Source organism: Aythya ferina (assembly GCF_964211825.1).
Source record: "Aythya ferina genome assembly, chromosome: 1".
NCBI classification, from domain to species: domain Eukaryota; kingdom Metazoa; phylum Chordata; class Aves; order Anseriformes; family Anatidae; genus Aythya; species Aythya ferina.
The window spans coordinates 157144197-157288375 of NC_140296.1; the positions used below are offsets into that span (position 1 = coordinate 157144197).

Consider the following 144179-nt stretch of genomic DNA (forward strand, 5'->3'; position numbering starts at 1 on the left):
CTTCTCCCCAAAGACTTTCTCTTATGTTTAGCAAACAAAAACAAACAAACAAAACTACTTTGTGCTGAAGCAACTTCAGTGTTCAGGCTGAGATAAAGAAGTAACACTGAGTTTATTGGGGTTGCTCTGAGGCCATGCTTGGGAAGGAATGCTAAGAGATCATTGGGACTTCCAAGAGTGCTGGGAGAAAGTAGAGGCCTAGGAAGAATCAGCAGAGCCTTTTAGATGCTTAACTGCAGATTGTAGTTGTGCACCGTGGGGTGGATAGACTTCCAGAAGTGTGCTGGGCAGTTTTGAGGCAGTTGTTAACAATGAAACTTTCTCCTTCTCCTACTTTTTGTACATCTCTGTATGTGTTTTTGTTTGTTTGTTTGTTTGTTTGTTTGTTTTCTCCTGTAGACAAAATCAAGGCAACCTTTGCTACCTAGTCACACCCGTTTGAGTAAAACTTGTTAATTGGGATAGGTCTGAATAGTTAAAGGTTTCACTGATGGACACATGGGTATTCTCATTGTGCTCTCAGACAGCCCATAATAGGTGGTATGTATCTTTTAAAGACAGAATAAGGTTATATGAATCAATGGGAGAAGGGATCAAGGTGGGAATCATTTGTCCTACACAAATATCTAAAAGGTTTCCAGATTAGAAAAGTTAAAGTAGATTTTCAGTTAGGGAACAGCTTCTAGAAAAGACTTTTTCTCTAAGAAGGGTAATGAGAGCTGTCCAGTCTGGGAGGTAACAGAAATGCCTTTTGGAAAGTGTAGGATAGGGCAAAAGTACAGTAACATCATTGCTTCAAATTAAATAAATAAATAAAATAGCTATTTAGTGATTTTGAATATAGGTTGCTGCACCTCTTCCTGAGGTGGCTGTTAGGAAGCATAACAAGCCTTCTGGGACCTTCCTTTTCTGTTAATTTAAAGCTGTTGGAGAACACTGCAAATAGGCTTGAGCTCTGGAGAGCTGGAATCAAACTCACTGTAATGAAAGTTCACTCGTGTGCCTTGTTGGAGCTTATTCCTGTGACTGTACTGACCCCTAGTGACTGCAGCTCTAGTTCTGTAATTTACAGTCTATTTATATATTTATTTATTTACATAAAGTATTGCTATACAAGGCACCGTTTATAAAAAAAAAAAAAAAAAAATATCTCCATTAGGGTGAAATTGTTAATATCATCCTTTTTAAGCAATCTTTAAAATTTCCAGGAAAAAAAATTGTTCTGTTTTTATTTTACAACCATCTTTTTTTTTTTTTCCTCATTTGTATGTCAACTTGAGATATACTATGATATATTTATATATAAACAGCTTATTCAAAACATCAGTGCTGCTAAGATCCTGGGAGGTGGTGTTTTTAATTTAGCTGTAAAAGTTTGTTCAGGAATGCAGGCTTTCAAGCTGGAAGCTCTGCAACTTTTAATAAAATACAGATGGTACCACTGTTAATCTGTTTACTATCTAATATGGTTCACCTACACTAGGTATCTGATGTGCTTTTAGACATACCATCTGGAAAAACATTAGCGTATTTTTACATGCATAAGGTGAAAACAACAGATCATTCCTTTCCCCTGGGCTTTTCAACTCAGCAGTGGATTGTGTATATGCATAAATGATACACCAAGTTCAACTATGCTTCAGAAGCCCTTTGCCTCTGATCTTTGACACATTATCTAAGCACTGATTTTCAAGTACTGTTAGTTTAAACCAGTGTGGGGGTTTTGTCGTGCAGTGAGTATGTGAAGACACAGAAATCCACTACTTAAGCCTCACAGCGTGAAGTACTGAATGCCCTCAGTTTCCTTTGAGCAAAGGCATTTGTGTGGCACAGCACAGGCACAAAGGCCACACTCTTAAGGGTAACAGCACAGAGTAGCACAGACCTGTGCCCACTCAGGTTTGCTGCACTGCGAATCACTCAACCCTTGATGTGCAAGAGACTGCTTGTTATGGAATGTGAGGTAGTTATTGGAGAGATGAAGGTGCTTTATTGATTTCAGGTGCAGAGATTGCTGCAAAATTTGCAACTTTACAGTTGAAAGATGAGTTCATGAAGGTATACTTTTATGCTTGTCAGTTCACTGTAGTCAAAGCTCAGTAAAAATTATTTTTATCTAATTAATTACAGTCCTGTTACAAGCAAGGTAAATAATATAAATAAAATTCCATACATTATTTACTTTTACTAGGTGCATTTATTGTATGTTTATGAATATACAAACACCATTTTTTAAACACAGTATAGTAACAATACCATACAATAAAGCACAGTCTCTCCTTCAGGTGGCTCACATTAGACTCACATTAGACATTTGTTCACCTTTTGGTCACTCATTTTTTATCTATCCAGTACAGGAAAACAGTGCTAAGACTTATTTCCTTTTTATATTAGCTCAGAACTATAATAAATACATAGATTAACAAAGCTCTTTGAGTTTAAATACAATTAAGGGAAAGAATCAAATGTAATATTTATATTTTCAGATGTCATAATGCCTTCTCAGATTTCACAATATATACTTAGAAAATACATACAGTAATGAACTTCAGCTTACTTCTAGTTCACTGTTAAGTTCAGAAATTTGGAGGCTAGAAGTTCACTTTGTTACTGTTTCTAATCCAAACCATGTCACCCATTTATTTATTTTTGTTTGTTTGTTTTGTGTTTTTTTTTTCTTCACACCATTCAGGGTTCAGAACATATTTGATCAAAGATGGATTCACCAGGAAAGTCTAAAACTGTAGCACCACCTACTCTGTCATTATCTGATGCTGGAACACTCAGCAACATTCAAATTTTATGCCCATCTGTTCTTTTTAGTAATTTTAAGTAAGTTTCTGGCAAACACACTGTTAGTAATTGTAATGAACTCTCAAACTTCCATTTCTTTGTACAGTACACTGATAAGTAAAACCAACAGGTTAACACCCAAGCAAGCAAAGAGTATCAGCTGTACTCTGAAACAAAATTACTAAGGCAGAGTGGGATCTTTGCACTGCTACTCTCAAACCAAATAAATTCCAAAATTTAAATACTGAAACCCTTTTTAATTAAATACTAAAAAACAGACCAAAATAATGTTTGGCCCTGCTCAATTTATGGCCCTGCCAAATTCAATCCTCTAAATTACAGAGATTGAACAATCAGTATATGTAAAATTTATGTTTATTTGAAAATGAGAATAAAAGTATTTTTCTAGATGTTAAAAAATAACTGGGTAGAACAACCCTCCAAATCAAGATTTTAAGCTGCCTCAGGCAGACAAGATACAAAATGTTGCTGCAAGGCATTGTGTGATACAAGTTGAGAATCCAATGTTTAATTAGAGGGAGGGAGACTTTTCAGTACACTTAATCATTGATTTTAAAAAGATGTTACCAATTTTTTTGTTTTGCTTTGTTTTTTAACATTTTCTACCTCTCAGCTAAAACAGATAATCTATTATTTTCGCAGCTAAGAAAGTAATGCCCAACTGCCTACACCGTTATAATCAATTTCTAAAATTAAAAGTAATAATATTTAAAGCATTACTCGCCTATTTTTTTGCAAGATATTCTCAGTAAAGTAGGACTGAGAAATATATGATGATATTTCTCATAGAATGATAGAATAATTTCATCTAGAAGGCACCCTGGAAAGCATCTGATACAATTTTAAACAGTCACAAAGAAGCAAAGTGCTTTTATGTTCATAGCCATGGGTGCCACTGAGGTAATTACTGGATCACAGAGCTCTAAAAAAAGGCTCTCCTCCAAAACTGAGTATGTTCTAAGAATGACCAAAGGGTAAGTAAATGCAAAAAAAATGAAAAAGGTTTGAGACAAAGATATACATTCATATTTATATATATAAATTATATATAAATTACAACATGTAAGTATGTTGTAATTTAGTGTTAGGTACAATAGTTGCACACATTGGCTACTGACCAGTATTTCATGAAAGACAGAATCCTTTGCCTTGCCCCTCTTTTTCTTAACTCTCTGGAGGGAATCTTTGAAACATGTTTCTTTCAGTTACATGGTCCACAATTACATAATTTTCAGTTTTCCAGAAAGCTATTTTTAACTTTTGAGTGCATTTGTTTCATCTTCCAAAGTTCCTTCTTCAGGCTCCATTTCCTGCTTACACCTGCCTTCTGGTGTGTCAGTTTTTCTATTTTTACACAGTGCTGTTTACTGTTTGATATATTGATCCAATCCTAGAATAAAGGTGATCAAAACCCATTCTCTCCAATTACAGGAAAGAAACTAAATCAGTCTGTCTCATAGAAGAAAAAAATAAATAAATATGGAAATGCAGAAAAGACTTAAAAACAAATCTGTGCTCTCTAGAGAAATAGTAGTACATTGTCACTGTTCACTTTAAAACCATTTATATAGTTTATTTTTTCAGGAAGCGATATTGTAGTCTTCTTGTCAGTCTTTCTCTCTGTCTTTATCCAGTCTTTTATACTTTTGTTTAAAATGTGTGGAAAAACATATTTCTGTTAATTCTTGTTTTGTTGCGAAGTTCATTTAGTTCATAACAGTTCTGCTGCCCTACTAAAATGTCAAAATATTAAGATCAAACTCAGAATGAGCCCTCAAACATCTAGCAAACAATTACATCGTCTACAAATCTGTCTTTCACACCAGAACAGACATTTTCTAGAATGCATTAATATTGCTGTTTACATTCAAAGTCTTCTGAAACTGCCAAGTGTAACTAATAATATTAATTCATATTAGTAATTTTTCATTAAAGTATCTGTCAAGCAAAATGGGGGAATACTCTGTTTAAGGAGTCCTCCCCCCCCCTACAGACATCTTTTGCTATCAGTCTTGAAGTGTACAGCCATAGCCTGTAATAAATCATTTGAACCGTCAAATTTTAACAACAGATAAACTTTGTGAATAGATTGAAAACCTGTATATGTGCACATATGGAACATACTTTTTAATTTGCATTTTTATCACTTTTGATAAAATGTTAAAGTGTACTTCCTGCAGATTATTTTTGAGATTTGCAATTTTATCATCTTTTGATGTCCAGTTGGGCAGTACTTGTTAATTTCCTTCTTTTAATTTAAATTTTTCTTGTAAGTTGAAGTATTGGTTTCATAGCTTTCTCCTTTCTACAAATCTTTCTCCTTTTATATTCATTTCCATTTCTTCTTGGCTCTGTGGTCAAAATAGATATACTGAATATTTTGTGCATAATCTGAGTAAAACTGTATGTTCTTTCAGAGATGTTTTAAGAATTAAACCTTCAACACTTACAGAAGCGATAGAAATAAAAATATTTCATATTAATATAATTAATTTATTTTCAATATGTTTCATTAAAGTATTTTCACTCCAAAACTTTTCCAAGCAGTTGTTTGAGAACCATGTGGTACTTGCACAAAGTGATCAGACTTCTTAGTAAGCCTAGTGATGGATTGCAGTAGGTGGTTTTAGGTGCTTTGCATCTATCTGGTGCCTCAACAGAATTTTGCATCTCAGACTGGAATCAAAATGGCATAGTGCTCCCCTGTGTGAACTCATCTGAATACCGATAACTGGGCCACTTAGAGGGCTCTGAAACACAGGGCCACAAAGTTGCGTATTTGTGACCCATCCACTTTGCACTAATCTGAGAGAATTCTTTGGTTTCCACAAACCAAAGAAGCTGCTTAGAAAAATAAAAATAACAATAAAAAATAAAAAAAAATAAAAACAAACAAAATGATCATCTTCTATAAAATAAAGTCATGGTAAAAGGATTCACCCAAGAAAGGGCACTGTTCAGCAGGATTTCAACTTATTTCTTCCTACTTTCAGGGATGCACTTTCACAGCAAGCTAGGTTAAGTTTGAAAGAACTGAGAGGATGCTCTGCTCTTCCACCTTTTGAACTATGCAACTGCAGAGTGAAATATCAGTGGAGGATAGATAAGGAGATAGGAGATAAGAAGGAAATGTCTTCCCTGAATGAAGCACAGACTGATGACTAATGGTTTGGCTACTCATCCATGGGAAAGGAGATAAAGGTTCTAATCTCTGCTTTCAAGACAGCTGCAAAATGCATTAATGGTTCTTCGGGTGTATTCTGAGGCTTTTGGTAGCTTGAGTCCTTTTATGAATTTGGACCTAGACTGATCATAGTTCAGCTATTGCAGATACTTCATGAGCAAACAAACAGAGAGACAAATAGATTGCACGTATCTAGAGTCTCTTCTGCTTTGTCCAGTGCTACAAGACAAAACCAACTTCATTTATCTCTTCACTTTAAAAGCAGGTACATATTTTGTATTCATATCAGTGATATTATAGAAAATTAGAAATCATAGGTTAGCTATATTGGCAAAATTGTATGTCTACAAACAAAACTCATTCAGACTACTCGGCATTGCTTAGAATCTTGCAATCTTTGGTTCAGCAAGTTTGAAGAGCAGTTATACGTTTTCTTGGCAAGGAGAGACATCACCTTTATTAAAACGACTCAATTATAAATATTTCTATAAAACAGGTACCTGAATGGTTGTTTTAAACTTAGAGAATGTCTTTGCATGTGGATTCCTTTTCCTCCAAGTTGGTGCATTACAAGATCCTGAAGTATATTTGTCTATAGAAGAAATATATAAATTGTTCCTAAATTTCAGCTGTAATTTCAGGAGAGACTATCTTAGTCTGATATGTGATTTAAAAGAAACATTTGCTGAAATATCAATTGATGGATCATGTCAATCACCCCTAAAATGCAAGGTATTATTAAATATAGACTTTATGCCTAGTACATTAAAAAACACTTATAATCTTTTAGAATTTCTATGAGGCTCACAAGGTCTTCCAAGGTTATTCTTCCAAGGACATCCTTGAGGTAATCAGAATGAATGTCCAGTGTTGAAAATCTTCCTAATGGGACCAATTGCTTTTAGTTTAAAACAAAACAGAACAAAATAATCCAACATACTCTTTTATCTCTGCTTGTGAAAGCATTAGATGCAAGGCAATACTACATTCTTGTGCAAGACGGTTGGTTTTGCATCAAGGTATGTTGCCTAATGAATAATCATTTTGTATAAAATTTGGCTGAAATGAGTATTATCAATATTCTTATTTTCTCTTAGCTCCAGATTAAATCCAGTAATTCCAGTGAATAATTACATAATAATTCTAAGCTTTTCAGTTTATATGCAACATCTAAGTATCACAGTTTTCAGTTTGGGTCTAAAATCTTTCATATGTGTCAAGCATAATTTTTGTTTTGGATCATTTCAGACCAAATGGCTCAGGTGCTCTTGAAAATAAAAGTATCAAAAATGGTACATTTTGACATATGACAAAAATTCTGGTCATATTTTCTTTGAAATACTTTATCTTTTTTTTAGCCTGGAAATTTTATAAGAAGTATCCTTTGCATTAAGAACATTCTTTCTGTTATTTCTATATAACCTGTCAAGATTTAATCAAAACAAATATTAAAAGAAAATAAATAAATAAATAAATAAATATTCATCCTGCAGACTAAACACTGATGTCAGATTTCATTTCATTTAACTTTATTCATCTAAAACCAATACTTTGTCTAAAGGAGGTTCCTTTTATTGGAAATGAAGATAGGGAGGTACATCAAGACCTCATTCCAGTTTAAGACAGATGAATAAAACTGGCAAGATGAATCACTTTCCTATCTTATGATTATTTAAATTATTTACCACTTAATTTGCTGCTGAAGTGACAGATAAAAAAAAACAGTTATCCAAATAAACCATGGAGACTGGAAATAGAAAGACAAATAAAACGCAAACTAAGACACCATATTGTGTAAAGCTGTATTAGCAAGTTCAGAATAAAGTGAAAGATGCAAAATTATGGTTATATCTGAAACAGATTGCCAAAACGTAAGATATAAAACTCAGAATCCCACTGTAAGCTTCTTGTTAAATTACGACATATTGTATACTACGAAGAAGATAGTAGAGTATGTCAAAGATGGCAAAACAATGAAGAAAAATATCATCCTGAAAGAATGGCAGAAATAATTAATTTGATCCTCTCTCCAGTATAAATAACGTGAGAACATAATATATTATGAAGAGTGTTTATCACCAAAGTTTGGAATATATTTAAATTGATAATAGAAGTTTGAGTAAAGCCCTTGTTTATGCAAGAAGAAAAATAATTGTAAATAATGAAAATAATCATAAATCATAGGCAAAACCACAGTGGAATACTAGTTGTGGAAAAAAAAATACACAAAGAAAGATCATTCCTTCATCCGCTGATGGTAGCAAAAAGTTGAACAATAAGTATTTCTTGAAAGGAAACTGAAATTCTACTACAAAACTACTTCTACTACTTTTGCTTTCAATGCTTCCAGTAGTATGAGAAGTTAAAGGGGACTATTACAAGGTTTATTTATTTCAAAAGAATAAATCACATAAAAGGAGCTGTGAAAAGTGGGAATCAGTATATTTGAGCACATCAGCACATCAATGGATTCATCCCTCTTTGTTAGGCAGGGAAATTAATCCTTTCTGTGAAGGTGACTGAATTACTTTTCATTAATATTCTGATTAATTTTAAATGTTTATAAAGCATAAAAGTATTTACATTTCTGTTTATGGATACTACTGCAATCAAATTATGAAAATTATGCTGGATTAAATTTACTCTTGCCCATATTTAAGAATACCTAAACAGATATTTAGCAACATTTTAAGAATTCTGTGTAAGCAGGAACTCACCCATAGATCCATTAAACTTTGGTTCTTGGACATCTGTAACATTACGGTAGAACACATATGCTGATCTTCGGGGTTCTGAAGAATTGAAGTAAGTGTTTCTTCCAGCTTGTCTCACAGAAATAATAGAAGAAGCAGTTTCATCATCCTTTCTTTTATCACTTTGTTGGTAACTTGGTTTAACTTTTGGGTTTGAAGTGTGATTTTCTAAAAGTGGAAGAACAAATTTAAAAAGAAATGTTGTGGCATTATTCAAAATTTGACATATTAGAGAAGACTGGAACCTGGAAGACAAGATTAAAAAAAAAAAAAAGTTCCTTAAAAAAGTCCAACCAAAATACAAATTGTCCATATCTAACACTAGGAACAGAGCTAGGCACTATTAAATCATCTAATAGTTTAGTAAATAAAAATGAAAAAAACAACCATTTTCTAAAATACCTTTGCCTGTTACTGTATTAGATAAGTTTCTTGGTTCCTCAGAAATCCATTTTTTTTTCTTTACTCCCTTAAAATGATGCTTCTTTACCAATTCAGAGCGGCTTGTTGCTAAGGAGTTAAAATAGCACAGATTTACTTTTTCAAAAAGCACACAACATTTTCTTATCAAGAAATGCTACAGTGTTCTGAAAAACTCATCTCCCACTTCATACACAGGTCTCCTTGGGTGAGGAATGTTCTTTCTCACCTTAATTATTTTTAAAGTATCATCCCACAAAAGGAAAGCAAAAACTGCTACATTTCCTCTAGCAGATTCCAGGGTCTCAAAATCTTGTCAGAAAACTCAAAATTTGGCTAAAAACACAGTACTTTGAACTAGTACAATTACTTTAATTGGTTCTGGCTCAGAACGTTTCCCATTAAGAATGAGAAAATCTTCATTAGTACTGTAAAAGAAATCTCATCTAAAAATCAGAAAATATGTAATAATTAAATACCTTTTACACTTGAATACTTTGATGCAATTGGTGCTTTTTCTAAAGGTAGTGCCTCGTTTCTTTTCCCTTCAACAAATATGTTTCTCTGTGCCACAAAACAATCACCTCCTACAGAAAATGAGTATCAAAAAATCATCTACATCAAAGAAAAACAATTAAAAATCAAATGTGGACAACACACATGATTTGCTATTTTTAGAATTACATTTTCACTGAAATGAATTTAGAAATAAAAAACAAAATGTGAAGAAAAGAAAAAAAGAAAAAAAAAGAAACCAAACATGATTCATTAAGGCCCAGAAAAGACAAATAAAGAAGATAAACATCTAACATTTAAAAACTTTAAATCAACATGGGTATGAGCAGAGATTTAATTATAGGATTGCTTCTCAGTGGTAACTTTTTACTAATGACAGTGAAGAACACCTAAAAGAGAAACACATACTGTACATAAAAGTTGTAGTAAAAGAATTAATATTTAAGATACATTAGTACTGTTCCATACAGTTCTAGAGCTAGAATATGCATACCAGTTTGCTCAAAGCTAGACCAAGCATCCCTAGCATGGTACTGCATTATTTTGCATTGACAAACTAAGGGAAGAAAAAAAAAGAATAATACAGTAATTATTATTTTTAATACTAATAAGTATTGAAGAAGAAAATGAGTAAGTACTGTTAAGTAAACGCAAATTCAAGGATAATAGGGCATTCTTTAACCTTAATTACATGATTCTGTACTAAACTCAACATGGCAAGACACTACATCACAAGTTCAATTCTGTTCAGAGAAATCAGCTCCCATCAGAAAAGATGCAGGATTGAAGCTTTAGTATTTCACTGTACAATAACTGAAAAATACAAAGCCTATTCATCTTAACTAAGGATAGTTTCACATAACAGGTTTTTAAAGCATACTAACTTGTCATTCCTACACATTTTTTATAACTTCAGAGAGACATTTATTTTCCAAAATTAAGCAGGAAAGTCAGTTTGTTTGTTTTTTTTTTTTTTTTTTTTTTTTTTTACTAGGAACTTAAAGCAAGTGGAATCGTAAATGATACTTTTAATTGTTATAATTAATGGTGCGTTATGATAAGAAGTGCATATAACAGACAAAAAACTCTGTATTTGACTTATTCTTTTCTATTTAAATAGTGAAGTTTCATATACACATATTCATTTATGATAAATGTATTTACCACACGATGTCCAGCAATGAGAAGACAATCTTAAAGTATATTACCTCCATTTTCAAAGGATCTATGATCTGTTCTGTTAATACCCTCTACTGACACTCTCCTTCCTGAAGTCTCCCCCTCTCTTTTTATATTATTAAGTTTTGTAGGATTTGTATTACCATCACCTGGAAAGGCAACAGAAAGGATATTTTAGCTGCTTTTGTGTAAGCACATTAAATCAAACTGTCATTTTTTTCCTCCCACCTTTGTGAGTTAGTAATTAGCTCAGAGCAATTTTCTTTAACCTCTTGTTTTATATTGTTATTTCTCTTTTATTAGTAATTTGGGTAGTGTGTAATGTAACTCAAACACTGATGTACAACTTTTAAGTTTTTTAGGGAAGTGACACAATACTCAGGTTACAGAAGACTACAACTGCAAGGTAAAGAACCAGCTACAAATTATCTAGTTCTTTAGCTTCTCACTTTTCATGAATGATACTTACGAATCCTATCCTATCCTGTGGATATGTGGTATTTTTAAGATACATGCCATCATAATATCTAAAACCTCAGAAACTCAGTTGAAGAAATGCTTTGGGAAAATGCATCTATCTGATTTTTTCTGAATGTATGTAATTATAAATATAAATATTAAAAGTTATAAGTAATCATATATTTGTCACTGAATTCTTTGTGTACAGTCTAAATATATTTAAATACTTGCCAGAAAAAGTTTATCAAAACTATTCAAATAATGAACATTTTAAAGGTAGAAATAACAAGGAAATATTTTTGCCCAATTCTGTCAAACAATTTAGGTTGGCAAAAATCATCAGTCAAAACAGCATGACTTCAAATGCAGTATAACTCAAAATGGAGAATATTTTTCCACTCTATTTTTTCACTGGCACATCTTACAAATATTTATTTTACATAAAGCAGTATTATCAAGATTTAATCCCTAAAATTTATACTACCATAAAAATAAACATTTTTTAAATTAAAAGTAGCAGGTCATTTTTCTGCCCAGCAATTTTTAATAGCTGACCTACTAAATACTCTAGTGTCTTACTAATAACATAATTCTCTCTCCTAAAATGGAACATTCTATTACTTATTCAATAAAGCCAAAACTAATACATATTTTTTTCAGTCACACCACTTGCTCATGAATGAAAGAGAAGAATAACAAAGGAAATAAAGATTTATTAATTCATATTTCTTTGACCATATTTATGTTAGAAAATGTGAAACATTCAAAACAAAATGTAGCTATTTTGTAACTATCTTTCATAAGAGTTTAAAGTTTTTTGTTATATTTTTCATTGAAATTGAGTTAGATGAAAATTTGGTGTATAGCCAAATTGTCATCTTGACATCCAATATAGCCAGCAGAAAGAGCAGAGCACCTCTGAAAAAGTGATTCATTTAATCTTTGGCAGACCTTATCAGGAATAAACAGCCCATTAAGAGTGCCTATCTTAGTCCATTTAGAACAGACAGCCTGTATGAGAAATATAAACTAAACTTGGGATGTTTAAAATTAGACCACATAAATCTTGATCTTAAAGAAAAATATGAAAGGCCTATGTTGTGTACCTCTTATATGCAGGTTTAATGTTAGCCAGTTTCTATCTTTTCCACCTACAATCAATACTGGCAGTTGCCATGCAAGTGACTAAACATATACATGGGGAAAAAATAACGATGTATTTTTATGCTCTTTTTATGTGCTGTATTTTATTTTCACTAAATTAAGAAGGGGGGGAAGAGGTGCAAACTGCAAAATTTCATCCCTGGAATAGTAATACAAAAAGCAGTACAGCAATACAAAAATACTTGCCTTTCTGCAAATCCTGCTTGATAGCTTCCAAAGGTAATAACTCATTTTCTAGAGACGAAGATACGATTTTTGTTGATTGGTGTTCATGAGGGTAATGAATCCTATAATACTCTCCTAAACACAATCCAAAATGGGAAAAAATACTTTTATTATATTGGCAGCATTGCTGTTTATGAAAGAGTCGCTAATTTCATATTTACCAGATTTATAGCACATTTCCTTTATTGCTCTTTCCTCTTCAAGGTCTGAAGCAGTCTTAGCCAACAAATTAAAATCATCTGTAGGAAATATTTTTTAAAAGATTACTAGATATCTATACAAAGACCTTCAATGTTTCTTAATGATCAAACACCATAATGAATTTCATTTTGGTCATGACTTTTTTTCTGACTGCAACCTCTGCTCTGGGTAATACAATGACTCTTGAATGTTAGGTATTTCCAAGTGCAATGGAATTGCAACAACACCTATTAAAAAGCTAATGCCTGTTGATTTAAAATGACTTAAAACCATTTTCAGTACTCACTCACAAAATGACCATTTATTTACATTCACAAGGAAATCTGATTAAACCTATCACCAAGAACTTCTTGTCACTAAGCCTCTGCTCAAAGTTACTATCCTGTAATGTCTGCTGGCAGAGCTAGTGAAGTGAGCATTCCTTATCTGTCTCAGTTAAGGTTAGTAAGGCTAGCAAAGACCCACTTTTGATACTGTCTTGTTTTGATACTGAATATTAATTTATTTTATTCAGACCGAAAGAGAGTTAGGAAGCACTAACAATAAGCAGCCCTTCCAACCTGAAAGGCAGTGGGAAAGTGAAAAGCAGCTTGGGGCTCCCTAACTACTAGCAAAGTGGTTTGCAGAATGCCCAGGAGAGTGTTTTCTCATTTTCACTCTCTGGGGACGCACAATTCATTCACTTCTTATGAATCTCTAATCTCTAAGTGAGATATATCCAAATGTTTAATTACAGTTTTTGTGTTGTTTGTTTTGTTTTAGTATATTTGTATACGTATTCAGTTTTGCATGGACTTCTTTTATTAGATTTAAGAATAACTTTTAGTAATAAAATGTGACTGCCTAAAGAGGGTTTAATAAATTAGTTGAACAGCTTATAAATTAGTTGAACAAATTATTTAAATTGAAAACAAACAATATTTTGCACAGAAGCCTATGGCTTCACCTTCATTGATTAGCGTGCACAACCCCAACCTCTTTTCGAAAACCTGTTTCCATTAAAAGATGTGCTTCCTAAACTTGCAATTTTGATAGCATTTTACCCATAACATTAGACAGTGCCAAAGAACAGAAAGTATTTGCAGCTGTATAGAACAGAAACATTTTTGTTTGGCACAAAAAAAAAATGGTTCCTGCAGTGCTACTGTAAATCCCTTGTTAAACATTCCCCAGTAGTAACTGTTACAGAGACGGGTAAGGCAAAGGCACACGGTAAGTCCTCAGTCAACATATAGTATTAGCTATTGAAAATCTTGATCAGAAGGGGAAGACATTAAAAATGTCTTTTTAAATGCAAGTGTCAATAGCTCGGATCATCCCTGAACTGAGAACTTTGAATAATATTTGATGGTCATCTGAATATTTTAAACTCTATTTGATGAAAAAGGGAATGTAAATTATATCAATATCGAAATATAAAGCCAGACATTTTACAGAAGTTAGAAAATGGTGGCTTATTCATGTATCTGGTGACTACCAACTGGGAATACTTCAGGAATTATACAGAAACAATTTCAAAATTTTGTCAATAACTTTTTCCTAAAAATGTAATGGTTATTAGAATAAATCATTTATGAACTATATTTTAAGAGCTGAAAAACATCCACTGTACTTCCTTGTAAAACAAACAAACAAAAAAAAAACAACAAAACTTGTTTACTGTTCTCTTTGTCTTCAACATCCTCTTCATCTTCCTCTTCGTCCTCTTGGTGGTTGATGTTAATAATTAGTGGAGGGTGAATTGGTCTTAAAATATTCTCCTGATTTCTGAATGATTCTTGACCACAGGCTGGATTCAGAATCCCTTCTTGGACCTCCTCCTGCAATGCAACATCTGCAAAAAATAACATTTTTTTTTTTTTAAGAGGGAACTAGGTTTGGACCAACAGGTAAACTTTTGAAATCACTACATTTAAAGAATCAGCAAAAAGATCAATTGTGCAGAGGCTGGCAAAAGAGCCTCTTCCAACCACAGAAAGTACAAAAATTAATGTGCGCTAGCTCCTTTGAATGGAAAGATAAAGCACAGCTGAATATAGTCTTTTGACAACCGAAACACTTTGATCATCCTACACTGTTCAAAAAAGGTTGCATATCTCTTCCTACTAGTGGATAGATCAATCTGAGTAATTTTCTTTCTTTCCTTCAATCCCTTTGTTCATAACATAGGGAAACATGTGATTAGTAATACCTTGGCTGAAGTGAGTCTAGGATCCCACCTGTGGAATGAGTCTAGGATCCCACCTGTGGAATTGTATTAAATCTGCTGAAGGCAGGCCTGTATTGGTCTTCATGGCATCAATTTTGAAGAATGCAGCAGTGCTAAGCACTAGATTACCCATTTTTATCTTGTAGACTTCTTTTTTTTCCATCAGAATTTTCTAAATCACAACTCTCTTGTACAAATGTATAAGATTATACAAATGTACATAACATTTGTATAAATGCTATGTACAAACACTATGTACAAATCACAGATTTTGTGAAAGTATATTAAGTTAATAAAAATAGTTTACAGTAAATTAAAAGAAAATCATAAAAACTATGATTTTTCTTATAAACCTATGTCCACCCACAAAGTTTTGCAGCGAAATTATTTCAGTACTAGAACAGCAGTTTCTGAGAACCAGGAAACGCAACTGATTGAAAATAAAAATGATGAAAAATAGAAATAACACGAAGCATGGGCATCTTTTTTTTATTCCAGTTGTTGTTAGCCTTGTGCATTTTGTGCTTGCAAAAGAGCAGCATATGTATATTTTAAATCAATTAAAAACACTATTGCAGATCAGATTTATTGCATGTATCACATGCAAGAGCAAGTAAGATACAACCCTTTAACTTGGTGGAGATTTTTTCAGTCCCAAAGTGTATTATTATCTTTGGATACTGTAAGCCAAAACAAACTTAGTTTAACAAGAACATTAAGTCTTGATATAAATAAATGCAATTTTAGCATTAGCAATGTTATTGTGGAACACACAGACTTTGAAGTTACATATATTCCTGTAAAAAGAAGGGTCCATCTTCTAGTTCTGATTTTTGGGCAACCCTTACAGAGGGTGCCCTTGTCAATAGTGCCTACTCAGCACGGTCTCTGGCTTACACCATATACAAAAGCATGCCTAAGTTTCTAAGTGCTAGTTGGCAGAGGCTGATGTTGTGGATGTACGAACTGTACAGTATGGATGCTCATAGAAACATCACTTGCCTTGGTCCTGTGTGATTAGTTAAGCTCTACATTACAAGATACAACAGCCTATCCTTTCCTGAAAGAATTTCAGAAACACAAGGTGCTTGTTTCTTAATAGAGGTCATTATAGACATTTCTTATGATGTCTGTCTACAGCTTTGAAGATAAGGCCAGTGAACAACTGTATTTCAGTTCACTCGTTCACTTGGCTATGACAAGTCTGCCAACTTCTCACTCCTGCTTCTGCCTGATTTTTGACATTTGTCTTGGTTCCCTGCTCTGGTCTCTTAACCTAGTCCAGCTGTCTACCAGGACTGCTGGTAGATAAGAGCTCCACTTAGAAAGAACTGAGGAGGGAAGGGGGGGAAGCAAAGGAAAACAACAACAAAAAAAGGCTGTAACGGTGTGTTTTTTTGTTTGTTTTGTTTTTAATAATCTGATTTTCAGAAGTTAAAAGAGACAGTATACTGCCTTACAAAATATTACTGTACTTAAATAACATGCATCCAATGCCAAGCCTGAAAAATCTATTTGAAATACTGGATGGTAAATGCATTTACACACACAGCACTGGAATCTTATGTTGCCTACCAATGGGGTAGGCATTCTTATAACATGTTGTACTTTGTCAACAGATGATGCTACTAATGGCCCTAAGCACATTATGCTAATAGTGATCCTAACCACCTCTCCCCTCCAACACAGACACTACTTGTCTTATTACCTTCCTACAGACCATTTTCATTACTCTATATTATCTAGTAAATACCTAAGTACAGAAGAATGTGAAAAAAAAAAAAAAAACAAACCAAATTTCTGAAGGTGTTAATTGTTGTGAATATTTTAATTGTGTCTCTGAGCACTGATCTGACCATGGGAGCAGGCTGTCCTCCTGCACCCCATGATCTCCAGATCTCCATGCTGCAGCCTGTGGAGAAGCCACCGGTGGAGCAGGTGGATGTGGCCTGGAGGAGGCTGCGGCCCATGGAGAACCCCACAGGAGCAGGCCCCAGGCCAGAGCTGCAGCCCATGGAGAGAAGCCCACGCAGGAGCAGGGGCCTGGGGGGACTCGTGCTGGAGCAGTTTACTGCTGACGGGTGGACCCTGTGGTACGAAGCCATGTGGGAGCAGTGCTTGAGGAGCTGCTGCCTGTGTGCAGCCCCCGCAGGCTCAATTTGGGAAGGACGACATCCTGTGGGAGGGACCCCACGGGCAGCAGGGGCAGAGAGTGACCGTGAAGAAGCATCAGAGATGAAGCATTAGGGACTGACCACAGCCCCTGTTCCCTGTTCCCCTGCAGGTCTTTTGTTTCTTACTGTACTAGTCTGTTAATAGTTCACAATAAATTATATTAATCTCCCTATGCTGAGTCTGTTTTGCCTGTGACGGTAAATGGTGAGTTAATGTAAAATTTTTACTCAATGGATCTTAGCAACCTAAACTGCCATTTATTAATTCATCTTGCATGTTATTACAAAGATTTGTAACATGACACTTAAATAAATTAATAGATCAACCCATTCAAATACCAATACAATTCCTTTATTTGCCTTGAACTTGTCTTGGATTAGGTCATACCTGATTTATTTGCAGGAGTACATTTCTTGATCTTAATACATATTACATAAGCAGTGGAAGTTTAAGGATGCTTTTGTATATTTACTTTAACAAACAAATTGTTGAGAAAATATTTTTACTCACTGTTACTAGGTGGCAGAAAAAGTCCATTTATATTACGGGGTTTGCTGTGATGGAAGACACAACTGATCCTCACACAGCCTAATGGCTGTGTTTCCCAGAAACATGAGATGTTGCTGTACTTCTGCTGCAGGACAGAGTAGTTTTCAGATATTGTAAATATAACAATAAAAAGAGACTACATTGACTAATACCTGGTGTACTGCAGTGAATAGATAAATAACACTTTTGAAGACCATATTCTGGTATGTTAGAACATTTAAAATTGTCTACAGTTAAGTCAAGGAGTTTTAATGAGGTAGAACTGTTACCAGACAAGAATCAGAGTAAAGCTGTTTATGTGCACTGTACTGCAGACTTTTTATGAGATGCTGGGAAGAGAAAATCTATTATTTTTAATATACAACATTTTTATTTAATTTATACACATAAATTTTGAGTTTCCTTTTCTACTTAATGGGATAATCAGACCTATCTCAAATGAAATCTGCTGCACAAGTGCAATACTGTACTCTCTTAATATTAAAAGATACAGGCCCATGGGAAAATAAAACAAAACCCACAAAGATGCCTAACAAAAAATGAAAAAGTAAAAATTTGGGAACTTGTAATCCTTGTACAGACTTGTCAGACTTGGATTACAAAACAAGAGAAAAAAAAAGTCTTTTTTTTTTCATTTCACATTCAAAACATCACTTTGGAAGGAGAAAGTCACTTTTGATTTCAGACTAAAAAAATGTGCTTGAAGGAACTTGCTCTTTTGTACCTTATTTCCATATGTCTAAATCTGCAAAACAGATGTGAACATTCCCCTTGCCTTCATAATGAGCACACAGTATCACAGCTGAGAGGTTTTTCACAGTGACAGAATCTGCACTTGAAATCCTAATGAGGAGAATGACTTTGAGGCTAAGACATATTAGATTCCCGTGTATTAGTTCCTTCCTTAAATGTCAGTCTCCTCTTATATAAACTATTTTTAATTAATGAGGGAGGCAATATGGCAGCCAAGAATAAACATATTATGGTGACAAATGCTTACAAGTTTACAAAAATATTCAGGATATGATGTTCTGAGACTACTGTCATTTCACTGCTCATACCATCTCCCAGCTGTTGACATATGACAAATGACAAACATTTGTCATATGACAAACAAAAGCCTAATGAAAAAAAAAAAGTATCGACAGCTTTAAAAAAAAAATTGCTGCTTTACTCCTACATACGATCACACTTCAGTTCTCCCTATATTAATATTCTTCCAGTTTAAAAGTCTGCATGATATTGCACGATTAGTACTCTTCCGATGCAAATCCCTTTCATTAGTCAAACAAAATTATTTTTCTCTATGTCTTCAATACTAACAGTTTTTAGATTCTAGCACCACCTATGATTATACAATTCACTTATCCCTATAACCTGAGGTATCTTCCACAAGCATGTGATAAGGAAACTCCTAATTCCAAAAAGGCACACACTGATGACCATTACCCTGAATATGGGAAACTCAGGTTCATATCTGGGATATGGACTACAAGCCAGCTGGGATATGTAAATGCCAGTCTACCAGCTACTTTTTACTGAGTTTCTGTCTAATTTTTAAAGGAAAAAAAAAATTGCACTTGAAAATTGTTACCATTTGGAATAGAAACATTTCTTTGAAGAACCCCATTTTGAATGGCTTCATTGCATGTAACAGGATGTAAAGAAATTCACATTGTCGCTACAAGCAGAAAATATACTTGGTCTGTTTACTCAGAATTAATATAATTTTGATTCAATAAAGAAAGATGACTGATCAGTGATTTTTATATGGAGTTCTAACTTATGTGGTCCCTAAGTATCTGAGCCCAATTCACATTGGGTACTTAGGACAATTAGCTCTTCTCATTCTGAAAATTAGACATTTGATTTAAATATGCTGCCATGATCAAGGCATATCAACTTCTAAATTTAGATAATAAACCTCCCTCTAAATATGTACATATATCAAGAAATTCAGGGATGCTGACTACTCTAAAATCTACAGCATTTACCTGTGCGTAGGGAGAATAAAAATAGAAATAGCTGTCATTCCCAACTTCAGACATTTTCACCTCTTATGCTTCTACTCCACTCTCTTTATGCAGGCAGAGCATACATGAAAACATAAAAGCTATCAACGCATAGGCAAATCTTAATTTTATCTTGAAAATTGTAGTTTTCTTTTAAAAAAGGGGGCTTCGGAACTTCAATTCTGCTTCTTTTTTGAAACAAAACTCCAGCTGACAGCGTAGCTAAAACTAAGTACACTTGAGCTACAGAGGTGGTACCTTCTCCAGGTTTGCTATCTGTTGAAGATGGTTGCTAGCCAGGACAGAATGTTACACATCCACGGTCACCCATTGTTCCTCCAGATCTTGTGACATCATCATGATGACATCATGTGACCTTTTGGGCTTGAACATCTTCCTTAGATCCATTGCTTCAGAATAAAGTATGGAAAATTGGACCATTTCCAAGAGTTTCTTGTATTTGTCCTTCAAAGTTTCTTCTTTCAAAGATTTCCACACAAAATGGAACAAACCCATTTTGCACAGTTTAAATGATACCCAACTTCTAACTACAGAAGCTGTGATCTTCAAAATAAAACTTTGATATAACGAATACAACATTTATCCTTTGAGTAATTTTTAATCCAAATTCTTGCACTCAATGGTTTTCTTACCGTATCCTTGTTTGGACTGAGACGGTGCTTCCTGTGAGTACACTGTTAGGTGTTAACTGCTTATCTTGTTGCCGCTAATTGCTTTTTCTTGCTCCCATGATGTCCACCACCAGATACACTTTTGTTACTAATTAACACCTCTCTCACTATTCACGTTCAGGTCCTGGGCTGCCTCTGAAAAAATAATAATACATTTAGCGATGAAAATAAAGTGTTAATCCTAGAAAATGGTAAGGAATGCATTTATTCCGACTACATGGGATCAAACTCACAACGCTGAGTGGCATCTCTGATTTCAAGATGAACATTGTGGAGCACTGCTAGATCAAAAAGTGACACTTTAGAAGTAAAATATAAAAGGAAGAGCAAAAGGAAAAGGAAATCAACCTCAAAGGCAAACAATGCCAAAGCTTATAAAGCAGTAAGAATACAAATAAAGAAAAAGAAGGTAGATACACGATAGAATTCAAGCAAGAGCACTAGCAACACCAGAAGTATATGCAATTTGGCGTTCTTTAGGGAGAAGGAAACAAACAAACAAACAAAACAACAACAACAAAAAAACACACATCCGGGGGCGGTGAAGGCAGGCAGGAGGTGTCCGCACCTCGGGGGCCGCACCACGTCCCGAAGCCCGGCCGGGCGGCGGCAGCAACAGTTCCGCCAACGGCCGCCGCCGCGCGAGCCTCAGCGTCCCCGCAAACCGACGGGGAGAAGCGACGGCAGCCGGGACTACATTTCCCGTGGCTCACCGCAAGGAGGGAGGGGTGGAGCGGGAGGGCTGCGCGGGCGCACTTGGCGGCCGGTCCGGCGGCGGCTGTCGGCGCGGTGCGGTGCGGAGGGGCGATGCGGCGGCGGGGCGCGGTGCAGCGCAAGGTGCCATGCCTGTTCGTCACCGAGGTGAAGGAGGAGCCCTCGGCCAAGCGGCAGCGGCAGGTGCCCGGGGCGGCGCGGGGGGGCGCGCAGCAGCACCAGCACCAGCACCAGCACACCACCGCGGCGGGAGGCCTCTCGCCCTGCGGGACCCCCCCGAGGGCTGCCCGGCCCGCATGGGGGCCCTTCAGCTCTGCTTCTCCTGACGGGGGTGTCCCGGGGCCCGCCCTGACTCTGCTTTTTCCAAGCGTAGGCAACATGGCAAGGAACCAGGCCGCTCCAGCGGGAGCGCACGGGTGTGTGTAAAGCCGGCCTGCAGCCCCTGACTGGGGAAAAATACGCATTTTTCATCATTATTGTCACTGTTTTCTTTGATCGAAGGTGTATGAGGCTCTTAAGATGCATAATACTCATCAAGGTGAAAGCAATGGAGACTAATGTCTCCACTGAAATGTAAAAGGCAGCTGTGGGCAGATAAAAGTGGCTTTCACCTGTAGAGCTCCAACATCAGGTTTCCAGTTTTAGTAAGAGCACCTCCTGCAGCTTGTCGACTGCATGGTGAACAGGAATCCATCTGTGTGACATCCTTTCAGTGATGGTTGGTTTATGGGTGGAAGGAACAAAATAACACCAGTGGATCCATAGCTGTTATTAAACTGTCAGTACCAGCACCATATTGATAATTGGTCATGTCAGGCTCCTTCCCTAACTTGGTGTTCCTGCATATACAACAAGCAGATGTGATTAGATCTGGAACTGGTATGCTCTGTTTTCTTGTTCCAAGTGCAGGCAAGGATATTACATGGGCTTTGACCACTAGGAGAGAAAGGCAACAGTGGTGATAGGTAAACCGACAGGTATCTTCTCATTATCCTAAAAATATTGTCTTCATAAATACTTTGTTATGGTTACAGATACAATCACTGAACTATAAAAGTCATGCAATGTAAAGGAACTATGTAGAAGCTTTTCATTTTATGTATTGTGTTTTTCAAGTCAAGGACTTATTTGTGTTTTGATAGCAGGAGTTAGTGACCAGTTTACAATTCAGAGCTGACAAGGGAGAGATGAGGGATGGTTGGTTATACAGGAAGATATTTTAATCCAAACATAAATGTTAACATGTTTTCATAGAAACCATTACAGAAATTCTACTAAGGAAAACCTTGGAAACTTGGACTAGTTGTGCTTGGATATTTGTTTAAGATCCCTGGATCACTTATTTCTTTTTTTTTTTTTTTTTTTTTTTGAGATGAAAATGTTTAGTTAACACTGAGTATTTTACAATAGGATGCTTTGCGACCTTGCATACCAGTGGTCTCTGTTGTATTGATTATGGTGCCATTGCTGTTCAGTTCCAAACCAAAAGGTAGGGGCAGGTAGTCATGATGAGCTTATATTACCATAGTAATACAGGAAGGTATATTTCAAAATTTTGTAATGTTGGACTGGAACCCATTTGTATTATGTGCACCGTTTAAAGTGGAATGCAGAACAGTCTATAAATCAAAAATGGAAAAGAAGGAAAGGCAGATAGGTTGCCTTTGTTCTTTTGCCTTATGGTATTCTGCAAACTTGTTTTGAAGAAACAATGGTATACTTTGATAGTATTAGAAAGCAGCAATAAAATGTATAATACTGGATTTGTAGAGCCCAGCCATGTGAAGCAAGAATCTATATGAAAACAAGGCCGTAACATAGCAGCGATTAGAATTTAAAGTACCTGTCTTCTTTTCAGCCATTTAAAGTTTTGGCAACTGAAACTCTAAATGAAAAGGCATTAGAGGCAGATATATACAATGCAATTCCTACTGAAAAGGTGGATGGGACCTGCTGTTATGTAACTACTTATAAAGGTAATAAGAAAGATCCATATGCATATTTTCATGTTGACTAGCAGTTTGTTTTACGTGACTACAAAGTAATAGTTACCATAAATATGGTAGAAGTCCATGAAGTTGTTAGAGATTTTACTTTCCAACGTACATGAAATATAGTTTAAGTTAATACTCCAATTTTAAAACTTCTTACTAGTAAATCTTCCTTGCACACTAGAATTTATATAGAGGATGTTTAATTTCCCTGAGAAGGATTAAAAGAAGTATGGAGGTTGGGGGGAAATGAGAAGATTATGGTTTATTGCATCACTAGGATTCTTATCTTTACCTGAAATTGTAAGAAAACTTTCTATTAAACTAGACAAGATTCTACAAGTAGATTTTTTATATTTATATACAGTAGTTAATTTATTAATTTAAATATTCTTTTGGATGTGAAATTTCTGTGGTGACAAGTGAGAATTCATATTTTACCTTTTATGCAGTTGATTTTAGTACTCTGTGGGGTATAGTTACTGAGGTAAACTGCTGGTTTTATACCTCTGGCATCTCTAGGGCGACCATATCTATGGGCAAGGCTGGACAGAAGACCCAACAAACAAGCTGAAAAAAGGTTTAAACAATTCTTATATTCATTGGAAGATTGCAAAGGTTAGTGACAATTTTTGCCTGCTTTGGTAATGTAAGTTATCCACTGGAATAACACCTCTGGTCTAACACAGGAAATGTCAGTGATCCTACTCTTTTTTTCATGTCACTCAACTTTATTTCTCTTGCTCTAGTTTAAATATAATGTTAGCTATTTCTTGGCTATTAGCTATTTCTTAATTGTAGTCAGTTTGAAATTTTAAACTACTTAAAGGCTGTAAACCGCCCTAACTCTAGACTGTATGAGTATGACAAGTGTTGGGGTTTGTGCAAAGTAATGCAGACTACTGTCTTTAAAACAAGGTTTTAAACTTGCATTGATAGAAGATCAAAACGTAGAATTGGCTAACAGTTTGTGCAAATCTAAATGCCACATTTATATGTCTAGAATTTATTTGGAACTTTGAAGAAGATTTCAAGCCTGTTCCAGATACCTGGATTCCAGCAAAGGAAGTAGAGTTCTCTAATGGCAATCCTTTGCCCGATGAAAATGGACATATGCCGGGTAAATATGGCAAAATGTGGGAAAAAATAATTTTTGAAGTGAATTAGAATTAGTTCCAGAGCTAAAAAATAGTAGTTAACATTCAGAAAACAATTGGACTGTTGTGCATTCATTATCCAGAAGGGCTTTGTTCTGATGTAATGAAAATAGTTTGTCTTAAGCTGAAACTCTGTACAGCAAAATTGACAAGTTTGTGTTCCTCTGACATTTCTTTGAGATGTGACAGCTTTTCTAGTAACTCTGTGTGTAGCTAAGGTAGATGATTTTATTTTTTTTTTTCAATGCATCTACAGTTCTAATATGTATTCGATACATTTAGATACTTTGGTAAAACGCACTGTTTTCTCATAGGTTGGGTGCCTGTGGAGAAAAATAGTAAGCAGTATTGCTGGCACTCATCTGTTGTAAATTATGAGGCTGAAATAGCACTGGTATTGAAACACCATGCTGACCCTGGGCTTTTGGAAATCAGTCCAGTACCACTGGCAGAACTTCTAGAACAAACATTGGAGCTTATTGGGACAAATATTAATGCAAATCCATATGGTAAGTTTGTATGTTCCGTTCTTAAATAGTCTTTTACTGAGTGATATTTTAGGTGGAAAATAGTAATTTTCTTTGTAAAATGTTTTTTCCTGTAATGATAATAATAAAATGTGTTCTAAATTAGAAATATAACATCTTAGTTCAACAATGGCAAGTGCAGGGTCCTGCACCTAGGGAGGCATAACCCCAAGTCCAGTACAGGCTGAGGACTGACCTGCTGGAGAGCAGCTCTGCAGAGACCTGGGAGTCCTGGTGGACAGCAGGCTGACCATGAACCAGCATTGTGCCCTTGGGGCCAAGAAGGCCAATGGTATCCTGGGCTACATTCAGAAGAGTGTTGCCAGCAGGCCAAGGGAGGTGATACTCCTCCGCTACTCAGCCCTGGTGAGGCCTTACCTGGAGTATTGTGTCCAGTTCTGGGCTCCCCAGTACAAGAGGGGCATAGAACTACTGGAGCGAGTTCAGAGGATGATTAGAGGGCTGGAGCACCTGCTGTATGAGGACAGGCTGAAAGAGGGGAGAGCTCATCAATGTGTATAAATATCTGAGGGGAGGGTGTCGAGAGGATGGAGCTAGTCTCTTTTCAGTTGTGCCCAGTGACAGCACAAGAGGTAATGTGCGCAAACTGAAGCACAGGAAATTCCATGTGAATATGAGGGGGCACTTCTTTCCTGGGTGGGTGACAGAGCACTGGAACAGGCTACCCAGAGAGGTTGTGGAGTCTCCTTCTCTGGAGATTTTCAAAACCTGCCTGGGTGCCATCGTGTGCAATGTGCTCTAGATGATCCTGCTTGGCAGGGGGTTTGGACTAGATGATCTTCAGAGGTCCCTTCCAACCCTGCCCATTCTGTGATCTTCTAGAAAGGAAAGAAAGAGCTAGCTCAATGAACATTCGCAGGTTGGCACCAAAAAATAATCACCTCAGAAAGCTGAGTTGTCCTGAATCTGCTTGTCTATCGAAGCTCTTTCTGCCTTCACATTCTTCAGGATTTAACATAAAAATGCTTTGCTATTGCCTTTCAAAAAAGAGCAGCAGTTTTGTTCAACAAAAGAAGCATGAATTAATAAGCATTAAAATAACTGTGATTTAAAACAAAACAAAAACTGGGTATACCTTGGCTTTGCATATACCTATGTAGAGGAAATCATTTACACCAAACCTAAAATTGAGGTTTCAGCTATATTGATGCTGAGCTGTGTCTGACACCTGACAGGGAAAAATGGCTATTCTGTTGAAGCAATCGAGAAGTAGGTTTTATCTGATGCTTATTGCAGTTTCTAGACCAGTTAGCTTTTTTTCCTTCCCCCTCAGGAATAAATACTCCGATTGGAAAAAATGTCTTAATTGTTAGTCTTTCAAACAATCTTAAAATATTTCATGGTGCCTTTTCATGTCTTTTTTACTTTCTTTCTTGATACTATTAGTCCATTAAAATAAGACACTTTATTCAACCATAATTTTTAGTGCCTATAAAAAAAAAGTTGTAATTTTCTAAAATTGTGAAATATTATGAGTATCTCTTTAAGGAAGTGTAATTTCAGCTAAATTTTGGCTGTGACCTCTCCCCTTAAAGTTTATTAACAAAAACCACAATTATGTATAAGCTCAAGTGCATTTTAATTTCTTAGCTTGGCTGCTATAGTAATCTGCAAGGATGGATAGGAAAAGTAGTACATAGTCTAAGTGCTTTGTTAGAATTTAGATTTTTTTCTTTTTTTTTTTTCTTTTTTACAGTTCCTTTAACAGCTTTTTTCTTAGTTATTCAATATAAATCTTCAGTCAGTGAAGAGGCAATGCATTTATTAACAGCCTGGCCTATCAATCAATCCCCGTGTGTAAGAAAATATGCCAGACTTTCAGAAAGATGCTTGTTTGTGATATGGATTGTGATTAAAAGCATGAAGAATTTCATCAGTGATTTTATGGTTACTGAGGAGGTGAGCATGAGGACCGAACAGAAGATAGTATAACCTGTATATCATGTTGATTTATTTTATATAAATAAAAGTTACACGAGGAAGAGATGGCTACATTTGATACTTACACTTAACTGGTCTTCTAAAGGCAGGACATTTTTGTAGTATCTAACAGAAATCTGCCTTTATAGGGTGCTTTTAAGATAGCTGTAATAACAAAAATGGGGAAAATGTTAAATTTAAACACATAACTAGAAGGATGATTTTTGTTCCTTTTAACAAAGGATTGGGAAGCAGAAAGCAACCTGTACATCTTCTTGTACCACATGGAGCATTTGAAATAAAGAATCCACCTACTTTGAATCAAAATGACATACTGTCTTGGTTTGAAGGCTGCAATGAGGGTAAAGTTGAAGGAATTGTGTGGCACTGCCGTGATGGGTGTTTAATCAAGGTAAATATGTCGATAGACATGTGGAAATCGCTATAATACATGTAGTTTGTACTATCTGATATATTGTGATTTACTGTTTATTCTGCCTTGTCCAAATTCTCAATAGTAAACATTCTCCTAGCAAATTAGGTTACAGTAGAATTAGTCAAGCCACTGAAAAAGTAATCACTACAAATGACAGCTTATTAAACTTTTCCATTACCTACGTTATAGATAATAGTTATTGAGAACATAAAATAATGTTTTTCCTATCTCTATACAAATCACTCAGTATTTTAAAGTTTATTTTAAACATTCATTTCCTGTAATGTCATGTAGAATAAGGATTGTTAATAAGAATGTGTTCTCTGTTTAATTAGCAAGTTAACTTTTATTTCTGAAGCTGTGGTTCTGCTTTGCCTTTTGTGATTCACTTAGTCACGTTATTCAAGTAACAGGTAACTAATGAATGTTTATAAGAACAGATCTACTGCAGGGGATCCTAGAATTAAGACCTCGTTCTTTCTTTCAAAATAGGCACTGCTGGGCTACCATATTCAAATCTCTGAATGGATCTGTTTCTTCTTCTTTTAGCTCCATCGCCATCATCTTGGTTTATGCTGGCCACTTGCAGAGACATACCTGAATTCTCAGCCTGTTGTCGTCTCTTTTAATAGAAATGATTATGACTGTGACTTTGGACCAAAGAGTTTGTTTCACCATTTTTCAAACCTAGATGGTCAAAGATTCGACAGACTCAAAGATATCAAGTTTGATGGTTGAAGTTTTTTTTTTTATTTATTTTAATTGCTATATGTCCTGCATTCTTCTTGTTTCTGTCTATCACAGAACTCCTTACAAAAAGGAATCTTGCTGATTAGGCAGTGGGCACAATACTCTGCAGTTTGAAGTTCTTCCTAAATGACTAGTTGTATGTAATAGGAAATGTGACATTCAGAACAGAGATCTAGCTTTCAGCATGTTTTTTTTATCACTTCTGAAAAAATCCTTAATTTGTGTACCCATTCTTGGAACTGTTATGGTCAAATAGTATGTTGTCCAACACTGGCTGATCGGAGTAGTTTAGTTAACGAATGCCAACAACTGTAAAAGTTCCATAAATTGCCCTTTTCTAAATATAATTACTGTAACATGTAGAATTCAGATTGCTTTTTCTTATCAGCACAAGATAGATTTCTGGTGGGACTAGAATTAGGCCTGAAATGTAATAATTTTTTAAAGGTTTGAGTTCTTCTTGGGGAAGGCATTCACTGTATTATTTAGCTGATAAGCTGCAGCATTATGCTAGTACCTGAAAACCTAATTAAGCTATTTCATAATTTGGGACAAAGATCAAAGTAAGTAATAGGAATTATACTCATTCTATTTTCAGGATCCTTAGTAACTAGAAAAAGATGTGACTTGGTTTAGTAATAGGCAATCTGAGACTGCAACTAAATTTATCAAGGATATATTAAGTATTTGAAAAAAGATGACATAAATAAAAGTGAGAATGCGTGATGAGTGGGCTTTGTTTATTTGCACTATAACGTACACATCTATATAAAGTATATAAAATGTAACATTTCACATAGCTGCACATTTATTTATATAGAAGAATACTGTTTATTTACAATTGTTCATTCTTGAATTTTGTAAAATTGCAGTAAATATAAATGATCTTGTTATAAGAGAGACAACCATAGTCAAGATGTATTACAGCACAAGACAGCAAGAATAAATTATATAGTACTATTGATCAGGAATTCAGCATACACAGTATGCATTCAGAGTTTCTGAACTTCTAAGTGGAGTTGGAAGCTTGGACTTCTCCTGAAAAATACACATAACCACAATTACTGTTCTGAATTAATATTGCTATGTGTCTGGGGGAGGTAAAGCTGTTTTTCATTTTGACTGGTGTATACCACAATCCACTGCCTAATCCAACTCTGCATGCTGTGGTATGTGCCAAGCCATTGTAACTTTAATAATTTGTATCATTCCAGAAAGAAAATAGACAAATAAATCAGTATTATATAACTGCCCCAGAATTTATTTTCTATATCAATATTGAGGATACTAAACATCAGCCTAATCAATGGAAACATTGGCTGGACTATCCATGTGAATGCCAAACTCTTCAGAAAGCTGCTTTAATCTTTCTTCTAAAATAATATTTTTTTTTACTTCTTCATTATAGTTATATTTCAGATCCTCAATTTCTTCAAAAAAGGAAGGGTTGAAGTTTTCCAGTTCTCTTCTCAACTTTTTTGTTTCTTCCTATTAAAAAGAACAAAGGAGTACCATCAATATACAGAACTTAGGAAATACACGTCAAAAACAGCTTTTTTGCCTTTTTCTTCAGAGTTCTCGCTTCACTACAGAGACACAAAAATCTACTCAGAAACAGCAAATTAATGAACACAATCTGCTTTATAAATGTAATGCTTAGAAACTGAGGTGTTGTTTTAGTGTTAGTTTGGATATCAAATAGCTCTTTCTAGCCACCCATAATTTTTCAAAGGATGCTTTTGCCAAGGATAATCTTAGCAACTCACCTTTAATTGCTGTTTTTCTAATTCTGAGGCTTTTAACTGTGCCCGGAGGTCAGCTACATCCGTCATTCCCTTGTCGTTTTTATCCTTCTCAACAATTTCATTATGTCCTGCAAAAAATGTGGACTTGATAGGAAATTAAAGTAATGATAATCAATCACATGAACAATTTTGTTACAGTAGGTTTGCTTTTCTTGAAAGTTGAAACAGTAGAAGTGTGTAAACGCAACTGTGATCAACAACCACCGAAATACATAATATATATTATGGAATATGGGACTAAATGCAATACTGCCTTAGTCAGTGTAGTAGTACACTTCTGAGAAATACAATATTCAGTTTCTCTGAATTAAATGCAGGAATTTTTGGAAATTACACAGTTTAAGGATCTTAAAATATATTCATGATTTTAAGAGTGCTTTTTTGTTTTTGTCCCTCCTCCACCCCCAGTGTTATGGCAGTGCACTGCTCTGCAGTGCTCTCCATGTCCTCCTTTGTTTTCCCTATAGGACTGATGCCTGCTAACTCAAATCAGTCCACATATCTGGAAATGGCCACTTCTCTGGCAGCTTGGAGCCTTAGGCAAGAGAAGTAGGGAGGAGGGTTTCAATGAACAACAAACCTTACAAACAGTCTTCTGAGGTTTATGAAGTAAATGGTAGCGTGAAATACCCACTTTCTTGGGATAGGAAATCTTGCAAAGATTCCATCCTCTTGTTAGGCTGGATCTTTCATTATAGAAAATTTTTACTAATACTTCCTATAAAAAGGCCGTGTACTCAAAGATCAAAGACCTTAATCTGCTCCAGTTTATGGTACTTTAGCATTAATAGAATCCAGATAATTCTGTGGATTTATTACCATCTCACACAAATTAAGTAAAAATAGTTATAGGCCCAAAATACATGAAGATCTTTATTAGAGATACTAAAAGAGATTACCAGCTGCAGGACCTTCACTTGTATACGTATGTATGTGGTGTTTATAGTTTTCCACCTGGTGAGCTAGTTCTGCTTTTTCTTTCTCTAATTGATTATTAGTTGATCTGGAATATAAAATAATTTTAGAATTTTAAAAAATCATCATAACGTTTCAGAATATCTAGTAATATAAATAAAAATTCCTTCTGTTTCTTGATCATTCTTATTTCATCTATATTGGCTGAGGAATACAGTACCTTAAAAGCTGAAGCTCCCTGATGAGGCCTTGTTCTGTCCTTGCATCTTCAGAAAATTGTTTGAGAAGCTCAATCTTAAGACAAGTTAAAAAAAAAAAAAAAAAAAAAAGTCTTAGTCTTGAAAACAGTATCCACAGATACTGCAGTTCACATGGGATCACGGAATTACTTCTCTTTGGCATAACTTAATAAAATAAATGAAAATACTACTAACAGTGAATTTTAAATATATATTATAGATTATTATATAAAATATTAAACAATGGTACAATGGTCTATTATATAAACATGTTATTATATACATGTCTATATAGACATATACATGTCTATTATAAATACTTTTTCCCCTTAGTACTACTTGAGTACAAAGGGGGAAAAAAATGTTTACTTACTATCATTTTCTGCAAAGCTTCTAGTTATTTACAGTACTCTTAAAGCTAGTACAGGTTAGTGCTGTATATTTCATGAAAAGTAAAGAAAGAAGTAAGTATTCACAAGCCAGATTTACAAAAAAAAAAAAAAAAAAGTTATACACATGGATTAAGACATGAGGATAATTTATAGATGTGCTTAAGAAAGTGATACACATAAAGGTGCATAAAAATACTACCAACATGCTTATTTGAATGTATTGTCTGAGTTCCTTTTTAAGCGTGATACAAAAAGTGATTTTTAAATTAAAAAGCAAATATATGTGACGTTGACTAGAAATGACCCGCAGTCGTAAATTAGAAACAGGTTTCTAAACAGAGAAGGAGTTAGCCTGTGGAAGTGCCTTTCAGTAGAAGTTACAGGAGGAAAAAGTTAAAGTCTTTCAAATGTGAAACTGGATGTTGTTTTTTTTAAATACAATGACAATTTATGAACTCCCATAAGGCTACTGTTAGCAACAGACTTTATTCTACTGTCTAAAATTCTTTGACAGTCTCCATTTTGAAACGGAGTTAACCTTGACCACAGGCCATCATCAACATTTGAGACACAAAACAAACCTTGAAGTGTGATGCCCCAGAGTCATACCACATAATATAATAAAATAGTCTTTTTTTTTTTTTTTTTTTTTTGCTGTTGGTATATGCTTTATGTTAATAATTCTGATTTTAAACTGAAAAGTGAAACCAAGCAAAGCTTTACAAAATAATTATTTTACAGAACTCCACTCTAAGTTCTGCTTATTGAACAAGCTCACCTGCTTCGATAATATATATGACTTTATATTGAAAATTCCTTGTATTCAATACTTTACTCTGAAAATGGCCAGTGCAAGATAGAAGCTAATCTAGGTGGATAGTGCTAGGACTAAATGTCTGACATACTTGAAGTTCAAAATCTTACAGATCTTTTCAAAGATACCTTAGTTTAAAATTCAAGAATTCTTCCATGTGCGAAATATATTTGTAGGACTTACTAAGGTCTGTGTGTAAGATGCCATATTGGAAAGAGATATGAAAATCCCTTTTAGGGACTCAGTCCCCCCAAAATGACCTGGAAGAAAGAGGAATGTTCCGGTGGCAAATTCAATGTGCTGACCAAGCTAGAATGATTTTAAGACAACACGAACCCTCTATACTTACAGGCTTCAAATGATCAATGCAACTAAAATAAAACTACAGAGAAATATTATTTCCCCAGTAAGTGCAAGTCATAAATATATACTGGTAATATGTAGCAAACCTTACTAATCCTGAAGTATCTAAATGTACAATTACGGCATTTTAGACTGAAAAAAACCTCATGGGCTAGAGAATAAGTAATATACTCTGCCACTATAGACATTAGAATGAAATTAATCTGTTCTCAGAGTCATCTGGCTAGAGTTTACTCACTTGTTCTTTCAGATCTTTTAAGTTTTTATCAGCATTATGTTCACGTTCTATTGCCTCCTGAAGCAGCTGTTTAAGGTTAGTAATGCTTTCATTTTTTTTAGCAATATCCATTTCCAATTCCTTCAACTTTGTTTCCTGCATCCTGGTAAAAAATAAATATATATATATATATACATACATACATACATATATATAAAGAGAGAGATAAGAGCAAAAGCTATTGCATTTGCAGAAATAGAGATGAAAATATTCTCACATAGATGAAATGCTGTAAAATGCATTCTAAATGTTTGGAGCAGAAATAATTAGAAATAATTACTGGTCCTGTTTATAAGCAAGCTGAATGACCATAACAAGAAACGCTTTTTCATGATTTTTGAATAAAAAGGCTCTTCCACATGTTCCACTGTTGCTGACCTTTCTTTGTTTCTTTACCAATAACGGCCTGGAATCTTTCTATTGTACTGCACATACATCCCAGCCTACCTCCTACTAAAAACATGCATGTCTTTTACTGCACTCAGCTGATGCAGTGGTGTGCATGGGTCACGTCTCAATTCGGTGTCATATGTTTATAGTATTATAATTTAAAAATTTATGGAAATTATGTACTGAGAAAAAGTTTAATACACATACAGGAAATGAGGACTCCAACAGAAAAAAAAAAAAAAAGTTCTACAGTAAATGATGTTTGCCCTGGAGTAACTGTAGTCTGAGAAAGATTCCATTTTCTTTGAGACATACAAGACTACAAAAATGGTTTTGTAGAATCACTGAAATGTCAGTTGGTAAGCACCTCTGGAGGTTACCTAATCCAACTCTGAAGAGGCTTTTCAGGTAGTAATAGTCCCCAGTACCTTGCTACCTGCCAAACAGTAGAATGCCAAGGATGAAGTTTTCCCTGGATGAAACTTTTGGATGATGCTCTGTCAAAGACTTTTTATTACCATGTAAGTGCTTTGGAAAATATACGTGTGAGGTAGACTGCATGATGAAACGCACCGATGAGATTCTCTCGGTTAGCTTTTCTAGGTTGATGTTATTCATTTACTTTAAAATCATGTTAATCTCAAAGCATGTTAAAGCAAATAAAAATTTTTACTCACACCACTTGAAATAGTCAAGTAGAATTAATTAATACATACTCACACCTACCTATATTAACCAAAAAGAATTAGGCACAAATGTTTTTCAAAGAGATAAGCTAAAAGAAAAACTATATTCAAACTATATATTGGGTTGATAATTGTAAGAGTTGAAGTTGTGTTTTTGCAGTGGAAAATTCCACTAACCTTGCGTATTCAAAAGTGATTGTGCAGGCATAACACTGTGGGGTATGTTAAGCAGGTAAGGGGACAATGAAGGTCTCACTGTCCCAAAGTACGGAGTGTGGAGGAATGGTTAAGTGAAATAGGACACGTGGATGTTGGGCAGTTAGGAGGCAATGGGCTAGTAAAGTACCGTACTCAACTCACATGAGTCTGGCACGTACGCAGCTGGCTGAGAGCCAATCAGGCTCAAGGACACGATGCCCTTGAGCGATGGGGAAAGTCCCTAAGGCGGGATGGTGGCTAAAAGAAGGAGGAACAAACTGAAAAGAGCGGGAAATGTTAGCCAATGCTGAGCTTAGTTTTTGCAATATGTATGAGTTGATTATGTTCGAACTAGATAAAAGGCGACTGAGCTATCCATTAAAGTTGAAGTTCATTGTTCACTCATATTGAGCGTCTGTGTTTTCCTCCCGTCGACAACAACGGAGGATGGCTAAGAAAAACAAGACAAGCAGTTGCAGAATCAGGGAAAAAAAAAAAATCATGGGCCCCTCCAGTCACAAGGAAAAAAAAAAAGGGTGGGGGAGGAAGAGGAGAAATTAACAAGGTAAACTTGGTGAAATAAAAATGAACATATGGTATAGTAACAAGCATCAAGTAGCTTGTGAACCTGTAGTACGGAGCCCATGAGGAAAAATCAAGCACTGGGTAACAGGGAATAGAAGGTTATGATACATGTCTGCTGTGTGCTCCTACTTGCAGGACGCCCGCCCTTGCAATCGTGAATAAAAATGTTAGTTCACTGAGATCCTTGCCTGAGCCTGTGTTTCTGGCTGCAGATTGTTTCTCACATAATGCTAATGCAAGCTGTTAAGGGACTACCATCTTTACTGCATGATCCTGTTCTTCTTCCTGTGGCTGGCAGCCAATTTCCCCCAGTAATATGGCTGTCACCTGAGCTTGTATGAAGACATTCTACATCACTGCAGAGTTAGGAGGAAAGGGGAAAAAAAGAACAGCTTTCTGAAGTCTCAGTGAAGTGAAATACCTCAGCCAACATATCAGAGAAGCCACCCAAACTCTGCCAACAGATTCTGTGGGAGTGCAAAACTAAGAAGCGGGTAAAATCACGGACAGCAGCAGAGAGACTAAAGCTCAACAGCTATCTGACCTCGCCTGCAATCAGACAAGTTTCTTTCTGTTTTGCAGCATATGAGCTTACTTTGTCCTGAGGTCATCCCCGGATAGTAGTATTTTTCTGCAAAAATTTGCTGTCTTCCATTCCTATGCAGGACAGAGGGTGTTTCTTAATAGCATAAGCAGTGTTTCAGTTTCTTGTCCTTTTAGACATGCCAGTACAAGAGATAACACCCAATTTAAAATTCTTGCCTCAAGGAGGGATAAAATTCTCCTTTATTCTCTGTTTTCACGTGAATGTATATTATATCAAACTTCATATTCTGTATCAATGTGCTCATTGTTAAACATGCCAGTGAGAGACCTGACTAGCCTCCTTGGCTGTAGCTCATTTTTGAAAACAGGTATAAACAGTAAAGCATTTTGGCAATGGTTTTGGGCTGACTGTTCCCCAAAACACTTTCTGTAAACAAACCACAAAACAGTACTGAACAGTTTGTTTCTATGAAATAAAAAAAATGCAATTAAAGTAGTTCAGGCTGTCGAGTTAAGATGTCCAGCCTTTAAAAGCAGGTTGTCATAGAAAAAGCATCTGAACTAAGTGCAGAAGTACTGACAAAATAATACAGCATGCCTAAGTTGAAATGTAGAAACTGGTATCATAAAACTATTTTCTTTAGTGTGTTCTACCCACAGTGATGCAAGTGGTACCTGAATTTTAGAACAACTGACTTTCAGGTAACTGACTGGTAAAGGTTTGTAAACATTTGCTATTATTACCAAAGCAAAAGTGACTTTTGATTCTGATTTCAAAGTCTGAATTCTAACTACAAATTTAGGAGTTGGCAATTCCCACAATTCTTTTTATATATACTGTAAAAGATGATCCAATGCTAGTCTCTGAATTTTTCTCCCTTCTACTACAATTAACAGGACCACCTGGCTGACTGCAACTTGCTTTCAGGGCCTCCAGAACACATATGAGGGATCTTTAGCACAGGTCCCAAGGAGTACGGAAATCCCAGTGGGCTTCCTAACAACCTCTGCATGTTTACGTGGTTAAATGTAGACAAATAAATGCAGCCATGCTGGAAAATGCAGTCTGTGGGACTCCATTTTTTTTTTCTTCCCCAGGTTGCTATCTTTGTGGTAAGGTACTGAAATATATGCTTTTTATATTCATCAAAAATGCTGATATTACTCCACAAAGCACAAAGACACTACATTTGAGTAGCAAGGAACACAAAATACGTCCTCTACCAAAACTATCCAGGAGTCTACAGCTGATCGGAAGAAAGAAGAAGGCCAGTACTTAAGGATGGTAGCACTCTGCTGGATTCATATCAGAGATCCATATAGTGAATCTACATACTAATATAGAACCAGAAAATAATATTAAAAGTATCTTCAAAAGAGGAAAGAAAAATTACGAAAATGAAAGCCTTTATTTTTTTTGCTAATACTTAAAAAGGAATGAAAAAGAACTTAATTCACAATTCCTACCTTGTTACAACAACTGATTTGCAGCTTTTCCTGTCAGCTTCATCAAGCTGAGGGCCTGTGTTCTCAGCCAAATTTAGCCTCTTAATGGCTTCCTCCAGCTGTACGGTTAACTTCTCATTTAATATCTCCAAGTTATTCTTTGCTATTCGTAGTTTCTCTCCACTGTCAGCTTCCTATTGTTCAATAAAAACAAAGTTTTATAAAATAAATAACCTCCTACGAAGCACTGGGTTATCTAAACAGATGGTGAGAGAGATTAAGCACTGATGGTGTATCCTAGATAGATGGTATCTCAGATCACCAGCACTAAAACTTACACATACTCTAACGTCCTGTTTCTTGGATGTCTCCTCTCCACATATAATTAAGAATTTGGTCATGGCAATACTAATACTAAGAAAAGCATCTATTTCATTTCAACCATTTTTTAAAAAGTAAGACAATTACCACATCCAGTAACTACTGGAAATAAAGGGATACGTTACAATGATCATACCTTCTTCAGCTCTTTTCGTAGCCTCTCATTTTCAGTAATGACTTTATCCATTCCTTTTGTTTTAGATTCGTAATGCATGCTCAGCTGTTCCCCCAGATGAAGTTTCATTTTTTCCATTTCAGACTAAATAGTAAACAGTTTGTTAAAACACATATATATTACTTAGTAGAAAATTTCCAATTTCCATTTTTAAACCACATCAGAGTTACACCTATGTAGTACACTATATTTCATCATGTTTAAATATATTCTTAACATAAAAATTACCATTACATAAATCATGCAGTATATTATTCTAAAATGAAGTTTTGATTTTGTGTTCTACAAGTTTCATATTTGATATATTGGCAACACTTCTGTACTAATCCATGTCAATAATAGGCCTGCTGTTAATGTTTCCTACTATAGTATATAAGCTGCTATCTAAATATAGTTATTTAATATGAATCGGTACCTTTAACTTCTCATTTTCCTGTTCAAGACCAAGTAATTTCACATTAGAAACCACAGCTGGAGTTTTTTTCAGATCTTCATTTTCCCTTTGGACTCTCTCTACAACCTTTTTCATCAAACCAATTGTTTTTTCCAGTTCTGGAATTGTCTTTCCACTTCTACCAGCCTGTGCAGAGGGGAAAAACATAGTGAGGTAAATACTTCAAGTTAACATTCTGAGATGCTCCAAATCATGTTTTACAGCATGTTTTTCCACTGCTTTCTATTTGTTGAAAAGTTGTCATAGTTTGTGTCTTGAAACATAAAGATTCTTGCATACTTACTTCCCCGAAAAGTCTAGTGATATATTTACTCCCAAGGTAAACATATCAGCTCTCTCATTTCCTGTTACCTAAAAAAGCTGCAGTTAAGTCCAAAAATTTGCTGTATTTTATGAAATAAAGTGAAACACTATGAAAATAAATCAAAGTACTCAAGTTTTTATCGTAGAGCAGTATCCTGATCCAACTGACCATGCTTGAATGCTAACACTGTCTAAAGAATAAAGAAAAAATAATGACTGTATGGGAGCTTGACAGAGTAAGGTGGCCCTTTTTTTTAGCAACCATATTTCTACTGGATTAGAGTGACAGAACTACAGCTTAAAGCACAAGTAAATAAATAATAATAATAGTAATTAATTAAAATTAATTAATTAACAATAAAATTCTCTATTTTTCTTCTTCCACTGCATTCATTTATAATGTAGATAAACTGTTAAAGGGTGTTCAAAAGCTTTTATTTTCTTATATTCTTTGTGGCAATGGACTCCCTCAGCAATAATGATTTAACAATGCCACTGTTTCCAGTTCTGGGGCCATGAAGTACCTCCTGTTCTTTCCACAGAGATAAAAACCACAGTATAGCAGAAAATAGGGATGAATTTAGTACTAGGAACTCTACATAAAGCTACATAGTGAGCACATTTTGAAAGTGAGAATTACATTACTTCTCTAGAAGCACTGAAGGAATTTGGAGGTTTTTCATAGTACCCTGCAGAACTAAAGAAAAATCTTTAGTTTGTGTCTGGAAAAGAAGGAAGATTTAAAGTTTGCTGCCTCCTCAGAACCTCTGAATGAAGCAATTTTATAAAATGCCTTATCCAAAAAATACCACTGCATAATAGTGAGCCAAATACACAAGCAGTCCCTGCAATGTACAAGAAAAAGAATGGGAAATACACTGTTTTTTACAGAAACAAAACTCATTCTCCTTGTATACTTCAAAAGCTACAAAGACTCTTCCTTAAGTCTGCTTACTTTAGGAAGCACAGGCCACACAAATAGCTTGACAGGTCAGTGACAGGAGAGGCACTCAGCATACCTGAAGCATTTTTCCATTAACTTTTAAAATATTTGCTCTATTAAAATATTTGAGTAAAATTGAAGTGTCATCTTGTATAGTAAAAGAAACAACTTCACTAACAATAACTTACACTTTCTAACAGCTGCATCAAATCAAACTCCTACCTTTTTAAATCATAAATCTGTATTACATATTTACATAAATACATTAATATAATTTTTATTACCACAGCTGTAAACTCCTATTTTTGGTAGAAATGCATTTCTGAAGATAGCTTTAATGCAAATGACAAAACTAGGCCACAATAGTTCAAATATTGTAGCTCTGTTCCCTCTGACTGAATTTCATTAATTTATTATAACACTTTAACAATACAAGTAAGAACAATGCCTTTTTTCTTTCAGATGATTCCAGGTAATTTAGCTTTAATAAAATGTTTATATTTTTCATATTTTTGTTTAATATAATATTGATGAAAAATGCTGTTATGATACTTACCCCTCTAACATTGCCCAGTTTTCCTTCAAGATCTGCTTTCTCCTTTTTGAGAAGTTCACACATTTCTTTTAAGTCACCCACTTGGTCCTCAAAAAAACAAATTGATAAGCACCTTATTTATTTAGATTTCAAACTGAAATGAACAGTAACAAAGTTACTATTGGCTTACTTTGAAAAAAATAATAATAAATTAATTTCACATTGCAATGACATTTTTCATCGTTTTTACCAAGCTTTCTCATCTTGTGTAAAAACACTAATAGTATGTACAAAAAACAAAAAACAAAAAATCAGCTTATTTTTAAGAGACCCCCTAACCTGTGCCAGTTTAAAGTGGACAAAAGGTAGGGATGTTACCTTTAGTCTTGGCAAATCTCTATTGGCCTGCTCTAGCTGGAATCTTAGCTCAACATTTTCAGATGATAATCTTAAATTTTCCTTTAGAACATCTTCTCTTCGATATTGATCATTTGATCCTATTCCTGATGTCTTCAGAAAACAGAGAGAGAAGTAAATTATTATTAAATAATAAGACATTATATTTGTTGTACCTGTTTGTAGCTCATAAAGAGCAAGAGAAAATTACTACTTTTCACAGAAAAAAAGATCAAAACAAAATACTCAAAGAACAGGATACTATCTTTCTGGAATTTATTCACCACTGAAATTTTGTGAAACATAATTGATCATAATTGTATCACCAACTAACGAGATCTACTTGCTTAACCGCTATAGAAAGCATACTAATTAGTATAAACCCATAAAAAAAAAAGTGTCAAACTAGAACTAAGTCTCAATCTATTGCCTAGAAATAAAGCTCAAAGTCTACAGACAAAAAAAGCTACTGAGTATGGTAAGCTGTGACACTGTACCTAGGAACAGAATCTGATTTTCAGGGCGCATTCTGTTTATTAAATACTACATATGGCGTACAAATTTCACTGAAGTCAAACAGATCATAGAGTGAGTTAGTTCCTATGTTTTAGGTCTTTAACCATGGAGACTAGTCATTTCTATTACATAAAGGGTACTTTATATGCCTTATTGCAATTGTAGGTATATGGAAAATTATTACCCAACACAGGTAACATCTTTTGATAATAATCAGTTTTTGTTTATGTAATTAACCATATAAGCCATTACTCTACACTATGACAGAAATCAAGTACTTGCTTCAATATAGCACTTTTTCTAAGTATAACACATTATAAGTTTCAAAGAGCAAAGGTCATCAATTAGCTGCATGCATCATTGTGATTGTAAACTTTCTAAGCTTCTGTCAATTCTATAATTTTGATCTATTTGTGAGCTGACATACATGTAAATTGTGAAAGGCTAGGATTTGCTTTATGGACCACTTTAATATCCCTGCAGAGCTTTCAAGACCACTGCATTATGAAGATCAAACTATTCTAATTCTATGTCGTTTCTACAGAAGAAATGCTAGAGGACTACCATAGTATCAAACCTCAGGCATTTCACAGAGTTCTGGGGTTATTACAACTTCCTCTGTACCACTTCGGTAAGTTTCACATTTATTCTCTGGAGTGTGTTGATTCATTTCATTATTGACATTTATTTTTCCTACTTCATAGTTGTTAGCTTGATTAGAAGGCTCTCCTGAATCAGACTGATTGCAGCTCATTCTGTCAGTGCAAGGCTCTTCTACACTTTTTTCTTCATCAACATTTGATTGTTTGCATGTTTCTTGCTTCCTCTCCTGCTCTTCAAATTCCTCATTATTTTTTCCATTTTCAGGTTGGGTTATATTTTCTTCTTTATCACTGTGATTCTCTTCAGCTTTCAATTGTTCCCAACAAATATCTGTGTCCTTGCATTGTTCATTATCTTCAGGATGCTGTTCAGAAAACACTTCAGCACTTGCATCCTTTGTAGCCTCACAGCCTTCATTACGCACGATGCATGTTTGTATGCCTGCTTCCTCATCTATTTCATTGCCACCAGTAATTCTAAGATTAGTCTGATGTTTGATTTCATCCCTATTTGAAATAGGTTTCTTTTGAAGGTAATTCAGATACTCTTGTTTACTGATACTGACAGGAACAGAGTTGGTCAGTTCAGTTTGGTAACAACTCTGATTCAAGTTGAAGATAGAATGAAGCATGAAAGGAAAGCAAAAGACGGTAAAACAAAACAGGAAATAAAGAAACATAGGCTGAATTTTTAAATCTGTGTCTTGAAGGATTAAGATAACCTAGTAATTCAATATTCCTAATACAGTAAACTTTATAAAGCAAAACAAACAACAACCAACCAAACAAAAACATCTAATGTAACCAATGTAACTAAAATCCAGCTTAGAATTTTCTCAAACTGCGTATGCTAAATTTTCGATTAATATAGCATATAAAAGTAGTCTCTCAGTTGCAGACTTGTGTATATGACAATATATATCCTTTATTTCTTCACATTAGGAAGTTGAGTATTTCATCTTCTACCTGCAGAACACAGAATCTAGAAATTCTTTTTTTTTTTTTTTTTTAACACCATAAATCCATAAATGGAGTATTTCATATCCTGGTCTAGAATGCTATAATCTGAAATAAAATCTGCCAAGTGATACAGAATAGTAAATAAGTAACAATTTTTTTTTGGTTAAATAGGTGTAATATTTCGAGGTAATATGATTGTATATTAACTTACCGAGGGCCTAGAATATGTCTCTCTTGAATACTGTCTCTGTAATGCATGAAGCTTTTCCTGGAGGTATTGATTTTTTAAATGTAACTCTTCTACAACAGAATCTCGCGGGATTGCTTGCTGTGTTCTACATATAAAAATGAATCAAGCCAGAATAAACACATGGCTATTTCTATGCAGAAAACCATCCCTTTATGTAAAACAAACATGAAATTCTCGATCGCTGGACAGAATTTTCTAATATTAATGGACAGAATTTTCTGGTATTGATGGACTAGTTATACTAAATCAGCCACATACACAATTTCAACTAATCCCCATAAATCGAGAGTATCTATTTTGGGAAAAGCGATCTGCTCTCTTGAGATGTGTACAGCTTCTATTACCGTGGCACAACATCCACTGTTATAACAGATACAGTGATTATGAATACACTCCACAATTGCAATTTCTCAGCTCCAGTATCTTTCCCCAACTTGAAATTAGAACTACAATTTTACATAAAAAGAACTATGTTTTTCATATTTAACGTTTGGAATAACAAACCATTGCTGCATATTCTCTGAACATGCATAACTGATCCCTACCAGCTTTAAGTTTTCTCATCACAAACTCAAAGAAGGGCTTTTGCAACTTGGTCTGTTTTTTTCTAGTTGTATCAGTTGATCTCTTTCCTTAGATTTTTTTCTCATTTAGATTTCTTATTTTTTATAGATTCTTTTGAAATGCCTCTCACCTCATATGAGCAACTTCATTTTCTAAATCTAGATTCCGTTTTCTTAGTTCTTCCAGCTCTTTTTCAGTCTCTGAGGCTCTTACTCCAACAACACGGTCAACAGTGACACCAGTAGTTTTCAGTTTCTTCTGTAGAGTAATTTTCTCTTTTTCAGCCCTGCAACATCCAGTAAATGTGCATCTAAAACTTTATTTGCTGACTTGCTTTCTTTAGAAGAAAATATTTTCCATCTTAAAGAATCCACACCTGCCAATTATTTGCTCACTATACTACACCCCTTTTTCTTGTTTATTATGGTTACCATACAGATAGACACAGCTTTACAAACAAATAAATAAATAAATAAAAATAAAGAAATTACAAATATTAGAAAAAATAGCAAACGTGAAGTTAGCAGCATGCATATCATAAATCACTTGGTCTCACCTGTGTTTTATGTGAAATTCCTGAAAGATTTGGTAAGAATGCCAATTTGAAGCTGTTTCAAACCACAATCTAACAATGGCTACGACTACCATCATTTGGTCGTGATCACCAACCATCATTACTACATATTCTATTTGTAAAATCCTGCCATTACTGTATTGAAGTAAACTTAACTTTCATGGAGGCCATGCATATATGTGGTGGTTGGCTTTATTTGTTATTTTTTATTTTTGTCGTTGTTGTTGTTTTGAAGTTTTCTATTTCATAATGTTAGAACTGTTAGTACTGCAGTAACACAGCACATGACAGTAGCAGCGCATTCAGTCCTAGCAGTCTGATGAAATAACACAACGTAAGAAACAGCCTGTCTTCATGAAACTGTTACTTTTTTCATGGAAATAACAGAACAGTATATACGAGAAGCATAATAAAGATCTTAAATTAGTTTTATTCAGAGGCTGTTTCTTCTAAATATGGTTTTCAGCTTCTACAAGTATATACTAAAGGAGTAACTTGCTACTTGAAAATTAATTTATTCTTTTAATCTCAATAGCAAGGTCAAATCTAGGCATCAATCTTACAAACATAACAAGCTGTTATAATTGTGTGGCAAACACCTGTATTTCTCTTATGCCATCAGTTTGTAGCTGAATGCATTAAAAACAACTTACTTAGTATAAAGTTCCTTCAATGTACTGAACTGTTTTAACAAAGTATCCATTTCTTTTTCCTTTTCTTTTAGTTTGTTCCGCATCCCTTCCATTCTGATTTGCCATTTTTTGCTTTCTTCCCATCTAATTATTTCCTCCTTGGAAGTCTGCAAAGCATAAAAACAAATTATGTACTTTTTGATTTTTTTTTAAGTGAACGAACACATTAGAAAACCATACACGATATATTTTTCATTTCTAAATTTAAAACAATAAGCAGTAGTTCGGTAAAGAGCAGTCCAACTTGGATACTTTAAACTTGCTGTAGTGACTGGCATATAAAGCTGATGAAGTTTAATGTTATTACGAAATTCATCCTCACCTTTTAATATTCATTTTACAGAAAAGGAGTGATACATTTTTGGAAATTAGGGTTGCTTATGAAATATATCCTTTTAGTTTGAACTACAGGCGAGTAAAAAAGACAGCTTTCCTATGCCAATTTACAGCACATCTTTTTTCTTACAGCTCAACAGGAGTCTATATGCCCTTGCTGCGAAGCTGTACCACTGTTCATTTGATTTTTTTCTAGAAGAAATAGAATTTCTGCTAACAATTACAATCATGTAGCTACAAAATGATGTATCAATTAAAACCTGTACCTACATGATCACAAATGACTACTAAAAAATCACCTGTAAGCAATTTTTTCATTTGTTTGCTGAACTTTTCCCTTCCTTCAGTTAGTCCCTGTACTATCTTTTCTGTCTTCACTCTAAACAGTTACTGCTACTAAAAAAATGGACAGAAAGTAAATTATTGCAAAAAGGAAAAAAAAAAAAGTTTGTGAAAAATATCTTTAGACACTAAGCCACAGGTATATAAAAATTCTCAAACTATCTGGAAGTTCAGTCTTAAAATCATATTTAATATTATAAAGAGTCTGAATGTCATGCAAGCATGCTATAATGTTCTAGTATACCCTATGGTTACCATGACAAGCCAGTAATTTGTTACTGAAATAGCAAAAGACCAAAAAAACAACAACAACAAAAAACAACAACAACAACAACAACAAAAAGAGGTAAAATGAACTCATCTCCAGCAGATCAGAACCACCTCTAAGTGGAAACTGCTATTGTGAAGAATAATCACTTATGCAGACATCATCCCTTCACAGCTCTTGCTCCCAGGTACTTCATATTTTCATCATTGCACTGATTTCACAAATGTGCATTTGACATCTCTTGCATAATTAATTTCACTGATACCTGTAAAATCTTAGTTTTCTATAACGGATCTTTAATTCTACAAAAAGGGCAGGAAAATATACCAGCACTTAGACTACTGTTTCAGCAGGAGCTGCAACAAAGACCACTGGAAACTTGAAAACGTGTCTCAAAACTGCTTCTGACCTGATAAAGTTTGGCTGGTTATCTGTTGTTTTTAGAAGCAGTGGGGAGAACTGAACTGCCTGTACTTAAGCTGATGATGTCTTTCAAAGCCACAATCTCAGTATTCATCACATACCTTGTCTTCTTGTCTTCTTACACTTTTTCTTTCCGTTTCTTCATATTTCTTCTCAAGTTCATTTTCCAACTTTTTAACTTTTTTCTGAAGTACATCTGTCAGATTTTGCTCATCAGCTTTATTCTGAAAAATTATAAACTTTCACCAACTTAAAGTTTAATGACTACTACTTAAGTATTTTTCTCCTCTCAAAAAATAAGGACTTTAATTCCAGTTGGTGGAATTAGCTTACAACATAAATGACCTTTTTAAAATTATCTTTACATTACAATACGTCAAGAATTTAACTTTGCATTCTAAACTAAATAATCAGCAAGTAGTTAAATTAAAAAATAAAGTTTAGACAATTATACTGTACACCCTTCACTTCTCTTCTGAATGGAGAAATAAGGGCAACCAGGAAGATCACAAAATTCAAACCAACCATTTTTCAAAGAAGCTTTAAAGGTAGAAATTCTACTCTTCAGGCTTTCACATTATTTCAAGGAAAAAAATATTTTTCAGCCTCTTCATTCTATTTGAGACATAATTCCAACAGCAAAAGGTAATAGCTCACATATAACCCAGTTGATGAGCATGCCAAGATTTTTAGATCAAGTATCAGTTTTAATGCCTGTCAAAGGTACTTACTCTTTCCCCCCAAAACCAGCCTATCTAATGCAGAAACTTGACCAAGATCAAACATTTTTTAAAAATCACTTCTACCTGAATGCTACTGGTAAGTCTCCTAATCCGCTTTTTCAGTTCTTCATTCTCCTTTTCGATTTCATTTTTTTCTCTCATTACTTTAGTGAATGTTTTTTGTTTCTTCTGAAGTTCTTGGTTCAACTCTTCCTTTTCATCTAACAAAGCACTCTCCCTGTTTTTACTTATTTTAAGGTTATCTGTAAGTTTTGAAATTTGATTATTTAATTCCTCTATCTGTGCCTAGAGGGAAAAAACAGTAAAAATAAATAAATCAGGATTAACAGCAATATAACAATGCAATAGAAAGACATTACCTAGTACTCACCATGAGACCCTTTGTTTCCCTGTCAACAATCTCCTGGACATTCATATATGCCTCTTTTTGTGATGCTGCAGAAATAATCTGCTGTTCAGCATTAGCAGTCATTTCTGCTCGGAGTTCCAAAAGTGCTTTACTCAGAGCCTAAAAATAACCAATACAAGTTCTTATAAGCAAAGAAGCTGCAAATATGAACATTAAAAAACAACAAAATGCAATTGTATTTTACTATGTCAAATTATGAAACTATATTCTACCTCCCGCTGTACTTATACATAGAATACTTAAGTATTAAGCCACATTAAAAATTTATGTTCATTAGTGACATAAGTATGTAATTTTTGATGACTAACTTTTTGCTGCTTCTCTTTCATGCCTAACTGGCTCTTTAACTGTTCCACCAGGTTTTTCAGTGTTGCTGTGGGTGCTCTATTATTTGCTTCTTTTTGAACTTCTAGTTCAGCTTTTACGTTGGCTAATTCCTTCTCCATCTGAGCTACCAAGTTCTTCAATCCATTTGCTTCATCTTTCAATTGTTCCACATCAACTGTGTGCTTTTTCTGAAGCCTAATATAAAATAAGAATTAATATATTGATAGTGTACAAGCCTAATATAAATTAAGAATTAATATATTGATAGTGTACATTGCAATAATTAAGCCAGCAAACTCCAAATAAATAACAGAAGGCACAGTGTTGTATTTTTTACTGTAAAAGCAAATAATAAACAAAAAACTCCTTGCCTCTACAAGAATGCCTCCACTTAATATGAAAATTATACAAGAGTATCAATATAACGAGACAAGAACATTGTCATTCTAATTCCTATCCCTAACTGCAAAGAAAGAATCGTCCTTTTTTTCCCTTTTAAACAGGGGTTAAATTTTAATGAGTTTAAACCCATAAGGCAGCAAGCTCAAGTGGATGGGGGCAATCATGACAGCTTAAAGACAACTCATATACCAACTCACTGAATATTTTTTCACTGGATAGCACACAATAACAGAATTGCATTTCTGAAGCCATGATTTTTCAATATTTTTAGTATTAGCCATAATGCAGGGCCACAAAAACAAAATAGTTCATATAAATATTTACCAACCATGGTAACAATCTTGAGTTAGTTTTTTCAGCCAAACCTGAAATTCAGCAAAGACATGCTCACTTCAACAGGACACGTCAGTAACATCAATACATAGCTGACCAACAGTGACTTATGTTAACAGCCTAAAAACTTACTGGTCTCTGATAGTCTCAAACTCTTTGATTTTCATTAAAGTAATCTGTTTTTGCTTCTCTAACTCAGATGATGTTTTCTTCAACTTGCCAACAAGTGAAGCAAGAGAATTGTCCTGTTCTACTACAGTTTGCTCCATTTCAGCTAAACGGAGGAAATGTTTGCTGCTGGGAAGTGATGAAGGCTTTTCCATTAACTCCTGTAAAACAGAACAAATGTGCATGATAAACACTTTAAGTTTTAAATCAAAGGTAAGTGTTAGTGATACATTATAAACTCAATCCTAAACATAAACAAGCATTAATATTTATCATGTTTATCTCCTGAGATGCAATTCTTAGTCCACAGAAAAAACAGCAATGCTACTTGGAAATGAACGTCCTACATGGAAAAATTTACAGAATAAATGTAGGTGTCACCTTATCATAAAGTGTCAAGAGAAAACATGTATTAAAAATGGGTTTATTGCAACAAAAGAGTTAATAAAAAGAATATAGAAAAAGTACACCCCCCTCTTTCCCCTAGAAGTCTATACATTAGAATATAAAGAATGATACTATATACTAAGGCAGTAACTTTGGTTTTTTATACTTGTCCTCTAATCCACCTATCTTAAATTCTTTCATCAATTCCTCAGTTCTCTCTATATCAACCATCCATTTTTTCTTCTTGTCATTATTTACTTGTGACTACAAAACTGTTCTTTTGAGTAACAATTTTCAAAATTTGGAAACAATTTCACTAATGCCATAAATATACACAACTCACCAAAGCAGTCTGTTTGAATTTATTAAGGGAATTGTCTGTACATAACTCTAACTTCTGGTGTAGAACTCTAAGGTCTTCTTCATGTTTCTTTGCTATTTCCTCTTGTTCCTGTTAGTTCAAAATAAATATGCAACTCTACTGATGCACATTAATCCAGCAATTCATGAAACTGCAGTACCCATCAATTGCTCAATTATTGATCAGCCTTACTCCCCAAATTTTCCTCTAACTCTTCTGTTTTTTAAAATTCTTTTCTTCTTCTTGTTAAACTCAATGATTATACTTTTTTTTTTTTTTTCCCTTTCTCTTTTTAATACTTACTCTTGGAAAAAAAAAAATCCACCATTGCAGTTTTAAGCTATATTGCAAGCAGTGTGGTGCAACAGGATAAAAGCTGAAAAACAAAGTAGTTGCTCCTCACCAACTATGACTACACATAGTAAGAATATAAAAAAGATGCTCTAACACAAGGTTTATATTTTAAAAACTCATTTTAAATTACAGTATATTTAAGAAGTATATTTTCCATAAATGCATATCTTTCATATATTTTTCATATTCACTACAACATGCAATCCACCAATCCTGGTTGTAAATACTTGAGAATTCTATGAATGTATAATATATGGAGTCCACTTTTCACAGCAAACTTCTAATATTCTTCCTGTCACACCAGTTTAATTCCTAGACCAATACCACATACATAAACCTCTTGACTGAGCAAGTCTCCTTCTTTAAAGAAGTTAAAATATTCTACATGAACTTTCTACAGAAAACAAAAATAGTTCTATTCTCTCTGAGGTTTTTTTTTTTTTTTTTTTAAGATTTCACTAGCAATGAGATTAACAAAGAATCATTAAAGTCTTAAAAATGAAATAAATTTATGCAAAACATAACTACCTCTCTTGCTTTAGCCAGCAAATGTTGGTATTTTTTTAGCACTTCCTCCTTCTGATTTAATCTTGCTTGCATATTTGCAATGGTTTGATGAGCAATTTTTATTGCATGATGGTACTCTGGATCATCTTCTTTTTTTCCTAATTCAGCTATTATTTTCTCTCTTTCTGATGTTGCAGGTAAACGAAGTCTTAGTTCATTTATAACTTTGTCTCTTGATAAGATATTTTGTTCAGCTTTCCACAAAGCAGTTTCCTTTTCTTTTAATTTCTAGAACAAAAGGCAGTTATTGCATTTACAGACTTCAAATGCTGAAAAAAGATCTTACTTTTTAAAAAAATGTAGCAGAAAGATTTGTCTAAATGGACATCATCAGAGGGCTTTTTGCATTCAGTTTTGGCTGTATGGAATTACTACTACATGAAAAAAGTCCCATGGTGTCTTTTGCTTACGCACTTATGCAACCCCAGTTTGTGCTATCAAAATTAAGAAGGTGGTGTTTTTAAGATTGCTTAAGAACCACGAAGTATTTAAAGTAAATTTAACTAGATACAGTCAACTGAATTTTGTACAGTAAGAGCATCCTACCTTACTAAAGGACTGATCTAAATGTTCCCCAGTAGGTTGTTCCAATGGAAAAAATAACACAGGACTAAAAATAAATCTGTTATCTACATTCTCTCTGAGTTAAAGTACTTATAAGGGAATTGACATATTTGATGGACATTTATAAAAGGATATTTGTTACATAAAAAAAAATAAATACAACCTTTCTCCTTTATACGATAATTTATTCATTTAATTACCTGCTCTAGCGATTTGCAGGTTGCCCTTGTTTCTACGATTATTCGAATATGCTCCCGAATCTTTCTCAAAGCCAGCTCAAGTTGTTGTGGAAGAGGCAGATTAGGGTCTGGAACTGATCCTGTGGCTTCTTCTAACTGTACAGAAAGATTCATATTCCTGTTATCTGACAGCTCTGAAACGTGCTTCTCAGTTTATTTTTAGTTAACTCAGTGTTTGTGTACCTTTAGAGCTGTACTAAGGATTTCATTTTGCTGATGATCATATACATCTAATTGGCGCTGCAATTCTACTTCCCTCTGGTCCCAAGCCATTTGCCTTTCTTCATGAAGCTATAACAAATGTTTGATAATGACATTTTATTTGTTTAAGTCAACGGGGATTTTATAACCAACTTGAAAAGAAAGAAGAGATATCAAAGTGAAAAATACTTTGTGATATTAGAAAGAATTAATGAACCAAGAAACAAACATCTATGTTACAAATCTTATTACAGATTTTTTTTTTTAAATCACTTAATAAAATAAGGAATATGCTGTTTTTTCTAATAGCATGCAGAAATACATACCTTGTTCTGCTGCACAATTTCTTCTTCCAGATTACTGATTGTACATTCATATTCTGAAATTATATTATGCAAATACTTTATCTCTTCCTTTTGCTTGAGTAACTCTCGATTGAGTTTAAGTTCCTGCAGATGGAGTTCCTCCATCTTCAAATGCCATTCTATTACCTAATAACAAATGATACATACATAGTATTATAATTTACCAAGCTCACAGGCTGCCTAGTTGCAGCTACACTCTGATTTTGAGGCAGGAGAGCACCTATCCTACCAAGAGAAAGGAAGAGGTTCTTCCTTTTTAAGTTTCTTCACTTCCCTTGAGTGAGGAGGCATTACAAGTCTATTAAACTGCAAAAGGAATAACTGGAAAGTGTAGCAGACAGTTGGAGAGGCAAACTATTTTCCCTACACTATCAAAAGAACTCTCTCTCATCGCAAATAATTTTCATATGACCTAACCAAGTTATAGTCTATGCATCTGTCCAGACTGAACAATTAAAAAAAAATAAAAATACAAGAAATCTGTATATATTTTATAAAACAGCAGAAGTTTTTTGAAACCATTACAAAACTGTAGAAAAGAAGAAAGTATTCAAAAACACACATGTACTAAGAATAACAGACATATTTATGTCAGACTGCACCCAAAATAACTTTGAAGACTGTCTTAAAACATGCCACTAAAGCAATTGCTTACATGCAGACATCCTTAATTGTGACAGAAAAAAAAAAAAACAAAACACATTATATACTATGCAGGGATCTGGAAGAGAAGTTAGATAGCCTTATTCAAATTGCAAGACAACATTGCCTACAATAGCAAAATAAAATTAAGCAGAATTACATGGATATAATAACGTTTCTGACCATGCTTCCCTGGAATTTATTTAAAAGACATGGATTTGTAAAGATTTAAATGCAAGCTCTTGGAACAGAACTTCAGAGTATTACTCTGTGTTTAATTTAATTTAGTGCATAATTTAACTCATAATTTAACTCATAATTTAATTCAATTTTATTTAATTCACAGTAAGCCCCTACTTCCTATGCCACTTACATAGGCACAGAAGAAAATTAGTAAATCTCACTGTACTGACTTTTACATGGCAAACAACTAAAGATGTTATTACTTTTTTAAAATAGGAAAGGCAAAAACGATACCTGTCACCATGTATTCTGAAATCATTAATTTCTCCATTAAAACAGAGATTTAGAAAACACACTGAAATGAAATTTGGTTTAAACGCACATGAGATTAACAAAGCTATTGAAAGTTTTAAGACAGAGAACCTTTTGAGCTCCTCTTGTATCCTTCAATGCAATTAATAATTCTTCTAAACTTTTCATCTTTAACTCCACCTCCAGTGCTCTGTTTTCTGCATTTCGACGCTCCTGCTGGGCATGCTGAACTTCTTCCAGGATCTTTAGTTTGTCATTCTGTAGCTGAATCATTGTTTTAGAGAATTTTTCTTGTTGTATTAAAGGCAGAGCACCGCTAAACTGTCGCCGCAAAGACTGAACTGTCTGTCGTAGATGTTTGGCTCTATTTCTTCCTTCCAGTCGGGCAAAATACAGGGCTTGTTCTTTCTCATCAAGTTTCTGCTCTAAACGTAGATTATGGATCTCCATCTTCTGTAGTTTCAATTTTAGTGTCTCTATCTTGCCTACAGCAATGGATTCACTGCCTTGAAGGGCTATGATATGCTGATGCAGTTTTGCAATAACTGTTTTTTCATCTGACTGTGCCTAAGAATCAAAATATAGAGCAAAATTATTTTTCATTGTAAATATGTGAATGAAGTGTACTTATAAAAAAGCTATTATTTTTTCTGTATTTTAAATATTGCATGTATTTTTTCCTACAGATAAGAAAAAGAATTAGCCTTTAAACACAGGTTTTTATTTTTCCACTCTTGTTTCTACATCCACGTTATAAACAGAGATTTTCACATACTGATTGTAAAAATCATCTCTTTCCAAAATACCAGGAATCGGGAAAGAAAAGCATACCCAAACTTAGGAAATATAATGCCATAAAAGCTGGTAGAAGTGTTGTGTTTAGGGACTAAAACCATTCCAGAACATGGAAACAATCCCAAGAAATTGTTTTAGCTAACAACAAAATTATGTTTTGTTAATATAGCCTAATCTTCAAGATTCACAAGTCACTGACTGTCTTGTAAAGAACAAACAAACAAACAAAACACCATTATCAAACTTTCCTGGTTTTATATATAAAGACTCACCACAGGACCAAAGATCATTAATTATATATAAATATACCAATACACCTAGATAACATGGAGAAAAGCTCAGGATCTTTTTTTTTTTTTTTTTTTTTTAGCTATGCAACTAAAGAAAAAGCAACTATTAAAGTAATGTAGATTTCTTGAAAAGGCATGGACAATAGATTGGCTTGGTCCTTCTGAAAGTCTTTTGCAGTTTCCTAATTCATTGTACAATTACTTCATTTCTTCCCTGTTCCCTTCCCTGGGGAAAAATATATATTTAAAGAAAAAAAAAATCCAAACCGCATAATGAAGGTTGAATTTTACCATACCTGACAGTCTAAAACTTGCATTCTAAGAGATTCTACTTCCTTCTCTCTACATTGTTGGCGAGCCTCTAGAGCTTCAACTTGCATGTTTGCAACATCAGACAGTTCTCTTAACCTTGCAGGAGAAACAACAGCATTGTGTCACTTGAAACCACTGAACAACTTATGTTTTTCTACAAAGAACATGCTAAGAAAATATATGTTTCCTTGTATCAAAACATTTAAAGACTTTTTTCTTTTTAGCATAAAAACACTACTCAGCATCCTTGTTATAAAAATTCTTCTGTATAGTATCTCACCTTTATGGTTGGTTATTTTCCTGTAAATTTGCTAGCAGCAATCTTCTCAAGGAAAACGAAGCCAATGTTTTTTACCCGAACTTCCCTCCTTCTCTATATCTCTCCCATTTCTGGGCATAAATCATACGTGTACTGAGGTTCATTTTCTATTCCATTCTCTCTTTCCCCAAGTCTAATCCCTCATTTTCAGCATCAAAATCACTGCAAATATCCCCACAGACTTTGCTGATTTAGGAATATAACAGCATTACATAATTTACTCAAAGACAAATATCCATGACAACAATCTCATCAAAAAGAAAAGTTTGTTTCTTTTTTAAAGATGTATGCATACAAAGTTAATCTCTTAAGTAAATGGAAAAAGAAAAAAAAAAAAAAAAAACTACCACTTACTTTGATACTTCAATCTTGAGCTCCATCTCACTCTTCTCTAAGTCCATGATTTGTCGTCTGTCTGCATCACTTACTGCCTTACTTACACTATTTGAGAGTTCATCTCTTAATTCCTGTTCTACTTTCTGTGCCTCAAGGTTGATTTTGGTGAGCTTAAAAAGTAAAATTAAAAAAAATGGTATCATAAGAACACAACTGCTCCCAAATTTGCAAAGAAAAAGAAGTGCCCGAAGTATTTTTTTTTTTAAGTCATGACAAAACATTGTTCGTCTGGGTTTGAAAAGTAGTTTCCCTTCCTCTCACAGCATTATATACACATAGATACACAGATCAGCACGGAACAGGATTCTAAATTAAACCCTACTTGAATTGGTGAATTTGCTTAAAACCGGGAAAGGGAAAGGGAAAGGGAAAGGGAAAGGGAAAGGGAAAGGGAAAGGGAAAGGGAAAGGGAAAGGGAAAGGGAAAGGGAAAGGGAAAGGGAAAGGGAAAGGGAAAGGGAAAGGGAAAGGGAAAGGGAAAGGGAAAGGGAAAGGGAAAGGGAAAGGGAAAGGGAAAGGGAAAGGGAAAGGGAAAGGGAAAGGGAAAGGGAAAGGGAAAGGGAAGATTTTACTCTTTAGGAAATTAATTTTAATGTGACCATTTAATATACTGTCCAGCATGTTGGGATTGGTAATACAAATACTGGCAATAACTGCCCAGACCCTAACACCATTGTTCTTTTGTTCTTTTTAAAAAGAACTTTCTCAATCAAGCAGCCTTTTTGAAGTTGATTATCAAACACTGACCAACCAGTGTTTCACTTCAAAGAGCATTAGGAAAAGACGAACTTCTGAAAAGCATTAGGTGACACAGAGAATCCTCAGAAATTAATTTACCAAATATAGTTGTGGCAGATTAATCTGATACCACTCATAAATAAAATAACTGATTTACTAAACAAACAAAAGCATGTGGTATATTTTATTGTCTGGAGTTCATATATTTCAGGCTTTTTTTTTTTTAAATCTGGAAAAATAAACTATTCAAATAGAGGTTATTGTGGGAACTGTAAAAAGGGTATGAAAACAGTCATGTTGAAATAGATTTATGAGCTCAAAAGGCGAGGATTTCCTTTCAACTCTTAAAGTGAAAGTGATCTCACAATTTTCATTAATTAAGTTTAACACAATCTTGTTACATAGGAAAAAAGAAAGGAATCATGCTCATTTAGGAATTCTTGGCAACAAGAATATACGAAATAGAAAATGGACGTTTTAGAGCTACAGAAATTAGGTTAAAAAGGAATATGCAGAGGAACCACTAAGAAAAAATTATGGTATTAGGAGTTCGTCAAATAAAAATGAAGGAAGACCAGCATACCTAAGTATATCACAAGACAGGTAACATATTCAAAACAGAAAAAGGGAAATGTTATCTTTGTGTGCAGTACTTGAGATATTTCTTAATGAAATAAGTCATTCTATCATAATGGGCTTTAACAATACTGCTGCTGAAAAGCTTTATGCTCTTTCAGATACTCCATTTTCCTGATTAATTCAAGTCGGACCAGTGTAACAAACACTACTAAAATGACAGAGAAATGGAGAGTCCACAGCAGATTAAAATAGACTACACTGTAGTCTGGTAAAGCATGAGAAAGGGGAATGAATACAGTCTATCAATAGCTATTAACAGAACTATTCTTCATTTTTTTTAGGTTATAGGCCAATACTGGCACACAACTGATTAAAAACAAATTTAGACTGGAATTAGAATGAAGTCTCCTCCTACTACATAATTTATTCATTGAACAACTTTCAAATAGGAATATTGAGGGGAAAAAATAGCAAGATTAAGATGGATATAAGAGGAATTATAATCATGGAATCATACAGGTTGGAAAAGACTTCTAAGATCATCTTTTCTAACCTTTAACTTAGTACTGTACTAAGTTCTAGATCTACACATTTCTTGAACACTTCCAGGGATGGTGACTCGACTACTCCCTGGGCAGCCTGTTCCAATGCCACACAACACATTCAGTAAATAAATTTCTCCTAATATTCAAGCTAAACCTCCCCTGTCACAGCTTGAAGCCATTCCACTTGTTTTATCAGTTGGTGTGTGGGAGAAGGGACCAATCCCCACCTCGTTACAAACTCCTTTAATGTAATTGTGAAGTAGAATAAGGTCTCTCTTGAGCCTCCTCTTCACCAAGCTAAACAATCCTAGCTCCCTCAGCTGCTCCTTGTAAGCCTTTTTTTCTCTAAACCCTTCACCAGCTTCCTTGCTCTTCTTCGGAAACACTCCAGCACCTTGATGTCCTTCTTGTAGTGAGGGGCCCAAAACTGAACACAGTACTCAAGGTATGGCTTCACCAGAGCCAAGTACAGGGGGGACAACCATTTCTCTAGTCTCATCTGGCCCCACAAACTTGCACACATAAGGATCATAACCTGCAACAGCACGACTTTTATTCCTGTATTACAGAAAATGCTTGACACATGAAAGAAGAACACAGTCTGCAAAAGAATCATGCCACTGGCAAAAGGGCTGCAAAGTTCTAGCATGTTTAGAATCATTGATAATTATGGGAAAATTTGAAAAACAGGGATCATATAAATTAGACAAGAAATAGGTCGCAAACAGGCTCTTTTCTAGGGATCTGCTGAAGAACTAAGAAACTATCTGTAAAGTCGCTCATCATGCGTTTTACAGAGAATAACTACTGCTTGAAATAAACTTTTTTTTTTAAACATATGTCCAGTCCATGCAAAATTGCAGCTCTTAAAGCTAACTACATTAACTATATTTTGCATCATAAATTTGTCAGAGCCATAATGATATATAACTCATTCTTCTTGAAAAATTCAAAAATATGCTTCTAAGACATGTCAAAGCAGATTTACCTCGGCAAACTTTGTTTCCAATTCAAAATTGCGTTCTTCTACTTGCTTTAGTGTATTCCTTAAATGTTCATACATTCGTTGTGAATGTTCTGCTCTCTGTCTTTCATTTAGTTCCTTCATTTCCAGCATTGCAATTTTCTTAGAAATGGACAAAATTTCACTGTTGGTTATCGCTTTTGAGGCCTTGTCCATAGCATTGTCATCCCCTATATTCAAAAATATTTTGAGGAGAAAAATACCAAACTCCGTTTTGGTAGAATAGATAAGTAAAATGAAACAATACAAGAGAAAAAATAATAATAATTAAAAAAAAAAAACACACACAACAAATTATTTGAAAAAAACTAAGACTGTTAACAAAAGATACAAAATAATTTTGAATTTTTCATTTTTATTTTAAACAGACACATGAATTTTAAAATGTTATAGAATATTACTTTTACACAGGACATACCGTTTGTTTTTTAGTGTTGCAATACAACTTTCATACTTACCCAGTTTAGTCATTTGTTCCCAAGCCTGTTCTATAGTATGAAGTTTCTCTTTTGTGATTTCCAGTTCCTTACTCAATAAATTTATCTGTGCTTTCAAGGATTCGTTTTCACGCTGTATGACAGAAAAGTTGAAAACTAATTCTAGCATGTTTAATGTTTAGTACCCATAAAGTCTTTTAAATAAACAGATTTTACCTATGCACAACCCATTAATTAAAATGCATTGGAACAGAGTAGCTTCAGCTGCCTCATAATCCATTCTGAATGATTTTATGATGCACTAAGTTCTTTTTGCTGTATCTTACTGTCAACTACTATTAGCACGAATATTTACTGTCACAGTTGACTATGGTTCCTAGATTTCTTCATCTAATTTATACTCTAAGGTTGTCATACTAAGCCTATGATTACCAATGGGAAGGGAAGAAAGGTATTTCATTTTGCTCATAAGTACATGTTTGAGACAGATCACATGCTTCTTGTAGGCATCTAATACGATGCCAAACATTAGTTTTGTAAATGTCCCCCCTCTTCTTCAGATAGAAACACAAATTTCCACGTTAACAAAAAAAAAAAAAAAGGAATTCTTAATATTAATTTTCAATTTTGAATTTTTTTTGAACACATTTTTAGTTTGCTATTGATGAGTTATTATTTAGCTCTGTGAAATTACTGAATTGGGGTTGCAAGTTTTCATACATACAAAAAAATCCTTAAAATAGAGAAGGAATCATTCCTTTTTTAGGTGAAATGCACCAATCTGATTCCAAAGAGACAAAATACAGCAAGTTTACCCATCACATGCATTTAGCCCTTGTCAACCACAGACAACCCAATAGACAAGAATGTTACAAGAACTCTAACTACTCAAGCCTTCTTGGACTTGACATGAACTTACTTCTGACATGAACGTAAGGTGGAAGGTAGCAACACATCTTTCAAATCAGCTTCACAGACTCTATGAAAATCCATTCTACTTGAGAATAGAAATTCACAGATTTTCAGCTCCTAACTGAAAACATGATCCTAACATGATGTGTACTGCAAACACATCATGAACATTTGGTGATTTATTTGTTCATTTCACACTTAGTGCCTTTTGGAAGTGAATCTTTCATTACTGTAACTCAGGAATGAGTAAAAGTGCTTACTTTGGCAGGAAGCTTTGAAAGCATCTACACTCATTCTCCTTTCCTTATGACCTCCAACACCTAAGATTATAATAAGTAGTCCCTCTGCCAGCCTGGTTTTGGTAATCAAAGCACTAAAAATATTTTGTGAAGAAATATGCCCACAGCTTAACTTAATGCAAACAAGCAAAAAAAAAAAACAAAAAAAAAACACACACCAAAAAAATTTTTTATATATGCCCATTGGAACAAAATCTGGGACTTTTCATAAGTTTCTTAGTACACTGACAAAGTACCATGTAAGCAAATTAAAATTTGATAGCAACAGCAAGACTTGCTCCAACAGCTCATACCCGCTATGTAACTGTTATAAACTAGCAACTAGTTATAACTGTCCCAACTAGTGTTGGAACTTCTATTCCATCTTTCTATTAACTGAGAGGAAAAAACAATGCAGGATGAATGTATAATGAGGTCTGTTTTTTTCTTCCCTTAAGGTTTAAATGTAACACAGACATTACCTCCATATGCTCCATGTTTGTTGTCCGTTGGACGAGCAAGTTATCTTTTTGTAACATATCTCTGTATTTAGCAGTTAATGCATTATACTGCTTATTAGCCAGTTCTAACTCAGATAATGGCACACTACCATCCAATACTTTTTGTAGAGCTGCAATCTTAAAGCTAGCCATTTCCTATGAAAACAATCAATACAATGAGTTACCACAGTTTCCTAAACTTTTAAATAGGAAAATAAAATTTACTCCACAGAAAAAAGAATACCAGTTAATACAATGTTTTAACATATGATACTGGTTTACTTTACTAAATTAATATACAACTTTATGCATTGCTTGCAATAAACATTGACAAAATTTCACTGGTATTGAACTGTCTAGGCAATTTTATCATTAATAGCCTCAACAATGCCCTGTCACAAAGCACTGTCAAAACCGTATTTTATAAAGATGAGTTAATCCTTATTATTATGATCCTAACCCTTTGGCCCTATCAAATTGAAAGGCCAAAAAGCGAGATTGGTTTTCATAGGACAATTCCAATAAAAAGGACTTGTGTTAACAACCTCAGAAGCAGAAAACTGACGGATTTTGTACTATGATGTTCATTTAAATACAAAAAATGTTTTGACAACACAGCATTTAGCAAGCACCTGTGTAAGGCATTTAACAAACTAGAATTGGTCCATAAAAAAAATAATAGTATATTTATTGCCAAACTTTTAAAATAAAAAAGTAGACTATTACTACTATTAACTATACCTTGAATCGCTGCAAGTGTCCAATTTTCCCTATAACTGCAGTCTCCATATGTGTCATTTCACTCTTCAGTTTCTCATTTTCTTTTCTAAGATGCCGTTCCATTTCAAGTAAAGTGGTATACTGCCTTGTTAATGACCTTTCATTAACTCGTAAAACAGTTATTTTTCTATTATTTTCTGCAAGTAATTTTTTTGTTTCATCAGGATCCAGCTGAAGTGCACTGAGTAAATTCTGTAAAAACATTTTAAAAAGAACCTCGTACCGAAATATGGTAAAACTCAACTATATTGACAAGCTTGCCTTGTTGAAATACATTTTCTAAGCTCACTGTAAAAGCTCTATTAATCTGAAATAATTTATTTCTTCTATTAAAACACATACATGCTCAACACACACATTTTAATCTTAACATTTTAATATATAATTTAAAAATTTTTAATCTTCAAAGTTACTTGTTTCTGAGGAATAGAAGGTAAATACATTGGGCTAGTAGGAATTTTAGCTAATGCTGACAATTTTAACTTAGAAACAAAGTAATTCTCTACATAATCTTAATTTTTCCCCTTTTACTAGTCTAATATAGCATTTAGAATCAAAACAAATGTATTTGAATCATTTTCTAAACCAAACAGAATTACTGTAGTACCTAAAAAGAACTAATAATTTCTTACTTTGAGGCTCAAGCTAATATTTGTGAAGTAATCACATGACTACTATGATCCTATGGATACAAATGCAAAACCTGGGGGGCACTGGAAGAGGAAACCATAGTGACTCAGGTAACAGAAGGCACGTGAGCTTTAGCTTTGCCATCATCTCAGCAAGCAGGCAAGGAGCAAGAATTCGAGCCGTAAACTTCCAGTTTTCAACAAGCCTTATGTCCCACAGGACATCTTTATCTCTAAATTGGAGAGAGACAGTTTTGAAGGGTGGACAAGTGTACCCTGAGCAAGTTTGTAGACATCACCAAGCTGAGTGGTGCAGCTGACACAAAAGAAGTAAGGGACGCCATCCAAAGGGACCTGCACAAACTAGGTAAGTGAGCCCATGTAAACCTAATGAGGTTCAATAAGGACAAGTGCAGGGTGCTGAACCTGGGTCAAAGCAGTCCCAGACATGAGAACGGGCTGGGAGAAGAACACATTAAGAGCAGTCTTTTGGAGAAGGACTTTGGGGTTATGGTCAACAAAACCATGACAACAGCCAGAAGTGTGCATTTGCAGACCAGGCAGCCCAGTGTATTCCGGCCTGCATCAACAGAAGTGTGACCAGGAAGCCAAGGGAGGTGATTGTCCACCTCTACTCTGCCTTTGTGATGCCCCACTTGGAGTGCTGTATCCAGGTCTGGGGCCCATGTTAGAGCACAAGGAACGCCTTTTAGAGTAAGTCCAGAGGATGGCCATGAAGATGATCAGAGGGCTGGTGCACCTATACTATAAAGAAAGCTGGGGATATTTAGTCTGGAGAAGAGAAGGCTCCAGGGAGACTTCACTGCAGCCTTGCAATACTTTAAAAAAGACTGAGAGTGACTCTTTGCTCAGGCAGATAGTAATAGGACAAGGGGGAACGGTTTTAAACTAAAAGAGGGGAGATTTAGATCAGGTATTAGGTGGAAGTTTTTTACTCATAGGGTGATGAAGCACTGAAAACAGGATGCCCAGAGAAGCTGTGGATGCCCCATCCCTGGAGGTGTTCAAGGCCAGGCAGGCTGGGGCAACCTGATCTAGTGGGCAGTATCTCTGCCCATGGTGTGGAGTTGGCACTGGATGATCTTTAAGGTCCCTTCCAGTGCAAGCTGTTCTGTCATTTTATGAAGAGTACGCATGTGGCTAGAAAAAAACACCAGAACCCTGGAAGCCTGAAGCCATTAAAAAATGCCGTGACAGCTGGCAGGGATTCCACTTTTTAAGCTTACAGTAACACTTTGTAGGTGTATCAATAACATGATTTACCTTTTGTATTGTTGATACTGATTCTGAATGTACAGTTCACTGACCGATTTCGTTTTAATTGAGCAGTTTTCCTCTGCAACATTTTCACCTTCTAACAAATTATAGAATTGTTTTAAAACATTTCTTCTTCTTCTTAATATGTTTTTCCACTTCTACTTTGGAAGCAACAAAGTTACTTACAGAATACTCCTTTATTTTTGTAGCATCCTGTTCTTTTTGCTCTTCTAGCTTTTTCTTTTCCTCTTTCATTTTTTCTGATTCTTTCTGCCAGCTTTCCTTTTCACTAAAACAGCAATTACACATTTTCATTTACAATCACGAAGTGCTTGGTGAATTTCAAAATGCAATTTGGAAAAGACATTATAAATTGTGGGTGGATAACTGAAAGCTGATCTCCTCTGTTCAGGTTGCTGCTAGATTAATGATTTTCCCTCAAAATAAAACTTAGGTTTCCCATATTCAAAATCAACATTAGAGGTCAGCTTTCTAAATATAATGGCAGGCAATGGCTATAATATTAACTCAAAGTTTCAATGGTCTTGCAAGTCTTTCTTTCCATTGCATTCATTTTATTTCAAGTGCATAAACAACCTGATTTCCCACTCTATTTTTTTCTATTTTACTGAAAAGAAAAACAAACAAACAAACAAACATAACAACACTAAGCCTTGTTGTGGCCCAAACTACTCTCCTCTACCCACTTTTATTTATTTATTTGGAAACAAAAAATTGTTAACTGTCTATACACATCTAATGAGGAAGTTCCTATAGACCATATAAGATAGTTTAGGTTAGTCTAAACAAATAATCAAGGGTGTTTCAGAATATCTTAGAGAATAGGACATCTTAAAGAGTTTCCCTTTCTCAGTCCCTGATCTCTAAGTAATATTTTCTCTTCAAAGGGTATCTCCTCTATAATGGAGGAAAATGGAGGAAAAGGAGGAAGGTGCTCTGAAGTGAGTCTTTATGGGACGTCACATCAAAGAATCTCCTCCCCTTACTTAAACCTGTAACCCCTTTGAAGATTTTCAAGAAATTACTGAAGCCTTGAGTTATCGTCTTATCCCTCTGACTGAGGTACCTAATCTTATTAACGAGGCAGCATACAATAGTCTTTAATATTTTCAAAAAGCTGTAACTTTCATGTGTCAAACAAAAATAATGTCTTTGACTGATGTCTGGAAAGTCTTAACTGATTCAAAGAACACACAGAAGTTCCTACAAGATGAAACACTCTTATTCAAAAAGCCATCCCGTGACTGCTATTTTCAGACCAAACATAGAAAGGATATAACTAATAGTCTGTTAAGAACCCAAATCAACAGATTGACTTCTATGCTTTTACCAAATAAAGATCCTTTGACCATAAGAAGAACTTTATAGAAATTGGATTCAATGACACATACAAAGAACTGAGAGTCTGAAAGAGAAACAAGCACGAGGGACTGAAGATATGAAATCTTGCAGTCCTCATTATAAAGTATGCACTATGAAAAAGATCTGGTAGAAAAAAGTAGTTTTTAAGCTTTCTGAGCCTTTACAGGACTAAAGAAGTGCATGAAGAGTATCCAAGAGTAGCAGTATTTATGACACTAACCAAAGAACACTTCAACATAGTAATGAATCTCGTACTCAAAATTATTAAACTTTTAGATACCTGAACTTTCAGAATTCAGAGAACAATACCTTTGATACTCTTTATAAAGCAAGCCTTGTTGATGACGAATTACTGCAAATTTTCGCTTATAGTCCTTTACTGAGTCTTCTAATTGTTTAAGTAACTGTTCTTTATTTTCCAGTTCCTAATTTTCCAAATAAAAATATTGAAGTCTTTAATATAGGTTTTAAGTGTGAAAGCATTAGTTTAAATTACAGTTTTCTCTTTTGTTTTTCATGATAGATACTTCTGTCAATTCATCTGTATCAATTTTGTGAACTGAATATATGAAATATCTTTTTCTGTAAAAGCAACAAATGAAAAAAAAAAGTCCAATAAACACTGGCATTCATATTACTAGGTGTGAAATAGTGCAAAAATGCTCTATGGATTACAGCCCCAAAAGTTTACAACACCAAGGCATGTTCTTAGCCCACGTATTTAGTCTACAAAGAATACTAATTGAACATCTATCTAGGAAGTCATGCTTTCTTTTCACATTCCTAAGTAGCTTTCTATATTATCATCATATGCAACTAAAAGTATTATCTAATAAACAAAAGTAATCAAAGACAGAAAAAATAATATACTAATAACACAATTTATTTCTCCTGCATTTCTTAAATAAATAGTTGTTCTTTACTATACATGTATGTTTGGTCTCTATGCTTCCCATGGAAAACACAAGCTTCAGTTTCAATGTACTTATTCACACTTATATGTATGCTGACATATTTTTGACATAACGGAATGAAAATTCATACAGTAAATAAAGACCTTTACTATACAGAGAAAAAGAGATCAAAGTAGGATTTGCACATTCAGGCCCAGGTGTGAAATTCAGACAGTAGTGACAGAATTTCTTGTAAAAAGTGTAAAACTGGAGAAATTTAAGGAAGATTTTTAGATCAAAATTCCCATTTTAAACAGACAAAACCAAATTGTTGTCAAATAAACATTTTTTAGTTTCCAGGCTTACAGCACTTCAAAACATTTACAGCTTTAAACAAACAAACAAACAAAACAACAAGAAAATAGCCCCAAAAATTTACAGATGTTAAAACTTCAAAATTATTTTGGAAAGTTCTTCCATGTCCATATATGGCATGACAGATTTTGGAGAAAGCTGCTCTATGTTACAAATATTCTTGATAAAAAAGAATAAATGATTTACCTGTATAAGACGTACTAAGTATTCATTCAGAGAATTAATCATGTTAACACTTGAAGGAGCCATCCCTTCTGGAAGATTCACTGTTTTGAAGACAATATTAGCACCTTCTGATTGACGTAATAAGTAAATTTCATTTTTCAGTTGTGTAATCTAATAAACAAAGTAACTCCTGTTATTTAATTAAAATGCACCTGATGGAAAATATATTAGTTTTCCTAAGTTAAATCAGTTGCTATTAACAATCTAATTCAGTTCCACTTATATTCTAAAGAATTCAAACACTCTTAGAAAATAACCTTTTAAAAAAAACTGATTATGTGAATAATTAAATGCACAGTAGCTTGAGCCAAATTGATCAAACCACTACAGCAATCAGGGCAGATTCACATTACTTGTTACTTTTATTCTGAACTGTTTATACAGTGCACTTATATAACTTCTAAAAAGATAAAGTTTGGATAGAACTATTGCAGTGGTTATTTGACGGTTTATTCTAAATAAATCTTTGCCCTTTAACTTCTTAAAAGCTTTCTAGTTCTCTAGTGTAACAGTACAAAAAACACTATTCCAGAATATTACTAGAGAATGTATTCTACAGAATTGCATTCAGCTCTAGGGTCTCTAAGACATGAAGAGCAGGTCCAGAGGAGGACCACGAGGATGATCAGAGGGATGAACACAGGCTGAGAGAGCTGGGTTTGTTCAGCCTGCAGAAGAGAATGCTCTGGAGATTCCTCATAGTAGGCTTCTAATATCTAAAGACAGCCTACAGAAAAGATGTGGGGTGTGGGGTGAGCTCTTTGCCAGGTAGTGTAGCGATATAACATGGGGAAACCATTTTAAACTAAAAAAGTAGTGTTATATTCTTCCTATCTAAGAAATAGGAGGGTGGTGAGGCACCAGCACAGGCTGCCCAGAGAAGCTGTGGATTCCCCATCCCTGAAGGTGTTCAAGGCCAGGCTGGACGGGACCCTGAGCAACCTGATCTACTGGATGACATCCTTGCCCACAGCAGGGGGTTGGAACTAGATGATCTTTAAGGTCCCTTTCTATGAGTCTACTAGAGTATTAGTTACTGGCAAATCTTTTATGTATTACCAAAGATATTCTAAAGGGAAAATTTAAATTTTGCTTGTTGTAAAATAAAATTCCACTCTTAATTCCTGCCTTGGAAGGAGCATTCAAAATAATCCAGTATAAAATTCTAAAAAAGATACAGGATTTTACAGAATCATTCATCACTTTTAGAACACTTAATCTGTTATTTATTTAAATTAAAAACAAATACAAGACTACTGGCTTTCTGAAGATAGAAGCCTGTAACCTTTTTTTGGCACAGCTCTCCCCAGAAGACAGCCATGCTTGGTGTACAACATCATATGATACTCACAGGATGAAGTAACATTAAGAAGAGTAAGATTTGAACTTAAAAAGAGCAAACTGGTAAATCAATATATATATGATATATATATTGATTTTATATATATTATATATATATATATTGAATATATATATATTGATTTACCAGTTTATAAATATATATATATATATTTATAATCACACTGCTCACTTAAGCTAAATCCAGTATCTTATGCATTGTGTGTTTTTGTTCTAAATTATCATAGTGTGTGTTTTTGTTCTAAATTATCATAGCAGAAACTTTTAAGTACAAATTAACTTATGAAAGATAAATTGTATACCTTTTCATTTGCATTTGCCAGTTGATTAGAGAAACTTGTTGCCTCCTTCTGACTCTCTTTCAGTTCCTGTCTTAATTCTTCATTTCGTCCTGTAAGTTGGTCAACCTGAGCTTTCAAGTGCACACTAGCATCAAAGATTCCCTCTGTGTTTTTTGATTCAATTGCCTAACACAGTAAATATTAAATTAACAAAACAGAGAAAAAACAGAGAAAAGCTTTGTTTTTCCATAATAAACTGGAACTGGTTTTAAGCTACATAAATACAGCCAAAAAAGCAAGACATTTTAAGTTTTTTCAAATCTACTAATTTGTTTGCTGATGACACATAATTTATATCATATACCATAATATAAATAATTGCATTTGCCTGTGAAAATACTAATTTTTCAGGAAGATGTTTGAATAAGTAATTTTTCTTCAACATTTCCTTCAGGTCCTGTACAGATATGCAAAGAACACAGACAACAACAAGGCATGCAAATGAGCATTAATCTTAAACTTTACATATAAGACAATAAACTTGACCAGGACAGTTTTATACCATCCAGCTGAAGGGATAGAAGATTTTTTTCATTTTTTTTTTCTGTTGGCAATTTCTTCTTGTTGTATATTTTTCATTTGCCTTTTTACAGAGGAATCAAGTACTCCCACTTGTAAGCAAGGAAGTATATACCAGTTACTATTTAATTATACTATAACCCAATAATATAAAATATATATATCTATATAACCTAAAAATCCTATAAGGTCAAATAAGCAAGCACGCTTACATTAACTAAACGGTCCAAACTAGGGATTGTTAAGGCTGTTTCTCCTCCCTTCACACTTGGATCATTCTGCATTTCCTTGACAGCTTGCAATATTTCTTTCATTCCTTGTTCAAGTTGTTTATTCTCTTCTGATAATTCTTTTACTGTAATAAATATTGTTAATGTGTCTAAAAGCAGTAAAATATGAGTTAGTTTTTTTGTTAAATGAGTTAGACATTTCATCATAATACCTCTTGATTTGATATATAAGAAGATTGTTCATATTATATACAGACATAACTATGAATTTTAAAGTAGATCTGCTAGGTACTTCCCAACAGTGTATTTTGCTGGAGAAATATCAGTAAAATAACAGATAAATCCTTTATGGAAACATTTGACTTTACTGAACCTTCCATTCTTCAATATTTCCTGCCACTGTTTTCACTTTTTTAGTAGCTTGTCTGATCAGCTTTCACAGATCCAGAAATATGGTGATCTTGGAAATGCTTCTGTGTAAAAATGGAGTTTTAAGGAAACTAGGAAAGATCCTAGTTTAATGCATTTAGTATGAATAAACTATGTTTCTTGTACTACTACCATTAATTTAAGTTTAAAATTAGCAAAACTAAACATGTTTTTATACACACACACAAATATAAACACATATTTTTACAAAACATCATTAAAGAGAATTCAAGGAAATTCCAGTTTGCAAATGCTATTTATATTATTTTGTAATCATTGTGTTACCAATTTAAATCAATTCACAACCAAAAATTCCACAATTCATAAGGTTATCAGAACAATTGTATAGAAACATTCCATGTACAAGGCAAATTCAATCATTGTGAAAGATACCAAAATAAACTGCATTTAAAAGAAACTGTACAGATGGATAGCTGTGGTCATAGTCACAAAGAAAAAAAAGTACAAATAATCAAACAATCTGCAGGAACCTGATAGCATTTCCTGGCTTTAAAACATGTTCCAACTTACATTTAGATTGAAATGTGACTATTACAGTCCTGTTCTTTTCCAAATCTCTCTCTCTTTCACTTAGTTCTTTTGCAAGGTACTCATTCTAAAGAAAATAAAAGAAAAATAACAATTGTAATTTAGGAATATTAGAATTCTCAATAAGACTCTATGGTTAAGAAATGTTAAATGAAAATAAACACTTAAAAATATTACTAATTAATTATATTTGGTAGTGACATAGTCACTGATGCAGTATACAAACCGAAATAATGTGTTACTATGATGGGAACAATCAAGGTAATTTATAGCAACAAAATCATTATTTATAGCAACAAAATCATCAGGAAAAAAGTATTTAAAGCATAGATAAGCTTTATATAAATATCTTTTTTTTTTTTTTTTTTTTTTTTTTTTAAACACCTTGTACTACCTGCACTGCCTGGCTTCTCCATTTTTCAAGCTGTAATTCTGGATAACTATTCAGCATATTCTTGATCAACAAATCTCTGTATATCTGCTCATTCTTAAAATAAAAAAGTTATTACTATATGATTCTATCTCCATTTTTATATAAATGTTTATATTTCCAAGACCTATCTGCTAAATTATCAAAAAACACTTATTCTTTTCTACTAAAAATGCAATTAACATGCTTTATTCATGCTGTAGCTTGGTTAAGAGTATTTTAAGAGAAACCAAAGTAGAAAAGCATACTCCAATAGCATGGAAAAAATGATATATAGTAGAAAAATGCATGACATACACAGATTTATTATTCAATCGGTTACTTACATGCTGACCATAGCTCAGCAGGGCTCAACGGAAATTCAATCAGTTCCAAAATATTTCAGTTCAAGGTAGGAAAAACCTATTTTCTGATCTCATCTATGGTAACCATGATGTTTCCTCATCAAAACCGAGACAAATAACAAACATGTTTTCTAGATCCATTCAAAATATAATTTTAGTCATCTAGTGTACTAGTCCCAGCTTTTTCTCAAATTGGGACTATGCCTTCATGAAAACTTCCTAGCCCATATATGAATCTCCTGACTGAAATGCAAGTGCAACAGAGACAGATTTACTAGAAGAATTACACAAGGTATACCCCATACAATACTGTCCAGGAAAACACAAACTCTTAGTCATCCAGCAGTTGGAACAACAGTCTACAAGTGTATAACACAGGTAGGACTGTGAGACTCTGCAGGAACTGACTTGATTCATGCCCCAGATATCTCTCAGGTACCAAAAACAAAGATCTGTGCTATATAAAAAGTAACACAGCACCTTATAGTAACTATTTTGGAAGCTACCAGAGTATTTTTTTTTTAAATATCATTTATCATATAAATAAAACACAGCAAGTATCCTGAAATCAATCTGTTCTTGTTACGATTCTAGCAAGTTTTCAAAAACCCCACTAAGAACCTAAAGTATTTTATCATTATGGATCTTTTTAATAAATTAAATTTTTCATTGAAAATATTTTCAGTTTTTCTGAGAACTGATGGATATTATCCATTTCTCTGCCAATTGACCAAGATAAAAGGATAGAAGAACAAACTCAGTAATTTTTTTAGAAGTTTCCCAGAAGGAAAGGCCTTTCTTATTCCAGAAGTCTAACTTTACACCATCTGTTTTCTTTAGATGTAGTCCAGTCACATAACATCTGTATCTTTTAACAGAAATCTCTTCTTTTACGTCGAAGGACTGAATCAGTCCCTACTTTATTCAACTAGTACTTGCAAATTAGCACTGTGATATTTGTTTGTGTACTTAAAAACATTTTAAGATGATTATCCACAAATTGTGTCGCTCAATACACAGTTGCAACCATTGATTCATTTGCGAGGTAAAGATCTATGCATTAATAAGTGGTATGCAGGAAAATAATTATTTTGTTTTCACTAATGCACGTAAGATAATAGAATAAAAACTATTCCCTCTTCATACCTGTCTATAGGGATGTCCACGTGTGTTTTGCAATTTTTTTCCAGACAGGAAGAAAATGTATCACTATATTTTTTGACGCTAAGTCAACAAATCAGCTGCAAACTAATGACTTGGGCATTTGTTTGTTCTAATTTAAAAAATGTGCCAATTCTATTTGAATCACTGCATAGATTTAAATAAAGATGAAATTAAACTAACATATCTTCAGTATTTGAATTTATCTCCTAAATAACTGCAACAGATAAGCACGCACATATTATACAGGAGCCTCACCTGTGATCTAAGAAAGGCTACTTCCCTTTTCGACTGCTGTATGAGATACTCAACAGGATCTACTTGACCTGAGTATTCTGAATGTTCATTTTCAAATTCATTTTCCAAAGTTTTCACCTGCAGACATTCTTTTATACAGTTCCTTCCTTCTCCATCTTCTTGAAAGGTATTTAAATCAGAGAACTTCATTTGCAAATAATCTGGCTTATCCTTCAATGTCATTCTTTGTGTTTTGAGAGTTACTGGCTTTCCAAGAACAGATGCACAAGAAATCGGAGAGCTTTGGCCAAGAGATGGACATGCACAAAAATTTTCCTCACTTCTTTGATCTGATTTAGAAGTTACAGACACTTGATTTGGAAAAGAGGCTTTGTTTCTGTAACTTTGGTCATTTACTTCTGAAGTCTGCCACATTCTCTGATACACAGAAAATGAATCTGTGCAGTCTGATTTTGAGTCTTTTGACACCTCTGTAATGTCTGCATTATCTGTTATCCCTGATGCCACTGTAAACTGTAGTTCTGGTGATATGAAAAGTTCTTTTATTCTAAGAGTTTCTGAATTACAGTTGTCACCAACTGCTTGCAACTCTGTCACATGTTTTGAACCTAAATGAAGCAAAGAAGCATTTCTATTTTTTTCCAAGTGATTTAAATTCCCAAGTATGCCACAAGTTCTTCTACGTAGATTTCCCACAGCCTTACTCTTTTCAGCTCTATCTTTCTCTGACTTCAAAAGGCTAACTCGTGCTTCTCTATCTGCAAATGTGTTTCTCCTTTCCGTGTTACATGAGTTGCTAGCCTGTACTCACAAGAAATAAAAAATGTTCATTAGTATTCAAAAAAAAAATACAAATGAAAAATTTGGGATTTTTTAACAGCAGTTAATAAAAGCTTATAAAAATAATTGAAAATATATTTACAAACCAATATTATATTTATTTGAAACAGAAATACAATAAATGCTTATGAACTTGGTTTATGAACCTACCTGTGCCTTTACTTCAGCAATATCATGGGTGTCCAAGAAATCAAGCTTCCTCTTATTCAACCACTTCTCTTCAGTAAAGCTATCCGTTATCTGCATGTCAGCAGTGTCCAATGCTAATTGCAAGTAAATGTACAATAAATTATCATGATTTTTTTGGGGGAGGTCTTCAAACAAAGGAATATATTCAAGCTACTATATATGAGTGCTATTTTTCAACTACCTGCAAGGTAAGAAGCTGTAAACTTTTCCATTGGAGTAGATTATGTTTGCCTAGGTGGCACAGAATTTAAATTTTTAAGTTTTCTGAAACAAATCCATTACAAAGATTTACTGGAAATCATGGTGAGATCATTCCATATCTAAGAACTACAAGACAATGGCATGACTCTCAGTGATGCGTTACTAGCCAACACAAGTCAAAAAGCTACGGGGCTGTAAGAATACAGAAATACAAAACCACTCACCTCTTCCTACAGATTCAGTGATAATTATTTTGTCTTATAATTTAAGCGAATTAATAGACAAAATACAGCTATATTAGTAACTACAGACAGAATTTTCTTGAAGAGTATTTTATAAAAAAATATGTTACCATTTGTTGCAACTCTTCTTCCTTTCTCCTGAGCCAACTTACGAACCTGTTTTTTCAATTCAATTCTTTCTTCTTCTAGCCTTTCAATCTGCATATTATTTAACAGACAAGTATTTCACTCCATTCAAATGCAGTTTTATTATGTAGGTCTTACACAAAAATATGATTTATCACTTACCTCTTTCAAAAGAATATGGTTTTCAGCTCTATATTGCTGCTGTTTTAGTACTTTGCTGTTTCTGAATTCACTTAAATCAATCATTGCCTTTGGTTCAAGACCTGAAACACAGTATATGATGCATAATCACTCATTTGTGAGGAACATTAATGTTAATGGTCATTAGTAGGTAGCCCATTTAAGTAACAACACAATCAGTCAAGTAGAACAAAAAAACCTAATGTGCTGATGGTTAAATATACACATATTTCTACACATCGTGCTCTGCATAATAACAGCAGAAGAAAGCACCATTTTACATTAGTTACTAAAAAATAAACAAACCACAATAAAATACTGCCTAAAACTAACTGTATTTATGTTTAGATTTCTTTATGTAAAAATAAGCTTCTGAATTTTTCTCTCTGTTTTCAATCTAGCATTACAATTTCAATAAGTTATGTATGATTTCCAAATACTGTATTATGAAGCTAAGTAAGTAATCTATAATCAAGGAGGAATCAAAAACAACAAAAAAAGCAACATGGAACCTATTTCCCTGCTTTCTACACTCAAGGCAACCTGTAAGCTAAACTTTAGACATGTACATACACTCTTTTTATCCTAACTGAAACTACTTGCAAATATTAGCAGACTAATACATAAGTATTAGACTAATACATAAGTATTAGTCTGTATAAGTAATACATAAGTATTAGTCTGCTAATATAATACATAAGTATACCAAGTTGTTACTTGGTATAGTAAAAATGTCCATGACACAATGTTATTTCAATTCTTACACAATAAAAAATTGAAAATATAACAGATACACCATACCTAAGCGCTCTCTAAGCTCTTCATTTTCATCAAGAAAATCATTTATTTTCAGTTCAAGTTTATTGACTTCCTTAATTAACGTTTCAATCTCGTGATCTCTTATTTTGATTTGCTTTTTTAAATCCTTTATTTCAGCAACAGCCTCTTCCAAACCATATATTCCCTGTAAAAATCCAAATGGGAATTATAAACAGATCGCATGGAAAAATAAATTATGAATCTGTGTTTCATCCTTACAAAGTTGATGACACTATTTGGAAACAAAACAAGAAGAAAATATTATGATTGAAAACTTATACTAACAAGCATAGGAGACCGCTGATAAATTATGGAAAGACAATAGTAAAGTGAAAAAAATCCTGAAGATTATAGGGATTCAAAGGAGTTGACTCAATGTCCACTAAAGCAAAGCATATTCATTTTTCTGACCATGGCATTCAGTAATTCCTAACTGCAATGCCTATTTTTTACACAAACAACATTTTCTAGAAAAAATGCCATACTATCTGTGATTTTTCATGATTGCAATGCAGGACACCAAGACTTTCAGTTTTGCTTAACTCCAAAATACCTTTGAAATCCACTTATCATAAATAGAGATTTCACCAAAAGAGTGCTAATCTTTTTTATGTTATCTTTTTTATGCTCACTGTACACACAATTTCTGAGGTATCTGAATATTTTTAATACATACTATTTAAATTAACAAATCATTAAAACCTTACTTAATAAGAAAAAAAAGTTTTCCAGTCTGTAAGCACTGTGCTTATTGCAAACAGAGCTGCTGAATAAAATCACTTCCTACAAACCTATCTTCTGATTACACAGTAAGCTCCACATATTTCAATATTGAACCCTCTTATTACAGGATTCTTTGAAGAATCCTATCTTGTTAATTCAATTAATGTTCAACGTGCTTCAGAAGCCCCTACTCATATACTAAAATTGTTAACTTGCAAAAGTTAAGTATGGTTAACAAACATGCAATCAGTAACCTCTAAAGGCATAATGAAAGAAAAAGAAAATAGCATCAGAAGTCATTCATTTAAGTTCTAATTAGAACAATGTCAATAAAAATGCAAGCAGAAAATGATCTGCTAAAAATACGATGAAATAGCCTGTCCACTCTGACAAATTATTTACCAGTTCATAGTCTTTCATTCGTTTCAGAGCCTCAACAAGTTCTTTGTCCTTTTCTTTAGCATCTGCTTCAGCTAGTTCTGCAGACTTCTCAGCCTCCTTTGTTCTCTCTTCTAGCAAGTTTAACTTTTCCTGCATTTCTCCTAAACGATTCTGCTGAGCAAGTGTTGAGAGACCTGGAAAGATAAACCTTGATCAACAATTCAACCAAGAATTCTTGCTGTCTCAGCAAGAAACACTTCACATGATGTTATAAAGATCTTCATTATCTGCTCTCAATTAAGTAATTAAAAAAGACTATATATTATTGTTTTTTTTTTTAATCATTCAATCAAACAACCCTCAAGTATGCACAAAAGGGAATTTGTTTTGAATTATATGTTAGCAATCATTTGCAACTCATTACAAAGCTGAGCTGAGACATATCTTATACTCTAACCTATAAAGTATGTAATATATAAGATTATTACATATATATGTAACATTAATTAACTATACAGGTATAGTTTTATTAGGCACTATATTACCTCTAAAACCCACTGGAGTACTGTAAATAAATTTAAACCATTTTGCATACTTGATAAATGGAAAGGAACAAAAATTTTGGAGTAGTATTACTCAAATATGGCAAACATTTTTCTGTATTTCTAAAGAATAAAGAATATATGGCAATTTTTTTGCTTCTTATTTTCTTTTAAATATACTTTAAAATAAAACTTACCTTTATCTTTTTGGAGATCATTTTTTAATTCCTCAATAAGAAACGCATTTTGTTCCATTTCTTTGGTATACTGTTCGACTTGCTCAGTAAGAAGTCTTATCTGAGCATCTCGTTCTTGCACACCCTAAAAAAAAAAAAAAAAAAAAAAAAAAGACGAAGAAATTCTTCACTGACCATCTCACTTTGGCACATTACACACACACACACACACAAAAAAAAAAAAAGCTCCATAAATTTTTCTACTGACAGGGAAACTACCAATACAGAACACCACATTGCTTCAAAATCAAAATGGAGAAATGAAATGCAGCTAATAAAAAGACCCAATAAAATTATATAACAAGCAAACATACTGTACTTACAACATAGAGTTCAGATATTATCTAGAAGTTGGATAGATAAAGGCAAAGCAGGAAAAATAAAAGAAAGAGTAAAAATAAAGCATTCACACAACACTATCACACTGACACTGAATAAATACATATATAAAAAGAAAAAATAGACTTGGAAAAAAGTTTCAGAAAATAATTACAAAAAAAATAAGCAAAATTGTAAAGACCTAACTATAACCCTTTCATATGTGAATATATATTGAACCATAACAAGTTTGATCCATTTTGTGTTACTACACAATGCTGTAACTTGATTTAATTTTTAAAAGCCTTATTTAAAAATACGCTTATTTCCATAAAACTGTTCAGAATAACATGCTCATGACTGTCATCCAAAAAAGCAACTTTTACAGAAATCTAGTCAGCTAAAAACAGACTGCATAACTGCTTATCAAAGATCTTTTCAGATGCTTTTGCCTTCTGATCAACAGAGGCTAATTGGAACTTAATTTTTTTTGTTTGTTTTTAATACTTTTTTTTTTCTGTAAGACTATACGTAATGATACATTTATTCAAAAAACACTTGAAGAAGGCTGGAAATCCTTCTAATATGTATACATTATGGAAAGCATATTGTTTGATATTGGGGCTCCTAAAGGGCTGTGAGATTTTTTGAATGTTTTATAGTTTTTCAATAAAGTGGGGAAATATAAGATCATGAAGAATTATCTAATTTGAGATTAATAAAAGAGGCACTTAATTCAGCTAGCTCTATAACATGCTGAACCACAAACTTGAACGGTATAGCACCAAGCAAGACAAGAGGACACAAAAGTTAAAACCTCTAAGTAAGACTTTTCCTTAACTTACCAATTTACTGTAATTTAACAGCATTATATTCTGGATGCTTAGGTGTTAAAACAGTCATTCTTGTAATAGTTAGAAAAGATAAATATGAAAGTAACAGAACCAACTACCAAAAGCTCCATTTATACAGAAAGGGAACATTCATTTGTGCGATATTAAGCTAACCTCATAGTGGAATAAATCAATCTGCCTTGTAATTCTCAAACGACACAGATTCTGGTCTTTGCAAACTAGGAAAGACTAAATTACTTGGTCACTAGCTTACCTAAAGAATGGTAATTTCTGTGTGTGTAATTTATCACATGGACTGTACCTGCTGAAGGGCCAGTATACTGTTTCTGTCTACATCAAGACGGGCCATTTTTATTTCCTCTTTCATGTTAAACAACATTTGCTGATATTCTATGAGTTCATCATCTTTTGAAGCTAAGATTTTCTGAAAAGGAAGATAAAATACCATCAGAATACTTGAAGCAATTCCTAAAAATTAGCGAAGAAGTATTAGAAGTACCTTCCATTCTTCAACTTTTGCATTTACAGCTGCCATGAGTGGATCATCTTCCTCATTCTTTGCTTTCAGCTGGTCTGAAAGCTCCTGGACCTAGAGATGCAATTTGGATCAATATGGTATCACAAAAGTGTTTTGCTTAAACAACATGCACATACACACACACAAACAAATGCACACATACAACTTAGCAGAAAAGCATTATGGCAGCAAGGTATAGTTCTGGTTCCTAGAACACGTGAACTCTAACATTCTTTATGAAAGTATTTTGTGATCTGCAATGAAGTTTTAAAATTTGCATCAAGGTTAAATATCACATTATTTTTAGTAAGTATTTCAGCAGTGTGCTTTAACTGGAGTTGTTGAACATTTTTGAATTTACAGAAAAATATGATGATACAATATAAAAGCAAAAAAATATATTCAATAATATAAGTTAGTTCTTACTTGAAATTTGTACTGTTCTTTCTCCTTTCTTAACTGATCCATAACAGTATCAGATTGTTGCACAATTAGTTTCATTTTATTATATTCATCCGTCATCTTCTCCATTTCTTGCACTGATTCCTCAAGATTCTTTCTCATTTCTTGGTTTTGAATGTCTAACTTCTCATTAGTTTCAGTCAAATTCTGCAGAATTAAAGCAACTGCTTTTAAAAAGTATGCATCTTAATACCTGAATAACCAGTAATTGAAAGCTACCTTAAATGTAATGCTAGAAAGTATAAATTAGCACAGAAGAGAGCATTTCACCTCTGGATCCTCAATTTCAACAAATCCTAATGACTAAGTGCTAAAAAATTACTCTAAAAGACCCGTGTCAGTAACTTCACTACCTCAGACATTCACAGATTGAGAGTTTATGAATCACAGAACCCAAATGCATTAGATATTCCCTTGCCCCGTGTCACTTAGTCTGTAAATTGGCATAGCTTTATGAAAAATACTATTGTCAGAAAGACATACTCAACAGCATCCATTTTACCTGAATTTCATCCAAATACTGGACAAGCTCATAGTTCTTTTTGGACAACTGAGATCTGTAATCAGAATAATCTCCTCTTTGTGACAGAACTGTTTCTTTTTGAGAATCTATTTGCCTCTGATAGTCAATTACATCCTGACGTAATTGTTCATTCTGCACAGAAAGCAATCAAAAAATAAATCTATTTTGAAGAGCTGAAGACAAAGTTGTTGCTTTTCTAATAAGCTAACACAAAGAGCTAAGACAAACACCATACAAATTCCTACTGTCTGCTTTTAAAAACTTAAGAAGCCTCACCTTTTTCTTTATTTGTTTTTTCTTCAGATTAAAAAGGAGAGAACAAGACCAAGAAAATAAAGCATGAAAAATATTAGATTATCTTTGTTTTAGAATTCTAAATAGGAATCAACATAAAGTCCAAACAAAGGAAAATTTTCCATATACCTGTGCATGTGTGTATATGCATACATACATGCATGTAGGTAAATGGGCACATCTGAGGAATTCTCAAGGTTCCACCAGAACATTAATTGCAATTGTTGCTGTCCATTTTATTCTGCCACAGACCAAGATTAGAGGTAATAAAGGTATAAAAGCAACCAGAAAAAATGTTTTAAGAGACTGATTTAAGAAAAAAGTATTAAAGAATGTTAACTCTATCTTTAATTTGTTCTTATATTAGCTACTTTTTGTAAAAAAATTATCTTAGCAAAAGCAGCAAGCTTAAACCAAATCCTGTCCACTATTCATCAAATCTATTTGTCAATAGAATTTATGAAAAATACTAACTGCTCAAGAAGACAAAGTCCAAAGCCGAAGTATTTTAGGGCTGTGTAAATTCAAGCATAGACAGCTCCTAACCTTAATGAACTAAGTTTCCCTTGAACAGATCTATGATAAATTTGTGAAATCTGATTAAAATCTAATAATCTATTTGTACCAGTACCTAGGAGATAATCTAGAACAGAATTAAATACCATATCACTCCCCCAAAATATGTAGAAAACTAATAATATATATTGTTTATCAGTATTAATTCTTTACTAACCTCTCTCCTTAATTTGATGTTTTCATTTTCTGTATCTTCATTTCGAAGAGAAAGCTAGAATAAGATGATAAAATTCTTATTGTGTGTGTGTGTATTGTTAGCAATATACATGCATATGTATACTATATACGTAAACTATGAAAGCAACGAACCCAGAAACAAAACAGAAAATGAATGCACAGTGGTCCTATTTTTATTTTTTATTTTTTTTAGATTTCAGAGGCTCTTTTCAAAACATGAAATTTTCAAACACAGTTCCAGAACTGGTTTAGAGATTTCAAGCCATTCTTACCTGTTCATTCACTTTCTTCTCTTTTTCCAATTCCTTTTCTATTTCTGTTAACTGTCTCTCTTTTTGTTCTACTTGTTTCTCCAGTTGGCGGATCTCATCACGCAAAAAGCGAGTATCACGACCACCAGCAGATCTTTGTGCCATCTTAAGAGCATTAAAACGATACAATAAATATAGTACTGTTCTTTAAAATAGCGGGAGGGGAGGGATACTAAGCCTAATGTTCAAGAAAAGCAACAGGAAGGTCTCACTAGCTTCTTTTTTGAAAAAAAGATAAAAAAGAATTAATTAAAAAAAAAAAGATTTATTCAAATAAAGACAATTTTATTGTAGATACAAGTCTTTTTAAAAAGGAGGCTGGTAAATATTCATAAGCTAGTAAAAAGAATTAAATAAAGCTTATGGCTATTATGTTTCCTTAGCTATTTAAAACAGTATTGTAAAAAATATAAAAAGCAGCATTCTATAAACAAAATTTTAAAACATACCTCTAATTCATTTTCCAGCTTCATCATTTTTGTTTTAAATAGATTTTCTGTTAAAATAGAGTAGACACAGAGAATTAACCAGCAAAGTACATAAAGCAACAATGTTAACTTCGCAGCCTTTAAATATTTGGCCCCTCTGAAGCAACTGACTTTTTATCAGTCAGTATTTTATTCACTCTGTTAAATTAAAAAGAAACAAATACATTATATTTAACAAATCATTTATGAATAGCTTAAGGTTTACTTACCACATTTGGCTTGTTCTTCCCCAGCTTTTTCAACTTCCTCCAGTGCCAGCTCCACCTCTTGAGCTTTCATCTGGCAAAAAAAGCATAGTAAGCAAAGAAAAAAGATTTACTAACATAAATTAAAAGAGTATTTCATGGACCATGCATTTAGAAGTATGAAAACATTTACAAAAGAACATTTTTCTTTTCAAACAAAGGAAACCGCTCATTTTCCCTACAATTAAGAATTTCAGACCGTTGAAATATTTTCTTTAGTAATTTATTCTAAGCAGCTATCTAAACATTCAAAAGCATGTAGCTGAGAATAGTGATAAAAAATAAAAATAATAATTAAAAAAAAATAAAAATAAAACCAATGTGCTAACCTGTGCAGCTTTTATTTCTTGATTTTGGTATGTTTATGAGTAAATACAAAATGCAATAGACTTACAGGACCAGTTTTAGGGTAGACAAGTTTCTTACATTTGCAGTGACAGTTTTAAAGTTACTCCAAAACATCACCCTACCATAAAACCTTTGATTAAAGTTAAAATCATAATAAATTACTTACTACATCTAACTTATTTGTGAAATATCTTTGCATTACCTGTAAAACTAAGATTCCCTAACTACATAACTACGTTCACCCATTCACTTCACTTCCCACTGGTACATGCCATAACCCCAGCTGCTGCAAACAGTTACTCTGTTGCACGCACACATTTAGTACACAAATCCTTGTTAAGAGTAACCAGTACACTTAATTCAAGAAAAGAGAGAGAAAAAAAAAAAAAAGTAATCACGTTTTCATTGAAATAAAAAATAAGCAGATGTACCTACGGAACTGTAGTAAGTGAGGATTAATACAAACCTTCATTAGTGACTGAGTAATTTTAAAAAGATGTATCAACTGTTCAGGAGTTTCATTTTTCAAGTTTTTCCCATCAACCTAAAGAGACAACAGTGTTTTTATACAAATATCGATGAAATTCAGAAAATAAGCATTTATGTATGTGACAGACAAGAGAGTATAGAGGAGAATGCATAGCAAAACTAGTATGTTCTGTTTTCCCCTTGAGTACCTTGGACACAGTCTCTAGCAATCTGTCTGCCAGTTCCTCTTGACTAGGCAAAGCATCTGGATCAACTCTCATAAGCTTCTTCCAATCTAAAATGGGTGCCATATTGATTTTATAGTATTTTCTTGGAAAAAAAAATATAGAAATAACAATTATGAGACATTAGCACTGCCCATCAGTTGTTTATCATATGACTTAAAGGAGGCTAGTGAACAACACAAAATGATATTAATAACCATATGGATTTTTTAATAAATGTACTGATTAACATTCAGTTCACATTTTGCTCCGTTGTAAATAAGTAGACTATAGTCTACGTAGACTATAGTGAAACCATGTTTTAAGTTAAAATTAGATCATGCAAAATCAAAGAATTTGTGATTCAAACCCTGAACATCAAGATGCATGTGAAACCTCAATTTTCACTTCTAAATGTTATTCAGTTCTTCCCAATTTCTCTTGAATCTGCCCTTCCATGATAAAAATCTCCTTATATTGATAAAATTGTTATTTCCTATATATTTAACCAACACCTGCTTCAGTCTGATGCTACAAGTGTCCATTTCTTGATATTAATTTCTAAGATACTAAACTCTTGCATTAAGCATCCTTTCCTTTTGATTAGAATACTTGAATTGAGACAGGACTGCAAACTGACAAATATATAAATTGGAAGTAATGCACAGTTTTGTTCTACTCTACTGCTTACCAGCCAGATGCTATAGGTGACGGTGACTTGTCATGTACCTGGAAGTCAATGCAATGCCTGAAAAAGACAAAAGAGATTGGAAGACTTGGATTATTATGTTTTTCAGAGCTGTCTCTGACCTATATTGCCAAACCTTAAAAAGCAGATTCTGTCACATTTCAAAAATTTATTTACATGTTGCCCTTAAATTATAAATATAGTATAAATGGTTAGGAAAATTAAGAAAACAATAATAAAACCAACTAGGACGCTTAATTTATTAATATTCAATAAACTTGATGATGCAAAAAGGATATATATTTTACTGGAAAAAATCAAGCTGAATCAATAACCATAACAAAGGTTTATGCTAAGCGTATCTCAAGATCTGTTCCCTCATTCACTGTTCATCATTTAAACATTCAACAACTGAAACTTCCACCTTTAATGAAAGTCTGAACAGGTATTACTTTCACAGAACATATTCCTGAGCAACCTGAGAGAAGAGCTGTAAAACTCTGAAATCTACCTTTACCCCTAAGGGAAGAGAAAAATCACCCTTTCCTCATCTTCTTTGAATATGCGAATTACTTCAGAGCCCCCTGTATTTATCATTTCTTCAGTGTTCATTAAATGTTTTAGAAACCTCACATTCCATAAAAAACATGACTTGGTAAGGATGATATAGCTTTAAATTAAAAGAAGGTAAGTTTAGATCAGATATAAGGAGGAAATTCTTTATTCAGAATATGGTGAAGCACAGGCTGAGAAGCTGTGGATGCCCCATCCCTGTAAGTGTTCAAGGCCATGCTGGATGGGGCTTTGGGCAACCTGGTCTGGTGGGAGGTGTCCCTGCACATGACAGGGGGATTGGAACTGGGTGTTCTTTAAGGTCCCTTCCAACCCAAACTATTCTATTATTATATATACATAATTGCTTTTCTGTTTTGTTGTAGATGACAAAGGAAAATACAAGAAAATTACATGCAGGTGCATAACTGGTCTTGGTATTCTCAGTTTTTCAGTTCATCCAGTGCTACTTGGATTAACTAATATATTTTTAACACTAATATAGTTTTCAACATTTAATGAGACGTAGAAAATAAATATATGACTATCAAATCTATTCTGAGAGTAAAAGCACAACCTTACAACTGTTGATCTTTCCTTACCTTTCTCATTTAAAATTCCTTTTCCTTAACTTATAAAATGTCTTTAAGAAAGTATCAGTCTTGAAACGGTATCAAAAGGAAGAGAGATATAAACAAAATAATCAAAATTGTTGGGAGACCATCTACAGTAAGATATAGGGGGGGCACAAGTGTGAAGTGTGGAGTATGTTTTACAGTATATGCATATTGGAGGACAATAAAAGGGAAGTGAATTCTTCCTAAAATTTAGCTGATTCCTTCCGCTTGGTAGAATGTGTGCTTTTATTTGACAGAAGGTCTGTGAGGTGAAACAAGGAGATCAGGGCTCTAAAAAATGTGAAACATATATGCTTTTAATGGTAGCCATCACAACATTTTCTTGACTTTCTTTAGGCACCAAACATACAAAAAATAGCCTGATGTTATAAAGTTCTGTGAGTACTGATAAAATAGGAGTGCTGGGCACATTCACATACTATCAGAACTTGATAGGATATTCAGGAGGGCCTACAAGAGACCGTGCAAAGCAGAGGCAGCCCAAGCACCACAGAGATTCCTCACCATCCCAGGGACACTGGGCATCAACACAAACACCTGCTCCTCTTCCATAATGGTGTGTAGAAGGCATATCACAGTCACAGATACTTGAGCGAGACTGAATATCAAGAAGCAGCAAAGACAGGTGGGACACGCACTAACTTTCTGTTAGTTTAGCGGAGCTCACCTAGATTAAGCTACCTAGGATTTCCAAACTAGGTCACCCAGACTAGCTCCAATACACTAGCTCTACAGAGCACCACATCCCCACCACAGAGCTCCTTGTGCAGGGCCCCCATTTCCTTCCAACTGCCACACTCCCTCCCGAGATGCCGCAGGGACAGACCGACCGCCGTCCCTGCAGGACGTCCCCGCCCTGCCCCCGTTTCAGACCCTGCGGAACTCACGGACTGCCCGACCCGCTCACGGCAACGGCCCCCAGACACCTCCGCAGGGAGAGGAGCAGGGCCCCCCCTGCTGGTCCCCCGGCCCCAGCCGCCTTCCGCCCGCCTCCCCCCGGCCGTCGGCAGCGCCGGCCCCGGCCGCAGCCCCTCGGGCCGCCCCTTGGCCTCACCGCTCCGCCAGGGCGGCGGCGGCGACAACGGAGGCCGCTGCCAGGCGATGCCCGCAGCCTCGCCCAGCGTCTCCGGTGCCTGGAACCGGGAGACGCGCAGGGGCGGGGAGAGAGAAAGAGACGCGGGCCTCGCGGCGGACTACGAGTCCCAGCATGTCGCGCGGCTCCCGGCACACCCCGGGGCCCCGAGGGGAGCTCTGTCCCGGCATCCTCTGCTTGGGCAGCGCCAGCTGGGGGCGGCGGCGGCGGCGGCTCCGCGGCGGTCTCAGTCAGGTAGGGCGGGCGGTGGCGGTGGCGGTGGCGGCGGCAGGCAGGGGCTGCTCTCTGCTCGCAGGGTCCCGGGGTAGGGCTCGGCGGAGCCGCCGCTGCCCGCGGTGGTGCTCCCCGCTGCTTGGGGTCGCGCTTCGGTGCGGCCTCGGTCCCCCGAGCTTCCCCGGCCCGCTCCGCGCCTTTCCGTGGATTTCCTAACGGGGGCTGCCCCGGAGGCAGCGTGCCCTCTCCCGGGCCGTGCCGGGGTGTGTGCGTGCGCCTGTCTGCGTGGCCTCGGCCTCCAGGTAGCCGCTGGTCGGGCCCCGGAGGGCTGCATCCATAAAACTGCCGGGGTCCCGTGAGCGCTGCCAGCCGGCGAGGGGGGCTGAGCGTTGGTAGTGGTCCGACGGCCCAAAAGGTTCGGGGTCCCTTGTTACAGCTAACTAGGCGTGAACACATCCTAAATAAAAACGGAAAACTAGCAACTACTTGAAGTGTTTTTAGATGTTATGTGTTCATTCAACGGGTGTGTTAAAAGCTGAAGATAATTCTTTTTTTTTGTTGTTGTTTTTTAATCAAAAGACAAGGTGGTAATCTTTTGTTTTTTACCTTCTGGATTAATCATACTTCTCTTCTTTGCGATTGCTTAATCAGCATTGCTGTTTAATGAAGGCTGACAAGATGCAAGATGCTCGACACACCTAATTACATAACTTGTTCTGGTCATGTCGTAAGCCTTAACTGTTGATTGAAGGTAAAGGCTTATATCTGACCCAGAGGTTGGTTAGTTACATCTCTCTATGTAAAAAGAGTAAACTTCGTGGTTAGGGGAGAGAAATCACAGAATCATCTAGGTTGGAAGAGACCTCCAAGATCATCGAGTCCAACCTCTGACCTACCACCAACAAGTGCTCCACTTATCACTAGACCATATCACTAAGGTCTACATCTAAACAACTTTTAAAGACCTCCAGGGATGGTGACTCAACCACTTCCCTGGGCAGCCCATTCCAATACCTAACAACCCTTTCAGTAAAGAAAGGAAAAGGAAGAGGGACTGGATTGTATTTCTAAAATTCAAAATGTTGCAAAAAATAAAATTGGTCATGATTGAGTGTAAAACAATGAATTCTTAACAGAAGTGACTTTATAGGTGAAGCAGGGGACCCACAGAGAATAATGCTGCCTTGCTGCAAAATGAGCTTTCGGAAAATGGATTTTGATTCCCCTGTGATTTAGGAAATAAAATCACCCATTTGTTACGTTCATGAAGTTCAACAAAGCCTAGTGCAAGGTCTTGCACCTAGGTCAGGGCAGTCCCAAGCACAAGCTGAGCAGAGAATGGGTTGAGAGCAGCCCTGAGGAGAAGGACCTGGGGGTGTTGATGGATGAAAAGCTCAACATGAGCTGGCAGTGTGTGCTTGCAGCCCAGAAAGCCAACTGTATTCTGGGCTGCATCAAAAGCAGTGTGGCAAACAGGGTGAGGGAGGTGATTGTCCCCCTCCGCTCTGCTCTTGTCCCACCTGGAGCCCTGCGTTCAGCTTTGGGGCCCCCAGCACAAGGACATAGAGGAGGGCCACAAGGATGATCAGAGAGCTGGAGCATCTTCCTCTGAAGACCGGCTGAAGGAGCTGGCGTTGTTCAGCCTGAAAAAGAGAAGGCTCTGGGAAGACCTTGTAGCAGTAGCAGCCTGTTAGAGTAGTTCCAGAGGAGATCTAAGAGGCTGATAAGAGGGCTGGAGCACCTCTCCTACTAAGACAAGCTGAGAAAGTTGGGATTGTTCAGCCTGAAGAAGAGAAGGTTCCCTGGAGACCTCATTGAAGCCATCTGGTACCCAAAGGGGGCCTACAGTAAAGCTGTGGAAGAACTCTTTGTCAGGGAGTAGAGTGATGGGACAAGGGGTAATGGCCTTAAACTAAAAGAGTGTAGGTTTAGATTAGATATGTGGAAGAAATTTTTCACTCAGAGAATGGTGAGGCACTGGCACAGGCTGCCCAGAGAAGCTGTGGATGCCCCATCACTGGCCAGGCTGGATGGGGCTTTGGGCAACCTGGTGTGGTGGGAGGTGTCCCTGGAACTAGATGGTCTTTAAGGTCCCTTCCAAGCCAAACTGTTCTATGTTAAGATGCCTCTGAATAGAAACATCTTTTTTTATCTTCTTCTGTAGCTTAATAAGCTGTAGAGGCTAATATAACTGTTTAATGTGTTTTAGCTTTTCTTTTTTTTTTTTTGTGGTCTTCTGTTACAGAATCAAGATAAAATACTGATTACATATACTGGCAGTGTAACTACATCTTGGTTATAATTCTGTAGTGCAGCAAATGAAGATCGATGCAGAACTAAAGTAGATATTGAGGGAGGCGTGAAAAATGAAAACGAAAAGAGTGAAATGGAAACGTAAATCCCACATAAAGTGGCAAAATGTTTAAAATGCAGAGTGGCTTAGAGCAAGTGAGTTAATATTTTTTTTTAATTTTTTTTTTCCTGCCTTGACATCTCTGTCTATATAACACTTATGTAAGTTGATCGTTGTTTGGTGAGAATACATGCTTGTAGTTCTGGAGCCGGGAATCATTTTAGTTCCATAGCAGAGCTCCCTGGTGGAAGAGTGAGGCATCCATGTTAAGCCACAGTTTTGATAACACTATGCTATTTCAAAGAGCTAATTCAGAACTGAATTATGAGAGATCAAATGGAATGTCATTTCAAAACAAGAAAACAAACAGAAGTCATCATATACAGACCAAGCATGCTAAATAAGGACATGAATAGCAGAGTCTTTTCAGCTTATGCCACCCATGTAGTTCAACTGCTCTTTGGAGTTAACGAACACACAGTTTCTACTGTTTGTGTTTTCTGGAACACTGAGTGTCAATCTGTTTGAGCATTATTTTAGGGACAGTTTCTACATCAGTGTCCTGTTAAGGAAACAAATCATGTTGTTCAGTGTAAATATACGATGTATTTTGTTTTTCTTTGAATATATGGCTTGTTAGGAAGAAAAAAAAATATAGTGTTACTGAAGTGTTTGGTCCTCTTAATGATTTTAAGGTATATATTACGCTACATGTGTATTTGTGTATTTCAGGTATTTCTATTTCAACTGACTGTTGAAACAAGCTGAAGCTGCTAAACCGCCAGCTAAACCAGTATCTTCCTCTTAGCCATGTTTAAGCTTTGATCCAGGATATCCTAAAATGTCTGAGTGTTAGTTAAAATACTTGGTTGCTAGCAAACTCCTATCAGTCTTTCCTCTGGCATTCAGCACAGGTTCTTACTTATGTCAGAGCTGCCATTTTTCATCTAGTCAATTCTTCAAAACTGTGCTTCTTCAGAAGATGAGTATCTATTCCCTTCCTAGGGAATGAAAATTGCTTCATGTTTGCAGAAGAAAGTTGCTGCATTGAAACTTCTCTTGTTATATTTGTTCTGTTCTGGGTCTCAGCAAGAAGAAAAGGAGTCCAGGCATGTTTTACATTCTTCCTCCTGTCTTCCCAAATACAGCTTGCCTTCTCTCATATATGATGCAAGCCCAATCATTAAAATGTCAGCTGTGCATCTAAGTTGATTCATACTGGAGTTGTACCTTGGAGTGACATTTTAAAGAGATGATAATTTTAAAGGCTTTGTTGGAAAGAGACAACAGAAAGGAAATAGTGATATCTTTCCATTATTAAACATTGATAACAAGTTGGCAGGAGTATTAGGTTTAGCAAGAAAAAAAATAAAAATAAAATGGAGGTAAGTAGGCAAGACCAGTGGGGACAGTAGTGGAGTCTTAGGTACTGAATTAAAACAGCATTTTAAAGTGACAAAGCTGCTGGCTTTGGCAGTCTGTTGTATACATCAATGCTGGTGTTCCTCATTTCAGTATTGGATTAACTTGTTGCTCCAGTGAAAAAAAAATAATGTGTTTTTAACTGTTGTTTATTACACTTGATAATTTAAGTCAATTGTGTGTGCTTTAAATATGTTTTAAATAGTTTAGGGTGTCAGTTATTATCAAAGTCCGTTTATCCAAGGCAAATAAGATGCCCAGCTGTTTTTTGGCAGCTCTTCCATGTATGGGTATCTCTTTGCTGGTTTTAGAATTCCAAATGAGAGAGCGGAGAACCCACGCTTTATGATTAGGTATGTGCGTAAATGATCATTAGTTTGTTTGCAAAGCTTTTCAAGAAACTTCCTGATCCCTTTGTAAATTGCTTTGTTTCTGTTTTCAGCTGCCTAATTAATACACACAAAATAAAGTTCCTTGAGATTTACATAATAATTATGTTTCACATTAACAGACAATGCTTTATGCGTGCAAAATGAAAAAAAAAATAGTCTGTAACTGTGTGGACTTACAGACTAATTCCTTATTGATACTTGCATCGACAATTCCACAGAATAGTTGCTGACGTCTTTGTGTGATTAAAATGTCAGGTGTATTTTTAATATTTAGTCTTTAATGAAGCATCAATGAAAATATTCTTAGAATAATAGACAGGAGTCTTTAGAATATATTAACAATTCTGTTTTATGGACAGTAAGTTGATTTTTTTTAGTTTTCTGAGAGCATGAACTAAATTTTAAAAAACTGTTAAAAGCTGCAAATATTAATATGTAAATTTTGCTGTTTTTTTCAGAAATAATAGGAGCTCTCATAGAAAAATTGGAAGAGATGAAAACTTTGCAGTTGGGGCAACTGTTTGAGATGAACTTTAATGAATGTTTTTGTTCCACTCAGCTTCGCTGAGCAAATGCTGAGGAGGGGTAGGTGGACTGTACAGGTGTTTTCCCATACAGAAATGCTATGCTTTTCAATAATTCAATCACTGCCAGTATTATTTTTTTTAAAAAGAAATATACATGTATTACTTAAAGCGTTTTCTTTGAAGTAGACCTTATCAAAACAAATATTCATACCCTTCAGAGTTGTAAAAGAAGCAAGTGCCATTACCCAGAAGAAGAGAAATTTAAAATCTATTCAAGTTCCTAAAATTAGGTCATAAGGTTTATCTGAATATAAAGTGTCTCCTTTAAATGTTGATGTAAGGTGGCAGATAACATGTTTATTAGCTGATAGCTAACGGTAGAGTGGTAGATAGCTGTTGTTTTTTTAAGGACTGCAACTGTACTCCCTAAATGCAACCTAATTTCGCCTAAATTCATATGGGCAAAAGGGGGCATCCATACTTCCAAATTTCCCAAGCAAGGATGCAGAGCATCTCTGGTTTTTGTGCGTATTTGCGTTCATTTATTTGTGCAGACTTCTGTATTTTGAGGCGTGCTGCTCTCATCAGTTTGTATTGTCCTGGATTTGGTTGTGATTGTGGAGAAACATTTTCTTGTTCTCCTACTTCTCCAAAAGTGTTTTTTTTTTTTCTCATATATTCCTACTGTCTGTAAATCTTGAAAAAGACTGCATGAACCAGTAAGGGATTCCCAGCGTGCTGGAGGAGGAAGGTTGCATGCCTTACAAGACAAACCTGCTGGAGAGCTCTGGTTCTTTTCCATCCTTTTCACTTTGTATCTATGAACATGCATGGAAATGGTGCATTGTGGAATGCAGATTTCTATGTCAAACATCTTGAGGAAACTAGCCTAACAAGCAGGCGTTATACGCGGCTTCCTCATGCTGTTTTTCCACAATCAGCTCTCACAGTCATGTAGCATGTCTCTCAAAGCGTATCTTGCCACTTATTGTTTGTGGCAAACTGTAATATTTGTATATTGAACTGTATATTCTTCCTGACAGGTTCAAGTATTGTTGTAAATTAAAATGTTTGGCAGAAATCTTGGAAATGAAGTACTTGTCAGTCCTGATTTTATACAGTCAAATTAGGTCTCAGTGGTTGTTTTTAGATCATGAATTGACAGTCATACAGCCCAAGGGCTGATTAAAGTATCAGAGGTACAGTTTTAGGAGTTATGAAAGTAAAAGGGTTTTTTTTGTTAGTTAGTTAGTTTTTTTAAATAAAGTAAAAAAATATTGAGGGACAATCAACCTGTTTACGTGAGTTGGACCAGTCAGTTATGTGGTTCTCCATCACAGCAAGCCTGTGTTTAAAAAAGAAATAAAAACAAAAGAAGTTGTTGAGCAGCATGTTTTACAGATACTTATCAATACATCCATCGCTCGGAATGGTGGAATACTGGCACTTGCAAGCCCATGCTTGTGTTGCTACCAAATTTCCATGTGCCTGTTGAGTGAGCAAGGGAGAAATCCACTCACCATGACTCGCATGCCAAAGCTTCAGCAGCCTCTTGGACATCTGTGATCTATGACTTCCTTTGTCTTGCATACTCCTTAGATGGCTTCTTGCTTTCCAATGTCAAAATGAGAACTAATTAGTTGATGTGAATGAAGAGTGTTGGCTGCCAGATGGCAATTGCTATTTTCCTCAGAGATTAATGGCAGACATACCGCTGCCTGACGTAGCGAGTACAGATTAGCTTTTATAAGCTTCCTTCATTGTTGACCGTTCTGAATATGGAGTTTGGTGGACTCAGTTGTAGCAGCAGATAAGAGGTTCTGGTTTTGATGATAAGTCTTCCTTTCCTTGTCATGCTATATGTCATAAAGGGCAGCAAAGACACCTTTCCCATATGTATGCTTTAATTCAGCAAGAATGTTAAACTACCCTGTAGTCAGACCAGATAGAAAAAGTGATTTTCCTGACTTTAGCATAGATTCCAGAAAAATAAGATCTCAGAAGGCCAGAGTGCAAGTGAGTAGTAGTCAATTATCCACGCTGCAGTTTTGTGCAGTCTACAGATTTTACATGGCCTTGCATTTCCCATTTTTCTCTTGCTTGCAGAAGCAGGTTGCTGGAAAATGGGGGCCCTTCTGGATTTTTTATGCCCTTCTGTTGCCAAGTGAGCTTTTGCACACTGCAGAAGTTTGAGGGCGCTCTGCTGGGATGCATTTGAGATTACCAAGCTTGCAGCAGTTCAAGTACTGTGTTGCATGGCTTCTTGCTAAAACCAGAACAATGCGTTTTATTGCATGTGTTTGCTTCTTACATTAAATTTAGTAAGTTGTTAAGAATTGTTTGGGAATGTCTGTGGCTCAAATACTTGTCTGAAGAGGAAAACTTACAGACATGTATTTGCATTGGTGGCATTTGAAATGTACAGGTGTAGGGAAGGGCAAGGAGCAAATAAGAAAATTTTGATGATAAAGCTTTTTCAGAGATCTAAAACAGACTTTTCTGATGGTGAAATAACCACTTAAACCAGACTTTGGATGTGGCTAAAATCTTTATGTGCTTTACAGTTCCCTTTGATTAAAAAGAAAACAGTAGTACTTTACCTACTGGTGGCATGCAGGTAAATATAGCATTGTCAGGGAACAGTGTGGTTAGCAGTTGTGTAAAATTAGAATTCTGGATTGAAGAAATGCTAGAAGATGGGAATAAAAATAAAGGCTTGTAAGAGCATCAGAATTGCCTAGGATTAAAGGGTAAGTAAAGTAGCTGTGTTAACGTATATTCTGTGTAGGGCAAAGTACAAACCTACAAAAAGTAGTTGAGCTAGCAATTGAGATTGGATAAACTCATTCCTTTGGATAGAAGTCTCTGCTTAGAGATCTATCTTGTTTTCTTCCCAGCTGTTCAGCAGTAGCTGTTTCTGAAATAGGAATGTTTAAGAATTACCTCAGAATTAGACTCCGAAACTCAAAGCAGTATCTTCAAGGGTTTGCTGCTCCAAGTGAGCAGTAAACTTACAAAAGAAGTCTCAACTCACCAAAAACCTTTTTACCTAATGATGCGTTTTCTTAAAGAGGGAATTTAAATCTTCAGCTTGGTTCTGTATGGCAATGTTACCTCATCCCTTACTTTTTAGAACATGGTATTTCAGAAATGTAGGTTTCTATGTTGACAAATCATTACATGCTACTTGTAGGTCCTTTTCAAATACCACTGCTTTTCAGCAGAGCTAGTGAACTTAAAAAAGCAGGAAGTACACTGTTCAGAAGCTGATTCAAGCAAGGAAATTCAAACTGTTTCTCACAGGCTAATAGCAGATTCTTCTTGTCTGCATTCTTGGGGAAGGGGGATAAAAAAAAAAAAAAAAAAGTACATAAACCTCTGATGGGTTGAAATTCAAAAAGGGGATATCTTTCCATGTATTCCTGTAGTATGCTTTTTTTTGTTTGTTTTGTTTTGTTTGTTTTTAATAAGACTTCTCTGCCAATATGTGATCAGACTTAATCTTCGCTAAAGTACTCTGACCTAGGCTAGTATAAAGATGCATGCTTTGACATTTAACATAGCTTTTTATCTTCTTTATTACAAAGGTGGTGACGACTAAAAAAAAGGCTCTTTCTTGGTTGAAATAACAGCAATAGCCAGAGCTGCGAGTACTATAGAAAAGAAAACCTTTGCTATTATGTGAGTAACAGTGACTGGGTTGGTTCTGATTTCTTTTAAGTGATCCTTGTCTTGGTGTTAGTATAACTACACCTGCATCTCGTTGCATGTGTTCCTTGCAGTGCCGCTGCTCGTTTACCTTTACCACTACTTCTGATAGGTGATTGTCATGCTCTCAGGCCACGCTGCAGACCACGACTGAGATTACCTGTCTGGATAAGATAGCTTTGCTCACCTATTTTTGCAGGATATCATAGTATAATTTGAACGCTGTTATTAAAAAGTATATAATGTTAAACAAAAACAAAAAAGGAGCATTTCAGGACTTAGGAGAAGCAAACACTTTAAAGTTGGTTAGTTATTTGAGAGCTATAATGTGTGAACCTTGCTAGATACAAGGCTGATGTTTTTACATATTACTGATCCACATTATCTTACTAATACTACCCATTCAGTGCCCATACAGGTGTTTCCCCCCTTCCTAGTTTTGGGGGAAATGCTATATTATTTGTTCAGTCATCTCTCCTTTTTCTCAAAACTAAGTCACTGTTCAACTGTCTGTAGTTTTTCAATATCTTTAGTCCAAAGAATTGGCACTAAGCCATGTTGTGTTAACCAGTGGTCAGAAAGAATGCCTTTGTACTGTAATTGCCTTCTTGCTTATTCTTCCAGGGCAAAACTGTTTCCAAACAACCTGATACATAGTAACATGAACTTTTGACCTGGCCACCTATGTATTATTTATGAAATAGTCATAAAATTGCTATTTAATAATTTATAGAGATTTGGAAGTTCATACAAGATAGGGTAAAATAATATAAGGTTTATTTGTGCTGTTTTCTTGACATGCTATTTTTCTTGAGACGGGACTCTCATGAACATTTGTTGACATCAGTGCAATGGACAGAGCTGAGGAAAAAATGACCTTCTTGTGAACTTTTACAAAGAATGCAAAAGAGCAAAGTGTGAGCTTCAATGGTAAGTTTAACTTTTTAATATCAGTAATATCCTTTTTTACCTGTTCTTGCTCTACAAGTTTCCTGTTTGTTCTTCGGAATGTTTTGAAAATTGTTTTTGTTAATGAATTTTGAAAGGTTTTGTGAGAAACACCTTTCAACCTAAAATAATTAACACATTTTTGGTCCTTTTTAAAACCTCATTCTCTGAGTTGTCAGCATGTTAATTTACTCAGGATTCTAGAGCTCTTAATTTTCACAGTTCTCCAATTTGTAGCATTCACTTGAACTGCATGACTATCTGCTACAAATCACATCACAAGTCATCTTCAGTTTCACTTCTTTATTAGTAAAATGTGAAATGCAATAGACAGTATCCACTTTTTGAGGGCTTTTTATGGCGTGAAACTCTTTAATGAAAGTAATTCTTTTAACCACTTAATTGTCTAAAAAATGAATAAGATGTGAGGAAAGCTTTCTCTGTTACTGATACATAGTGCCATTATCTTATATCAGAAGTCTTAATTTGATTTTATTTATCAAGTTCAGTTTTTAATCAATAAAACCATTCAAGTTTCTTTCTATTTATTTCAGCTGTTGCCCATGAAAGCTCATAGGGAAGATGGCTGACGTAAGCCTGAAGGAAGTGGCACTAATAGTTGGTGTGGTGGCAGCCTGCTACTGGAACAGTCTCTTCTGCGGCTTTGTTTTTGATGATGTTTCAGCAATTTTGGACAACAAAGATTTACATCCTTCTACTCCATTAAAAAATCTGTTTCAGAATGACTTCTGGGGTACTCCAATGTCTGAGGTAAACTGTCTGTAGAACACTTGGAGGAATGGGGAAAAAATTACAGTCAGCTTTTTTTTTTTTTTTTTTTTCCCCATACTGTGGTTTTAATAGAATACTTTGTTTCTGATGAAATTTGGTAATGTTAGTATTTTATACTGCCAGATCAGGAACAGATGTATTATTTTGTTCAGTAAAAGAACTTGTAAGAAAATCATATATCACGCTTCAAGACTCTGTGTGTTATCTAGTTCCAATACAGAAATTGGAAAAATCTACTATTTTCCCTTCTCCTCCTGAAAAACTAGACGTTGACATACAATAGTATTTATTTCTAATTTTAGTCCGGAAGGAAAGATAATTCACTTAAACAACAACTCTAAGAGTTGGAGGATAGGGATTGAAACCGTTGAATTTATTTCAATAAGTATCTTTTATGTGAATTCAGAGCTTTTGGTTTATGTTGAGTCACTACATTTTTATCTGAAAAGCTGCAGTTGATTAAATGTCATACAACAGCAATGTGGCTACAGAATTTATATAAAGTCACACATGGTGCCATCGATGAACAAATTAAAAAAATGTCATGAGTTTTTTGCTTATCAAAGCATACCACCTTGTAATCTTCATTTTTTTTCATGTCTGTAATACACAGAGTTAGTTCGTTGTGGGATACTAATTGTTAGCTCTACAAATAAATAGACTTGGATATGGTTATATGAAAATTATGTATAAGAAAAGCTTACAGATTCTTTCAGATGCCATCTAGTTCAGTACTCATCCAGAGTATATGAGTTCCTAAACTAATAAAATCATAGAACAGCTCGGGTTGGAAGGGACCTCAAAGATCATCTAGTTCCAACCCCCCTTCCATAAGCAGGGATGCCACCCACTAGAACAGGTTGCCCAAAGCCCCATCCAACCTGGCCTCAAAGACCTACAGGGATGGGGCATCCACAGCTTCTCTGGGCAACCTGTACCAGTGCCTCACCACCCTCTAAGGGAAGAATTTCCTCATAACATCTAATCTAAATCTCCCTCTTATAGTTTAAAACCATTTCCCCCTTGGCCTGCTGTTATCTGCCTGAGCAAAAAGTTGCTCTCCATTTTTCTTATAGATATTGAAAGGCTGCAATAAGGTCACCCCAGAGCCTTGTCTTCTCCAGGCTGAACAACCCCACCTCTCTCAGCCTTTCTTCATAGGAGAGGTGCTCCAGCTGTCTGATCGTCTTCATGGCCCTCCTCTGGATCTGCTCTAACAAGTTCTCATTTTTGTTGTGCTGGGGGCTCCAGACCTGGATGCAGCACTCCAAGTGGAGCCTCACAAGGGCAGAGCAGAGGGGGACAATCACCTCCCTTGACCTGCTGGCCACTCCTCTGTTGATGCAGCCAAGGCTGCACTTGGCCTTCTGGGCTGCAAGCACTCACTGCTGGCTCACGCCAACCTTTTTGTCCATCAGAATCCCCAAGTGTTAAGGTTTTAAAAAGGCTTATGAAGGGAGTAACTGGCAACATAGACACATTGACTGGTAGACATGTTGCAAATATGTAGATAATAGTGCACAAAGTTTTTCTAAGAATATTAATCTAAAACATGAAATGTCAAATTGATCAAAACACTTGAATAATACATCAATACTACACGTAAGTTGGAAAAAGTCATAACTCACTTCTTTGTTTCAGCAACTTACTTGAAATTGAGTTTTCATTTAATTCACTAGGCTTTGTTAGTATTACTGATTTTCAGGTTTTTATTTTGAAGATATATGTCTGAGAACAGTGGAGGGAAATCTTGAAGGCACAGATCTTTAGAAAGATATTTTGGAGTAGAAGTACCTTTATAGTACAGTAGTGACTGATTTATCTGTTTCCTTTTAGGAGAGGAGTCATAAATCTTACCGGCCACTCACAGTTCTCACATTTCGTTTAAACTACCTGTTCAGCGAGTTAAATGCAGTTTCTTACCACTTCCTAAATCTCATCTTTCATGGGGTGGTTTGTGTAGTCTTCCTCAAGGTCTGTAAGCTTTTTCTGGACAACAGGAGTAGTGTTGTTGCATCCTTGCTCTTTGCAGTGCACCCAATACATACTGAAGCGGTAGGTAAAGTTGTTGTGCTAAACTTGTTCAAGTTTTGTTTGTTTGTTTTTTAACCCTAGATGTCATATTTTGTGTTTATCTTTCTGTATTGGAACTCCAAATGTGTGATTTTTTTTCTTATGTGTACCGTTTACTTTGCCGTTTGCAAGGAGTGGTTAAGGTGTCTGACTTTAATGCTGAGTTGTTTGTTGTTCCGTACAGCTAATGAAAAGTAAGGAAATGTTCATTTAGTTGTTTGATAACTTTAATCTCTGTCACTGACATTTCACTTTTATGATGACTATCTTATCTTGCATGGATGCTCCATCTAGCATTGCATAAGTACTATGAACATCTCTTAATTTATTTTCATGAATTCAGTTTATTTCCTAAACACTTTCTTCTAGTTAATCACAGTCTGTTCTGTCCTCCTTTTTGTCATTTTATCTATCCCAGCAGGACTCTTTCTAGGATTGTTATTACTATACTACATTCAATCTAGCGACTTAGTGTCTTTGTTTGAACCTGTAATTGAAAGTATATGATATAAGAAAAAAGAAATACATATGTCTCTCAGCTTTCCATTGATTCTTAAGGGGTGTTTCTCAGCTATGAAACACTCCCAGAGTTCTAATCACTGTTTCATGTTCTCTTAAGACAGAAATTCCTCTCAGTAGCAATTTAGAAGCCTGAATTTATGTATTTTGAGCAAATCTTTATGGGTAGTAAGTTCATAAGGCTTATAATTGGCTGCTGTCTGAGCTACTAATTTCTTTTATGTAAGAAGGTAGTATAATGTTTAAAATTGCAAGAGATTTGCAATTTTGCCTAAAAAATTGCCTAAGAATTTTTGCTTGCTTTTGTGCTCAAAAACAGAAAAAAAAAATATTGGGGGAAGGATGAGTTTTATTTGTTAATTTCACTAATTTTTCTGTTTCTTTAAAAACATGTGCTTTAAGTTTCAAAGTTTGGCTTTGTCTGTTTGTAGCAAATGTGACAGCATCTTTGCAGGAATGCCTTACATTACTGGTTTGTGGCTTAGTGATAAATTTATAACTTCTTTCATTCTGTGATCTATGAATTTCAGTATTCTTTATCTTGCTTAAACTGTCAGTTTCCATATAACAGTAACGTGGCTGCTTCTAGTACTGTACAATAGTTATCAAGAATTTGTACAAATCCTGTGAAACATTGTTCAATGAAAGTTTATTATGTAAGGCATTGTATTAGAAAGTTATGAAGTACAGTTATGAAGCAAAAGCATTTGGTAGTGTATGCAATCCTTGATATCAGCCGCATGAGGGCACTTTAAGCCTACGCAATTACTAGAACTTGATTCTGTACTTAAAACTGAGGTTTAAATGCAGTTAGTTGTAACTGAATTCCCCTGCTGTTTTAGTTAGATATGTAAAAATATGTTTCTTCCTTCTCCCCATATATTTCAAAGTAAGCCTTCTGATTTTGAGACATACTATCCTTTCAAGTGTTTGCATGGAGAATTCCATGTAACAAGCAACCAAGAAGGGTTTCTTATAGTTGAAAGTTGGCATGTTCATAAAGAAACAAGGTAATAAAAAGCTATATTTTAGAAGCTTGGACTTGGGTGCCAACAAACTTATTCAGAGTTTAATAAGAACTTCAGAACAGGTCTCATTCTTTGTTTTCATAGAATTTGATGATACCACTTGTTTCTTTTGATATTTGAAATGTATCTGAATTGAATACCTTCAGTTTAGTGTCCTACTTATTATTACTCCCCTGTAAAAGAGTTTGAGATAGTAGATACAATACATACAAATTTCAAACTTTTACCTGCCTGGTGATAAATGGATTTCTGCTGAAAAAACTAACAGAGCAGGATAAATAGAGGACAAATTTTCTGCTCGACTTCAGAGAGAAACTAGACTCCTGAGAAGGTAATATATCATTTTATGAGGGGAAAAAATTTGAAGAAACTGGTTGAATAACAGCATCATAGTCTCATTTGTCCTTGTCTCTGGAATTCCAGTTCAGTCATTCTAGTTCCACTCAGTCTATGCTAGTTTGCTACTGTTCTGTCCAGAGGCATGCTGACCACATAGACAGCTCATGGGATGTCAACTAACCTTGTAAATGCTGGAATTTTCTTTTTTTTAAAGTCATCTTTGTATCCAGAAATTGCCTCTCTTTTGTGGGCTGAGGACTGTGGAAGCATACCAGCACATTTGCTTTACCTGCGATCTAAGTTCTCCTTAATATCTGCTTTAATGCAGGATAATTTTGTGATACAGATACATTTTGTGATACAGGAATATTTGAATCCGCTGAGAAATCTTAAGATATTTTTGAAATAAATGCCTCTGTACTACCCAAAATGCAAACACAGTCACTGATGCCATATCAGTTGTGGAATATGATTTGTATCTGTGCCTCTTTCAGTGAGTCCTTTGTTAAACTTAAGTTAATCCCAACAGAGGCACCAGAGAATGATTTAAAAATCAGAATTAAATAGTTTTTTTAACACTGTGACCTTGGATATTGAGTTACTTTCCCTTTATGCTGTGCTTGATCAATCATGCTTGTCTAAGAATGTACCTAGCACTAAAAATTTTAAGCACAGTCGGGATGGCTGAGGGTCAGACGTCAGCATCAGCACAATTACATGGTGAGCTGTAAGGTTTTCTTAGCCAAATATGGTTGTCTACCTTGGTTTAGTATGCCGCTTTCAACCAGTTTACTCAAAAAAAAAAAAAAAAAAAAAAAAGAAAACTGGATGCAATTAGAGACGTTACAGAAGAGGGCAAATTAGGAGGAAAGACAGTCCTAAATGGTGCTATGGTCAGGTAGGAATAGTGACTACTGCAGTAGGTATTAACACGGTGACCTGTCTTTCATCCATGGCTGTTGGTTGCAGCATAGATTTAAAAGGAAGCAGGGGAGAATGAGGAAAACATGCAAGTTCTACAATGGAAACACAGAAATTAATCTGTGTTTCACTGGGGATTCTGAAAAAAACCTTCTGCATTTAGGTGTGAACAAAAATAACCACTATAGTTTCTGTATGCCACTGTCTTCAGGATCTGTATGTAAGACGGACCTTGTCGCATTCACTTACAGCTTTTATTGAAGAAAACTAGTTTCTTTGAAGTATTATTAAGAAAGTTATTTTTCTGCCCAATTCTTAAGTACTAATTTCAGCTGTTACTGGAGATAAGACAATACAGCTTTTCTGAGTTGTCTCATTAATGGTGGTGCTATGGATATCATAGTCTTGTTTTCAGCACTGATTGAACTGAAAGCAGTCTTACTCATTATACTTTTTTGCTAGTTTACAGACTGTTTATGCATATCCTGTTAGTATATTGGTCATGTGCTCGTTTTGTGTTAGAATAATCACTAAAGGAATAATATTGTGTGTTTTTTTCTTCTTCTTTCAGGTAACTGGAGTTGTGGGCAGAGCAGAGCTTCTATCATCCATCTTTTTTCTAGCTGCCTTTTTATCATATACTAAATCTAAAGGGCCAGATAATACCATAGGTAAATGACTGACAAATATACGTAACTTAATTTCTGTATCAGGGATAATAGAGCTCTAAAATGGTAATGTGGATACACATTATTCAACAAGTGTGTACAAAAAAAAATTCATCCCCAAGATTGCCCCTATAGTTGCACTTCTCAATCATAAATTGCCTTTTATTTTCTTTAATGCTTAAGCAGGTTTTCAGTTTTGTTAAACCTAGAGTTTGCTAATGACAAGGGGATTCTTGCAGTAACTCTCATTGATGCAAGTAAGTGGAAACATGCTGAGATGCCTCAGTAAGCTGTAGAATTTCAGTACAGATGTAGGAAGTGGCCTGTTTTTCAAAGGCAGTTTGACTTTTGACTGCCTTTAAAAGATACATTTGAAAAGGTATTCTGGTGAGTTGGGAAAGATTGGGTTTTGCTTTCCTAAGAGGAGGAGGCAGTTTTAAAACTCCTAACTTGTGAATTAATGTCTGTAGAGTAAGACTGAGAATTTGTAATAACAAATGGCACATTAAGTAGGCTTATAGGGTGTGTCCAAATGGCACATTTCTAGATCGTGTTCAGACATAGAGTCAATTTTCACCTCTTAGGTAAAATTCCTTTATTAAGCTTTTGTGTTGTAAGATGAAACATTTTCAATAGTGTCTTCTTGATTTGCAGTGTGGACTCCAATTGCAGTGACTGTGTTTCTAGTAGCTGTTGCAACATTGTGTAAAGAGCAAGGAATAACGGTGGTGGGGATATGCTGTGTGTATGAAGTATTTATTGCACAAGGGGTAAGATGTCATTGAAATTTAAATTTGATTTCTTCTTGAATTTCTCTAAAGAGCTATCAAATACTTGAAAGCATGATATTTCAACACTGACTTCGTCAATTTAGGCTAATTCTATAGTTCTGTTAATGTTTTGAGGTGTTCTTTTGACTCAGTTGGTGTTTAAAATACATGGATCATGGGGAGGGAAGCAAATGTCTTCTAAGTTGTCTTTTACACACCGTGCAGAGATACTGCCAAATCTACTTGATGAAGAGTCAACATCTCTTAATGAAAACCAAACGTTTTAGTTGGTTTAGGTTTGCAAAGACTAGCATGTAACAGTCTTGACTGAAGTCTGAGGTGCAGAAAGAGGGGGTGTTGGTTGTTTTTAAATCCTTCAGGAAAAATAGAGAACATACGATCTACAATCACATTTCATTATTTGCTTATGAATAACCAGATGTTCTGGAGTAGCCATATTTAAGTAATACTTTGATGAAACTTGTTTCTCTAAGAATACTTTTAATTTCTAATCTGATAGGGTTCATCTCGAGCATTCAGAAGTTCCTATTAGCTTTTGTTTGACAATTTTCCTGCAGTGAAATATTTTTTAGCTTTTTAATAGTCAAACCATATGCAATTTAAAGGGGTATAGTTGCATGTACTAAGATCATCTTTCTAATTTACCACTCCTTAATTATTTGAGGGAATATTTTGTAAAAGCTACAACAGTAAAAGCTGAAGTATATGCCAAGGCAGACTTAAAGGCTAAAAAGTCAAAATCACATTTCTGTGCTTGAAGGAATATGTTTGTAATTATTGACTAGGCCTTATATGCCTAGTCAATAAATGTAATTTTCAAACTAGATTTCTAAGGAAGAACTTCAAACCACTACTTCTCTTCCAGTAACTTTTAATATGATCCTCAATTAAAGCCTTTAAAAGTTCATGTAAGTCAGTTGAGTTGAAAAGAAAAAATCCAGATTTGGACTTGAACTGAGTTTGACTGTTTTTCAAAAGCCTATCAATCCCTGTATTTTAGTCAGACGGTATATGTGAAGCAGTAAGTCATCTGTAACACAAGACATGAAGACATAAGAAAAGAAGTCAGCACACAGGAAATAAATTAGGGTACATAACGTGCAAGATCATAATGTTCATGCGGCAAGGACAGATGGGTTACTGCAGTAGAGACATAAAATAGAAACCCTGGGCTAATAAAGAAATAAATTGTATTTCTACTGTACCTTGATATTTTGTTCATGAGACAGGTTTTCAAAGCAACTGATAATTCTAAAAAAATAAAAAATAAATTATTTGAACTCTGTCTGAAGATGGTACACATTTTTTCATCTGTCTGAAAATTTGGCACTATACTATGCGTTAGCAATAATACTTAGATAGAATTATTTTTATTAGAATGGTGGACTTTAGGGACAGGCATATGAAACCTAATTAAGAAACTATTTGGAGCATGCATTTACAGAAAAACAAGATTAAAAAAAAATACCTTATATTTACCTCAGTTAATGAATACACTTGTTAAAAACACCTTTTTCTTTGCAGTATACCTTGCCAGTGCTGTTGGACACAGCTGTTCAGATTCTTCAAGGGAAGGGCAGTATTCCTTTTTCCATGCTCCAAACGCTGTTGAAGCTCATAGTACTAATGTTCAGTACACTGCTGCTTGTTGTTGTCAGAGTCCAGGTTATCCAGTCTCAACTTCCAGTGTTTACAAGGTAATAGGAAAACGTCTCTTATTTACAGATACTGATACATAAGATATGGCTTAACAATGTCTGAATAAAATGGCCAAAGATACATTACCTGAAGAGTCTAAGTTATTTCCCTATTGTAGAATTGCTGTACAATTCTACAATTTTTGTCAAATTGTTAACTGGTATATTTGAGTACGTGTTGACACAAATATCCAATGTACTAAGGTATCTGAGTATGCATTAATTTAAAAAAAAAAAAACACTTTTGGTTGTTAATTGACTCTAATAATCCAAAATTAAGTTTTACTACGGAAGTATTTTTTTATTGGCTGTATGTTTGAACCTTGGCTGAGTACTTCAGAACATTAACAAGTTTTTCCTTGTCTACATATGAATAATTTCTTTGGTTTTAGACATGCATTATGCAGAAAGCATGCTTAACTTCAGATACAGTGCCTGAGGATAAATGTACATGAGTACTGGTAGAACTGAAAAACTGCAATTTAATGTTCTAAAAAGTAAAGTAATATAAAAATACAACAATCAAATGTTTTTCCCTGAAAGATCAGGCAAATTTTTAAAAACATAACAAGGACTATTGAACCCAACACCAGGAGGAGTAGTGTAAATCACTGTTGAAACATGATGATTATATCTCAAACAAGTTCTTTAAAGAATCTTGGAGGAGATTCTGTCCTGGGCTAAAATACATCATTATGTGTGGTTCCCAAATTGTGTGGTTCCTGACAAATGCAGGAAAATTAGGATATTGTACATGGCTGTAATTGGCAGTTCTAGCTATGAATCTAAAAACTACTTGCATCTGGTCATACAGTCAATGAAGACCATAACTTGTTTTCATTAAAAGCTCCTTTTTCTCCTTTATTTTGCTTTAGGTTTGATAACCCAGCTGCTGTAAGTCCATCTCCAGCAAGGCAGCTGACTTTCAACTACCTCCTCCCTGTAAATGCTTGGCTTCTTCTCAACCCCTCAGAGTTATGCTGTGACTGGACAATGGGAACTATTCCACTCGTGGAGTCTTTGTTAGATGTTAGAAATGTTGCCACCCTTATATTCTTTTGCTTTCTGGGATCTTTGGTTGTCTTCAGTCTCCGATATCCCGGGGATTCCTCCAAGACTGTACTGATGGTATGAATGATGCATGTTTCATATTCATTTTTGTTCCGCTCTCCCCAAGAATATAACTGTCTCAGGATGTTTGATCACATGCCTAGTCCGTGGTAACCCAGTCATGCATCTTCTCTTGGGCTAAAATGAATACGTAAGAAAAGAGAAAAATCATTGTAGCCATAAACCTGTTAAACTGCAGTTAAGTATGTTTACTCTGTCAGGGATGAGATGTAGATAAAGAGATGAGATGAGAATAAGTATGGCTATTGTTATTTATTTTCCAACTGCATTGTAGCCAATCTCAAGTTTTCAGAACTTGGACAGCAAACTGGGGTTTTCAGTAGAACTTAAATTTGAGGATAAGAATGCATTTCCATCCTTCAAACTCTACTTAAACGTCAGTAATTATTTTACATGTTTAGCAAGGAAATTGATTTTTTTCTGATATAAAAGGACATATTTTGGCATTTAGGTATGTAAGTTTCCCCCCCTTTTTCCCCTTTTATAATGAAGGCACTTGTCTGTAGTCTCTTCTGTATGCTAAGGCAAAACTACGTTTTGTCAGCTATGAAATCACTTCCTGGTTTTTACTAGTATACAACTTTAAAATTGAAATGGATATTTTGGAGGAAATGGAAAGGAGCTAGTGTTTTTCATCCAAAAAGACCTTCTTGATTGTGGCTATTGAAAAAAAAATCACAAGGTGAATGATTAACTGATACTATGTTTCTCATTAAGTCAGTGGTGCAGTTATGCCTGCAACAAATCTACAAGTATAAATCTGAGCTTGCCTCAGAAATACCATGCGTTTTTTTTAAATATATAACTCTAGCCAACGGAAGTTTCAGATGGGTGGGAATATTTATGCACAATTTAAAGCTATGAATTTCTTTGCTAATCAGCAGACCAACTTGGATACATTTCAAAGAGACCTAATATTACAGTTCTGACTAATACATTTTATTTTTTTTGTCTTGTCATGGAGTAAGGCAGATTGTTTCACTAGAAAATTCATGAAAATAAATGATCTGTATTATATCTGGTGAAGCTTCTAGTCCTTAATTTGGAAACAGCATACGAACAAAAGAAACTTAGCTTATTTGTATAATAAATGTGGAAGATGACATACCCAGAAAAGCAGTTTAATGCTATTGGACAATATGTATTTCAAAACTAAACGTTGTGTTTAAAAAAAATAGTTCTATAGTACTTAAATATAAATAAGTAGTTTAATCTTCCTTTTTATAGAAGCTGAAACATTTTTTATCCAGCGTACTGAAAGTAGTGGAAATGTGTATGGGGAGCAGTACACCCTTTTTCACGACTGCTCTTGAACTTTATTTCCCAACCCTTTCCTTTACTTCCTAACTCATAAAGTTCAAAAGAGAAAAGGGTTAATGTTTTCAACATTAGTTTTTGTTCAAGGGCATTTTTTTCTTATTATTCCAAGTGGTTTTTATAGCAAGGGTCTTTTGAGTTCATTCAGCTGAACCTGTGATCTACAGTGTAGCTTAAACACAGTGTAATCACTGTTGAACAAAAGTTATTTTTGTTTCATATATACCTTTATTGTGTATATAACCTTCTGTAGGATGTGGATTTTTTGCAGACGTATCTAAATGCCTGAAAGCTAATCTGTTAGATGAGAATGCAATATAAAATATTGAAAATGAATTGTTATAACTTGCAACAGCACTGTAGGCCAAAAGCCGTTTCTGCCTACCAGTAAACCATTAATGTCTTGATGTAGACAGGATATTGTGTCATGGGAGAGAGAGGGAGAGAACAGTTTCTTCACTGGGGCTTCTTAGTTTCTCTTGTTAGAGAGATCATAGTATAATCTTTAAAATGAAGAAATTGAATCTTCGTTTAGTGAAACCCACTTACACAGTTTATGGCAATTTTCCAGATAACTATGTTGAAATACTGTTTTTTTTTTTAACTTTTTTTTTTTTTTTCCACACTTGGTTCTCAGTTCTTCCAATAAAAGCCTGAATTTGTGCTAGTCAAAATAAATTAGTTCTCTGCCAGGTACAAATTTTAGTTGTCTGCATGGATGCCACCTAGTATGCCTAGATGCCTAGTAAACCTAGATGCCACCTGTGTTTTCAGCACAGCATTATTGAGAGCATGACTGTTCACACTGATTTTGAACTCTTAATGAGCATCACTCTGAAGGAGTCTTAAAGGGCTTTGTAAAGCGCTTCTGCCTTTAGAAATCTCTAGCATGTTTTGGCTCTTACATTAGCCCCATGAAACCCTCAGGTCTCATGCTGAAGACTGAACTAAAGGAAAACTCTCAAGTTATTTTTGTTCATGATATCATGAACAGTACAACTTCAAACCTGCTGCAGAAATAAAGATTTTTATTTGTACTTTGCAAATCAAATGCGAAGGAGATGGATCCAAAATGCAAAAGAGAAGGGAGGCTGCAAGTTTGTCTTAACATGTCTTTCTGTATTTGCTGACGTGGATTTGAATGTGTGTGCTGGGGGACAAGACAGAAAAATAGATTCCTTCTCCCACTTCCACAAGTGACAGTAGACATTCCACGGTTCTCCACAAGACATCCCACAGGGTGAACTCATTAATGAGAGAGGGAAAAGTTGAAGGACCCATTTTCAGCCAGCATCTGTTTGATACAAATCATCTCCACAAAGTATAACTCAGGTAAGTGGATACATTGTGTTCTACTTTGTCATATTTTAGTTTTGCTATAGGTTCATAAATTGCCTTTTTGAAATAACAGAATTGGGAGAGGATAAAACAGATTAATTGCTTCTTCAAAGTAGCCAATTTATTTTACCAACTGACAATATTAAACTAACAGAAAATGGGATTGTGTATTATAAATCAGAATGCATGCTTTGGCAGGTTGATGTCGTTATGCTGCTTGAAATAATCAATTATTTTGACGTTAATGAAGGATGTGCCCTAGAAACAATGTATGAAGAATTAAATTCTCTTGTATTTTGTGTTTACTTTATCCCTTTGAGCAGTCAGAAAACTTGACTATCAGGCTAAGTGACCTTTTTAAATAATTTACGATATAAATATTGAAAATGTTTAGTACAATGAATAGTACAGATTTAGAATTACTTTGGCTTTTCCCTAAGTTTCCGAATCAGGCTGTGATCATGGCTTTTGTTTTCTAAATTAAATCTTTTGGGTCAGACAGTTCTTTGTTGGCTGGCAAAATTTTAATACAAACCTTTTATCTCTGTTGATACTTAAGTGTCCCAAACGAGTGCTTTACCATCCTTTCTCAGCCCTCGTTTATGATGAGACAGCACTCCATGCTACTCAGCCACTAAACTTGGTGTTTTTTTACTGTGCAAATGTCAGGAGCAGACAGGTATCCTTAAGCTTCTTAGAGAAAGTTTTTGCATTTTTGCATTTTTAAGTGACTAGTGTTAAAGTGATTTTTAAGTACCCAGACATCAGTACTTCTGAACTTTTCAGTATTTATTTCCGTACGTCCTGTACTTGCATCTCAGGTTTTCAAGTGTTTCCTTGTGAACTTTTTGAATGGTCATCTAGCAGTTCACTTACTTTTTATAGTTTACGGTCATATTTTAGAGTTCTGTCACATGCTTTTTCCTGCCTGCATACTGTGAATGTTTCTGTCTCTTTTATGTTTTTCAGTTGCCTTGACGGGGCTATTTTTCAACTGAGCTTTGCACCCACTGAAAGTTCATGATAAAGAGAGCAAATGAACAGAAGAGAACAAATTTTTATCTGCACTGGCACTTTGAGTCTGTCACTTGAGAAATTGTATTTGAAGGACAATAGACAGGAGAGGCAAAGAGACCGAAAGAAGTTGAGCAAAATCTTGTGTAACATTTTGCCATCAAAAAAAGTGCAGAGAGCTAAATAAACCATGCCAAAAACCTTGGATTCATGGACAGTCCTTTTTATTAGGTGTCACTTAAGCATATGTACAAACCTTACACATTTGAAAGTTTACTTTAGTGTGAATAACTTTTAAGTAAAAGATCTGCAAAACAGCACTTTTTTTGGTAAAGCACACTTGGAACTTGCTTTGTAGATTCACTTTTGTAGTATTGCTTGTGTTTAGCTACTGGAAACAGTGAAATACAGAATGACAGTAACCCTCACTTCCCCCAAAAAAATATGAAGACATTTCCTGTAACTGGGTGAAAGAGTGTTACAGAAGACTGGCTTGGGGATAGCATGATGGATTCCTTCATTTCAGAGTGAATTACAAAAATCTATATTAAAGTTTCATGGTGGAATTTTTACTTCTCGATGAGATAGGTTGGGAGGTGCTCTGTAAGGAGCATATACTATAAAAATGTAAAGGATAAAGGTAGAGGAATGTGAAATGACATTAAATACAATTTTCTCCTCAAGTAATCAATATATTCTCTACGTATTATGCTTGTAATTTCTTTAAGACTCAATTATTTATTTTTCCTGTAGCTTAATGAATTGCTGTGGACCACTTGATCCATGTTAATGATCCATACGCCAAGTGCATACTCTTGGCTCCATGAAAAACGAGATAACCTTTAATCAGTGTGGCATTTTTATATGTGAAATCCTAGATTCTTTCATACTGGATGTGTTGACTGTTTTAACATATGAAAAACAGTTCTCCTTACCTAGACAGATGATGACAACCTGTTGTATATCAAATTTCAAAAAAAAATCCTTTTTACTATATTCAAATAAATATTATATTTTTGTAGGGGGGTTGTTTTGTTTTTATTTTGTAACTTGGAGACCATATATTTAGAATTAATTATTTAATATTATTTAATTATTTAATAATAGAAATAGTTTATTTGTAATTATTGGTCACGTCCAATTTGTTTGTAGCAGATGACTTTCTGTCTTTTAATGTCTCCCCCAGGCATGCACCTTTTTGTTAAGATGTCTGTCAGAAACCTTAGAGCTCCAAATAAGGCAGTTGATAAGTTCATTGTCATTTTCGGTATTTTGGGGTGCCTGTAGTATAGTATCTAAACGTGGATGTTAATTCAGTGGTTGCTTCTGATTTTTATTACTCAGATTTGTAACGGAGATTAAAAATAGAATCAATTGTAAAATGAATTTGTTTACATCATATAATTGTTAATTATTATGAAAGACAGTCTCCAAGGTTTTAGGTCTGCCGTGTTTTTGTATGTGGAGCTCTTATTAAAACACTGGTTTGAATTTGACCTTTGATCCTAGCATTCTGTCATACAGCTGCTCTTTTCTGTAGTATGGAAAGCCAGTTACACTAGGCTGCATAAGAAAGTGTCATTTGTAGGGTCTAACTTGCCATACTCATAGTGGTCTCAATGTAAAACAGATCTTAATACATTAAAAAAAAAAAAAAAAAAAAAAGACATAGATCTACCATGTATGTCAGACTTTGTTTTTTGCTTTTGTAATTGCTTCATAATTTGTTGAGTACAGTCTGTCACTGCCTAATCTTGCTTACTAAATAATTTGCGTTTCTTTTCTAGGCACTCTGCTTAATAGTGCTACCCTTCATTCCTGCATCAAACCTCTTTTTTCCTGTTGGATTTGTAGTAGCAGAACGTGTGTTATATGTTCCTAGCATGGGATTCTGCATTTTAGTAGCACATGGATGGAAGAAATTATCAAATAAAAGGTACAGTAAGTTTATCTGTAACTCATTTCTCCTAATTTAATAGAAGACAAGGATATTTATAACTGCGGGCTTTCCCTAATAGAGCTTTAACCAGTGTGAACGTATGACGTTGCAGGTCCTGTTCTGCATCAAGTTCTTACTGAATGCGGAGTGGTGACCAAGAGTAACTGTTTGGCAGTTCCATGGTGTGAGCAAATGACAGCAAGGAACTTAGGAGACCAGTGGATATTTTTTAATTTATAAACAGACATGCACCATCAGCAGCATTGCTTTGAAAATGTAGTACAATGGCTGCTCTTCTTGTACAGGAATTTAGTGCTGGTTTAGGGGATAGACATTTACTAAGTAGATTATTAGGAAAAAACATTTTCATGTCAGCAAATACTTTGAATTAAATTTACCCATATGTATGTTGGGTGCAGTCAGAAGGTCAGCATTGTGAGTTAGTCTTCTGATTAAGTACTCTTAATTATTTAAAAATTAGTTGTGATTTAGCTTAATGCTACAAACAAGGTAGACTAGAAGTTACTTTTAGCTGTGCTGTGTGTGAAGTGAGTTCCATAGTATTGTAACAGATAACTTCAATCTTTTCAGTCTGTGCCACAGTCTTTTGAAGCATCAGTGTTGTGAGGTGAAAGGATAATATATTTAATTTATACAAGCTAGTATTTTAGGTTAAAATATTTTGCTGAAGATCACTGATTTCTTTGAAATTTTTGTGACATCATTAATCAAATTTTATTATGAGTTCATGGCCCTTAAGATTTTTTAGTTGATAGCAGTTTGCCATCTTAGGTCAAACCATTTTACCAAATAGAATTTTTTTTTTTGTAATTATTTTGGAGCAATCAGTTTAAAATTTGGTTGAGCTTGTATTTGGAGAGAGAACCAAATTGTAAGAAAACGGTAAACATTACAGAACCTTTGTTTCACAAATTACATATTTTTGCATTTTGACTTCTATTACAGCAACTGAATGAATAGGAGTACAGGAGGAGTTTTAAATCTGATGGAGAGGGGAGATACCTTAGTGCTTTGATCCTTTGCCTCTTAAGAAAAATACTCCTTAAGATACTAAATACTGAGATTCTTCCCCTACATCTCCAATTGTTGTTGTTAGTCTGAGGGTATTCGGAGATTCATTTAAATGCAAACACTGCAAAACATATTTTTCAATACCTTTGACACCAAACACTTCAGAATGCAACGTAGCTTTTGTTACACATCACTACAAAATGGACTGCCTAGTCTCTCTTTTGTAAATAAACATGGTATTTTCTGTTTTAAATCATTTTTAAGTATTCGGCAAAAAAAAGAATCTTGTCTAGATATGATTTGAACTTCATTCAAAGGTGACTGACTAAGGTTTTTGTAATGCATGTATATCAGTCTACAGCATGTGAAAATATCTTCATTACTGATAAAATTTTCAGAGTTTAAGTGCTAAGAATGTACATCAGAACTGTTCAGTATTTGTTTAAGTAAAGAATGATGTAGATAAGAATTTCTCCTTTGAGATTTCTGCTCTAAATGCATATTTTGCATGGACCTTAGGTTTTCTAGGGTCTTGTACGTTGTAAATGCTTCTCCCTGAGCTGGATGCTCTACCCTTTTTACCCTAGTGCCATCCTTCTGCTCATCTGGACAAACTGAAAGGCAGCTGATCCCAGTCTGTGTTGTCTGCTGTCATTAGAAGTGAGGCCTTGCAAAATAACTTGTGCTAACTGGTGCTGCCAAAGCTGACAGCACTGGAAAAGGAGAAATCGGTGATACCCTGTGGGAGTGAGGAGAAAGTATTATCACAAATCCCACTACGAAGTGGCAAAAATAGAAGTGTGACAGAAAGCAAGGATCTAGGAGAGGACAGATAGGGAGGAAAATTAGGCAGCAGTGTGGCTTACTACAAAAATATTGCAAGTCAGTGCTCTAAAAAGTCTCACTATGTGGAATAGGCTCCTTGCTTGCTTTAGTAAAATTGAAAGGGGGGGGGGCTTTTTCATGAGCCTGGTGGGGATATGGATTATTGCATGTCTCAGTTCTCACCAGCTGCTTTATGGTGTTGGAATTCCTCTCAGTTCTGCTGCTCTACTTTTTAATTTATTTTAAAGCAAAACACAAGAACCACCACCAACAAAAACAAGCACAGTCCTGCATGTGCAGCATTTTGTATATGAGGGGAAAAGTTTCTGTTTTTTCTGTTAAACCCCTCTGGAGTACACAGGGTGTGAACAGCTAAACCAAGAAATAGCTGGCAAAGGTGGATAGCTATGTCTGCTTCAGAATGATATTTTTAAAGCTTTTTAACAAAGTCATGTTCATAATTGCAGGAAGACTACTAGGTCTTTAGTGTGTTTTTTCACATATAGATCTGAATTCAGAGACCAAATGGTCAGTCTGTTAAAGTTTGTTTTATATCTGGTGTAGTTAAACCAAGCGATGTTCAAACTCCAGAAAATAAAATGCAAAAAATCTAGAAGGTTGTTGCTGACAAGCTGGCCATAGAGCATGATTTGTGCTCCTGATTTGTAGCTTTTAAAATAAAATATAAGCTAAATAAAATATCAAATATAAAATAAAATATATAAAATATAAGGCACTGAACCTTTCTCCTACTAAGGTACTACCATTGCATTGTGTTTACTTAGGAGCATTGGGTGATCTCCACAGCAGACCTCTCTGATAAGAGGTATGCTACAGTGTGGGAAAGGTTGGTTATGTGTTTAGTAAAGAATGTGTGCAGAATCACCTGATACTAAATAAAAGGATAGGATGACATGTTAGTTTTTCTTGTTTCATTTTTGTAAGCTATTACATGTTATACAGTGTTTTGAAGAACCTCACTGTTGGACGTAGTGATCATGTTCTTTGTCTAAGATTACAGATAAGGTCTGAAAACCAAAAGTACAGTTTTCCTACATTTTTGTTTCACATTATATTATGTGGATTGCATTTGTTTTTATTAAGCAGATTGCAGAGTGATAAAAAAAATAGCGGGTAAATAACTTGAAGTCAGATATTAGATTCCTTTTAAATTTTGTACTGCTACAATTAATGTTCAGGCAAATTAGAATATACCATTCACAAATATGTTTTGCAGTTTTTTTACCTCCTAGGATAGGAGATATTTTATTTAGTATAAATAAGAATTGTTTGCATGCTTTTAACAAATCTTTATTTTTTATTTATTTTTTTTTTAATTTAATAGTGTACTAAGAAAAATTTCTTGGGTTTGTTTGGCTGTGGTACTATTCACGCACGCCTTAAAAACACTGCACAGAAACTGGGACTGGGAATCAGAATACACATTGTTTATGTCAGCTTTAAAGGTACTGTATCTTATTTGAAAGGGATAATGGAAATTGTGTTGCTGTTCTAAAAAAAGTTGACTGCATTAGAGCATGATAAGAGTGAAGAGAAATTATGCTTGTTTTGCCACTTTTATTTCTATGTTGACAGTATCTAATTAGTAGCTTTTGGGAATGCTTTAAAAGCAGTGTGATGCACACATGGGAATTCATGCACAAGAAACAAGAATTTTTTCTTAATGTGTTAAAACAGTTGAATGTATTCTCTTAACTGGAGGTAAACACAATATGTTTGAATACAAAATCTACAAAAGGTTTGCATAAAATAGTTTCTTTAAATGTACATATGGCATGATATAATAGTTTGAACAACCATCTATCCATTTTCCAATAATTACATTTTAAAATCCCTAGAATTTTTCGGTACTAATGACTAAAATAAATGGATGTTGAGCAGGAAGTTCTATGTAATTATTCTGTATGTGCTGTTTTGTTGTTCTTTATACATAGCAGCTTGATCTTTCATATGTTTTGTGTTTTTCCAACTTCAAGATTTAGTTGCAAGAAAATCAAATGCAGCTGAATATGTTATATATTGATATATTTTTGTTGTTGTTTTTAGGTGAATAAGAACAACGCAAAACTATGGAACAATGTGGGGCATGCCTTAGAAAATGAAAAGAATTTTGAAAGAGCTTTGCAATTCTTCATACAAGCCACCCAAGTGCAACCAGGTAAAACCTTTGACTAGCTGCCACTGAATGGCTTCTCACTGCTCCTAATACGTCAGGATGCTTAGCTTACTTAACAAAAATTACCTGTTTTTTACCAACTGAACAGCAAACAAGGCCAGTTAAGTGATACATAGTTTTTCAGTGTGATATTGATGAGTTAGTATTACAAGTTAATAAGCTCCTCGCCCAAAAAGTCCTCAGTGGAAATTTAGAAAATGTATAGAAATTCTATATATATCTATATGTATCTATAGAAAGATGAATATACTTTTCATTTAAAGCCATTATTTCAGTTCATTCAAAAATAACATTATCCAACCTCTAATTCCTTTTGAAGTATAATTATTATTATTATTTAATTTTCTTATTTAATACTACGGAAGAGTACGAAAAAGATATATAGGATGTATCCAAGAGCACATTTATTCTCTTTTGCATACTGTTGCAAAAGAGTTTCTTGGTAGTACTGGACAACCTTTCCTTTTTCTTTTTAGAAACCTAGTAAACAACTTTCAATTCATGTGCCTCTACTATAGCAAGAGCTTAAAGACATATACATAGAAAATTTACCTATAATTTTTGACCTTATCCCAAGTAACTTTATAACACATCTTTTGGTTTACGATTAAATTATTAGCTTCATAATTCGGGTGAAAAATAATTTAAATTGTTTTGTGGGTTTTTTTTGCTAGTCTTTATGCAGTACCTGTATTTAATGCTGCTCTCAAACATAGATATTTTTTGTGATACTCAGTGCATGAAGTATTTGAAGTTTCACTCTTTTCTTTGTTAAGATGATATTGGTGCCCACATGAATGTAGGAAGAACTTACAAAAACTTAAACAAAACTAAAGAAGCCGAAGAATCATATATGATTGCTAAATCATTGATGCCACAGGTAATTAGAAACTACCACCATAGGAGGGAACATTTTCAGACCTTACATCCTTGATACAACTTTCTTATTTTTTTGTTGAAGCTGCATGTTGCTATATGCTCCCCCACCCCCAAACTATGTCTTAAAAGAAAAGGTGATATACAATCATAGCACTTTAAAAAATGCTAACTTGGACCTTCTTTGTTAAAAAATATTTTAAGTTACTTTTTATATTGTTTTAGATTTTTTTATGGCTCAAATTGAGGATACAAAATAAGCAAGTTGCAAATGTGCACTTACAGTTTCTAATCACAGTGGGTTTACTTTAATGTCCAGCTAATTGATAATGATTAGTTTCTGAGGCCACAGGAGGTCTGAAATGCAGTGTTGGAGGTCGGAGAAGGCAGTTGGCAGCCGCAACAAAAAAAAATCTTTGAAAATATTTCTAAAAAACTGTCCTCTGTTACCTTTACCATTTGTAAAATTATATTTATACATAGTAAGTATTACTTCAGCTGTTTAAAAGAAGAGGAATATTTTTGGGGCAAGGTAACAAATGTTAAGGGCAAAATGAGACTGACAAGAAAAATCAGTAGTCCCTTGAGTATAACATTAAAAAGCTTGCACCATGAAACAGCATGAAGATTCTGGTAGACAGTACGTTGGTTTTAATGCCATATATTTTCATCTTTCATGTAAATTTTTCATCTGCTGTGTAAGTGGATGGTAAAATTGTACTTACACTGAGCTGAAAGGTTTAAAAAAAAAAAGGATTGTCTGATAGAATGTCATTTTAGGCTTTAAGAAATACTCTTTGTATGAATGTGGAAAGTTTTACAAGATCTGGATGGTTGTTAATGGCCATTTGCATGAGCCAAGTTAAGTACTAACAGAGCTTAATTGGTAACTTTTGTACCCCATTTAAGGTAATGTTCCACGTGTTCATAGAATAAAGAAGACAAAATATTATGTTATGTTTTTTTTCTTGGAGAAAGAGCTGCTGTTTATAATTGTTAAGTGACTGTAGACTGTCCAGTAGTACCCTAAAACAAATGCAGCAGGCTGAAGAGTAGTTCTGTACTGATTGTCTTTCATATTTTTACTCTTTTTTTTTTTTGGTACATACATTCTTTCTGGCAGATTATTCCAGGTAAAAAGTATGCAGCAAGAGTTGCTCCTAACCACCTGAATGTTTATATTAATCTTGCAAACTTAATTCGAGCAAATGAATCTCGCCTTGAAGAAGCAGATCAATTATATCGACAAGCAATTAGTATGAGGCCAGATTTCAAGCAGGCTTACATCAGCAGGTATTTTCTAATTTTAGAGATACATATTCTTGAATGTACATTTGGGTATTTGCAGTGCTGTGAACACTGTTTAGTTCATACAATTGCATTAGCTTCTGGAATTGATTTACTTTCAAATAAGATGATGAAAATTTGGGGCAATAATAAATTATTTATGACAAGTCTTGTTTTTATACATTCCTACTTCAAACAGTGTTTCCACATATGCTGTGTATTTGAACATTGTATAGGAAGACGCCTCCATTAGACATCTTTATGAATAACAAACTCAGATTTCTAATCTCCTTGTTTAGTTTTGAACTAAAAAACTACTGATTACTCCGAATCATGGAGTTTTTCTTTATTCTTTTGTTGAAAATGGTTCAGAAAAAGCAAGAAATGGGAAGCACATAAACGGGAGGCTAAATGACTGTGGGTTTTGAGGCTTCTGTCCACCGTTTTGTTAATTGTGATTCTTCCTGGGACTTAGGGATGTGCAGAGGTGTATAGACTCCAGCTTTTGCAGTGTCACACAGCCAATATCAGGAGTCCTTGATAACAGTCCTGTATGTGGGTTCTTTTGTTCTGCTTATACATCATCTGTATGTAAACTTCTCAGAGCTGAAAGCTTTGGGGAATGGTATACAATCAAAATCTTGTGCTTTCTTGTGTTTTTTTAAAAAAAAAAACAAACCTACCATTACTAGTATTTCACATCACCTTTCTATAGGAAGATTAATTTCTTTAAAAAAAAAAAAAAAAAGGCAGAAAAAATGTTAATTATTTTTGTACTTACATGAATAAAAATTGCTGAAGATTAAATTTATTCTTTAACAGGGGAGAATTACTTTTAAAAATGAACAAGCCTCTGAAAGCTAAGGAAGCTTACCTTAGAGCTCTAGAACTAGACAGAACCAATGCAGACCTGTGGTACAACTTGGCAATTGTTTACATTGAACTGAAAGATCCAACAGAAGCCCTGAAGAATTTTAACCGAGCACTAGAACTCAACCCAACACATAAATTAGCATTGTTCAACTCAGCCCTGCTAATGCAGGAATCTGGTATGTTAGTTACTCCTTAAATAAATATTATGTATTTACAGGATGCATATCACCTCTTTTTTTAATGAACTGGTTTATTTTTGAAAAGTGAAAATTTGTAGCATCAAAGAAACTGTTTTTTGTAATAGTTGTCTTTGTCATTTATTGGTAGTGTTTGGAATTTATGCAAAGTGTACATACACCATAGCTGATTAGCACCTTTAAAACTATTTTACAATAGAACATCTTATATATATAAAAAATAGTGTTACACAAAACTCTTCTTCAAAATTGTACCTATAAAATGAAATAGTGAAGTATGTATAATACTAATGTTTTGCATGTATATTGATTTCGTCCTTTCCTCATTGATTAAAAATCATCGACTTCTGTGGGTTTTAAGTCTAGTCTTGGGAAATGTAAATGTTTTCAGTTTCCTCTGAAATATTTCTGATTAGTATGATTCAAGCTGAATTTTCATGAGTTTGATTTTATATGTTTAGCTTCTGTCTGTATGGGTAAATATGGCTGTCACCATACAAAAGCTGTCGCAAAACGTAATTAGGAAGTGACAAGTAAGGTTTGTTTCCCTTTTTCTTAGGGGTAATTTACCATCCCAACAAGAGATAATAGAGTTGATTGGAGCTGATCCAAATGGATTGTTCTTGTTCTTCATCTCTTTCCAAATTAGGTAGTACAAGAAACACCTCGTTTCTTGTCTGAAGTAGCACAAGGGGCTTCAAATGAGCAGAAGTGTTAGTTGTCTAGTTTTGAGTAACCCATACTAGAAGAAGGTACAGGCAGGAAGGTGGAAGGAGGAGGTTAAAATCAGCTCCTTAATCCCCCATCCTTCAGTAAGTCTATGCCTGGAATTCTTTATTAAAATATATTCACTGAAATATTAACTAAAGTAGCACAGACTACAAGCTAGGATTCCTGCTATTATCAGACAAGATTATTTTTATACTTTTTAAACAATCTGATGCAAAACAAAATGAGTTGCAGATTTTGTTTTGACATGATAAGGTATTATAGCCTGGCTAAATCAGACATCACCCTATGTAATCTCTTATCAGTATTCTTTTCAATATGTCTTTAACAAAATGAAGTCTTCTGGTTGCTTCTATGAGAGGTGATTTGTCAGAACTGACAACTTCTCTGCATTCCAGTTGCTCACTCATACATGAAAATAACCCCTGTTAAACTTGTAGAGACACCTTTTGTATCTGTTGTACCGAATCTAAATATAATTTAACAGATAATAGGATAATGATGCTAACTTTGGCGACAAGTCAGCTGTAAGTAGTTTTGTCCTGTAAAGGATGTAAATGTCATTTACTTTTGCTGTTACGCTGCACAAATAAAAAGTAATATTTTAAACCCTTTTAACTTTCACAGAAGTTACATTTTAATTTGTGTAAGAATTAGCATTTTACTGGCCTGGCCTAAAAATACTTCAGTATAAATCTAAATGCATTTTTTCTCATTTAGGTGATGCTCGGCTTAGACCTGAAGCTAAACAAAGACTGTTAAATTATGTGAAAGAAGAACCACAGGACGCAAATGGCTACTTCAATTTGGGTATGCTGGCAATGGATGACAAAAAAGATGCGGAGGCAGAGGCATGGATGAAGAAAGCCATAAGGTTACAGCCAAACTTCCGAAGTGCTTTGTTCAATTTGGCATTGCTTTATTCTCAGACATCAAAAGAATTGATGGCTTTGCCTGTCCTGGAAGACCTACTGAAATACTATCCTGATCATACCAAAGGTCTCATTTTGAAAGGAGATATCCTTATGAACCAGAAGAAAGATATAGTTGGAGCAAAACAGTGCTTTGAAAAAATTTTGGAACTGGATCCCAACAATGTACAAGGAAAACATAATCTTTGTGTAGTTTACTTTGAAGAACGAGACTTAATAAAAGCAGAAAAATGTTTGGTTGAAACTCTAGCTCTGGCACCTCATGAGGAGTATATTCAACGTCATCTGAACATAGTTAGAAGTAAAATTGCATCACTTAGTGTTACAGAACAGTCATCGCTTCTGGCAGATGGGACTGCAACTACTGCTGCAGAAGAAAAAAAAAAATCATTTCAAAATTTGAAAGAAGTAAAAAATGAGCAGAAAACCTCCCAAACGACAGCTGATAACAAAAAAGGGCAATCAAAAAATAAGAAACGAACAGAGAAAAACCATATGGAAGAAGAGACTCCCAAAAAATCTACAAAAGAAATCAAAGATATTGAGAAAAAGAGAGTTGCTGCTTTGAAAAGACTAGAAGAGATTGAACGTATATTAAATGGTGAATAGTCTTTATCATGTCACAGAAGAGTACGGGAGGAGTACTATTTTTAGGTGTTTAATGTGGCCCAACTGGAAGATGGTTTCAGTGCTTTGGACATATAAAAAATGTTGACTTCATATCATTTGGCAAGCAGTGAAAGTCATTACAATGCTTTATGTGAGAACTACAAATTAAATATGATGTGGGGTATGGATGGGGATTAAAGGGTAACGGGTTGAGAATAATCTTAAATGCAGAATCTTAATTGAGAAAATAGTACTCAAAAATCATTGTAAGTCAGGGATATTCAGGAAGGTTACTTTCAAGGAATCCTTGAAAAAAATGAGTGGTGAACTGATAGGATAAGCCAGACACTGCTGCTTTTCCACATAAAAATCTGTTTGGGTTAATGTTTTCTACATTTCCATTTTACACATCAACAGTTTAAATCTTTCTAGACCTTTGTTTGCTCTACGTGGAAAAGCATTTTTCTTTGTGCTATTTGTTTAGAGAGCTTATCAAAGTCAGTAAAATGCCACTGGTTGTTGTATGTATGTGTTAGACCATAGGATGATGCAGCAGCACACTAAAATTTTCAATTGTGTTCTAAATAAGGAATGATACGATAACCTTTTAATTGTTCTTTACTTACAATGCTAATGGTTTGTACTGTTTTACCGAATAGAAATCTTATGGTGCTTGTAAGACCTTTAGTCTATGCTTTACTTTTAAAGAAAACGTGTTTTTTCTTCAGCTATCAAACATCTGGTTGTTTTTTAAAGTATATATATGGGGGAAAGAAACAAAAAACATGTTTTTTCACTCTTTCCCCGGTTCATTGAATGCTGACAAATGCACTTTTGGTACAGCAACCAATATGCTATGCAGTAGTCCTTGTCAACTTTGTATGGATGACTGTGGATTGACTCTTTTGTCTGGGAAATTCTTCTTTGTTTATAGTAAATCGGCTTCATTGTTGGAACACTATTTTAAGTCTCATGACTTTTCACAACATTGATTTAAGCAGTGATTGCTTAGAACAATGTGATAATAATTAAGCCACTGAATTTTAGAAACGTTTAACACAAGGAAATGTGGATAGTGTGCTTCCAAATACTAAGTTCTGTTGTTTTGATACTTTGTTATGGGTGTGTGGTTTTTATTAAATATTTATTTCGACTACTAAAATATTCCCATTTACACTTATCCACTAATGCATAATTTTTATTTCCTACATGAAATTATTTGTATTTTCAGTGTTGCTTTTACCCTTGTGCTATGCATATATTTTTGTTTAAATATATTACCTATTACTGAAGTATGATGACTCCCTTAATTATGAGAAAGAATAGAAGAGCTGGGTGGAGAAAGAAGTATAAGAGATGGGTTCCTTAATAACTTAATCATTAAATCTAACTCTTACTCTCCATGTTTTATCTTATTTCACGATGTAGAAGTATTCCTTAGCAACCCTGTTTAACCATAGTCTTTTCTGTAACTGCTCAGCTTTCTGCCTCTGGCAGTAATCCAGCTGTAAGATGTAATGTTTATCTTAGTGGGAGGGTTCTTAAATGTCTGAAGGCCTTGCAGGGACCTTTTCATTATTATGTATCATTTGTAATGTTACCACAACAATTGCTTGTATGTTAATAACTAGGAAAAGACTGTATGGGTTTTTAAAAACATGATCTAAACTTTGTGGACATAACCAGGTACCTGGTGTGCAGCCATTCCTTATACATAGGTTTTAAGTGTTCACTGTAACACCAGGAATCTATTGACCGCACCTTGAAAATTGCTGCTTTATCTTAATCTGTGCATAACTTGGATACTTGTAGCCAGAATAGTTATGTGGAGCTGTATAGAAACACTACATTGCATATTAAATTTTCCCTCCTGACCTTTGTTTTACAAATGAATTAGTCATTGTTCTGGGTGATACAAAGGAACATTCATTTGAAAGTGGAAGGAACTGCGTAGTAAGAAAAGGTACTTTCTGTCTGGCTATGCAGGCCAAAATTCTGTTTTTGTTTTGTTTTTACTATTGAGTCCAGGATCCAGTTGCCACGCTGTTATCATTCAGTCTGTAAATTTGAGAGCCAAAGAGGCATGCTCTCAGGTTCAGCAGTTGAGCTGCTGTCACTCTGCTCTAATATTGGCCATACCATACAGGTAGCTGCTCTTCAGAGGCTTGCAAGAGTTGTTAGATTTACTGACACTCAGAGGTGCCATCAGTTTTAAATAAAGTCATCAGACTGGAATAAACTAGAGTATGCCAGTGGTAGGTCTTCCAGTCTCTTATTAGGTAATATGTACCCTTTGTTTCTTCTAAAAACTGTAGTAAAAGCAAGTATTTTGACTACTGTCAATATGCCAAATTGTATTTATCCTATTTTAGGGTGTGTCAACCATTTTAAACTCACAGGAAGAATGTTACAGTAAGTTGAAGCTGTGTAACTGCTAAAAACAAACAGCAACAACAACAAAAAGTCAAATTTCATGTTCATTCAAATCTGGTTTCTTTTAATGCATTGAGTTTTATCATCTCTGGAGGGAAATAGTTATTATTAAAAACATTTCCCTACAAACAGGCATGTGCAAACTGTTGCAGATTGAAGTCACGAAGAATGAAGTGGGAGATAAATTCCTTTCAGTGTGTACTGCTGTTTGGCAGTACTGGGAGAGAAAAAGTCAAGATGGGAATAAAGATAGAAAGATTGGTGTAGATGGAGGGTTACATATAAGGAAAGCAAGAAAACGTGGTACGTGTGTGTTGCCATGGACTTTGAATGAAATGTGAAGATTTTGTTTTCTGCTCAGTTGCAGAGACTTACTGAATTGTACCTTATTTTGAAACAATGTAATTTCAATATATTTAAAAGGAAGATGATGCGCTGAAATCTTAGGTGAGTCTTGGCTTCAACCTATGAAAAAATGCCTATATAGCCTATAGCAACTTCTCATCCAGACCCTCATTCCCCACCAGCCTTCTGGTATGAAGCAGACAGACTCACGATCCTCCTGTTCTGAAGAGACTAGGTTCTCTTTGCCCATAGGATGCAAGAGATGCACATTTTTTGTGTTCCTGGAGCTACAGGACTGTTGTCACAATGTTGCTCCTAAATCAACATGAAACACTGACAAAAGTATGTTATTACTCTGCCTTTCTTCGTTTACGAAAAATAGCTACGCTGAATAGGGCCTGTGGGATACTGAGGCGGCTTCCCATTTAATGGGACTTCAGAACAAAGCATGGATCTGCTTTCTCAGTGGGTGTTGTCATTTGCAGAAGTTAAGTACTTCAAAAGCTGCTGAAACATTTTGGCACTGTACATATAGGCTGTCCAGCCCAGCATCCAAGCAAATTCCCCTTCTTCACATCACAAGACTAAGACTCACTGAGAGCAGCTTTTTATATGCAACAGTTCAGTCTTCTGCTGCTTCAGTGTCAGATGAGGCTTTTTCAATATCAAACAGTACCTTCTACATAAATGTAAAGCTGCCCACATGCCTGCTTCCAGGGTACAGAGCTAAAGGCTGAGCATGCAGGCTTGTGGCATTTGTTTCTTCCTGAAATTTCATTTGGAAAGGCCCAAAGGAGATCAAAACAATTCCGGGAAGTTAGCAGCCCGCCCCGGGCTCTTGCATAGTTTGCATCCCACAAAGGCACAAGGAAGGGTCCCATATTGGGCAAGTGTATGTGTCAGGGACTTTTTTGTGCAGATGTTCTGTGATCGTCCACCTCTGCCTAGCCAAATGCATAGAGCTGCTGCAGCAGAACCTGCTCCTCCTCGAAGGACCTGCTTCAGCCTATGCCATGTAACCAAAATTGTGCCTCTTTGACCTTCATACTTGGAATCCTGCTTTGGTTAGGAAAAAAAAGCCTGGAACTGGAAAGGCTGGAAGACACTTCTCCTTTCACCCATCCTTCACCTCACTTCCTCTACATACAAAGCTTTAGCACTCTTCATGTTTCATGCACTCTTCGTGTTTCAGCTGAGCAAGAAGAGCCTGTCCCCCCAAACCTCCAACTTAGCTTACAAAAAAGGTAAGTAAACCATTCCTATTGTGATCAAAATAGCATAGCTTGGTAGTTTACATATATTCATATGCTACATTAAATTAAAAAAAAAAAAAAATACCAAATTATTTTTATAGCATTCAGCAAGTGGTAGTAGCAAAACCAGTAACCAGTATTATTTCAAAAACTTGCAAACTACTTTTTGTGGTCTGATAGTCCCCTTCTACAAACCAGTGGTTTGCACACAGGATGTATGTGTCTTTCACAAACACACAGGGGAAAAAAAGAAAGGAAAACCATACACCTGTATGATTTTTTATGTGGGTCAAAACAAAATAAGAGAAAAGAGAAAAGAAAAGAGAAAAGAAAAGAGAAAAGAAAAAAAATGAAAACAAAACAACAACAACAAAAAGAACCTTCTACGTAATTATTCTGGGATGGGAAGACTGTAATATACTCTAACTTTCTTGAGCTAGGAAAGAGTTATGGCTTTGATAAAATGTCCATACAGAGGCACTAACAAGTTTCACAGCGGGTTTGGAGGCTACATGCTTGTTTGGGTGAGCTGTCTTTTTCAGATGTGAGCAGAAAGAAAGAAATATAATGTGTGGGTCTTTGGGGCTTTGTGTGACACTACACCTTGATTTGGAAAAATCTACATATGCTAATGAGTGAAAGGGGCTGTGCTGGCAGGAACTGTAGTAACTGGTAGGTAGACAATACAGACAAATAGGTATATTTTTTATTCTTTTTTGGGGAGGTGGATAAAATAAGCTTTATATGAGGTCATTAATTCTGAGTCTTTTCTGAGCTGAAACTTTTACAAATGTGAAGCCTGAAGGATTCTGGATAGAATATAAGTAAGCATTAAAATAAAGCAACTTGTTCAGATTTCCTACACCTATTCAGCATATACTTTTGTTCCTTGCATGTAGTTACCAGCGTATTGTCTTAAATACACGTAGCAAGGTATTTTTAATTTATGCGTATTCATCCACACACAATGAGAGTAGGTGGAGGAGGAAAATACAACAATTACAGGATGTCTTACCAAATGTAGAAGTAATAATTTTTGATTTTTAAAATACCATCTTGAACATATTCTCACCTTTATTTAGTTTGCAATTGTTAACCCAGTCCTACATTTTTGTTGTACACGATCATCATTAAAGCAGGGTGATGTAGTACTAACTCGCCAGTACTAAAAACAAGTTCATGACACCTGATGCTTTCACAAGGGGATCAGTTTTTACCTTTCCTCAGCCTTCAGTTGAATAACAGAGCCTTGCTTGTTTGTTTGGGCACACTTAATGTTTCACTTACAGGCTACCAGAAATCATGCATCTCATTTGGCAAGGTATGGCAGTTTATATGTAGATGTATGGTGCTTATGGCAGGGGAATTGGAACTAGACGACCTTTGAGGTCCCTTCCTGTTGTATGATTCTGTGTTAAACATGTGCCTCCTCTCATGGTTCCGCTCGAGTGGGCAGCCGAGCTCCACCACAGCCGCTCTCTCACTCCCCCTCCTCAAAGAGGAATGGGGAGAAAATATGTGAAAAGGGCTCAAGGATTGAGATAAGGACGAGAAAATCACGCAATAATTATTGTAACGGGCAAAACAGACTCGGCATAAGGAGATAGTAAGATTTATTGCCTACAACTAACAAGCGAGAGAAGTGAGAAAACAAAGGAAAAAAAAAAAAAACACAAAAGCACCTTCCCCCCATCCACCCTCTTCCACCTCCTCCCCCCGAGTGGCGCAGGGGAACGGGGGAATGGGGGTTATGGTCAGTCTACAGCACTTCTTCTCTGCCGCTCCTTCTCGGTCACTCTCGTCCACTGTGCTGTGGGGTCCCACCCACGGGATGCAGTCCTTGATGAACTGATCCAGCGTGGGCTTCCCACAGGCAGCAGCTCTTCCAGAACTGCTCCAGATATGGGTCCATACCACGGGGTCCATCCCTCAGGAGAAAACTGCTCCAACCTGGCTCCCCTATGGGCAGCAGCTCCTGCCAGGTCACCTGCTCCTGCGTGGGCTCCTCTCCACGGGCTACAGGTCCGGCCCAGAATCTGCTCCGTCAGGGGTCTTCCACAGGCAGCAGCCTCCGTCGGTGCAGGGCCACCTGCTCCACCGTGGTCTCCTCCATGGGCTGCAGCGTGGAACCCTGCTCCACCGTGGTACTCCATGGGCTGCAGGGGGACATCCTGCTTCACCATGGTCCTCACCACAGGCCACAGGGGACTTCTGCTCCGGCGCCTGGAACACCTCTCCCCCTCCCTCTACACTGACCTTGGCACCTGCAAGTCTGTTCTCTCACTCCCGGCTGCTGTCTGGCGCAGCGTTTTTTCCCTGTCTTAAATATGCTCTCACAGAGGCGCAAAACAACATCGCTTATTGGTTCAGATCTGGAAAACAATGGGGCCCTTCCCAAACATGGGGCAGCTTCTAGATCTTTCTCACAGAAACCACCCCTATGGCTCCCTGCTACCAAAACCTTGCCACATAAACCCACTACACCTCCTCCTTAGCAGATAAAGACAGCGTGATTTATGTTGTTCAGCACACCTGAAAGCTGTAGCAGGTGGAAGTGAGGAAGCCAATTTATAAGAAGTGTTAAGTGTAATTGATATCCAGTAAGTATTATAAAAGGCATGTTTTAACTGCTGTGCTCAGAAACTATGCAAAACTATAGACTTGGTTAAAAAAAAAAAAAAAAAAAAAAAAAAAAAAGTTTATCAAGAAGATTTTTACCTTGAACAATTTTCAAGCAGTTGAATAGTTTCATGCCTGCAATGCTTTTTTTTTTTTCTTTAGTTCTGTACATAAGCACTTAACTATTTATTCTGCAAAACTACAAGCAAATAAAACAGGCAAAAGGAGATATTTGGAGCTTAATACTCAGGAAATTCATTCATCTGTTTCTACAGATATAGCAAGAGAATTAATTTGTGAAAATGTTCATGAAAACATTTAAAAAAAATGTTTTGGAGTACTTTCATTCTGATCCATATACATGAAACAGTTTTGTTAAAATATGACATTGTGCATTGTACAAAGATAAAAGAAACAAGGAAATTACAAAGATTTTAATTTCAATTGAGAAATTTAAATGATTCTTTAAGGTTTTCCAAGGATGTTTCAGTTATTTGCGTTAGTTTAAATTCATAAGATTTCATTGACTTCCTTTTGATCATCTTTCTTCTTCACCTTTGTTTTGTTCTTGCCCTGAAAGAAGAGGACCTTTTCCTCTTCTTTCCAGCAGCTTTTTGTTTCTTGAACCATGAGTACAAAAACTGTCAGATGATCATTCAGTTTACAAACACAAGACAAATTCTATATGCGTAAAGTATACTTAATGCCTAGGGATTCTCTACCCTAACTACAAACCATCTCAACTTCAAAGTTTAAAAAACCCATCATATACTTGTTTTCATTATATGCTGTTGCTTCTTCAGTTCAAAATGAAATGCTATAAAGGGACCGAATGTTAGGTTGAAGTGAGGTAACAGACTATTTCTTGAATACTTTTAGGTTCTATTTTTGTTCTCTTATATTCTTTCATTTCTCTGGCACTGGTACTTTCTCACACTGCCAGTACTTCAGGACAGTAAAGACGAAAAAGAAAAAAAGAGAGGAGCTAACTGAAGGTTTTAAAGTCTTCATGTATTTATCACTGATAAACATCTTCAGTGTTCTGCTTTTGTTGTTGTTGTTTTAAATATATATATTTATAAAATCACATATGTAAGTCTTTGCTAAAGAACTGGAATGTGGTCATTTCAACTTTTGCTAGGAGGAGTTGGTTGCCATCACGGAGACGTGGTGGGACCAGTCTCATGACTGGAGTGCTGCAATGCCTGGCTATAAGCTCTATAGAAGGGACAGGCAGCATAGAAGGGGTGGTGGTGTGGCTCTCTATATTAGAGAGTCTTTCGAGGTTGTAGAACTCGAGGTTGGGAATGACAAGGTCGAGTCCCTTTGGGTTAGGATCGGCAGGGACAACAAGACTAGTGTCCTGGTCGGGGTCTGCTATAGACCGCCGAACCAGGATGAGGAGACGGATGAGGAATTCTACAGGCAGCTGACAGAGGTTGCAAAATCATCAGCTCTTGTACTCGTGGGGGACTTCAACTTCCCTGACATATCCTGGAAGCACAACACAGCCCTGAGAAAGCAGTCTAGGAGGTTTCTGGAGAGCGTGGAAGATAGCTTCCTGACGCAGCTGGTTAGTGAGCCTACCAGGGGAGGTGCCCCGCTAGACCTTCTCTTCACAAACAGAGAAGGACTGGTGGAGGACGTGATCGTCGGGAGCTGTCTAGGGCAGAGTGACCACGCAATGGTGGAGTTCACTATTCTCGGCGAGGCCAGGAAGGGGACCAGTAAAACCGCTGTATTGGACTTTCGGAGGGCTGACTTTGAGCTGCTCAGGACACTGGTTGGTGGAGTCCCTTGGGAGGCGGTTCTGAAGGGCAGAGGGGTCCAGGAAGGCTGGGCGCTCTTCAAGAGGGAAGTCTTAATGGCGCAGGAACGGTCTGTACCCACTTGCCCAAAGACGAGCTGGCAGGGAAGAAGACCAGCCTGGCTCAACAGAGAATTGTGGCTTGATCTTAGGAGGAAAAAGAGGGTTTATAAGCTTTGGAAAAGTGGGCAGGCCACTAAGGAGGACTTTAAAGAAGTAGCGAGGCTGTGCAGGGACAAAATTAGGAAGGCCAAAGCTCATCTGGAGCTCAATCTGGCTACTGCCGTTAAAGATAACAAAAAACGTTTCTATAAATACATCAACACAAAAAGGAGGACTAAGGAGAATCTCCATCCTTTACTGGATGCGGGGGGAAACTTAGTTACAAGAGATGAGGAAAAGGCGGAGGTGCTCAATGCCTTCTTTGCCTCAGTCTTTAGCGGCAATACCGGATGTTCTCTGGATACCCAGTACCCTGAGCTGGTGGAAGGGGATGGGGAGCAGGATGTGGCCCTCATTATCCATGAAGAACTGGTTGGTGACCTACTACGGCACTTAGATGTGCACAAGTCGATGGGGCCAGATGGGATCCACCCAAGGGTACTGAGGGAACTGGCAGAGGAGCTGGCCAAGCCACTGTCCATCATTTATCAACAGTCCTGGCTATCGGGGGAGGTCCCAATCGACTGGCGGCTAGCAAACGTGACGCCCATCTACAAGAAGGGCCGGAGGGCAGACCCAGGAAACTACAGGCCTGTCAGTTTGACCTCAGTGCCAGGAAAGCTCATGGAGCAGATCCTCCTGAGAGTCATCATGCAGCACTTGAAGGGGAAGCAGGCGATCAGGCCCAGTCAGCATGGCTTTATGAAAGGCAGGTCATGCCTGACGAACCTGATCTCCTTCTATGACAGAGTGACGCGCTGGGTGGATGAGGGAAAGGCTGTGGATGTGGTCTACCTTGACTTCAGCAAGGCTTTTGACACCGTCTCCCACAGCATTCTCCTCAAGAAACTGGCTGCTCTTGGCTTGGACTGGCGCACGCTTCGTTGGGTTAGAAACTGGCTGGATAGCCGGGCCCAAAGAGTCGTGGTGAATGGAGCCAAGTCCAGTTGGAGGCCAGTCACTAGTGGCGTCCCCCAGGGCTCGGTGCTGGGGCCGGTCCTCTTTAATATCTTCATCGATGATCTGGACGAGGGCATCGAGTGCACCCTCAGTAAGTTCGCAGATGACACCAAGTTAGGTGCGTGTGTCGATCTGCTTGAGGGTAGGAAAGCTCTGCAGGAGGATCTGGATAGGCTGGACCGATGGGCTGAGGTCAACTGCATGAAGTTTAACAAGGCCAAGTGCCGGGTCCTGCACCTGGGGCGCAATAACCCCAAGCAGAGCTACAGGCTGGGAGAGGAATGGTTGGAAAGCTGCCAGGCAGAGAAGGACCTGGGAGTGATGGTGGACAGTCGGCTGAATATGAGCCAGCAGTGTGCTCAGGTGGCCAAGAAGGCCAACGGCATCCTGGCTTGTATTAGGAACAGCGTGACCAGCAGGGCTAGGGAGGTGATCGTCCCCCTGTACTCAGCTCTGGTGAGGCCGCACCTCGAGTACTGTGTTCAGTTTTGGGCCCCTCGCTACAAGAAGGACATCGAGGTGCTTGAGCGGGTGCAGAGAAGGGCGACGAAGCTGGTGAGGGGCCTGGAGAACAAGTCCTACGAGGAGCGGCTGAGGGAGCTGGGCTTGTTCAGCCTGGAGAAGAGGAGGCTCAGGGGCGACCTTATCGCTCTTTTTAGGTACCTCAAGGGAGGCTGTAGCGAGGTGGGGGTTGGTCTGTTCTCCCACGTGCCTGGTGACAGGACGAGGGGGAATGGGTTTAAGTTGAGCCAGGGGAGTTTTAGGCTAGATGTTAGGAAGAACTTCTTCACTGAAAGGGTTGTGAGGCACTGGAACAGGCTGCCCAGGGAAGTGGTGGAGTCACCATCCTTGGAAGTCTTCAAAAGACGTTTAGATGTAGAGCTTAGGGATATGGTTTAGTGGAGGGCTGTTAGCGTTAGGTTGGAGGTTGGACTCGATGACCTTGAGGTCTCTTCCAACCTAGAAAATTCTGTGATTCTGTGATTCTGTGAGTGCTCATTTCTCTTTATTATTGAAGGCTATTATCATTGCTTTTTGGAACAGCAATGTAGAAAAACATCTTCAGGCAGTGATGACCAAATTACTGTTTCAGGTTATTACCTATTATGGAGCAGTCACATAAATCATGAAAGGGTCAGCTATGTTATATCTTGTGGTTTGGTTTGTTTACTGCCCAAGGTCTGGCAGTATTTTGAGGAGGTAGCAGTTACCACTTTGCTTCCAGGGGCAGCAACTGTTTGTGCTATTGTTTGTCTGCAATCCTGTTACCACTTCAGAGGTGAAAGCTGTTACCTTTGTACTTGTTATCTTTGTACTTGGTCCATCTTGTTAAATGGAGAAGCAGAGGTAGAGTCAACAAGATTGCAAGAAGGTCATGATACAATAGCTGATGTATGGATAAGAATGAAATTAGGAAGCATCGTTTCCATATTTCCATCCTGTGTTTAGCTCTTTACAGTTAGTTTTCCTTGAAGTTGTAGTAACAACTTTGCTACAGTTCAGCCAAGTAAGAATATAAATCTTAAGTACCAGTCTAATCCATGTTCTCCATGTGACAGGATAAATTGCAATGCTTAGTAACGTTGCTAGCAGATACAGCCTCTGACCTGAGATCATCATCATAAAAGTATGTAATGATCTAAATTATAAAATAAATAAAACCATTGCTTCCATAATATGTTGGCAACTGTCAATAAAGCACCTAGGATCATACAAAGCTTCTTAATTCTTTTGAAATATGAAGATTTTTACAATATGGTTTAACATCCCTCCCTGCCTGTAGGTTTCTTGATCAGAATTTGTTTTCTTCAACTGCATAATGAGAAAAAAAAAATAAACATCAAATCCCATACTCAAAGTTTTGGTTTTGTTTTTTAATGTAATTTAGGATTGTTATACTTATATACTGAAAAGCCTATGTGTATAATTGCATCAAACAGTGAAATTGCTCTGAAGGCCACTTTCAGAATATCACAGACAGGAAAGGTTTAAGAGCAAAAATAATTATCTAAAACTTTTTAACTCAAAGTTACAACTACTGTGTCAAGAGCTGTTTACTCCACAGATTTCTAGGAACTTGAATATGTATCACAGAAATATCACTTCTAACTTGCTTTTCACTTTTCTTCTTTCTCTAAGCATTCACTTTTGGAGTCTGAAAGTGGGTTACATATGCTACAGTCTAATTTGGGGTGGCTGCTCTTAGAAGGAATTCTGCCATGTACCCAGTGTGGCTGGGGGCTGTAACATATGATGTGAACAGAGGCTGAAGAAGCTGGGTTTGGTTTTCATAAAGACAAGACTACAGGGACGTTTTATTGCAATCTTCAACTCTCTGTAGGTAGTTGCGCTGAAGCTGCAGCCAGATTCTCCTCTGTGTTGCAGAGCAAATGTAATGGGCACAAGCTGCAACAAGGAAAATTCTAATTAAATGTACGAAGAAGAAGAAAAAAAAAAAAAAAAAAGCTCTTCAAGAACAATCACTAAAGTGGAGTTCTGAGATCTCCATGTTTTGGAGATTTCAAAACTTGCCAGGAGTTAGATATGACCAGCCAGGTCATACTTTGAATTTATCCCTGCTTCGAGGAGGGGGTTGGGCCTCCAACTCTGGTTACTCTCATTCTGTTCTGTGGTTTTACTTGCACTATTTTGTGCACCAACATGCACCTTACAGTTATTTCATACATTGCCTTCTGTAAACTTCTTGGTTTATGGAAGTGTGCACTTTTCTTGCATGCTTCCATACCCCACTGTTCTCATCATTACTATTTGTGGATAGTCATGCCATTCAGAGGCACATCACCCCTTGCCAGGTCACAGGCTCTTCAGCTGTCATATCCTTGCACACCCAGGACTGTGCTGGCCACCTGTTTCAGCAGAGCTGAAGTAAATCATTTTTTGGAGCAAATCAGAGGTACTGATGAGAGCAAAGATCTTTGAAATGCCATTAAACACAAAGAAATAGGTTCAATTTCTGTTTTAGAAAGATCCTATTACCAAAACCTGGTAGGATATACCTAGAGCAAAAATGCATACCTGCCATATTCCTGAACTTCTTCCTAAACTTTTTGTCTAGACAGTTGGCAGTAGATACAGTCAGAAACTGCCCAGGAAGTTAAATGGACTTTTGTTCTGACTCATGCCATAAGAAACATTACTATTAACTTCAAAATCACTAGAGAAAAAAAAGAAGAAAAAAATTGACTGGAGCAACATATATTAAAAAAAAAAAAATCCATCCTAATCTCAGTTGTGGATATAAATACAGATGAAGATCTTGTCTATAATGCTTTTGGACAGATAAATGTTATGGAACTTCACAGATACAGACTAGAGATCAAATACTAATAATGTGGTAAGGCCTGCATATCTGTATACATCTGGCTGGAAATTTGTTAGTTAAATAGGCTGTGAACCTGCAAAGGGTGAGATTAGTTAGTTTAAAAAAAAAAAAAAAAAAAAAAAAAAAAGTAATTTAAAGGATCTTGCTGACAAAATAAATTTTGCAGGAGAAGAAGAAAAAAAAACCTACAAACTGATTTATGTTCAATTAAATGGAAATATGGGAAATATGAAGTAGGCCGATTTCTGAAGTCTGGTTTGCAAAGGACAGATTTTTCTTGAAGGCAGAGTTGCACTAAGATAAAAGGATAAATTAAATATATGGAGTGTGTATTAAATATATTGTGTTTGTAAAACATAAAGTCCTGTGTAGATCAAGACACTATTTAATAGTTGATTTAACAGGTGAAGAAAATACTTGATACTGTCTTTCTGCAATTAATCTCTGGAGAAAATACTAGCTAAATTACAGTTAAGAAGTAATAGAGTTATTGGAGAGCCAATAAAAGCCATCCGAAGGGAAAACAGCCACAGGCAGCCCTGGAATATACAGCAGCACAGTAGTTAGCAGAAAAGTTAATAAAAACTTGCTACTCAACTTGTTCAATCTTGTCCAATTGTCAATTAATGGTCCTGGTAGAAATATAGTGAAAATGCTGATTGTACCAGTTGACAATATAAATTTGTACGTGCTGTCAGTACAGGATAGGATGCTGTATAAAATCACTTATTAGGTCTGGATTAGTAAAAATGGGATACAATTCAATAATAGATAATGACGCGCTCTGGTGCTGGTATCAAAATTCTGTTGAAAGCTGGAGGTTTGTTCTTAAAACAAACAAACAAAAAAATGACTCTGGAAATGTCCTACACAGCAGCATAAATGACTTCTGTAATTTAGCCAGAAAATAAGGTGAATGTGGTGAAGCTATCTCCAGTAGAAACAGAGTTGTTTCTACTACAAAGATACTGTTGATGTTCATCTGGAATATTAACTTACTTTTGATTACCTATGTCCAAGGTTGATAAATACAAACCAAGACAAATATGGAAAATCTCTGCTGGGTCAATAGGGAAAAAAGGAGTCTTATCTTCTAGATAAGAGGTAGAACACGTTGTCTGAAGCTAAACAAGTCAAAAGGGAATGTGGTTATCAACATACTAAGTAGGAGGTTAAAAACTGGAAGAAAAAAAAAAAGGAAAACTACCATTTAGGCTAAAAGCCAATGTTTGTACAAGAACAAAAAGGAGAAAACTATTAACAAACTCAGTCTGGAAATAAGGCAAAATGCGGACTCTCAGAACAATATATTTGTGACTGTCTTTCAGAAAACAAAAAAATCACAACAAACCCCCCAAACAAAGGCCATGAACAATTTTGAAAGTGAGTGCATTAGATGCTGCCTGTGATAATAAAGAATAAAATTTTCTGACCTAGAAGATTCACTCTAATTTCATACTTCCTTAAAGCACCCTGAGCTAAAATAATAATAATAATAATAATAATAATAATAATAATAATAATAATAATAATAATAATAATAATAAATAATAATAATAATAACAACAACAACAATAATAAATGTTTAAATTGGAGATGCTCTTGTGAAAGTAATTATGCCTATTGCAAACTGACATTTTTGCTTGTGAAATTATTCTGCACAGAACAATGCAAACTAAGATATTAAAATTGCCTGGTTTTGAAGGTTATAATCTTACTGAAAATGCAAGAGTGAAAATAAGCTTTCTGAAGTTGTACATTTATTTTCTTACTGAATTATTTTGCCACTTTCTTTTCATTAAGAAATTCCCACTGCAGATTAAATAAAGGAATTAAAAAAGGAACTTTTAAAGAGCCAGCTCAGTGAAATTAGGACAGATGTACAAACTATTATAGTCATATATGCTGAGTTACTGCTTCATTTCATGGGAGAGTACTTGAAGTAAATGAAAGTTTGAAGTAGAATTCAGTTTTTCTGAAGATGCAAGTAATGCCTTTTTATAAATATTGGAGATAGTAGTGAAAGCCTTGCAAAACTTTGGACTGAATCAGTATTGTAGGTAATATGAATTTAGAGAAGGATATTTAGATCTTTCCCTTTCTTTTCTAGTTTCCATGCCATCTAGCTTGTGGGCCAATAAGATGCGGTTTGCTACAATATCTATAATAAAATATATTTCTTTATATTATAATAATACTTACAATAAGAAGATAGGTGTGAATCAAGAAGATATGGAAAATGAAACTTTATTCTGTCATTCAGGAAATATGAAAAATCTGGTTGTTGAAATAATTTGTTACATTTAAAGAAAGAATTTTTTTTTCATGTTCTTCTTTTAGAGACTACGAGGGAAAAAGAGTGAAAGTAATTCTAAGATTGCAGTTGAGCAATAACAATACCAAAGAATGTAGAGTATGTTTAAAAATAAGATGAGGTCCTGGAAAGAGTTTCCAGGATTGCTTTTTAAAACTATTGAACACATTTTTTGGAAATGTGGTCTGATCCTCATCCAAATGTTTTGTCTCTCTCCCATTTCTTTTATTGTTTCTGAGCACACAAAGATCTAAGGAACATACACAATTATTATTCATTTTAATATATTGATACAGAAAAGATTCAAATGTAAATGCAGTTATCATAAACTATCACTTTGTTTCCCATCAGCTAACAGGTTTATCTTAGTAGAAGTCATACATTTGACATGCTCATTGAGGATCTATCTAAAAATCTTCAGTAACCAAGACATAAACACGTATTTATACTAAAAAAAATTCTATATCATATCTATTACAATTCTGGCTATGAAAATTTTTATTTTAAAATGTTTCCTGTTTACACTGCAGTAGAAGCACTTTGAAACTCGGTACCAAGTACTTCATTCACAAGCATGTCTTGGGCAAGAAGATAGGTGCAGATAGCCCTGACTTCCTCTGCCAGTGCTTTGAGATGGCTGAACTAGCAAGCTTGGATCCCAAAACAGGAGAAATCACTGCAGGACTGTAGCTGATCTAAGACATAATTCTTTCTGAGCAGCAGAGGTTTAATCCAAACCTGTCAGGAGAGTGTGCAAATCTTCATCCCTCAGCATTTTCTCAGTGCTGAAAACATCTTTTTTCTAGAGCTCATTTCCCACTGGCTCCAGGTAGACCTCTAGGCTAGTGATCCAACTCACACTTCATTTTTCAAAAGAGAGGATAGGGGCAGTTTGCCTTCCTTCTCTATTCAGTGTTAGAAGCTTTTTCTAATTGCAGTGATATTATAGATGATATTACAGCTTTTCTCATTTTCTCCCTTCACCTCCACCCTTAAATAAATTTATTCTTTAACCTATCATATTTTCAGAAAGCCTTCAAAATTCTTACCTCCTATAAAACACATGGTTTACCACCCCCTTGGGAGGACTTAAGGCTCAGCCTGTGCCAGCGCGTGACACCACACATTGATCTCTTGCTCAGATTGCTGGATGCATCGCAGCCTGCTGAGCTCCTCTCCCAGCCTGGACACTTGCTCAGAGATATCATCTATCTGGTCACACTTGCACCCACAACAGCCAGCTCTGCCTTCAGGCTGATGAGGGACCTCCGGGTACTTGGAGTTCCCTGCAACTGAGTGTCTGTGTAGCTCTTTCAGCCTTTGGGAGGTCTGTCTGGGTAAAGGTGTCTGGCGGGGGGGTGGGGAGATGGGGAGTTGTGGCCACGCTGTCTGGGTTTTGGTCTCAGCCCGGCAGGGGCTACAGAAAAGTTTCCTCACACTGGACTGAAGTGTCAAGCTGAAGATGTCCAGTTGGCAATTTCCAATCAAATAATAAAATACAGATTCATAACCTGCCTTGTTATCACAATGAGAGCCACATAACCTGTCCTCATTTTTGTTACAATATTTCTCAACCTTCCATGTAACTTAAATTAGTTACTGCAAAAAAACTGCAAAAATTGTCATGACATTTAGCGGAGTAGATATTGTGCAAGAGATGACTGATTAAGTGGAATGTTGTACAGCTAATGTAAGTTTACACTTTTTTTCTGTATTCCCTATTGAAATAACATTTCCAAAACCACATTTCTTAAGCTGTAATCATAGCTATTCTCACAGATATCTAATTTTTGACTACATAAACAAATCGAAAACATTCCAAATGGAAAGTGTGTTTCTACTTACACTTTGATTGCTTTTTTCTTTCTCTTGAATAATTGCAGTTGGAAATAATATTATCCAAATAAAAACACTATTTTAATGACATGTATTTTCAAATACATTGCCAGGTGCCATATAAATATATGACAATGCATATTACATAGAAAGATAAGTGTAATCAGATGTAGGAAACAAACTGGGATCTGGAGCAAGAGAATTTGAAAATAGGGGATGTCTCGGTATTAGGTCTCCTCTTTCATAACTCTTACATTCATATAAAACTGTTCTGCTGTCAAATCACTATATTTGCTTGGACTTTTTGTTCTTTAATAATGAGCTAAACACATGAAAACACTTATTCTCAAGGAAGCTTATGTGGATTTATAACAATCTGACTATGCAAATACCTGTAAGTTAGAATCAGCAATGAATTCATTTACTTTGAAATAAAATCCAGAGATTAAATTTGGCATGAGATTTTAAAAATATTTGTATTTTTAATATATATGGAAGATACAGCATATTCTTTTAAGGATCATAAGGTGATAGAGATAATATAATTTTGACAAGCCTAATCACAGATTCTGTAGACCTACATTTCAGAAGGTGGGATCTTTGATGACAACAATGTGTTGAAGGGAGAATTTTTGTAAAACCTTTGATACTACTATATGTAAATTTCTTTACATGCAGAGATACATCTCAGAAACAAATTCTTCTAACTGACGGAGAATCTGAGGAATGCTTTCTAAAGAGATCTAATGATAACTTGTGAAAATGTGTTTATTAATAATTTGTTAGTTAGCATGTTAATAATTAATGCTGCTAATACTAAATAATTCAGAAGAGTATACAAAAAGTTAAACTCTTCAGACTGTCTTTTTAATCCCTATGTTTATTTGACCTTATTTGAGATTCAATTTTTATTCTGTATTTGTAGTGGTTAGCACTTCTGATAAGACCATTTTATACTAGGTCTGTAAAATTTCATGTCATTAAAAAAAATAATAAAAAAATTTAGATTATCAGAAGCAGCCACTGAAGATGCAGTCTTTGTTTTTACTCATTGCACTTTTACATGACCAAAATAAACATTCTCTAACTTGTAAGGTCAAATACATTAAAAAGTTAGTTTGAAATGCTTAATGAAAATTCTTGTGCAATCTTTACTGGTAGGCATTCTTATCCTTTACATGCTGCCTAGTGAACTGAACGAAGCCCAAATGATCTCTTTATGCCAAGCAAAACTGTATTCCACATACACATTTTGTGCATAACTTTCGTTGCAGACTATAATAGTTATACAATAAATGAAGTTATTATAATATGAAGTTATTATAATATGACTTTTGCCTTCGATGAATTTTAGGAGATGTAATTTTTCTTCTCACAATGGACTTAAGGAGGACTTCATGAAATGCCAAAGAAATTTGTGCTGTATACCGGTGTCAGTAACCATGGGTCAAATTATAGCTTGTGAAACTTCTAAGCCTTCAGATATTTTGGCTACATCCGCATTTGTTGTTTTTTGTTTGGTTTCAGTTATTTCACCATACTCCATATTTGTTTTATGTTAAGTTTGGAGAAGGGTATATATATTGTCTGCTCATAAACAAGTGTTCAGTTATACTCACAGTTACTTAGTACCTGCCAGTACTGCTTTAAACAATCTGACAAAAAATGGTCATGTTATTTACCCTTTCTTTTTCAGGCAAGCAACTCAGTCCAGAAGTTTGCTATGGAATTATTGCTCTTCTTTTTTAATGACAAACAACAGGTTTGTGATTGTGTAAGTTACTCTTGCCTTCAGTTCAATTCCTACCTCCTAGAAGAATTTACCCAAAGATTTTATGCCAACAAAAAGTATATTCCCTTATTCGTGTAGATAGAGAACCCATCTTGCCTTATGACAGTTTCCTTCATCCACAAGGACAGAATTACTTGTCCTAAATATTAGGTGGTCTTTAAGTATCTCTGCCTATGGAAAAAGGAATTATGAATAACTGAATGTTGCTGACCTTGTTTTTTAATAGAAAGTTGGTAGGGAAGGTAGATCTGTTGTGTTTATCCTGTGAAACAGTATGCTGGTGAGAGGTATCTACGCAGTGAAATTTTCTAGTTTAACTTTATGAGACTGGTGTCATTTGAGAAGTAATTGAAGCCTGGAGTCCATCTGAATGAGGCAGAATTTCACAGGATGGTTTGGGTTGGAAGAGACCTTAAGGGTCATCTAATGTTCTGACCTCATTAGCCATGGGCAGGGACACCTTCCACTAAATCATATTGCTCAAACCCCATTCAACATGACCTTGAACACTTCAAAAGATAGTACATCTACATCTTTGTGCAGCCTGTTTCAGTGCCTCACCACCCTCATAGTAAATAATTTCTTTTTTGGTGGCTAAGTGTTATTGCCAGTAACTGTGTTTCAGATTTGGTGTCATCAATTGTCTAAACTTCTCTGCAAGAGAGGTCTTTTTCCTCAGCCTTCCATAGAAAGAAAGCAGCAGGCTATCCCTGTGTGCCATAAGATGAGCTGGTGGGGATGAAGACCAGAGTGGCTGAACAGGGAACTTTTGCTGAGTGTCGAGGAGAAAAACAGAGGCTACGTCTGGTGGAAGAAGGAACAGGCCATCTGGGGAGAGTACAAGGAAGTTGCTAGCATACACAGAGAAAAAATCAGGATGGCTAAAGCCCAGCATGAGCTCAACCTGACCGCTATAGTTAAGGATAACAAAAAATGTTTTTAAAAATATATTAACAGTAAGAGGAGGGCCAAAGAGAATCCCCATCCTTTACTAGATGCAGTAACATGACTACTGAGGATAAGGAAAAGGCTGAGATTCTTAATGCCTCCTTTACATCTGTCTACATCTGTCTTTACTAGTCAAACCACTTATCTTTGGGGTACTCGGCCTCACGACCTGGTGGGATGGGAGCAGAAGAAACCCCCACAGTTCATGTGGAAACAGTTAGAGACCTGCTGCTCCACCTGGACTGTCACAAGTCCATGGGGCCAGATGGGATCCACCCAAGGGTGCTGATGGAGTTGGTGGCTGTGATTGCTGGGCCACTTTCCATCATTTATCATCAGTCATGGTCATCCAGAGAGATCCTGGATGACTGAAGACTTGTTAATGTAACACCCATCTATAACAAACATGATAAGGAGGACCCGGGGAATTACAGGCCTGTCAGTATGACTTCAGTGCCAGGAAAGGTGATGGAACAGGTCATCTTGAATGCAATCATGCAGCATATGTGGGACAACCAGGGGATCAGGCACAGTCAGTATGGGTTCATGAACAGCCTGATCAACCTCATCTCCTTCTATTTCGTCTATATTCATCTAATGTGACAGGGGAGGTTCAGGTTGGAAGGTAAGAGAAATTTATTCTTAGAAAGAGTAGTCAGACACTGGAATGGGTTGCCCAGGGAGGTGGTAGAGTCACCGTCCCTGGGAGTGTTTAAGGAAAGGTTGGACATGGTGCTTAGGAACATGATTTAGTGGATGATATTGGTGGTAGGGGTATGGTTGGACCAGATGATTTTGGAGGTCTTTTCTAACCTTAAGGATTTATGGTTCTATGACATATACCTACATACACTGCTACTATGATTGTAACCCGTCCAGTCATATGGTGAGATACTGAACAGGTGGACATGCTCAATTACATAAGTCTCTTCCTGCATCCACAGACATGCTCAAGTCTGAACTTGCACAAGCATTTTGCTGTCTTTATGGACTTGTCTGATTTGTAAGGATAGGTCTGCACTGTTTACTGAAGCATATTAAAATGGCATCGGAAACTTTTCAAATTTATTTCCTTTGCTAATTATGGTGCCTCTTTACTGTTGAGTTCAATTTTAGACCAATATTCTTCACTGACATTATCAGGGGTCAGTGTATTGTCTTTCTTGGTGGTAGTGATGTAGATGTATATCACAAAGAAAATAGGTTAAATATGTCCTCTAAAGGCAAATAGTAGAATATTCTGTTTGGAACCCAGGCCACTGATGTTCTTACTGGACAAATGCTGTCATACAACAGTTGGGAAATAAATCAGTGATTAAGCCTTCTCAATGGTAACAAATAGTTCCCTTGTACCAGACAAAGCTTTATATCGATTTTTTAAAAAAGTTCCCCTGCTTCAGAAAATATATATTTAGAGAGTTAATTATACCAAAGGACATAGGAAAATTATTTATGATACTCCTTACAGTCATATTTGGAGGGATTTGAGAGTAAAATGGATAATAAATAATTTTAAGTTGGAAAAGCCAATTTATAGAGATTTACTGTGTTTTGTTCAAATGAACTTTTGATGGTTCAATTAATTTTTGGAGATGTCAACACAGGACTCTCACTGGGATAGGGAAAATCTGCCAGGAATTTTGGTGGATATGTAGTAGCAAGTATAGAAAAGTTGCATTGTTGGAAGAAGTGTGGTCACCAATCTTGTAATGATCTGGTAAATGACCTCATGAATAACCTTGTAAAAGACCTTGTAAATGTGAACTTTTTTAGGAGATTTGCTCATTCTCTTATCAGTGAAGGTGCCAAGAACATTCAAGGATAGTCAGGGTCAAAATCTTCCAATTTTCTGGAAAGTACTTTCAAAAAGTAAACAAATTCTGTCAAATCAGAATGCTGATTTTCAGTCAGATGTATTTTTATATCTTTGTTAGAAACAACGTGAATAACTTGTACCTTCACTAAAAGATAACCTATAATCATAAATCCAAATTCTAAAGGTACTTTTACTTAAGCATAATTTCTTCTGAGGTAAATACATTATATTCCACAGTATTTTCAAAACAGTGAGAAAGTAGTTGCACTCACTAGTATTTAATTATCCCTCTCCACTTTCTTTGAAAATTGCTGTTATTTCTATGTTTATTTACAAATATTTAAATATGAGTCTTTGGATAATATAAGCCTGATACAATTAGCAGAAATTAGTGTTTTATATGTAAACATAGGAAGGTACTATAATTGATTAGTACTAACAACAACAACAACAACAAAATGAGTTTTTATATTAAAATATGTTTATGATTTGGTTCAAACAAAGTTTAAATTTTACAATTATTCATTTTTAAATAAAAGTGAAGTTCACTTTTATCTCTACATACTTTTAAATTACCACACTGAGAAAAGATCTGCAATAGGTTATGGAGAAAGAAACTTTGGTCTTCTCTTATTTGCAGGAGAATAGGTTAATTCTTATTCTGACAGTCATAAAGACTAATCTCCTGCTGGAATATTTCCATGAATTAAACATATATCAAATGTCATAGAAGTAATAACTAAGACTCTGTGTGTGTGTGTGTGTGTTTGTGTGTATGAGACAGAGTTCAAATTTATTTGGATTTTTTTGACTATTCTTAAGAAGTGTGTGTATCTTGCGTTTCTTCATGTGGCATCCTTTAAAGTTGTGGAAGTTAGGAGTGAATATTCCCTTCCTTACTACCAGTAGTCCCAACCCCCAAAGAAAACTGGTTTCAGGAATTTGTTTGGCAGACCATCTGGCAATGTTTTTTTGTTGTTGTGGTGGTGGTGGTTTTAGTTTTGTTTGTTTGTTTTGTGTGTGTGTGTTTTTGGCCTGGCCTACGCTTTTTCTTATATTCTGTTTTTTTTTTTTTTTTTTTTTTGTTTGTTTGTTTGTTTGTTTGTTTTTTGTTTTTGTTTTTGTTTTTTTTTTGTTTGTTTGTTTTTTGTTTTGTTTTGTTTTGTTTTGTTTTGTTTTGTTTTGTTTTTTGGTGAGAAGGGGTGAGGTGCTGTGAATTTGTAATATTCTGGGGGACATTATTACCTGGTACTTACCATCTAAATGTCTCCTTCTATGCCACAGTCTGATAACAGACCTTGAGAACAGGGTCTACCCATACGTGGTGCATATAGATGACATTTGTAAGAGAAAACCTAGATCGTAGTGTGCTTTTACAGGAATCACTCATTGCATGACAGGATTTGTTTTGATTCAGTTCCCAACAGCTGTGAATTTCCAAGTTTTACAGATGAGGCTCTTTTCTTTTTTGATAAATATTTATCTTCTGTGTCACTATAGCCACATATATATGCTCTCTTTAAGTGGAAATTCAGAAGTGATAGATTGTTAGTTTCATTCTTCAAAAGGGTTTGCTATATAAATTTGGAAAATATCCATTTATTTGGATGTTCTTATCCTATTTCAGCTTTCGGATAGCTGGATAGCTAAGTATAATTTCATAACTTTTTTTTTTTTTTTTTAGTGAATCCAAATCTCACTTAAGCAAATACATCACTTTGTTTTCAGGTGTTGTTATTTCTATAGATACTGCATTTGGTGTCTTTCTTTGGTTCAGCCTCTGTCTTAAATGTTTCGGTTTGATTTTTTTTCTTCCAGCAGTGCTTTTCAAAATTTTCAAGTTCTTTATAATGTAGGTTGTTGGACACTGAGAAAATTAAGTATATTAAACATCAAAAATCATCAACCTGTATTTCTGCTCTTTTCTCTGTTCTCTTAATTTTTTTTTTGCATCAGCTCTAAAGCTTATTGATTATTGTTGACTGAAGCTAATAATTTCCAGTTCAAGTCGACAGTAAATTTAGCAGGCTTTTGAATTAAGGTGAATATACTGCATAGATCATTAACAAAGTACTTGTTTTAAGTATTCAGTGGAATCAGAGCTTGTTATTTGCATTTATTAGGAACCATTTCCTTGAATGTTCTGCAAACAAAACCTGTCCATTGACTGTGATATCAAACAAAAGATTTAACCCTGAAATTAATATCAGTAGTAGTAACTGTGCATTTAACCTGTTTAGTCTTTGTTGTATGTATGTATGTCAAATCTGTTTTTTAAAAAATGCCATCTTGATGATATCCACTGCCTACTTAGTTTTACTAGAAATCTAAATTACCTGATATTTCCTGGCATTGTTCTGTGGTGCTTTTAACTGTGACAAGTATTCTAAACAATGTAATATTTTTTTCTTAGGGAAATGAAATATTTCCTTTGTAAAATCTTAATTAGAAAAATATAATTTTCTGATATCAGAACAAAAACGTTGAAATGAGTTGATGGATTTGGAGTTCTTCATTCATCTGATGAAAAGCATACAAGCAAAAATCCTTAATCAAATACCAAATAATGTTAAATATTTCTCAGCCACTAGTCTGGGACACTAATTTTGATTCTTGTTCCAGGGATATTGTCTGTCTAGAAAATATGAAAAGGAGCAAAATTCTAATTTCCCTCATCTCATCTAGATAGAGAGCCTGGCTCTTCTGTTGACTTGCTTTCCTCTATTGTCATGGTGAACAGATGGACATCCTCACTCTAGCCAGTCTGTAATCTGTCATGGCCTTTTACCTTTCAATAACAAACAGAAATTTCAGCCCTTCTGGATTAAAAATATTAAGAGGATGGGAATATTAAAATAATATTTTAATATTAAAATTATTAAGGGACAGACAGGGATGGGCAAGGATGGGCAGGGCAGGGAAGGGAAAGGGCGGGGCAGGGCAGGGCAAGGAAGGGCAGGGCAGGGCAGGGCAGGGCAGGGCAGGGCAGGGCAGGGCAGGGCAGGGCAGGGCAGGGCAGGGCAGGGAAGGGAAGGGAAGGGAAGGGAAGGGAAGGGAAGGGAAGGGAAGGGAAGGGAAGGGAAGGGAAGGGAAGGGAAGGGAAGGGAAGGGAAGGGAAGGGAAGGGAAGGGAAGGGAAGGGAAGGGAAGGGAAGGGAAGGGAAGGGAAGGGAAGGGAAGGGAAGGGAAGGGAAGGGAAGGGAAGGGAAGGGAAGGGAAGGGAGCAAATGTTGGCCTTTATTGCTAACATTGTTGTATTTATCCTGTGAGAAAATATTAGGTGAATCACAGTGAATTGGTTAGTACATTCACTCACCACAAAGTAGACTGATGTTTACTACCAGAGCATGCGTCAGTACTTCATACTAAGTCATCATTACAGAAGGGAATAGAAATCACATTTGAGTCATGGCTTTCAATGAGGAATCCAACATTGCACTGCATGAATACCAATTAGTATTAACAGAATAAATTGGCTTCTAAGAACTTCAAGGGAAAATGAGAAGGCAAATACTACTTGAATCTCTAAACTTTATGTTCTAAAGGACTCAGGACTTTATCTGATTCTTAGAAGGGTCATTGGGGAATGTGTATTTTAGTGAATGATTAATTAGGCCTGCAGTAAACACAAGAAAAGGAATCTGCAAATAGTTCCAATATCAGCTACTTGTAGGCCACAATTTAAAAAGGTATGTAGGAACTCTCATTAATTCGGTATGTAAACAGTCATACTAACTTCAGGAAGTTTACAATTGTAGTGGGAACATACTGAGCTCAGCACATCTAAAAATAAGATAAAACTTTGCAGGCAGGCTGAAAATTATAATTCCAAGTTTTTGTTTCTAAGATTCCAATTTGCTTTCCAAATTTTCATTGAAATTTTAAGCAAAACTCTCTGAAATTCCAAAACATTTATTAGAACTGTAGAGGGAAGTTTCAGATGATGCTCACTGAAGTTTGACATGTTTGATTCAATTAATTTTCTTTTGTGAAAAGCATTTTTTTTTTGTCTCTAAGTAATGTCTATTACTCTACAAACAACATCTTTAGTTTGCCACCAAAAAGAATGTCAATTCCAATAACATCATTCCATCAGCACTACCTACTGTTTTTTTTTCTCAACACAGCTGATCATGTCTATGAATTTAATTATTAAAATTGTTGAAGAACAGATGTCCACATCTACTTTATGGATTTTGTTTTGGATTTTTTATTATTATGTTCTTTTGCATATCTAGTTATGTCTAGGTTTCAATGATTCCAGTGGAAGGAAGGAAGGAAGGAAGGAAGGAAGGAAGGAAGGAAGGA

The 144179-nt window shown here is 35.4% G+C and overlaps 4 protein-coding genes across 11 annotated transcripts; 2 read left to right on the forward strand and 2 right to left on the reverse strand.

The window, feature by feature from the left end:
• Positions 1 to 2638: 2638 nt before the first annotated feature.
• Positions 2639 to 20507, reverse strand: LOC311429957 (uncharacterized protein C12orf50 homolog). Of its 2 annotated transcripts, XM_084506248.1 has the most exons (12): positions 19843 to 20507; positions 17810 to 17930; positions 14576 to 14749; positions 12876 to 12953; positions 12676 to 12789; positions 10896 to 11015; positions 10181 to 10243; positions 9651 to 9758; positions 9154 to 9261; positions 8716 to 8919; positions 6499 to 6590; positions 2639 to 5165 (listed from the first exon to the last, which is right to left on the reverse strand). In XM_084506248.1, the coding sequence occupies exons 1-12, from the start codon at positions 19894 to 19896 to the stop codon at positions 5103 to 5105; spliced, it is 1299 nt and encodes a 432-aa protein (XP_084362374.1). In that variant the 5' UTR covers positions 19897 to 20507; the 3' UTR covers positions 2639 to 5102. The 2 variants fall into 2 exon arrangements, with proteins under 2 accessions (XP_084362374.1, XP_084362375.1); XM_084506249.1 differs by lacking the exons at positions 10181 to 10243; positions 10896 to 11015.
• Positions 20508 to 21292: 785 nt separating this feature from the next.
• RLIG1 (RNA 5'-phosphate and 3'-OH ligase 1) lies at positions 21293 to 28794 on the forward strand. Of its 3 annotated transcripts, XR_014688485.1 has the most exons (8): positions 21293 to 21449; positions 23125 to 23242; positions 23780 to 23875; positions 24261 to 24377; positions 24729 to 24923; positions 26659 to 26861; positions 27125 to 27294; positions 27868 to 28794. XR_014688485.1 is itself a non-coding variant. In XM_084506250.1 (7 exons), exons 1-7 carry the CDS (start codon positions 21360 to 21362, stop codon positions 28054 to 28056), a joined length of 975 nt encoding a protein of 324 aa, XP_084362376.1. In that variant the 5' UTR covers positions 21294 to 21359; the 3' UTR covers positions 28057 to 28794. The 3 variants fall into 3 exon arrangements, 2 of the variants coding, with proteins under 2 accessions (XP_084362376.1, XP_084362377.1); XM_084506250.1 differs by lacking the exon at positions 26659 to 26861 and having other exon boundaries at positions 21294 to 21449; XM_084506251.1 differs by lacking the exon at positions 26659 to 26861 and having other exon boundaries at positions 21321 to 21413.
• Positions 28161 to 83410, reverse strand: CEP290 (centrosomal protein 290). 5 transcript variants are annotated; one of them, XM_084506242.1, is made up of 57 exons: positions 82969 to 83155; positions 81278 to 81334; positions 80572 to 80692; positions 80361 to 80438; positions 79511 to 79580; positions 79263 to 79309; positions 78775 to 78918; positions 78483 to 78536; positions 77435 to 77587; positions 76897 to 77079; positions 76453 to 76542; positions 76255 to 76377; positions 74743 to 74866; positions 74025 to 74197; positions 72882 to 73044; positions 72063 to 72163; positions 71885 to 71972; positions 71293 to 71405; positions 70303 to 71103; positions 68504 to 68596; positions 68092 to 68176; positions 67114 to 67280; positions 66344 to 66508; positions 64644 to 64793; positions 63499 to 63614; positions 61993 to 62095; positions 59861 to 60091; positions 59102 to 59275; positions 57451 to 57562; positions 56957 to 57162; positions 54066 to 54217; positions 53377 to 53488; positions 52107 to 52562; positions 50820 to 50984; positions 50476 to 50583; positions 50254 to 50388; positions 49451 to 49717; positions 48551 to 48658; positions 47785 to 47981; positions 46899 to 47112; positions 46552 to 46689; positions 46245 to 46466; positions 45540 to 45662; positions 44031 to 44176; positions 42934 to 43089; positions 42201 to 42324; positions 41125 to 41631; positions 39894 to 40025; positions 39537 to 39623; positions 37696 to 37860; positions 37242 to 37364; positions 36746 to 36918; positions 32835 to 32976; positions 31009 to 31082; positions 30773 to 30876; positions 29835 to 29941; positions 28161 to 29556 (listed from the first exon to the last, which is right to left on the reverse strand). In XM_084506242.1, the coding sequence occupies exons 3-57, from the start codon at positions 80671 to 80673 to the stop codon at positions 29368 to 29370; spliced, it is 8835 nt and encodes a 2944-aa protein (XP_084362368.1). In that variant the 5' UTR covers positions 80674 to 80692; positions 81278 to 81334; positions 82969 to 83155; the 3' UTR covers positions 28161 to 29367. The 5 variants fall into 5 exon arrangements, with proteins under 5 accessions (XP_084362368.1, XP_084362369.1, XP_084362371.1 ...); XM_084506243.1 differs by lacking the exons at positions 41125 to 41631; positions 82969 to 83155 and adding an exon at positions 83352 to 83410 and having other exon boundaries at positions 67114 to 67256; XM_084506245.1 differs by lacking the exons at positions 68504 to 68596; positions 70303 to 71103; positions 82969 to 83155 and adding an exon at positions 83352 to 83410 and having other exon boundaries at positions 67114 to 67256.
• A 9575-nt stretch (positions 83411 to 92985) lies between these two features.
• On the forward strand, positions 92986 to 119536 carry TMTC3 (transmembrane O-mannosyltransferase targeting cadherins 3). Its single transcript, XM_084506247.1, has 14 exons — positions 92986 to 93102; positions 93675 to 93891; positions 95749 to 95967; positions 99364 to 99463; positions 100115 to 100230; positions 101776 to 101948; positions 102824 to 103076; positions 108536 to 108684; positions 111890 to 112010; positions 112612 to 112723; positions 113518 to 113621; positions 114741 to 114910; positions 115727 to 115953; positions 117424 to 119536. The coding sequence occupies exons 2-14, from the start codon at positions 93703 to 93705 to the stop codon at positions 118242 to 118244; spliced, it is 2754 nt and encodes a 917-aa protein (XP_084362373.1). The 5' UTR covers positions 92986 to 93102; positions 93675 to 93702; the 3' UTR covers positions 118245 to 119536.
• The last annotated feature ends 24643 nt before the right edge of the window (positions 119537 to 144179 follow it).

Excerpts from the sequence above, each read along its gene's own strand:
- LOC311429957 (XM_084506248.1), bottom strand. The coding sequence starts at position 19,896 with ATGTCTGAAGTTGGGAATGACAGCTATTTCTATTTTTATTCTCCCTAC. Across the intron at positions 12,954-14,575 it reads TGTTGAAGACAAAGAGAACA|ATGATTTTAATTTGTTGGCT; the intron begins GTAAACAAGTTT and ends TATTTCCTACAG. Across the intron at positions 6,591-8,715 it reads AAAGTTTAATGGATCTATGG|ACAAATATACTTCAGGATCT; the intron begins GTGAGTTCCTGC and ends TTTCTTCTATAG.
- RLIG1 (XM_084506250.1), top strand. The coding sequence starts at position 21,360 with ATGCGGCGGCGGGGCGCGGTGCAGCGCAAGGTGCCATGCCTGTTCGTC. Across the intron at positions 23,243-23,779 it reads TTATGTAACTACTTATAAAG|GGCGACCATATCTATGGGCA; the intron begins GTAATAAGAAAG and ends TGGCATCTCTAG. Across the intron at positions 24,378-24,728 it reads TGAAAATGGACATATGCCGG|GTTGGGTGCCTGTGGAGAAA; the intron begins GTAAATATGGCA and ends GTTTTCTCATAG.
- CEP290 (XM_084506242.1), bottom strand. The coding sequence starts at position 80,673 with ATGGCACCCATTTTAGATTGGAAGAAGCTTATGAGAGTTGATCCAGAT. Across the intron at positions 78,919-79,262 it reads AGCTGGAAAATGAATTAGAG|ATGGCACAAAGATCTGCTGG; the intron begins GTATGTTTTAAA and ends AATGCTCTTAAG. Across the intron at positions 49,718-50,253 it reads CCTGCAAATCGCTAGAGCAG|AAATTAAAAGAAAAGGAAAC; the intron begins GTAATTAAATGA and ends CTTTTGTTCTAG.
- TMTC3 (XM_084506247.1), top strand. The coding sequence starts at position 93,703 with ATGGCTGACGTAAGCCTGAAGGAAGTGGCACTAATAGTTGGTGTGGTG. Across the intron at positions 93,892-95,748 it reads GGGGTACTCCAATGTCTGAG|GAGAGGAGTCATAAATCTTA; the intron begins GTAAACTGTCTG and ends GTTTCCTTTTAG. Across the intron at positions 114,911-115,726 it reads AAGCAGGCTTACATCAGCAG|GGGAGAATTACTTTTAAAAA; the intron begins GTATTTTCTAAT and ends ATTCTTTAACAG.